A 144,179-nucleotide genomic window follows, 5' to 3' on the forward strand; every position below is an offset into this window, starting at 1 on the left:
ATCAGTGCCCACCAATGCAGCCTATCAGTGCCCACCAATGCAGCCCATCAGTGCCCACCAGTGCAGCCTATCAGTGCCGCCTAATCAGCGCACTTCAATGAAGGAGAAAAATGACCCGTTTGCAAAATTTTATAACAAACTATTAAACATGATTTTTTTTTTTTGCATCTTTTTGTGTTTGTTTAGCAAAAAATAAAACTCCGAGCTGTAACTAAATACCACCAAAAGAAAGCTCTATTTGTGGGAAAAAAAATGATAAAAATTTCATTTGGGTACAGTGTTGTATGCCCGCGCAATTGTCATTCAAAGTGCATCAGCACTGAAAGCTGAAAATTGGTCTGGGACTGAGGGGGGTTTAAGTGCCCAGTAAGCAAGTGGTTAAGGCACTGCACATACCCACAAAGAAACTGTCAGCTATTAACATAGAAATAAACAGCGCCTGTCCAAGTGTGATGACATCACCACTTGACTCTGTCCTCTCACGTTTCATTACACAGATAATCATCCGAGAATCACCCATGTGGACACAATTAGGACTATTCTGGCATATTTACGTGGACTTGATTTTATATATTTGATTTTGGGTACATGGTTTGTTCACATATATAACAGCACAACACATAGTTTGTGTATAGTAACTTGGGTATCACAGTATTCTGGTACCAGTTAATGCTGCTGTTTTCTCAGAATTTAGCACTGTATTTATTTTATATCTTTTGCATTAAGCACGGTTTTTTGCCTTTTTTTTGGTTTCACTTTTCTTTTAGATCTCCTCTGCATGATCCCACAACAAGAGATAGGAACTTGTCTCATTCACACCATTCTAGAAGGTCATGCTATAGATCATCTGAGCATCATTCCTGGAGTCATCACAGCTTGGATGTGCGGCATTTTTTTGCAATTTTAGAGACATATATATCCAAGAAGCTATGCTGGGCATGTGGCAATCAAATTAGTATGTAGAAAGTTAAGTCTGATAGTACAAAGGTGATGGACTAGATCAGACATACAATGCGTCTATTCTAGCATTAGCTTCACAAGTGCCATTTCATGAGTCTATCGTACATCCTATACCTTCCAATCTTAGAGTCAGAAAAAAAAATAGTATTTTTGTACTCACCATAAAATCCTATTCTCTGAAGTTCATTGACAGACACAGCTCCAGTAATCTTGACCGAAGGGTTATTACGCCACCTTCAGGAGAGGACTAGGCAGAACATGTAATACATATGAAAACAACAGAACTTTACAGGTACGCCCAGGGGGCGGTCCCTCTGGTAATAACGCCTCAGCCTGATTCCTGCAGCTCAGTACGTCAACAAGCAGTATAACGTAAACCAAGGAGGGGAGGGTGCTGTGTCCGTCAATGAACTTCAGAGAAAAGTATTTTACGGTGAGTACAAAAATCCTATTTTTTCTTTCGTTCATTGACGGACACGGCTCCAGTAATCTTGACCATAGGGACATCCGCAAGTAGTGTCATAACGAGGGGTGGGAACAGCAACATAACTTAACCCACAACCAGAGGTGCTCCCTAACAGGGGAGTCACCATCTGAACCAACTGCATCAGAACTTGCAGTCAATGTATGCATCAGCGTGCATTAACAGTCAAAAAGGTAACTTTTCTCTCAACAGAAGAAAAAGTGTAAAGTTGCAACATTACACGGCCGCATGCAAAACTTTGTGGCCAAAGCAGTCATCAGAAGATGCCCTTACATCCACTTTGTAAAAGTGTGAACGGACGAGCAAGTCGCCGCCTTACACACTTGAGCGACTGACGCTTGATGTCGGAAAGCCCAAGAGGTCCCAATTGCCCTGGTGGAATGGGCTGTGACAGGAAAGGGGGCCACCTGTCCCTTTAAGGCATAAGCCTGGACCGTGATCTGTCTGATGCACCTGGAAATGGTGGACGACGAGACCGACAATCTTTTTTTTCGGACCAGCTACCGAAATGAACAGAGAGTCTGACTTCCGGAAGGGAGCCATGGCAGACAGATATACCCTTAGTGCCCGCACCACGTCCAGGGAATGGACGGCCAACTCCTTAGGGTGTTTCGGACACAGAGATGGTAACACAATTTCTTCATTGAGGTGAAAAGCCAAAACCACCTTCGGTAGAAAAGAAGGATGTGGACGCAACACCACCTTATCCCTGTGGATAACAAGATAGGGCAACTTGGCCGATGTAATGGCCACTAGGAAGACCACTTTCTGAGAATGAGTCAACAAGGGAATTTCCCTGAGGTTCTCAAATGGAGGTTTCTGAAGCGCTGATAGCACCAGGTTCAGGAAGCACCAGAGGGACTACATGCCGGACCCCTTGTACAAAGGTGCTCACTAGAGAGTGAGACGCCAGGGGTCATTGGAAAAAGACAGCCAAGGCTGATATCTGTCCCTTGAAGGTGCTTAAGGCTAGTTTCTGGTCTACTCCTGGAAATGGAATAAGTGCGCGGACGACACCCTATCTCCTCACACATGGAGATATAAGCCTTCCACGTACGATGGTATATCTTCCGAGAAGAAGATTTTTGTGCCCTCAACATAGTTGAAATCACTGAGTCAGAAAGGCCTTGGTTCCTTAGCACCTGGCTTTCAACATCCATGCTGTTAAAACCAGCGACGGTAAAGCAGGATGGAGAATCAGACCTTGACACAGAAGGTCTTCTCGCATTGGTAACCGCCAGGGAGCGTCCGCCACCAGGCGTACCAAGGATGCGGAGGCCAATCTGGGGCAATCAGTATCACTGGAATCCCCTCGGCCTCCACTCTGCGGAGCAGACTTGGTAACAATTTTAGCGGAGGAAAGACGTAGATTAGTCTCTACTGTTCCCATGGAGCCACCGACGTGTCTGACACGTTCGCCCAAGGATCTCTTGTCCTGGATACGAACCTCTGCACCTTTCAATTGAGCTGAGAGGCCAGGAGATCCACATCTGGTGTGCCCCACCGCAGGCAAAGAAGCCTGAAAACCTCCATATGCAACGACCACTCTCCTGGGTCCAGCATCTGGCGACTTAGATAGTCCGTCTGCCAGTTTTCTACTCCCAGGATGTATATGGCCGACAGGGCCGGTACATGCCGCTCTACCCACCGAAGGATGTGAGCAACCTCTCGTGCTGCAGCTGAGCTTCTTTTTACTCCTTGATGGTTGACATATGCCACTGCCGTGGGAACAGTGGAGGGTATCACGCACAGCTGTGATAAGTGCTCCAACTAGTGCTTTGTCTTGCGTGGACCCGGACGCGGAATCATCCTCACTGTCCGATCAGTCCTGGTCAGTGTCCTCTGACACATCAGAGCAGGGGCCGCCAGTCACTGTGGGGACCGAGTCGAAGTCAGAGGTCTCCCCGGAGGATGGGGGGGCAGGGGCCGTTTTTTACCACCTTTGCGCCCACACACCACTTCCACCCTGGCAACGAATGTTTCAAGGACTGCCGACAAAGCGTCCAAAGGCACTGCACTGTTTGCAGACGAGCCAGTTGCAATTACAGGGAGATCTGGGGAAGAAACACCAGTTTCTGATGCCATGCTCACCCACTCTGTCTGCCACCCTTGGGGACTTGGGACAAGGAGCACAATCCCACCCTCCTAGCTGCTGCAGACCGGGGGGCCCTCACCATCACGACTGAGTTCTGCGCCATGCTGTTACAGGTGCCTGTGTCCAGTGTCAGCTCCCAGGTGTCCAGAGCAAAAAAAAAGCGCTGTTCTGAGGTACAGGAACCAACACTGGGGAGAAAAACCACGCTGAGGCTACGAAAAAATGGCCGGGCGCCCTGTATAAGGGACAATCACAGCAAAAATGGCCACCGACTATGCTTTCCACAGAGACTCAAAGAAAATGGCTGTCAAGTAACAGTACACACAGAATGAACAGAGATAATGGCGGCAGCAAATACAGAGCCCATAGACACCAGCAGAGAGATCACAGACAGCCCCGGGACACAGACAGCCAGCGCAGCCCCCAATCCAGGATGAGAACCCCTGGCTCAGGTACACACACCGCTCAGCAGCCCAGTCATGCAGCATCCCCCACGGGGGGGGGGGGGGGTAAAGTAGGGAAAGGGAGAGAAGAGAGGGAGGAGAGGGACCCCCTAATCAACCTCCCAGGGAATTCCCTGCTGCTCAATCTCGCCGAGGCAGGAAGAGCTGTACTTACCATCCGGATGATATGGGGACATTCCATCACAGACCCACACCCGAGCAGTACGGGGTGGCTGCTGGGCACGGCCCACTATGACAAAGACATCGGTAGTCCGGTCATATGTGTGCCCCGGAGCATTGTGCTCACCGGCCACCCCTTGGAGCCCGAGGGGCAGGTCGTGGCCCGACCCAGTACGTAGCTAGGGTCTGAAATCGCTCAATGGCCAGGCTGGGGAGACTACAAGGATCTATATCAGGGGTGCTCAACCTGTGGCTCTCCAGCTGTTGCGGAACTACAAGTCCCATGAGGCATAGCAAGACTCCGACAGCCACAAGCATGACACCCAGAGGCACGATGGGACTTGTAGTTTTGCAACAGCTGGAGAGCCACAGGTTGAGCACCCCTGATCTATATTATCCAGCCTGTCACCCAGCCGGCTGTTGATGGATCACAGGATCTTAAAATCTTGCGCAAAATGCAAAAATCCGGAAAAAAATCCCCAGGATCAATGGTCCTGGCAGGGAGCCTAGGTCCTTCTCCTTTACTAGGCAGAAAAAAACTGAGATGCAAGAAGCAGGCTGAGGGGTTATTACTAGAGGGACCGCCTCCTGGGCGGAACTGTAAAGTTCTGTTGTTTTCACATGTATTACATGTTCTGCCTAGTCCTCTCCTGAAGGTAGCGTAATAACCCTATGGTCAAGATTACTGGAGCTGTGTCCGTCAATGAACGAAAGAGAAAGTACATTATTCCCCATCAGGTTTAGAGGACGCTTTGGAGGCGCTCATGGAAATAGGCTTTCATTTCTTGTTAGAGTATCCTTTTGTAATGTTCCTGAAGTGGCAAAAGCCAAGCTATATTATACCTTTTAAAAAAAAAGAAAAAGCCCCCCCTGTAACCACTTAAGGACCGCCTCAACCAAGGTATCCCTCTTTACAGGAGGCGGTCCTGTGTACGATAACAATGGTCTCCGCGGCGGGTTCGCCGCAAGTTCGCCGTTATCGGTGGCGAGAGAGGTGCCACCCGCACCTTCAGCCGCTTACCGGAGCCGTCGGTAGCGGCGGAGGCGATCGGGTCCTGTCGATGGCCGGATATGGAGACGGGTGAGGCTAAGATGGCCCCCACTCGTCTCTATACCATAGGAGTACGGAAGCAACGTCAAAATGTCACTTCCGCCCATACATCCTAAAAGGTATATTTTTTTCAATGTCATTTTTTAAAATGACTTTTTTTTATTGCATTTAAGTCCAAATATGAGATCTGAGGACTTTTTGACCCCAGATCTCATATGTAAGAGGACCTGTCATGCTTTTTTTCTATTACAAGGGATGTTTACATTCCTTGTAATAGGAATAAAAGTGATCCATTATTTTTTTTTTTTTTTTAAAGTGTAAAAATAAATAAAATCAAGTAAAATAAATAAGAAAAAAAAAAATTTAAAACCTCCCCATCCCGACGAGTTCCAGAAGCAAACGCATACGTGAGTAGCGCCCGCATATGAAAACGGCGGGCAAACCACACATGAGGTATCGCCGCGATCGGTGGAACGAGAGCAATAATTCTAGGCCTAGACCTCCTCTGTAACGCAAAACATGCAACCTGTAGAATTTTTTAAATGTTGCTTATGAAGATTTTTGAGGGTAAAAGTTTGACGCCATTCCACGAGCGGACGCAATTTTGAAGCATGACATGTTTGGTATCAATTTACTCGGCGTAACTATCTTTCACAATATAAAAAAAAAAATTGGCCTAATTTTACTGTTGTCTTTTTTTTTTTATTCAAAAATGTGATTTTTTTTTTCCAAAAAAAAGTGTGCTTGTAAGATCGCTGCGTAAATACGGTGTGAAAAAAAGTATTGCAATGGCCGCCATTTTTTCTAGCAAAAAAAACTGTTTTAAACATGTAAACGCCAAATCTGAAAAAGAGGCCTGGTCCTTACGTGGTTAATATTGATGTAGGAAAGAAAACAGGTTTTGAGGAATAAAAAAGGAAAAGTTAAGAGACAATCAATCAGGAATCAATAAATAACACAATGTTTAAACTTCCAAAGGACGATACGGTAAGCTTCAAATACAGTTTAGATCATAAGACTGATCTAGTTTTTAAAAGATCTGTCAAAGCTCAGAAAGTGCATGTTAACCAGTGTTCGCGCATACCTCAATAGCAAAAGCTATTCGAGTGGTTGGACAAGATAAAGTATTGACGTCACAGGCAGAGGTACATCAGGCTATTAAAGCCCTGAAAGATTTAAAATTAGAAGCTGAAGGCTCCAAAGATTAATTGAGGCGTTTAGCTAGTCCACGATATTGTTTATTACAGATCACAAGGCTTTAATGCTGGAACAACTGCTCTAAGAATCTGTACGGTGTTAATCTTTTTATTAGCAAGTTCGATACTGCGATATTAAAAGTAACTGGTGGCACAGGTCCTTACTAATACCTCACGAACAAAACAGCCCATTCATCAACAAAAAAGATAAGGCAGTGACCATTTTAAATAAGTAGGATCTTATTGGCCAGAGAAAGATTTCTACAAAAACTGGAAAGGTACTCAAATCATCTTTTTTTTTTTTCTTTTTCTCAAAATCTAAATCGTCCTAGCAGCAAAACTGTTTTTGATTGTCTATTTGTCCAAGCTGGGTCCCTCTGTAGACAGAAAGGGATGATGAAACTGATGGGTACTAGGTATCACTTATGGTCCCTTGTTCCCCAAGGGACCAATTGTTCTGAGAGAGGGTAGGGGGGTCAGCTCCTTAGGGCCTAGAACCCCCAAGGGGGCAGGGGAAGGTTTATTTGTGCACTTGCACGGGGGGAGGGGTAGAGGATGAACAGTTGAAGAGCAAGCCAGAGGCAAGGGATTATTCCAAGTCTTCATTCAGCAGTAAGGCCTCATACTGGCAGTCCTGCCTTTAGCTTTTCTAAATGCATAAGAGGTTACAAAGAACAAACTTTTTTCTGCATCAAACGGGTTTAAGCCATGTTTACATGCAATTACACCTGTTTATAGAGTGCATAATCAGATCTTAGATGTAGAATCCATTTTCTATAGATGCAGCTAAACTGACTGCACTTAAAATGGAGGCAAACACATTGTGACTGGAACCACTGAAAAATCATTACATCTGTTTATATACCTTTAGAAATGTCCTCTAAATGCATATATCTGCAGGTTTAACAGTGCCAGTGTGAATAAGGCCCAAGATTCTGCATGGATTCAACCACAGGTGTGATATAGCCACATTATCAATGGATACATATCTGTGATGTCCTGTATTGCATTGGATATTTAGTGCTTTGCATGGTTAAAGTGGTTGCAAACCCTTACAGACCCCTTTTGACTACAGGTAAGCTTATACTAAGGCTTACCTGTAGCTACTGTGGATATCTCCTAAACCTACACAGTTTAGAAGATATCCCCTGTATCAGCATGTGCCGACTGCACATGTACACTGAAGTAAACGGACCGAGCGTGCCTATTGTTCAGCTGATGTGCCGTTAACGGCATGCACGGGAGTGACATCATTGCGGCTCCAACTAATCACAGCGCCAGAGCCTGCGATACCTGGAAATAACTTCGGCAGACATGTCGTCGGCTAGAGCAGTGTGCTGGGATGGCTGCGGGGGCTTCGCTCTAAGGTAAGTATTCCATAATGAGCTAGTGTGCTATGCATACTAGCTCATTATGCCTTTGTCTTGCAGGTTTTTTCTTTTTTTTTCGTGGGTTTACAACCACTTTAACCACTTGCCGCCCGCCCTATAGGCAATTGACGGCGGCAAAGTGGTTTCATAATCCTGACCGGACGTCATATGACGTGATCAGGATTATGAGCCACTGCGCGCCCCCGGGGGCACGCATCGCGGCGATCGTTGTTGCGGGGTGTCAGTCTGACACCCGGCAACTACGATCTCGGTAAAGAGTCTCCGACGGAGACTCTTTACCATGTGATCAGCCGTGTCCAATCACGGCTGATCACAGTGTAAATGGGAAGAGCCGGTGATCGGCTTTCCCTCACTCGCGTCTGTCAGACGTGAGTAGAGGAGAGCCGATCGGCTGCTCCTCTGACAGGGGGGGTCTGTGCTGATCGATTAACAGCACAGCCCCCCCGAGGATGCCCACACTGGACCACCAGGGACGCCACCAGACCACCAGGGAAAAGGTAATAAAGGTCATAATCCTCCCTAGACCACCAGGGATGCCAGTCAGCACAATGGCTGCCAATCAGTGCCCATAATGGATGCCAATCAGTGCCCACAATGGGCATCACTGATTGGCATGCATTATTGTTTGGCACTGATTGGCACCCATTACTATACACCGATGCCGCTTATGAGTGCCCACCTGTGCCGCCTATGAGTGCCCACCTGTGCCGCCTATGAGTGCCCACCTGTGCCGCCTATGAGTGCCCACCTGTGCCGCCTATGAGTGCCCACCTGTGCCGCCTATCCATGCCCACCTGTGCCGCCTATCCATGCCCATCCGTCCCAGCTATCAGTGCCAATTTGTGCCACCTATCAGTGTCCGTCCGTGTCGCCCATCAGTGCCGCCTATCAGTGCCACTTCATTGGTGCCACATTGGTGCCACATTGGTGCCCATCAGTGTAGCCCCATCAGTGAAGGAGAAAACGTACTTATTTACAAAGTTTTGAAACTGAAACAAAAAAAAACATTTTTTTTTCAAAATTTTCGGTATTTTTTAATTTGTAGCGCAAAAAATAAAAATCGTAGAGGTGATCAAATACCACCAAAAGAAAGCTCTATTTGTGGGAAATAAATGATAAAAATTTGGGTACAGTGTAGCATGACCGCGCAATTGTCATTCAAAGTGCGACAGCGCTGAAAGCTCAAAATTGGTCTGGGCAGGAAGGTGTTTAAGTGCCCTGTATTGAAGTGGTTAAGATGATCATATGCTACATTCCATTAAGAATGCAAGGTGCGACTTGTATTTATATGGTATATTTTTTGTCAATTTTAAAATATTGGACACAGTCTCGTTTCTGCATTTCCTAAGAGTTTTATTAAACCATCCTAGTGCTTACCAGTTATATGTTCCATGTATGTTTTTAGCCCAGAGAATAGATGGTCTGATAGATGTATTTTGTTGTCTATTTTGAAATATTGGTCAGAGCCCCATCTCAGTATTTTGATTTTATGCATTCCTAAGGGATTTATTAAACCGTCTTAGTACTTACATATGGTGTGTGCGTGTTTTTTTTTATCCCAGATACTAGATTGACAGAGTAGATAGTGTGATAGTAGTAGATAGTATGCGTGTATATACATATACTGTATATCTCACATATAAATAAGAGAGAGAGAGACAGACACACACAGCCATGATCAAGAACCCCAACAGTCCAAAATGAATCCGAATTGCATACACTGGTGAACACATTTTTCAATAAGTTATCAAAAGGATTGATATGTTGTAGCTGATATTATGGATGCAGGGCACCAAACCTTTTCACTGAGCAAGATTTTATATATTTATATGCTATTGGCAAGTCTTGTTTCACCTTAAGTTCCCACTGGATGCATCATACATTTTTTTACCTTTAAAAAACAAAATGTGTATATCACCTGCTAGCAGCAGCATATATTTTTTCAGAGAGTAACCTTGTTTGCCACAGGACATAATAGACAAGGGTTTTTCTTCTAATTTATTAAATATTGCTTTTTAGGACGCATTTTCAACACGCCCAAATCCTTTTTTTTGTATTCGGATTTTAAACAGTCATATTAAAATACATTTTCATTATAAAGTCTGTCACAGTTTTACAGTATTCAAAATGACCATTCATTCTTAAGAAAAACAAAATCTGTTACACCAAAGAAAACACATTTACAAAAAAAAAAAAAAAAAAAGTTTGGCATTACTCATTTCATTCAGTATAAAACAGAATATTAAACCTGTTTCTGGGAAGCCAAAACTTACATCGCCAGAGCTTCAAATGAGATGTAGTAAAACACACTATACAACAGCACTATACAAAAATTCCTCTTTTGATCAATTATATATAATTTCTGAATAAAGAAGTGCATCTTTGAAAAATATCTGCCTGCTTCTGTGTTCTTCAGACAAAAATATCAAATGGAGAACTGTCCCATTTCCTACTCATGCCTTTGTGTGAGGAAGAGTGATCCATGCAGTTAGCAAAGTAGTGTTCAGGGTCGACCGCCAGGTGACAGCGTAAGGTTAGCCATGAGATCGCGTACTGCAGCAAATATTGTGCATTCACCTACATCGATAGGTTGGAAAAAAAAAAAAAAAAAAAAAGAAAGAAGAGAATACCATTATTTAACTCGTACACATACACTAAAACATAAGTGACAACTGTATCCTGCTAATTCAGCCCTTAACATTTTATATGCAAATAATGTGTCACAATTTGTTCACCATTCTGCTCTTGGTAGCACTAGGTCAGTGGTTCTCAACTCCTGTCCTCACACTGAGGGTCGGTTCACACTAAGACGACTTGTCAGGCGACTTAGCCGCCTGACAAGTAGCGTCCCGTTCTGTACAATGGAACCGTTCTAAACAGAGTAACACAAGTCGCTACGACTTAGAAAAAGGTTCCTGTACGACTTTGGGGGCGACTTGCATTGACTTCTATACAGAAGTCGTTTTGCAAGTCGCCGCATCGGTTGCGTCCAGGTCGCCTGAGGCAGTCGCGCTATCAGTCATGCTGCCTCAGCGTGAACCGACCCCAACAGGCCTGGTTTGAAAGATAACTGAAATACATCACAGGTGATATCATTTGCTGCTCAGTGATTGCAGTATTCTAGTCTGCATCTCCCCAAGGGTATACTTAAAATCTGGCCATTAGTGGGTCCTGAGGACAGGGGTTGAGAACCACTGCACTAGGTGAATGGATTATTGAAAATGACAGTATTTCCTGTTTTTATGATGACAAAAATATCTCAGCATTATTTTTAACTGAATTACTCTCCCCCATCACACAAGAGTCACCTACTCCAAGCACACTTTAAAGGAACACCTCAGCATAGGAAAATACTGTAGAAGCTACCATTATGGAGTTGTCTTTTGAAGTGGAGGCATTGGGGCAGACTTCCATCCCTTTTCTACTTGGGAAGTCACTGGACTGGAACAAGCATGTGTATATCAGAATTCAAGACATCAAATATAGACCTGCTTGTTCTCTGTTATCTGAGGTAGGAGAGAAACTGTCTCTTATGGGCAATTGGCTTTGGTGAGTTACTTGGGATTGGGAGGGCAACTGAAAATATAAGTACTGTATGTGTCATTTCCAGCGCAAATCCAATAGTGGCAAGTGATTAAAGCCTTGGGATCTATTTAAACCAGAATGTGGTGCACTGCAACATGCGATGTCCTGCATTGCGGCATGCTGTTCTAGCCCATTCAAAATGAATAGGCCAAGACTCATCTGAATGCAGGGCACGTTGCAGTACCTGTGGTTTTTGAAAAAATAAATGGCACCACAGTGCACCAATGCACATAACATGCATTATCACATGTGGTGAGAATGGGCCATCAAGAGCAGATGAACCCTTACACTGGTTCTCCAGTGCAGGATCAGCTCACTTTCAGCAAACAAAACTGTGCTGAAAAAATTCTGATACATCTGTAAAGATAAAACGAGGAAAAAAGTTTTATGATTCACCCATGCATTTCAACCACATTTGTTTTCCCAACAGATTATATTTCTAGATATACATTTTATAAAGCCACATAAAAAATAAATAAAAAAAAATGTAGAAAATTGTGAATACAGCAGTGTATGTTCACATTCCGAGAGAGAGCCCTAATAATAAACTATGGAACTTTAAAAAATGTACCATACATCCAAATGTAATTAAAACAAAGTATATTTTATTTTTAGAGAATTCTTTAGAAATGAAGGTTTATGATCACATATTTACAAAGAACAATAATGTCATCAAAAAGGCACTGTTCGTCTTATTGTCACACTCTTGTCAAACTCTCTCACCTCTCCTCCATACATAGTTTTTACATGTGTTTGTACATTAACCTCGTTCAAAACGCTTCATCTACATGTATATTGGGACTTGGTTCTTTCAACGTGTTTCACAGGTCAAAGACAGCTTCTTCAGGAAACAATGAGGTATATGTCTGTAATATAGATTGAATATGTTTTTTATGTTTTTACAATGTCTAATAAACAAATGTTTACCAAATAGCCAAAGGCCAATCAGAAGTATACCTCATGAACAGTATGCGTATATATACATATGTGAACATACACAAAATTAAAGCAAGATGAAGTCTCCAATGTCAAACTACACCCATGGGATGGCACCAGAGAGCAGGGGGACAGCCAGCGGTAAATAAAAAAATAAAAAGAAGAAGACTAGAAGCCTTGGACTCCCTCCCTCCTCCCCCCCCCCCCCGTCCCCCGTAATTCCGCTGGTATGTAAAAAGGGGGAAATAAATTATAAGAATTTGAATTAGAAAACTCACATCTCGGTCTGGATCCAAGAGCTAAGCAAGGACACTGGACTATCCTTGAAAAATTAATATGCCCTTTTGTCTTTTCCCTTGTTTATTGCAGGTAATTTTAGAACTCCATGTCTGGCCTTTCTCTGTCTGAATACTTATATATAAGCTTTTTGATCATAGGTAATGCAATAGTAACTTGCATAAATGATCCTTTGTGTATTTGTGACATATTGGGGGATATTTACTGGATAACTCAAAATCTAGTGGAGCTGTGCATAGCTTCTAACTTCAGCTTGTTAAATTAAGCTTTGACACTAAAACTTGGAAGCGGATTGGTTTCTTTGCATAGCTGCACCAGATTTTGTATGCTCCAGTTTTAGTAAATCTCTCCTATTGAATCACACTATCATTAGATATTAAAGTTATCTGTCTGCGTAAAGTATCCTGAGTAAATCAGGATACTCTGCATATGCAGGATTATAGTTCAGTCTTAAATTTAAAAAATATTCAGTCTCTTTGTTAGCTCTTGGCTCCAGATGTGATTTTCTAATCAAAATAAATTCTTATAATTTACTTCCCCTTCTTTTACATACAGGCAGAATAACCTGTGGGCCCTTCAAGGCATCTATCCTCTTTTTCACACTGACTGAGGCCCCCCTCTGTGGCGCCTTTGCCTTGGATATGGTTTTACTGGCATTGGAGACATCATCTTTTGTGTATGTTCACATATGTATATATACTCTTGCTGTTCATGAGGTATGCTTTTAATTGATCTTTGGATATTTGATAAGCTATGCTGTTTAAGACATTGTATAAACATATTCAATCTATATTACAAACATATACTGTATCTCGCACCGTTTTCTGAAGAAGTGGTCTTTGACCCATGAAACACGTTGAATAAATCAAATCCCTATACACATTTAGATAAAGCGTTTGGAAGTTAATGTACAAATACATGTAAAAACTATGGCTGGAGGAATATGGAAGAGTTGTATGTTATAACAATAGGGTGAACAGCATTTTACGATTGTTGTATGTAATTGTGTGCTCATAAAGCTTATTTTTTTAAAAATTCTAAGAATAAAATATATTTGGTTTTATTTAAATAAATGCTACCTTTAACCCCTCCTGGCCCTTTAAGGTGTTTCAGATGTTGGGAGGTGGGGCAGGGTTTCTGATCATGTGACCACTGTGATTGGCTGTCACATCATCGAAAAGCTCCCGATCGCTAGTATGCATTGGGAGTTTTCCGGTACCCATCGGACACCATGCTGGGAGTGCGCAGGGAGCACGCTCTCAGTGCGGTAAGTTGTTTTAACAGGACAGCATATATGCGACCACTCGACATTAAGGCCTACCCACTGAGCGGCTGCATATGTGTGTGCCAAGTCTCAAAGGTTGTTCTTTGTTAAGGTTATCTCTAATTTCTAATAATGGCAATACTGGTACCAATTGTGTGAGATAAGGATTTGACAACTTTTGTTCTAGGATAGTTATGAAATGTTCACATTCCATCGTATTTCAACAGTTGAACTGCTGAATTTGTAAAAATGGTTAAAGTGGAGCTCCAGTCTGGACAAAAGAAAAAAAAATAAAAAATGTAAAAGCTAGCAGCTACAAATACTGTAGCTGCTGACTTTTAATATAAAGACACTAACCTGTCCAGGGATCCAGCGATGTTGGCACCCATTCAGGTGCAAGGGCTGGCATCTTCACTAAGGGAAACTGGCAGTGAAGCTTTCAGGCTTCACAGCCAGTTTCCTACTACACATATATGTCGCGCTGCACTTTCTGAATGGTCTGTCTTCTGGGACCTATGTGTTTCCCAGAAGACAGTGGGGAAAAGGAGGAGGGGCTGGACATACTCTGAGATCACCACGGCAATCTTACCTGGAAGTGGGAGTCGGTACCTGTCAAAACCAGTGGAGTTGAGGGTCCACTTTAAAAAGACTATTGGAGATCAAACTTATAAACGGATTCCATAACATATGTAGCAAATCACAGTTATATGCTGTATTTAAAGTGGAGCTCCAACCGAAAGGGGAAGCTCTGCTTGTTTGCTTCCTTCCCCCCTCCACTGCCACATTTGGCACCTTTTGGCAGGGAGGGGGAGCGGATACCTGTCAAAACCAGGTACCCACTCGCACTTCCGGGTAAGATCATCGCAATCGGCGTGCAGCGATCTACATAATTTCTGGCCCCTCCTCCTTAAACCCCCTCCCCCTCGCTGCCTTCTGAGAGACACACAGGTCCCATTTAGAAAGCGCAGTGCAACTTGCGCATGCGCAGTAGGAAACAGGCTGTGAAGCCGCAAGGCTTGACTAGCTGTTTCCCTTAGTGAAGATCTGCCAGATCGGCTTTGGGTTGCCAACATCGTTGGATCCCTGGACAGGTAAGTATTAAAAGTCAGCAGCTACAGTATTTGTAGCTGTTGACTTTTTTTTTTCTCCCAGGCTGAAACTCCTCTTTAATACCATGGAAGATACCCTATACTGTTTATTTCATGAAAACTGAGTGAAATGTGAAAACAGTAATTGACATTACAAATCTCTCACCTGAACGTGGTGGATTTAACTCTGCAAACCTCTTCAGGATGTTGCTGACCATTAAGGGTGCCGTCACTGAGGAGTTCTGCTGGCGGGGAATGTCTGCTTGCTGAGTGGTTCCTGACGCCATATCATAGATGATTGGGACAATAATACTAACTGGTTCTGGCGGCACTGAAGTTTTTTGGGTCAGTTGAAGCTATAAAAAAAATTGGAAAATTAGATGAAACATGCAGTCCTAGATGAAGGGCTGGAAATGCATGCTGCTAAAAAGTTGAATTTTCACACTTCTTACATGGTAAACAAAAAGTTGTCACAGAACTACTAAGAGGGACCTTATGTATTTGGCATGCTGGTTTCAAAAAAGCTCTCAGAATTTTGCTATCTCCCATAATTCTTGAGCAACTTAATTTTAAGACTATATTGATAGTATATAAATCCTCAGCTGGTGTTTTTGCATAAATGGGACACAAGGCAAGCAAAATTCATTACACCCAAATACAATGCACAAAAAGACATCTATGACTCCAGGAAGGAAGAATGTGATCAAAAACACCATTTGCGTACCTTGAATCGGTCTACCTCCACTGCACATTAAGCTAGGACTTTGCTATGGAAATAGATCAAAAACTTATATGACAAGTTCATAGGATTAGTGATCAAAGGAGGAATGTTTGTGGGACTTCAAGTTAAGGCATTAAAGTGGGTGTAAACAAAAATATAAAAACAAAAAAAATGTATTAGAAATGAATGCATTTTAATGTTAACACCCATATAGCTGTGACTGTACCTCAGAAAAATATTCCCTTAGCCTGTCTCAGCCCTGCAAAAACTGATTGTCTGTGGGAGTGGGACAGAGAATAGGAGGCCAAGACATGTCGTAACACAATCCCCCAGTTAAAGGATAAGTTCACCTTTTTATTAAAAAACAAACAAAAAAAACAAAACAAAAAGGAGGACACAGACACAGAGAAGACAGACACTTTGTTGATGCAAACAAATGACAGCATTCACAGTAAGGGCCGGTTCACACTGCGAGCCGCGGCGAGGCGTCTCCGACTTCCTCGCCGCGACTTGCAGGGGGGGTCAGCGGCGACTTGCAGAGGACTTCTGCATAGAAGTCAATGCAAGTCGCCCCCGAAGTCGCCCCGAAGTAGTACAGGAACCTTTTTTCTGAGTCGGAGCGACTCGAGTCGCTCCTCTCAGAACGGTTCCATAGCACTGTATGGGGGCGACTTGCGGGAGCGAGGCGAGGTGAGCCGTGTCGCCTCGCCTCGCGTCGCAGTGTGAACCGGCCCTAAGGGAAGGAGTATTTAGAAGACAAAAAAGGTAAGGGACACCTCCAAATCTTTCATACTGCTATATGCAAAAAAAAAAAAAAAAGTATATATATATATATATATATATTTTTTTTATTAGAGGTGCGCGAATAATCGTGAAACGATCGCGATCTCGATTCACCCTCCCTTGCGATCTAAGTTCTGGGTGACCCGCGATTTTCGATTTTCTTTTAGTGTCGCCGGTTCCACATAACCAGCATGGAACTCAAATGGCGGATATCGGAACTGACGTCAGTCATTGGAGCGTGCGATGTGGCGTTCCGCTGCCTCGTTGTGGGTGGGTACAGTGGCCGGGAAACAGCACGCTGTTTACACTGTGATCGCTCAGACGGAGCGATCACTTGTAAACAAACCGGCGTCATGTCATGACGCCGGTTCCTCTCTCCCCCTCTGTACTAAACTGTACAGTGGAGGGGAGAGATCCAGAGATGGAAGCAGCCATCCCTCCTTGCCCTGCCAATACCCTTCCTGCCAATACTCAGCGATACCCTGCCTGTAAATTTTTCAAATAAAACAGTTTTTTGAGAATTGTGAGAGAATCGTGATCTTCATTCTAAGCAAAAGAATCGTGATCTTCATTCTAAGCAAAAGAATCGTGCAGCTCTAATATATATATATATATATATATATATATATATATATATATATATATATACACACACACACACACACACACACACACACACACATATATATATATATATATATATATATATATATATATATACACACACACATACACACACACACACACATATATATATACACACACATATACATACACACACACACACAGATATTTATAGATATATATCTATATCACACAAACGAAAATTAGTTCCTTTTCCCACACAAAGAAAAGAAAAAAAAAAAAGAAGTTTTAAGCCATGGTAATATAAACAATACTTACAAAAAACAGCATTTTAGATTTTAGCACAACAGCAGGTGTACCAGGGGGTGCAATTGGTGGAGCACTTGGAGGGATGGTTAAACAAAACTGTACATTCCATTTTAATTGCGTAGCTTGATCTGGGAACTGCAATTAAAAAATTAAATAAAAAACAATGTTAAGAAAAAAAAAACTTTCATCTGAAACAAAGTGTCAGCTCACAAATACAATATTTTACACATGTTTATCACTTGCATCCCATGGTAAATGTTGTATCAAAAAGTGCAATGCACATAAATATTAATAATTAACATTTGTAAAAAAAAAAAAAACATTTTCCACATGCCATGAACTGAGTGGCAGCAATTAAAAACATGAAATTTTACTTTAAAGCTCAATTCCAGGAATGAATAGAAAAACTACCCTTGCAGTGGGGCCCCCACATTGCATGGGTTAAATGTATGTAAACTCTAGGGGCTGGGGAATAAGGTATATTACTTACCTTGGTCCTCGGTCTGGCACTCTCCTCTGATCCACCTTTTGGGGTGTCTCTCACTGTCCTTATGTACAATGCAAGGCTCTTAGTGCTGCATTGTACTTGACATCAATGTACAATGGCCACCCACAATGGCTTAAAGTGGCCGTAAACCTCAGTCATGAAATCTGTGCAAAGCACATACATCTGTAGTGTTTACTTTTCTCTCTCAAAGCTCCAAATGTTGTTTCTCTCTGGTAATTTGTTCCTCTGTTATCCACATGAGCCACTTCTGAGAAGTTTTCCAGACACATGAGATACATTTGTATCAAGGAGGAAGATAAGCATATAGCTTGTCTATTCACAACACAGCTCTGTCTGTTCCTTCCTGTGCAGTGCGTGGAGGGGGTGTCCCTTTTCTCCAATCAGCACTCACAGTATATAAAAGCTGTAACTTCAGCTCTCCACCCCCTCTCTGTTCCTAACAGATGCAGAAGGAATTTATTTATAACAATTGTGCACTTTTGAAGGGATGTAGGAAAGAGATGGCTGCAGATAAACAAGTAAACTTACATAGGAGGATTTGTTTAATCTCTGTTTATCACCTGAGGCTATTCACTTCACTGGGTATATGTGAGGGTTTACAATCACTTTAAAGAATAGACTTCCGAAAACTGGTCAAATAGATTGTGGAAGTCTCTTAGGAGGGAGTGGGGCCCAGCTGTGTGTGTGTGTGTCTATAGATGCACACAGCCTGGCTGTGATCGGGCCTGCACAAGTGCCCCCATAGCAAGCCGCTTGCTATGGGGGAACTCAGAGAAGGAGCAAAGAGCATTGGCAGGGGACCACAGAATAGGAGGCTTGGGGCTGGTCCATGCAAAAACCATTGCACAGAGCAGGTAAGCATAACATGTTTTTTTTTTTTTTTCTTTTATCACTTTTATGTATTCCCTGCATTAAGATAAGAAACACTATCTGGTGTTCCCAATCCCTAAACACTTACCTGGCTCATATCATCGAACCAGCACTGTCCCATCTACAGCACTGCTCCTCCACTTCCAGCTCTGTGTGTGTCCATGGGGCACCCGCAGGAAGGCAGAGAAGGGGGGAGCCCCAAAGAAGAGGTAAGGGACCTCCACAGAGCAGATCATATAACTTTTTATTTGAATTTAAAAAAAAAAAAAAATAGCCTTTAGAATCACTTTAACCACTTCCAGACTGCCCATCGCACACATATACTGCGACAGGGAGGCCCGGCTGCATGAAACAATGTACCTGTATGTCATTTCATGCATGAGATACTGTGGGCAGGCATGGGTCCCATGTCTGCCAGCAACCCGAGATGGCTCCACAGAGGCAGAATGGGGATATGCCTTTGTAAACAAGGTGGATCCCTGTTCTGACAGGAGCGCCAGATAAACACTGACTATACTGCTAACCCATTCTGATAGGGGATAACATGCAGATCTGCTGTTCCAAGTAATCAGCAACAACGATCTCTGTGTTGTCCCAGTGAGCCCATCCCCCACATCTGTGTTGTCCCAATGAGCCCATCCCCCACATCTGTGTTGTCCCAATGAGCCCATCCCCCACATCTGTGTTGTCCCAATGAGCCCATCCCCCACATCTGTGTTGTCCCAGTGAGTCCAGCCCGCACACAGTAGACGCTATAACTTTTGCACAAACCAATCAATATACGTTTATTGGGATTTTTTTCTCCAAAAATATGTAGAGGAATACTTTCCCAATATTGTCGCTATTTTGTTTATAGCGCAAAAAAAAACAAAAAAAAACCCAGAGGTGATAAATGTCGCATGACCGCGCAATTGTCAGTAAATGTGCCATATTGCCAAAAATGGCCTGGTCATTAAGGAGTTAAATCCTTCGGGCTGAAGTGGATAAAATTAGGTATGGGGGCTCTCTCTGGATATGAAAAATCTATTGCTGTGACTGACTTCTGAACTTTTAAACCACAAACCTGGAACAAACATGCTGTAAAAGAGTGTCACAAGAGTGGAAAAACTCAGCAACTCAGACAACATTCTATTTAGAGCATCAGAATGACAGGGAACTAGCATTCAAGACATCAGCAATGGGCAGCTTCCTTTACTCACCAATGACAGATTCCCTTTATGATTTAAACATAAACATAAGTCACCAATACATAGTTTTTTGTTTTAACATCAACTGCAAACAGAAATCGGGTGGAACACACAAATATAATGAAGCAGAACATGAATATTAAGTCTTACCAGCTCTAGTTTCATTATGTGCACACAATCTCGAAGAATGTGAGTTGGTGCTCCTAATAACTTTGTAAAAGCTATAAGAGTATTTGCTTTAAATGGTGGCCCAGCAACCTAAAAATATAAAAAGGAACAAGACATTTAATAAACAAGTGGCTTTTAAATCAGCAATGTTACTCTCAGCAGTTATTTTTTCATAGAGGAAATGCATAAGTCTGCGTTTCATAATGCTTTGGGTGATTCTGCCTCCAGAAGTCAGTTCTCCCCCAACACTTATCACTCTCTCTCTCTCTCGGCCAATTACATCCTTAATACTATAAGAAAAAGCAAAAGGGGATTCGGTATCTGGTGCTCGCACTCTCCCCACCTATTGTGCTCTCTAACCTCTCCACATTCCACCTTTCACAGCTTCCTGAACCCGAGCATCCCTACCTTCCCTCCCTCGACTCCCTGCTGGTCTGTCATCAGGGAAAAGGATAAAGGGAAAAGGATAAAGGTTCTCAAAATTTCAGTAAGCAAAGGAGATGACAAACTGCTTAACAACTTTGCTCTTGTGCAGTTGCCACCGCCTCCTCCTCAGACTGCACTCAGGAACCTAGTTTGTTTATATGTAGTATTAGAATTCATATCCTCTTCTGAGTTTGGACTGTGCATGTGTGGTAGACTGAATGCTCCCCTCATTGTTTATATGCTGTAATTGTGCCTGAGCTCCCAGGAACGTTCTACTCAGGAAAGGAAGAGCCAATACGCTGCTCCATGTGCATATAATGTCCAAATTAACTGGATGATCTGGGTGCTAGCCCTGGATCGCCTCAGTGATACTGAAAACAAATGAATTCGGCTGCACTCCACTGCCGGTCCAACAATGTTTATTGAAAACTGTACATGCGACACAAACAATAGTAGCAGACTGAAGTGTTTCACACAGACATTGTGCTTCCTCAAAACCAAAACGTTCTACTCGGACATAATTACAGTGTATGCGCCGTGAGGGGAGGCATGCAAACTCAAAAGAGGATATGAATAAATTTGAGGCGGTGAAGCTTCTGGGTACCAACAACACTTAAGTGATCAGCCATTTCAATTGCAGCTGACCCCGAGGATGGCCTGTTTTAGGAAGTAAAAGAAACTCGGGGCAACAGCAGGATCAGAGGTTATAAATACACCTGTACTCTAAGCATACAAAAATAGAACATATTGTTAATGATAATAAGGGAAACCTTGCAAAAGACTTTTTTAATTTTCAAAAAGTCGTAACACTTTATTACATGATTCTGTTTTTGGTAGGAGTTACCCTATTATACTGGATAATATGTTGGATGTATTTCCTGGCACAGTAGGGCATATCAGTTAGGTTGTACATCAAATATTTTACAGAAGGGGTGTGGCTGGAATGAAGGCGTGTGAGTGGGAGTGAGAGCGGGGTGAGGATGCTCGGGCTCTCTTCTCGTGCTGCCTCCCGCCTCACTTGATCGGGAAATGTCCACTGTCTGTGCGGCCAGCCTCCCCGCTGACTGATGCTGCTGCCTTAGCTTGTCGCCGAGCCTCATAGAGCCAGAGGGGATTGCCGTATACACTGCCTATGCTCTTGAAGGCAGCCGAGTGCTTCCGAAGAAGTTCCCGTTGCCGCCCCGTGCTATCGCGAGATCTTGCTCGGACATCCGAAGGTAGCCCGAGGACAGGTCGGAAGAGGGGAGGACGCCAGCCCGCGCTGACGAGGGACTATCCGACGACCGAGGCTGTGGCTGCTAGTGTTGAGCAGCGAAAAGGTCGGTGTATGCCCTTGTAACACGGCATGGTGTGAGTGGCGTAAAAATCTACGACAGCCCTAGTTGAGACCAGTGGAGCCCCTGAACATCAGCACAGCCTGAGGCATCAGCCCTGGCGAACGGTAACCCAGGGGGGAGAGGTGGAGGTGGGGGACTACGGACACGGTCAGTGATTAAGCACAAGTTAATGACTTTGTACCCCCTGCTTTGCTGAATGTCCTCTCTTTCTTCATCCCCCCCATGGGATTGGTCTATTGGAGCCCTAAGTCAAAGCTGTCTTACCTTATCATCTTGGTTGTCGCATTGATTATAGTGCAGTAGCTATTGCTGCTACATGCCCCGTTTTTCCTCTTTTTTTTTCCCCTATATATCATTTATTATTAGATTTTTCAACAGTGACCCGGTTGATATCTCACTGACTCCACTATGCTTGGCAAAAGAGCCACAGAGGATGTATCACATGGGGAGGGGAACCACAAAACAAGAGCAGCCAAAGAAAAATTAAACCAAGCTTCTGCGGCAGCTAAACTTGAGCGATTTGCCCATGCGACCTCCCCCGCCAGGAAAGGCCACCATCACTTAACAGGGCAAACAAAATCGCAGGGCTCGACTGGAGATAGGAGAAGCAATAGCCATTTGGTTTTAAATTCTGCTACTCCAGTCCCAGGTAGTAACATGAATAATTTACCTCCTGGTGAGAGTGAGACCTCCCATAGCGCTGTGGATCCACCGATACTCCCTGTGATAGGGACCAGTGAGCCCACGCTGCGAGAGATACTGCAGGCAGTGAACGAATGCAAGAACTCTATTTTAGGTCTTGACAGTCAACTAAGTAACATTAAAAACGAATTACACTCTTTGAGTCAATTGCTGAGCAGCACTGTTGGCAGAACGACTGCACTCGAAGAAAGATTAAGCACAGTGGAGGATGAGCTCTTTCCTCTCCAACAAAAAGTAATAGGTTTGGAGAAACAGATTACCATACAGGCATCAAAACTAGATGACATGGATAACAAAAACCGCAGGAATAATGTGCGTTTAATCGGCCTGCCGGAGGGAAGCGAGGGCTCCAATCCTATCACTTTCCTGGAGAACTGGTTTAAGGAACTATTGGAAGACACTCCTTTTTCATCAACTTTTTTCATTGAAAGGGCACATAGAGTCCCCCCTAATTCCCGGCCAGTAGAAAAACGTTGCAGGCCACTAATATTCAAATTTGTTAACTATAATGATCGAATGACTTTGATGCGAAGAATTCGTGAACTAGGAGATATTTTCTATAAAGGATCTAGAGTATCATTTTACCCGGACTTTTCACCAAACTTGCAGAAACAAAGGGCCGAGTTTATCTCTATTAAACAATCTCTGCAAAAATATAAGATAGCTTATGCCCTGTTGTATCCTGCTCGATTGCGAGTGTCTGCCCGGGGTTCAACCTTGTTCTTCAACTCTCCAACAGAGGCTGCAAACTGGTTGGAGGAGCAGAAAGGGTCATTGTAGAATAATTATTTGACAGTGTTTTGCCCCCTAGTGGGAGCTTTTTGAGGGGGGGCGGTTGTGGGGGTTTTTTTTTTTATTTTTATTTTTTTTTTTTGCCTTATTGGATTAGAAATATTGAGTATGAGAATGTTATACGGGGTGCGATCTGTTATTGATGGTTGCTTGGCACGGAGAGGGAGGGGGAGTGAGATGTGGACAGCATATTATTGTCTATGCCCCCTAGGGACGCAACGGACGGGTGTCCTGAGGGCCTCCCCATCCCTCCCCCCCCCCCCCTAATCTGTCTCTCTCCCTTTTTTTATTTTATTTTTTTCTCATCAAGTCTGAATTCACAAATAAGCTGTAAACGAGTGATAATGAATACTATGTTAGTTATGAGCACCTATCACAAGATAGGGAAAGGGGGAGACGGGGATTATAGTAAGGCACGATAAGGACATATATGAGCTTTCTTTACTTTTTTTTTTTTTTTTTTTTCTCTCTCCCTTTTTTTTTTTTTTTTTTGTGTGGATTTCTGAAAGAATGTACTACTAGATAGCTTGAATTCACAAACAGCTGCAAAGTTAATTAATAATGCATGCTACACTACTTATAAATGTTCACTACGAGATGAGGGGAGACGGGGATTATAGTATGGCACAATAATTGAATGCATATTTTACTTTTATCTGTTTCTGGGTGTAATATATGAGTGAGGAGGAGGTTAAATAGATGGTTTAGGTAGGTATTGTTTAATCAGCCAGATTAGGTAGGTGAAATAAGTGACTATATTACATGATCAAAAGACACGACTGTTTAGGATGGGACTGAAGGATCTTGAACGATAGGGTTTTTTTTATCTCTTGGCCCCCCCCCCCCCCCCCTTTTTTTTTTGTTTGTTTTTTCCTTTCCTGTGATTAAAGGGGGATTCATTTATGTCATTATAAGCCATGACACTTAGTTATTGTTCTCCGATCTTGGGAGGCTGGGGCAGCGGGGGGAGGGGGAGTAGAGGGCTTGAGCATCTTCTGGGTGATTTTTGGAGTATGTGGGCCACAATAGAGACCCCTAGGGGATGCTCAAATGGGCAGGGGGGGCGGGGTGGGCAGGGGGGATGGGGGGGGGAACTTCGAGCGCACACTGTGGGTATGGGAGGAGTGGTGGACGTGGGGGAGGGTGGGGGGCCCGTCGTGGGAGGGCGGGTCCCCCTTCCCCCCTCCCCCTGTCCTGGGTCGCTTTAGCAACTATCAAGGTTCATGAGTAGAGTGAGTATTATCTCATGGAATGTGAGAGGGCTGGAGGGCTCCAAGAAGAGAGCGGCAGTTATGCTGGAAACCGAGAGGGGAGGCCCTGGCTTACTTTTTTTTCAAGAGACGCATCTAACCCCTAGCACAGCCTCACAGTTAAATAACCGGAAATTCCAGGCATACTACCACTCCTTCCACACATCATACTCAAGGGGAGTGAGCGTTCTAGTTAGGAGGGGTACGGATTTTCTATGCAAGGAATCTTCCATTGATGAGGAAGGGAGATTTGTTTTCCTATACGGCCAGCTTAGTGGACAACACTGTATCTTAGCCAACATTTATATACCCCCTCCTTTTAAGTTGGAGGTTATGTATAAATTGCTGGCGTTTTGCTTGGATAAGCCAGGAGTTCCGTGGATAGTACTAGGCGATTTCAATGAAACACTAGATAGGAGCATAGATAGATTCCCTAAATCTGGTGGGGTTAGAACAGGGCGACTACAGGGATTTTTATCTGAAATAGGACTGAGCGATCTATGGCGAACGCGACATCCTTACGAGAGGCAGTACTCCTGCTTCTCTAGTACTCATTATACTTTATCAAGACTAGATATGGTCTTTGGGAATAAGGAGGCATCAGAGCTGGTACAGGATATAGAATATGGGGCAAGGGGGGTCTCAGACCATTCCCCCTTGTCCATTATTGTGAGCACGGGTGCTAGAACTGGCCCCGGGGAGTGGAGGATAAACCCCGGCTGGCTGGAGTTAATGGGTAGCCCAAGTCCTCTTCTGGACAAGATTAGGGAATTTCTCCAGATCAACAAGGGTACAGCTGCACCTGGAATGGTCTGGGACTCCCTAAAAGCTTACATTAGAGGCATTTTAATCCAGCAAATTGCATTAATCAAGAGGAAAACTCGAGAGCAGGAGATGACCACAAGAAATGATGTTATCCAGGCAGAGAGAGCATACATAGAAGCCCCATCACCCGATAGGCAGAAGGCATGGTTGGGTACTCAACAAGTTTATAAAATGACACTTTTAAAAAAGGTTGAGAACAGACGTATATTTCAACGGCAGCATTGTTTTGGCGAAGGGGAGAGGGTGGGTCGAGCCCTCTCCCTCTTGGTCCAAACTAATGGTTCTCCCACAGCAGTCCAGGTGATCAAGACGCCAAACGGTGACCTTGTCTCTAGTCCCCCTGCGATCATGAAGGTACTTCATGATTATTATAATAATTTATATAAATCAGCTATGCGGGGCCATGATAAATTAGCTACTGACTTCTTGCATCAACCAGCAATTCCAACATTAGCAGAACAGGACAAAATGAGCCTCGATCTACCACTTACATTGGAGGAGTTAAAAAATGCAGTGGCTGAAATGCCCAATTACAAATCCCCAGGTCCAGACGGGTTGCCAGTAGAAATCTACAAGCGCTACGGCGAAGTGCTACTGCCGGAACTCTTGGAGACATTGAACCATGCATTAGAGACGGGCGAGCTCCCCGTCTCAATGCTGGAGGCTAACATCATTTTGATACCTAAGGAGGGGAAGGATCACCAGGAAGTTTCATCATATAGGCCAATATCCTTGCTGTGCTCTGATATCAAAATATTAGCCAAGGCTCTAGCAACCCGTCTAAATAAATACATCCACAAACTAATACACCCAGACCAGTCGGGCTTTATCCCGGGCAGAGCAACCAGTACCAACATCAGAAGAGTTTTTCTTAATATTCAAACACCCAGAGATAATGATGGGCTGGGAGCTATCCTTGCCTTAGATGCTACTAAGGCCTTTGATAGCCTGGATTGGGGCTATCTATGGGGTGTGTTGGAGAGGTTTGGCTTTGGTCCCCTATTTATCCAATGGATAAAACTACTCTATAATAAGCCTAAGGCAAAAATTAAGATGGGAACTGAATTTTCTGAAGTAATTCAGCTGGAGAGGGGGACAAGACAGGGGTGCCCGTTGTCCCCTCTCTTGTTTGTGCTAGCCATGGAGCCCCTGGCTGTCCTGGCAAGATCAAGCCCGGACATCCAGGGATTCCGACGCGGAGTAGGGGAGGACAAAATTGCCCTATTTGCGGATGACGTCCTGTTTTTTATCAGGGACATCAATTCTACTTTGGAAAGGGTTATGCAGATGATGGGGGAGTTTGGGCAGCAATCCGGTTTGGTAATCAACTGGAGTAAGTCAGCTCTCCTGCCACTGTCTAGCCCTGGGGACCAATTGCCGCTTATAGCGACAGGTCTAGAGGTGGTGCCCAGGTTGAAGTACCTGGGTATCTGGATCTCTGGGGAAGTAAACCAGTATGTCAATGAGAATCTAGTACCACTATTGACGAAACTGAAACAGAAAGTCAATAGTTGGTGTGGCCTTCCTCTCTCCGTGGTGGGGCGCTGCAACCTAATTAAAATGATTTGGCAGCCACAAATACTATATATCCTGCATAATTCCCCAATCTGGATCAACCAGAAGTGGTTCAAAAAAATGGAATCGCTTTTTCGGGATTTGATTTGGAAAAAGGGGCATGCTCGGATTGGGTTGCAGACGTTGCAGCTCCCCGTCGCGAGGGGAGGATTGGCCATACCCCACTTGAGAGCATACTTTTTGGCTGCCCAACTCCAGCATTTAGCAGGGGCAGGGCTCCAAGAGGGTGGGTCCCCAAATCATAAACTGATGATGGTTGGGGCTCCCCATAAGTTACTGGCTGAGGTCCTGGAGGCGAATTCATTTGCCCATAGATGCCCTACTAACGTACTAACGAGGAAGGTATGGCAGATAGTTAAGCAACTCATGGGATACGCGGGGGTAACCGCTTACACCCCTTTATGGTATAACGGAAACCTAGGTGAATTAAACAGCATAGATAGATCTTTGGAATGGGAAAGGCAGGGGATTAATAGGTTGGTCCAACTATATGAGGGAAATGCAATGAAATCCTTCGGAGACCTTAGACAGGAATTTGATATTTCCAACAAATCATTTTACAAATACCTACAGTTGAGGCACGGAATTCAAGCCCAATATGGGTCACTTGATATTGTGAGGACTGAAATCCCCCTGCTCCAGGGACTTATGGATCGAAGGGAAGCGAGGGGCCAGATTTCCAGGATATATATAAAGATTAGGGAAAGGACCCTGAAGGGAGAGGGCCCCGACAAGAGCAGGAGGGGGTGGATAGGAGATGTGGGGCCGATAACCCAGGAACAATGGGAGGAGACCCTGGAACAGGGGAGATTGGTATCTATATCCCCATCACAGAGAGTGTCCCACTTGTTTCTTATACATAGGGTATACTATACTCCCTACAAAATGTGGAAAATGGGTAGAAAACCTAGAGACGATTGCCCCAGATGTGGAGCAACTGGGGATCTCTACCACATGATATGGAAATGTCCAAAACTATATAGGTATTGGATGGGAATAGTACTTAGAATAAACAGGATTTTCAAGACCTCCCTGAAACCAGAGGCCAGGATTTGTCTACTGGGGATCTTTGAGGAGGCTAGAATTCCCCCTTTAGCCAAATTGGCTGTTCTAAGGTGTTTTTATCAGGCTAGGAGGTTGATAGCAATAAACTGGCAAGCTAAAAATCCTCCTGTATTTGAACAATGGGTTAATGCAATTAACTCTACAATCTGGTGTGAAAGAACAATGTTTATAAAACAAAGCAACATCAAAAAATTTGGGGCACTATGGAACCCGTGGCTGAGTGATATGGGTTACCCCCTGGGTGAAGTTGCTGAGGGGGGCCCCGGTAGTTGCCTGGCAGACTAGTGGCGGGGGGCCTCCCCCCCCCCCCCCCCCCCCGGGCGGGCCTCTTCATGGGGTGCCCTCGGGGGGGGATGGGGGGGTCCCTTTGTTTGCACTTTGTTTTTCTTTTTTGTTTTTTTTCTTTCCCTTGTCTATTTCCCTATATTGCTGGGCGTTCATCACCACCCAACCAGCCAACCATGTTTTGCGTGGCTGGTATTAACAGTGTGCGCTCGAAGAGGGGGGGCGGGTTAGGGGAAAAAGTGTATGGCGAGCCTGTGCCAGCGTGAGGGTTGTGAACAGCTTCGCCATTGTTTTATACATGTATGTAATGAAGATATTTGTGATTTGTGGAAACTATTGTTAAATTGTTAATTTGTGTTTAAAATTTTTTTCAATAAAAAGGAATTGGTCAGAAATATTTTACAGAAAACACATACCCTGGTTTCAAAGAACTTCTCCAAGACCTGCAGCTCCTCTGGCTTCCACTGCCCGGCATTCTCCGGGGTTACTTTCAGCTGTAATGTCTGATTTGTAGTGGGGTTAAGAGCAACTCTGCATTTTAGAACATCAGTTTTGAACATGATTACCCCAGGTTCATTGGAGTTTATGAGTTGAAGCTGGAAGAATAAATTCACATTTAACCATATTTGAAAAACTAAATGCAAAAATAATGAATTCGACACAAACCAAAACACCTTTCAATTACAAACAGTAAAGCTGTCCACATCGTATACAATTTTCTTGTTTAATTTCCGTTAGATTTACCTTCAACTATGTAGTGCAAGGGCCTGCCTGACTGCATACAAATTGAAAGTGTTTAGATTTACCACAAACAGAGTATGAGGTCAAACCTAATGGAAAATTGAAGAAAATTGTATAATGTATAGCCAGCAGAATGCATCCCTGTTATACCCATTACTTAACTAATATTCAGATATAGTAGTATATAAAGTCAAAGATGCAAAACAAAGAGCTTGTTACCATCAAGAGTGAATAGTGTGTGTGTTTTTGTGTGTGAGTGCACCTGGACCATAAGATAACCACAAGATAACTGGATTATTTATATAAAGGATCAGTTCAAACCTGTGTGGTTCACTTTATAAAGCACACCCAAACTACTCTATGCAGGAATTAGGGTGTGCAGTGTCAGCGTGCAGTAGTAGCCATCTTCCAAGGACTAACCACGGTTAATCACACAGATTTGAATGAGCCCTAGGTATGTGACAAACTTTAGATTAGATTACACTAAATGCTGTACGTACAGTCTCCTGTTGGATTATCCTTTGAAGATGCCGCCTCATGTTAACTGATCCAAGGAACCTTTCAAGAGGAGAACACAGGTAGCTTCCTGCCAAAGCTGGTGCTAACCCAGGAGTAGGAGAAGGCAGGAGTAAGACGTGCAAGGCACTGTGAGTGAGGATGGTGGGGATAGATGCAGCCCATGATCGCTGAGGTAGCTTGCGAGGTGGAGGCATGTTTGTTGGCATTGACTGAGAGCCTTAAGAATAAAAATAAATATATATTTAGTAACTTGTGGAAGATGCATATAGGAACTAATCATTAAAATATAATATTTGGAATGATCTGCAAGGCTTTCCAGAAAAAAGCAAAAGTAAATCACCAGTAGCATGCAATATACACAAAATGCTGAGACAACAGTCCACGAGTTGATATTTAGAGCAACAAAACAGACAAGGGTATTTCTAGCTCTAGATAAACTCCCCATGCTGACAATGATCACAGAGGAATTATTTTTCGTTGGTTGTGTTTAGATGCCAATTTTACATGAAAGAAAGGGGGTATTTAAAAAGGGTATAGCCAACTAAAAGTGATTTTCAGTTGAGGCTTTTTCATATCCCTTGGTGATTCAAGTGCTATGAACTGCAACTAAAGGTCTATCAACATACCCAGTCTGTAGTGGCAAATGGCTTTGGAGGAAGCCTGAAACTTGAGTAGTGTGGGGTAACAAAGCTGGGAACACTGGCCTGGAGATAATGAATTGCCCCAAAATATTTTTTTTAAAAAGCCAGTAAATCATTAGGTCACCCAGGCCCACCCCAGTATACAACTGCTATATGAAGACAACTACAAATCCCACTGAATGGCAACCATTATTCTTGCTCATCTTTTTTACGATCTTAATCTGTGATCAACGTCTTATCTGAGCTGTAACTTACAATATAAATGGCGTAAGCTTGTAGAAGTTTTAAGATAAGCTAGCATTCAGACTGAAATTTTGTGAAAAGCATTATACATTTGTAGCTGATCTTGTGACGAGAAGCTCTAGAAGAGCAATGAGCTAGAATTACTAAATGAGAGCATGATTGGAACCACAACATACTTGTTCCAGCTCGAGGGGAGTGAGACACATCAGGGACAGGAGAGTGAAGAGATGGATTTGCTGGTGACATTCCAGGCATGCGAGCTGCTGGAGAAGGACCAGACACTTGAGGAGACCCTGGCCAATTGCCTGCACGTTGGCTGGGTGACATCATGGTGTACGGAGAACTAGGGTCTAATGTACCTGTGCAGGTTGTAAAATGAGATTTTATCATGACATCATTTCCACTGCTATGATTGGATTTATAGGGATATTATACTGATAAAAATAAACAGCATGGCTATAACCAAAATTATGTTATTCAGGGAGATGCAGATTAAGATTTAATAAACAATCACAACAAAAACTGATAAAATATTAGAATGTGTAAAATGAGCAAAAAAATAGAATAATAGTTGCGTTTCTGCTACTGGATGGTAACTACAGATCTATTTTGACAAACACTGCTTCCAAAAGTTCAAACTAAATTGTTCCAATTTTGTAGACAGACATACCAGTGGGCATGCAGGCACAATCCAAATGACCTGAGGCTTCTGCCAAGTAGTGAAATAAACATGTTATGTTAAGCGCTGCAGAGGATACATATTTATGTAAATAAAGGGAGGTAGAGATGAGGCACAGACAAATACCTCAAGGAGTTATTTTAGGGGAAAGAACAGCAATAAACCTGTTGTGTATTAAGTTCATAACCGAGAGGCTCTAGCTCTACAACTCACAACTGGTGAGAATACTAAGGGAAAAAAATTTTTTCGGACCAATTATCTTAGATGGAAAAGGGAACCTCTTCCTCATTATTTCCTTATAAAGCACATGTCATTTAAAATCTCTTTTTTTGCATGTACTGATATAACTTATGCAGTTTTCACTGTAATCCTTCCATTAGCACTTGATCTACATCATTCTGAATACATTCTATTTAGTTAAAACCAATCTGTATGTAGAAATGAAAATTAAATTTGTAGCTTTCGTTTAGTGGTGACAAAGTACCAATGTTTATTCTTTGCCGAGTAGTAATGTCCTGCAAGTCAGCCGACATACTTTTAATGAATGACAGAATTACCAAAAAACTTGTAACTTGAAAACATCTGCAATTCTTCACCTATCACCTATACTGGCAACATATGGGCAGATCAGGATGTTGAATTACAGTTAGATAAATACATACCTGTACATGCATACATAGCTGATTTCCTGACAAGGCTTCTAACAACCCTACGCTGGGACAAATGCTCAGTGGTACATTTTAATATTCTAATTCCACTAACTGATTACATTTTGCAAGCGCCCATAAAGGGCAGATTCTCATTGAACAATCTTGACCAAACAAACAATCTCATTGAAACAATCTTGAGCCTGTTTAACCACTTGCTTACTGGGCACTTAAACACCCTTCCTGCCCAGACCAATTTTCAGCTTTCGGTGCTCTCACACTTTGAATGACAATTACTCAGTCATGCAACACTGTACCCAAATGAATTTTTTGTCCTTTTTTTTCCCACAAATAGAGCTTTCTTTTGGTGGTATTTGATCACCTCTGGGGTTTTTATTTTTTGCGCTATAAATGAAAAAAGACCGAAAATTTTGAAAAAAAAACGCATATTTCTTTGTTTCTGTGACAGAATTATGCAAATTATTAATTTTTCTTCATAAATTTTGGCCACAATTTATACTGCTACATATCTTTGGTAAAAATAACCCAAATTAGTGGATATTATTTGGTCTTTGTGAAAGTTAGAGAGTCTACAAGCTGTGGTGCGAATCGCACAAAATTGATCACATCTGATGTACTGGTGGCCTATCTCGCTTCTTGTGACCCGAACAAGTCAGGAAAGTACAAACACCCCCCAAATGACCCCTTTTTGGAAAGTAGACATTCCAAGGTATTTAGTAAGAGGCATGGTGAGCTTTTTGATGTTGTCATTTTTTTCCCACAATTCTTTGCAAAATGAAGATTTTTCATTTTCTTTATTTTTCTCCACAAAATTGTCATTGTAATAGGTTAATTCTCTCACGTGGAATGTGTATACCACAAATGACACCCCCCAAAAAATTCTGCTACTCCTCCTGAGTATTACAATACCACATGTGTGGGACTTTTTCACAGCCTGGCCACATAGAGAGGCCCAACATGCAGGGAGCGCCATCACGTGTTCTAGAAGCATAAATTACACATCTAACTTGTTGACTATTTATTACACTTTTGAAGCACCAGGACAATGACACGTGACACTGATGACAGATGGCACTGATACGTGGCAATGATGACACTTATACGTGGCACTGATGACACGTGGCACTGATGACAGATGACACTAATATGTGGCACTGATGACACGTGGCACTGATGACACGTGGCACTAATACGTGGCACTAATATGTGGCACTGATGACACGTGGCACTAATACGTGGCACTGATGACATGTGGCACTAATACGTGGCACTAATACGTGCCACCGGTGACAGATGGCACTAATACGTGGCACCAATGACGCGTGACACTGATGACAGATGGCACTGATAAGTGGCATTGATGACACGTGACACTGACAACAGATGGCACGTGACACTGACAGGTGGCACTGATGACAAATGGCACTGATGACAGATGGCACTAATACGTGGCACTGATGACAGATGGCACTATGTGGCACTAATAACACGTGGCACTGATGACAGATGCCACTTATACGTGGCACTGATGACAGATGGCACTGGGGACAAATGGCACTGACAACAGGTGGCACTGGGGACAGATAGCACTGCGGGCAGGTGGCACTGGGGTGGGGTGGATTGCACTGGGGTGGATGGCACTGGGGCGGATGGCACTGGGGCAGGATGGCACTGGGGCAGGATGGCACTGGGGGGGGCATGGCACTGGGGGGGGTGGCACTGGGGGAGGATGGCTCTGGGGGAGGATGGCACTTTTTTTTAAACTTTTTTTTTTTTTTTTTTTCTTTTGTACACTGACGGCTGCTGCAGCCGTTCTTCTCTCCCCTCTCACACGCTGTCTGGGTGAGGAGGGAGAGCGGCGCTGAGAGATGATCTCATATGTTTACATATGAGATCATCTCCCATTGGACACGCCGATCACGCTGTAAACGGCCGCTGTGATTGGCCGTTTACAGCGATCTGTGTTTGCCTGTCCCCGGGGGACACGGCAAACACAGAACTTCCGCGATGCGCGCCCGCGGCGGCGCGCATTGCGGAAGTAAACACCAGGCCGTCCAGGGACGGCCAGGCGAGGGAAGCCGCCCGCCCTAAGGCCGTCATTCGGCTATAGGGCGGGCAGGAAGCGGTTAACAATAAAAAACAAATCATCCTACACATAATGTTTCAGGCAATACAGTAGAAATCTGTAGCAAAAAAAATAAACTACATTTAAAATCCAACTCATACCCTCACATGTGAAACTCTAAAAAAAAAAAAACACTGAAATAAGACTGTGTGAAATTTAAATGCCATTACCTACCTTCATACCCTTATCCTGCAAATTTCACCAATCACTTCTGCCACCAATTCCCTCTTCCTACTAAACAGGAAGGGGAAACTTGAGAATGACAGGAAGACACATGCTTACTTATAGCCAGAATGCAGAAAAATTGGACTTTTCCTTTAAGGATCTCATCTATAGCATTAACTTGGATAGGGATGAGCTTAAAAGTGTTTTGAGTGAGCACACTAGGAAGCAGTCAGTGTACTGAGCCAATCATAAGTGGCCAAGGCATTCCTCACCCAGCAGCCACATGTATACATGCCCATTGTATACATGTGGCCGTAGGGCCAGGAATGCCCCAGTCGCAAGGGGACTGGCTCAGTACAGGGCACAGCTTCCTGGCGAGTGGTTCACTCAGGTGGATCTGGACTAGGATCTAAACATTAAAGCTGGATTTTCCATCTTCAGCCCATTTTTATGAAAAACCCTTTAATGAAGCTACAAATATGACCCAGCAGGGGCATTGTAGTCAATTATGGGACCCCCCCAAAAAAATAGACTGTTGTGATGGGGCAATGTCTTATAGACTTTACGCTTTGTTTCTCAGTCATTAACCGTTTAAGGACCGGCCACCGTTTTGACGGCAGCACAGTGGCTCTCCTGCGCGACTTGCTGTAGGTGTACGGCGGCTCGCGCAGGCTCAGTTGCAGGGGAGTGGGGAGATGCCTAGGTAAACAAGGCATTTCCTTGTTTTGACAGGTGACATGACAGGGATCCACTGTTCCCAATGGTCTGATACCGTGATCTCTATTATGTCCTAGAAAGCCCACCCCCCTCCAACAGTTAGATACACTCATAGGGAACACAGTTAACCGCTTCCAGTGACATTTATACAGTAATCAGTGACTATTTTTTGCTTTGATCACTGTAAAATGTCAATGGTCCCAAAAAGTGTCAAAAGTGTTCGATCTGTCCGCGGCAATGTCGCAGTATCTGGAAAAAATCGATGATCACCGCCATTACTAGTATAAAAATAAATAAAAATTCCATAAATCTATTCCCTATTTCGTAGACGATATAAATTTTTTGTGCAAACCAATCAAATGCTTATTGCGATTTGTTTTACCAAAAATATTTAGAAGAATACATATTGGCCTAAACTGATGAAGAAATTTGTTTTTAAAAAAATAAACGTGGGATATTTACTATAGAAAAAAGTAAAAAAATTATTTTTTTCAAAATGGTCGTTCTTTTTGTCTTTATAGCGCAAAAATCTAAACTGCAGAGGTGATCAAATACCACCAAAAGAAATCTCTATTTGTGGGGAAAAAAAGGGACGTCAATTTTGTTTGGGTATAAAGTTGCACGATCGCGCAATTTTCAATTAAAGCGACGCAGTGCCGAATCGCAAAAACTGCTTTGGCCAGTAAGGGGGTAAAACCTTCCGGGCCTGAAGTGGTTAAGTCGGAACAGCTTTTTTTTAAGGTGATATAGAGGCAGAAGATGAATGGATTAACAGGAAAAAAAGTCAACCGATATATTGCTTTAGGAAATAGTGATTCACCCCCCCCCCCACCCCCCCCGTTTTTAAAAATCAAGCCCTTAGTATCTACTACTTACCACAGGTGTAACGAATTGCTGAAGACAATTGTAGTACGTAATTGTAGTACCCAAACTAAAACACTATCATTGTTTACATTTTTTTTTTTAAATGAATATCACGGCAACTTAGTGGCACCTGCACATTTCTTCAATGGCCAAGAGATGGCCCACCCCTTTGGTCTCCCACTTTTCTATCTTTCACCAAAATGAGTGACCATAATAGTAAAAGGTCATGGGGTGGGCCAGATTGCAAAATTGTAAGCATTTTACAAACTTTCAGAAGCGGCACAGTGTATGTACTTAAATTCTTGTTCAAGTCAAGCAAAGCCACCAAATTAAAAGTAAAGTATTCCAAATACTCTACATTACACATAAGAGTCCTGAATAGTACCTTTCTTTTTGAGGAACAAAAGGCACTATGTTTTCCGATATGAGATTAATCTAATATAAATATCTCAGTGGTATACAGCGTACGTGCAACTTTTGAGATTTTACAAACATTGCATTTCCACTCTTATTGTGAAAGGTGAGACTGTTCCACAGTATATTATTTAACCGTGTAGAAAAAAACATCTTAAGCAGGTACTCACCATGAGGACTAGCAAAATTAGATGATGGAACCATTGAAATCCCAATAGAAGAAGGAGACTGAGTGGGGCCAAAAGATGCAGGAGAAGGTGCTCTGAGGGCACCACTAGGAGAACTCTGCAAGTTTCCTGGAGAAGGAAAATCAGAGTAAGACTTACCAGTGGCAAGTGTTCCCAGGAGACTTTTAGGACAGTACATGAGTGTCGTTCTACCCACCAGAACAAGAAAATAAAACCAAACAGAAGCTTGGGAAGATCCCTGCAGAAGCCAGCAAGCAGTAGTAAATAACCACTGTGGTACACATACAGCAGCGAGAAAAAATACAGCAAAAAGGGTCAAACTCTGATTTCCCCCAGTTTTGAGAAACAAACCGTCCCCTTTGTCTGAGGGCAAAGAGACTATGGGGACAGTTTGTTTTGCGAAACATATATCCAATCATCCCTTGTGAAGGAAGATAAGCAGGTGGAGTTCCAAGTGGCGATTCTCTGAAGAGATTGTTTATACTACCGGTGGCTTTGGCGTTTCCTTCCCACTGGTGGTGGTTCATCCTCCCACAGTGGCTGAGCCCAAATACCTTAATCTTCCCACAGTATAGACTCCTTCCCACAGTAATAATTCCTACCACTCTCCTATAAATACAAAGAATTACCGCTCTAAGGTAATGACTTCTCCCAAAACAGCTGTCTCCAAAGTCCCACAGGGTGCTGGCTCTGTTTGCAACAGGAACTGAAGTAGAAAAGAGGTAACTGGATAGCCGCACTCATAGCTATGACTAAGCACCGTGTTCGGTGTGAAACATGCCAGCGGCTGTGCAGTTAGTCTGTTTACCAGCCTAGATGCTATGATTTTAATTACATTTTTGAAATAAAGTTAAAAAATTCAGAGTGCGGCTATCCAGTTACATCTTTTCTATCACTCTCCTATACTTGTGAGTGTATACATTTGGTTTTTAACCATTTGGACTAAAGGAAATGAATACAGCATGAAGCTGCTTGGCACCCCTTTTTCTTTTTAACATCTATGACTGTTCCACTAAGAGGTAGCTTTGAGAACCAGGTTACATTTGGCCACGAGGAAGCTATAGAATAACAGGCCCTTTCAGGTTACAAATTCCCAAACACCAAAAACAGAAGCTGGAAAGAGGGAAATGCACAGTATAGCAGGAAATTCTAGTGTCTGTGATAGATCTCTTACATTCAGAGAAAAAAAGGCTTCACCCTTTAATATACTTGTATATTCTTGTATTTGGTAGACTGGGTAAACGATATTAGGTTTAGGATCTGGTAGAATTTCTACGCCACATAAATAATGCAATAGAAAACAAAAATCCCTGTTTCTTTTTTAAGAATCAGAAGGATAATCTTCTAGATCAGCATCTCTCAACCGTTAAAATAACTTCCTGGTCTCAGGGAACCCCTGTCAACTACCTTATTTACAGCTTACTGTACATTAGTGCAAGGGTCACTGGAAAGAATGCTCCTTACTAGGGCTGCAACTAACCATTATTTTCATAATCGATTAGTTGGCCGACTATTGTTTCGATTAATCAGTTAATAACCTTTAGAGAAAAAAAAATAATAATTTTGCTGCGATTTGAATTTTTACATTTTTTTTGGCCATTTTTTTGTTGGGCAGATAAAAAAAAAAAAAAAAAAAAACACACAAATTGTGTTATTACATTCTTTTCTGCAGCTTCTCCATTGAGGTATTTGAACCAAAAAAAAAAAAATAGCACCATTTTGCGTTAAAAAAAATTCCTAGTCTTTTGCAAATACACAGCAGCTGAAAAAATCATGGATGTGAACATGTCCCATAGGAAACCATGTCAATGAACTATAGTGTGTTTCTGCACAAAGCACCAAAAAACAGAGGTGTGACCCAGGCCTGAGATGTTTAGTAACATAATGGGGTTAAAAAACTAAAATTAGTACAAAAAGAACAAATAATCGCTACTGTAAGGGGTTTATTTTTTTTACTATGGGACAGCGAAAGTAATATTTACAGTAGCGATTTGCTCTTTTTGTACTACAAAGGGCCATTTTTTTTTTAACCCCATTATGTTAGTGGCCGATTAATTGATTATGAAAATAGTAAGAGATTAATTTCATAATCGATTAGTTGTTGATTAATCAATTAGTTGTTTCGGTCCAATTCCTTACGTCTGGGGAAAGAAACCTTCCATTCCAGATAGCTAAAAAGATTGTTTTCAGTCGTTACCCACCTGAGAATCACATATTGCTCAAGGAACCCCTTGCATCCTCTAGAGCAGGGATATGCAATTAGTGGACCTCCAGCTGTTCCAGAACTACAAGTTCCATGAGGCATAGCAAGACTCTGACAGCCACAATCATGATACCCAGAGGCCAAAGCATGATGTGACTTGTAGTTTTGCAACAGCTGGAGGTCCGCCAATTGCATATCCCCGCTCTAGAGGAACCTTGGTTGAGAAAGGCTGTTCTAGATGTTCCATTTCACAAGGAGTGCAGTAAAACTGGTCATACATTTTACAATTTTCTTGTTCAATTTCCCTTAGATTTACCTTAAACTGTGTGCAAGGGCCTGCCAGACTGCATACAAATTGAAAGTGTTCAGGTTTGCCCTGGTATTATATCGTTTTGGTAAATCTAAAAGGAAAGTCGTATAAAAGTATGGCCAGCCTAAGAGAGCAAGCTTTGTTAGGGCTCTTGGAGGGTCTGTATCAAATAAATCAGAAAGGCAGAAGACCCAAAAATGTCAGAATGTATAACTGATGCATCAGTCCCAGCATACATTTACAAGGGGTGGTCTTTTGCCACTGCGGTAGAAAGGACTTTATTTTGGCCCTCTTGGTTGGAGAATCATTTTGTAAAGCTTTGTTTCTTTTAAGGGGGTTGTAAAGGTTTAATTGAAGAAAAAAAAAAAAAAAAAACGATCATACTTACCTCCACTGTGCAGTTCGTTTTGCACAGAGTGGCCCTGATCCTTGCCGTCTGGGGTCCCTCAGTGGCCGTCTCGGCTCCTCCCCGCAAGAGCTAACCCCCCTCTGGGAAGCACTCTCCAAGCGCCACCAAGTGTATCACTCGGCCCCACCCCTGGTGCGGCGCATCACTGATTTGATTGACAGCAGCTGGAGCCAATGGCTGCGCTGCTATCAATCATCCAATGAAGAGCCCACAGGAGCCAAGAGCTGAGGGAAAGCAGCGCGGGATCGCGCGCACAGAGATTCAGGCCTCAGCTAAGTAAAACAGGGGCTGGGGGGGCGGAGAGTGTAAGGTGTTTTTTCAACTTAATGCATAGGATGCATTAAAGTGAAAATACATGAAGCTTTACAACCCCTTTAAAGCTTCCAACCTGGGTCCAAACAGGTTTTCTGAAATATGCATACTACAGAACCTGACACTGAAAGAAAGGGTTCTCTGGCCATGGTTTTAGTTATAAGGTCTGCTGTGCCTAATTTACCAAAGCTAATGATCTAGCTTGCCTGTGGACAGGGTCTATAGATGCAGTCATAATAAAGCCTGCAGCAGCCTTGAAGTAGCAATAAAATAAAAGCAAAAATGTATTATATTGTAGCTAACCAAATATTAGATTTGATGGCTGTATTCATTTTCCATGAGCTTTCTTTTCACCTGGTAATTCAGCCAGTAAGTCTGTTATTTTTCAACAGAACAAGCTGTCCTGAAGATGTAGCAGTCAGGGGGTCGAGACAAACCATTTAATACCCACAGTGGTGCTTACAATTATCAGCATTTATTCATGTAAAACCCAAAAGGGGAAAAAAAATGTTTGCTGTAAATTAGTTGAAGTTTGGGTTCAACTTGTTAGTGTATCTAAATCTGCTAACGCATCTAACACTATCCTCCCCCCAGATTGACAGAAAAATGAATGCAGCCATAATATGGAGTTGGAAGTTCCACTCAAAAATTGAACTTCCGCTTTAAGGGAAGATGACCCCCTGACATGCCACATTTGGCATGTCATTTTTGGGGGGGGGGGGGGGGTAGGCGTAGCGCATACCCTCTTTTTAGGGGCATCCAGCTTCCACTTCCTCCCGGGGCGCCACAGAGCCAGAAGGAAGTTCACCTCTCCCTCCATGCAATCTTCTGGGACATGTTACAAGTCCCAGAAGATTGATTGGCCAATCACACCCTGCAGTGCGGCGAGGAGGTGGGGAGGAGCTTCGTACGCCCACATCGCTGGGCCGCGTGACAGGCTTGTGTCTAATTATTAAAAGTCAACAGCTGACTTTTATATGGGTGGAACTCCTCTTTAACCACTTAGTGCCGGGTGGACGTCCTGGGACGGCCTCGACTTTCCGGGGTTATATCTGAATGATGCCTGAGCCTACAGACATCATTCAGATATCGGCATTTTCAGCCGGCGATTCCCTGCACCATAAGAATGATCATTGCAGCTGTTCCGCTGCTTGATTGTTCTTATGGGCAGCAGGAGAGGATGTCCACCCCCCCCCCCCTGCCACCCTCCAGTGCTTCTACCGACTCGCCGCTTCCATCAGTGAGTCGGACAAAGGATCTGCCGGCCCATGGATAATGAACAGAGATTTCCGGCGAACCAGATGGTCGCCGGAGTCTCTATGAACGTTCGGAGGCCGGGCTCGATGTTACAACATCACACCCGGCCTCTGCATTCAAATAACAGTGCCGCCTCAGCTGGGAAGCTGTGATCGTTTTTTTTTGTTTGTTTTTAGGCTTCCCAGCCTAGAGGTGAGATGTGGGGTCTTATTGACCCCATATCTCACTGTAAATAGGTCCGATTATGCCATATTTCTATTACAAGGGATGTTTACATTCCTTGTAATAGGAATAAAAGTAATCAAATAGTTTTTTTTCTTTTTTTTTTTAAGTGTCAAACTAAAAAAATAAAAGTAAAATTAACAATAAAAAAAAAAAAAAAAAAAAATGTAAAGCGCCCCTGTCCCCGTGAGCTCGTACGCAGAAGCGAACGCATACATAAGTCCCGCCCACATATGAAAACGGTGTGCAAACCCCACATGTGAGGTATCGCCGCAAATGTTAGAACGAGAGCAATAATTCTAGCCCTAGACCTCCTCTGTAATGCAAAATATGTAACCAGTAAAATAAAAATAAAAGCATCGCCTATGGGGATTTTTAAATACCAAAGTTTGGCGCCATTCCACGAGTGCGTGCAATTTTGAAGTGTGACATGTTGGGCATTGTTTTTTAAAGCATCAAACTGTTTTTTTTTCTGTAAAAAACATGTTTGACAAATTGCTGCGCAAATACCGTGTGAGATAAAAAGTTGCAACAACCGCCATTGCGTTCTCTAGGGTCTTTGCTAAAAGAACATATATAATGTTTGGGGGTTCTATGTAATTTTCTAGCAAAAAAATTATGAATTTTACATGTAGGAGAGAAATGTCAGAATTGGCATGGGCGCAAAGTGGTTAAGGAAATTTAGTGAAAAGCCAGAGTCTGAGAACTTTATGCCACAGATGTCTTCTGGGGGGGGGGGGGGGCATTATTTTTTTTTTAGGTTTGTGAAATTAAGATTTATTCTTTGAGAACCCTGTTCCCCAGGAGAATCTAACCCGTATATATGCAAGCTTTTGCATAGCATCACTGTAATAGCTTTCAGGAGATCCATCTTATTTACCCCCTTCTTGCCTAAACCCATTTCTGACATTTGTTGCTTACAAGTTCAAATCTGTATTCTTTGCTAGAAAACTACTTAGAACCCCCAAACGTTGTATATGAATGAACGGTTACCAGGTTAGCGTTAGAGGAAGTATTTTGCTAGGATTATTGCTCTCACTCTGACGATTGCAGCGATACAATTTGACTACGTAATGCGTTTGTCACTTTAAAGTGGAGTTCTGGCCCAAATATGACTTTTAAGATAGACACCCCTAGAATACTCATGCCTCGTGCAATGTAACAAAGGTCTGCTGTAAATTATGCTCAGTTTTCTATCTGTGCAGCATTGTTTTCTTAATTTGTTAAGTTTCTTCACAGCGCGGCCATGTCCAATGTGGGCATCTGAAACTACAAAGCTTCCTTGATTCGGTGCATGCTGCCGATCTTGCGCATGTGCAATGTGGTGCAATTTTGGCCAGCTTGGCATGGCACAGCTGGCCAAGAATTTCTATAGATGCCATGTCAAGCTGACCAAGATCTCCCAGGAGTCAATACAAAACCAAAAATGACGGCTGCAGCCACGGCCCCCTAGAGGAGAAAGTGAACTTACATATAGGCAAGTGAAAAATGTGCGTGGGGGGGAATATGTAACTCCGCTTTAAAAAAAAAAAAAAAAGGAAAAAAAAAATTCTGATCATACCGTCACAAGGAATGTAATAAGTGGTGACAAGTACTCTTTATGGAGGGATTCGGGAGGGGGGTCCCTCTTTTGCACTTTAAAGTATTTAGATCTCCAAAAACGGCAATTCTGAATACTGTAATTTTTTTTTAAAGCAGCACCATTGGCAGCCAAGTAAACCCAAAGTGACGTTGCTTCCATGTGTTGACATAGGAGACTGGCACAAAGCTGTTTCCAGCTTTGTTTCAGTCTCACTCTAGGCGGCGCAATTGCCAGATCGGTGAAAGGCAGCCGGCGGGGACGTCAAACCCCCTCTCCCCCCGCTCCTTTAGGATAACAGCCGAGTGGCTTTTAGCCGCAACGGTTGTTATCCCTAAAGAGCCAACGCCCTTTCCTCTACCAGAATACCACAGCTAAACTCTTAAGGGGGATGCAGACACCAAACAGTACTGGCCTCCTCCAAGCACTTAAAATGGAATAAGTCTAGGTACAAGGAGGACATTCTAGGGGTCAAAGACACAGCGTTCCCTCAGAAACAGAAAGCAGAAATAGAGAACAGCACACATTTCACCTTATGGTTTCCACCAAAGCTTTCCTGTACTCCCGACCAACCTGCCCAAGAAACAAAATATATAGCTGGCTTCTCCAAGGGTCCCCTCTTTAAAACTTGTGACAGTTTTGTTTCCTGTGTGGATGGGTGCAACTACACATTCTCAAGTTCTGTCCAGAAAGACAGCTGCACAAATATCGGACAAACTGAATATTTTGTAATATTCACAATAGACAGTGACATACAACGTGTAAGAACTTTACTGTTACGGAACAGGTCTGCACTGTTTAGAAGGTATCAGAACAAAGGCTCTGCGGGGCCTGGAGGGTGGGAAATGGGGAAGAGGTGTGTGTTTAGAGTCAAATAGGGAGAAGTGAGCTTAATACTTTGTAATAAATGTAAGCTTGTGGCACATTTACATTTTTTTTCTTTAAGTTTTGGATAAAGTAAAGAGTGATTATGACACTTGAAGTATCTATATCCAGTTGGGGAGGTTTCCCTTCACTTCCTCTCCCAGAGACACAGCAGGATGTGAAAGGAAATGGTGAGGGGATATCTTCTCTTGTAGTGGCCACCAAAATACGTATCACCGCTGTAAGATGTCCTCTAATCTTTGATTCCTCAAACAACTCAAAGTTTGAATGTCTCAAACTTTTGTACCGAAGACAACAGTCAACAGGCCTATTAGTGCATCTCCCCAGCAGAGAGACAGCAACAAGAACACTTTTTTTTTTTTTTTTTTTACAAGTCTACCCCTTCCACATTCCATTTATGTTAAACAATGTTTGTACCTAAAGCAGAACCTTATCCATAACAGCTGGATAAATAAAAAAATGTTCCTAAGTAAGGAACATACATTCTACATTAATTATTATGCATCCAAAATTAGTGTGAACTGTAAATTGCCTCCAGCATTGCTCCCGTTTCTTCTCGCCGGACGCTGGCGTTTTTCTGAAACCCAGAGTCCCTGAGCAGCAGTACAATTTTTAGGCTGTCAACAGATCAGCCTCTATATTTTCAGCACAGTGCAGAAAAAAAAAAGAGCATCTGAGCATGTTCAGAGAGGGTGAGGCAGTATTACTGGATTTTAAACAGTATAGAGACACTTCTTTTTAATGTTTTACATAGCTATACCTGTAAAAGGGGCTAGCCTGAAGTGATCTAGCAGGAATTCATTTTCTGACTAAACACCTAAAGTTCATTGAGGGGTAAAGGAATCAGGAATTATACTGCTTCAAGATAGCTCATTTTGCTACATATTTCATTAGAATTAGTTTAATGGTCTACTCAACGGATGTTTGTGAGTGATATACCTGGCTTTTTTAATCTTTTACTGAGTTAAATAAACGTTAATGCACTAGGGCTGGTGTGCGCTCTATTTCTTGTGCTTTTTTAGGTTTGTCTGCCACCCAGTGGACTTTAATAGGAGCAGCAACACCCAGAGTGGATGTAACAAGCAATATATATTGTGTAGAGGTAGTCTGGAGGAACTGGATAGGATGTGACAGCGCCGTGCTTGATATATTTGTTTCCTGTTTAATGGTCTTGGACAACATAATTTTGAATTCAGAACTTTAACTTAATCAGGATTAAGTTATATACACACAAACATTAAATATAAATATATATACACACACACTAGAGTTGGGCCGAACACCTCCCCGGTTCGGTTTGCACCATAACTCTCGAACGTCGCAAAAGTTCGGACCTCAACGCCGAACCCCATTGAAGTTTACGGGACCCAAACTTCAAAAATCAAAAGTGCCCATTTTGAAGGTTTATATGCAAGGTATTAGCCATAAAAAGGGAATGGGGCCCGGGTACTGCCCTTGGGGACATGTATAAAATAAAAAAGGGCCTTATATGGATGGTGTTTTTTTTTTTTTTTTACATTTTTCTATTGCCAGCAATGTGGTTTTTTATTTTCATTCAGCTGTCAGTGGGGGAAGCCCATTGACAGCTGATGACTCATCCGTTGTTAAAGTGATTTTAAGGTCTCTTTTTTTTCCTATAAAAATAACAAAACATGTTATACTTACCTCCACTCATGCAGTGGATTTGCACAGCGCAGCCCAGATCCTCTTCTCAGGTTCATCTTCTGTGTTCCTGGCCCCTTCCTCCTGTTCAGTGTCCACACAGCAAGCAGCTTGCTATGAGGCACCCGAGCCGAGTCACAGCTCCCTGTGTCCATTCAGACACAGAACCCCCAACCTGGCCCTGCCCCCTCTCCCTATTGGCTAGCTGACATTGACGGCAGTGGCAGCCAATGGCGCTACTGCTGTGTTCCAGCCAATCAAGAAGGAGAATCTCGGATGACAGACACTCGTGGACATTGCTGGACAGAGAGGGGCCTCAGGTAATTAGGGGGGCTGCTACACACAGAAGGCCTTTTATCTTAATGCATAGAATGCATCAAGATAAAAAAAACTTCTACCTTTCCAACCCCTATAAGGATGCCACGGCTGGCTTCCCGGCCCACTCCTTAACAACCAGCTATTTACTGTGCCCTAACTGGGTAAAGCTTTTCCCAATCAAGGCAAAGAATGCATTGTGGGACGCTCGGCGGGAGAACATCCCGCTGAACGCCCTGCAATTTTGGGTGTTCAGCAAACAGGCCATGTTCGGCTCGAATATATTACACACACACACACACACACACACACACATAAGGGCATATAATGAAAATTGTATTATTTTGTGCTGACAAACATTCACATAAGAGAAAAATATATAGAACTACCATATACAATTGTTACACCAAACTAGCAGTTTGCAAATATGTCTTCAATTGAGAAATCATGGGTGTTTAGGTGGTGAGATATAAATCTTTTTTTTTTATGTTTGCATTAAAAACAGTATAAAAAGCTATGGGTTTCCTAGGCCATTCTGTGTTTCAAAAAAGAAAAGAAAAAACTGAAAGTGATGAAAACTGCAGAGCTGCTTGGCTGTGCTGTTAAGACCCCTTTCACACTGAGGTGTTTTTCGGGTGCTTTTGGACTAAAAATAATGCATGTAAAGTACCTGAAAAACGTCTCCCCTGCAGTCTCAGTGTGAAAGCCCGAGTGCTTTCACACTGAGGCGATGCGCTGGCAGGTCGTTAAAAAAACTCCTGCAAGCAGCATATTTGGAGCAGTGTATACACCGCTCCTAAAGCGCCCCTGCCCATTGAAATGAATGGTCAGCCCCACCGAACCGCCGGCAAAGTTCCGCTTTGCAGGTCGTTTTAACTTTTTCGGCCGCTAGCGGCTGAAATACTCCACAAAAACGACAGTAAAACTCTGCTAAAAATAGCGGCGCTTAACCGCCGACGCCTCGGAGTGAAAACAGCTTTAGAGTTGATCACCCATTATTAAACAGCAGGTTTGACTTTTTTTATTTTTTTTTAAAAAGCTTTGATTTTGTAAGCAGAAAACTAATTTTATTCAGTTACTTTACCAAGAAGCACTCCTGTCACTGGGAGGATGTAGTAACCCCAGTCACTGTCTAATGATACAATGGCTTCCATAGCAAAAGTAAGAGAAATTAATGACATATACATCACAAATAGACTCACCTGGTGACTGTGTGTGCATCATTACTGGCGACGGTGTAACAGTATTATGGTATGAAGAAGGTGGAGACGTAAGTGGATAGGCACCAGAAGTTCCTGACTGTTTTGAAAACTGGGAACATAAAATAAAACCATTACATATTTAGCCAATTAGTGACAGGACACATTAATATTCTAAATATGTAACATTTTAGCAGCCTTTAATAGCATACTAATAACATACCAAGCAGATGAAAATTTTGTAAGACAGTTAATAGTCTGGTTAACAATGTATATATCAATTATGTATGTAAGCTTTGGCATGTATGTCGATCACCTGCTGTGTCTGTGGCTGAAATTGGGATAGCAATGAGTCCATCATATCTCCTCCAACAGGAGATGGTGGATTGTCATCTTCATTAACCGATCGCCTCCGTGCATCCTGATTGCTATCCACAAACATATTCAGGAATGTCTAAAAATAGAAGAAAACACTCTAGAACAAAAGGCGACATAAGAAGAAGGGGGGAATGAAAAGTGGAGAAATTGAAAACATAAAAAGAAAGCAAAGAATAAAAAAAATCTACCTTTAGCCCTGGAGCTGGATAAAAGCCTTCAACTATTTTGCTGTTATCGAAGAGGCTGTAAGCTCCGTCACGTATTGCCACCACACCCCTACTTCTACAATAAATGTCTATACAATACATATTTCTGAAGGCCAGTCGTATATGGGTAGGAGATTGGGGAAGTATAGAAAAGCACTGATAGGCAGTGTTTATCCGCTGTGTCAGGCCCAGCATTGGTACTGTTGGAAGTTTGTTGATAGCGTTTAAAGGTGCTTGAGTATCAAATAAAACCTGTTGGAATAAAGGAGTGCAGACAATCAGTTTATGTATGCAAAGAAAAAAAAAACACAATGGAAACAAGAAAACCATATTTCAAAAATCCTCCAACAGTTAACAATTTTGAAAGTTTAAATATTAATGGCACATGTTCAAAATTATGACTGCTTTAATGTGTTTGTAGGGGGCGGAGAGCTGAACTTACATCAGTGAGGAAAGCTCTAAGAGCTGATTGGAAGGATAGGACACAGCACACAGAAACAAAACTAAGGTTATGAATCAGACTGTGTCCTCCCCGTCACCATTTTTCGCTTGGTGCCAGGAAAACTAGTCAGAAGTGATTTATGCAGATAGCAGAGGAATGAAGCAGTGGACAAATATTACACTTTGTGATCTGGATTAAGACAAGCACACACTATAGAGGGATATATTTTTATTGCAATTTGAGATCAGCAGACTTTCAAAAATATACTGCAATACCAACATACTGTATAGAAATCTTGCAGAGGTGATCCAACTTAAAAGTCTAACCCTCGGTGTCAATAAAACAACTCGTTTAAATAACCTACCTGTAACAATTGTACCACGTTTGGGACTTTGTTGAACATTTCTTGTAGCTGGTGAAGAATGATATTGTGACAATTACTACAACCAGAGTTAGGTCCGGTGGTCCCAAGGGATATGTGAAATTTCTGGTTAATAGAATTCCACTGAATACTTATCTGCAATGTAAAAAACAAACACTTGAACACTAACAAAAAAAAAAAAGGCAAGTGCACCATCAATTTACAAAATGTTATTAGATTCCCTACCAGGGATTAAGCATTTCAATTTAATGTTAAAAAAAAGGGGGAGGAGCATGGAAAAGGAAAAAAAACAAAACAAATACAACTATAGGAGTATGCGAACCACAGGACTGCTCCCGTGATCACATTATCATTTCAGGCAGAGAGATGGAAAAAAATGGTTTACTACTCCAAGTAACTCTGCGCAGACTGCCAAACTTAAACTGTCAAAGGAGAGAAATTTTTGCAGAGCATCTGAGAATCATCTAGCACTACATCCCTCATATAAGTAAAGCCTATCCGAGAAGAGTTTTGGGGATTTTAAAAGGTGCACAAACACAACAAGAACGTAAAAAAATATATACATTTATTTAGAAAACATTAAAACATAGTGAGAGAGAGTCAGTTTGCACCTGTGTATGCATTATATGATCATGTATTCATGTCTTCACACTGTTTTTGAGGTTTTCTAAATAAATTTATATTTTTTTACATTCTTATTGTATTTGTGCACCTTTAAAATCACCAAAACTTTTGTCGGATATGCTTAAAAGCCATTATTGTGGGAGGCAATATAGGCACCGAAAAAAACAAAACAAAAAAGGTGGGCACCTTGCACAATGGAGCTTGAAAACTCTCAGTACTGCATTTTTTGCAGATTTAAGACCCCATTCACACCTGAGCGTTTTGTAGCTTGAAGCCTGAAGCTACAAAACGCTAGAGGGGAAAAAATCTATTATTCTCAATGGAGATGGTTCACATCTCCACTCCATGTCGCCTGAAGCCGAACGCCTGAAGCTCAAACAAGTTCCGGACCCTTTTTGTCGCTCGAATAGAGCAGATTTGGGCGTTTCTTCTTTTAACATTGGTGACCTTTTGCCCTGCACAAAAACGCGGCAAATTTGCGGTAAAAACGCCACAAAATCATGTAATTTTCTGCTTGAAAACGCTACGCTTAGGTGTGAATGCAGCCTTAAATGCAGCTCATTGATTTCTATGTGCCTGTACACACAGGTGAGTAAACAAGTCCTGCCTATTTATCAGTACAAATACACTAATCTGCTTGCCGGTCAGTATTAGTGTGTGTATATGCAAATACACACAAGTACTCACGGATACTCACAAATGCACGAAAATGCCACGCTTCATGCTTGTGTGCGCACTCGCAAAAAACTCCCAAATACTCACAAATGCTTTGCAAATGAGGCCTTAATATGACATTTGAGAAGAAAATTATTTTTTCATGAAAGCTCAACTCTTGGTCATCACCATAAGGCCCATTGCACATGGGAGTAAAACAACGCCACATTTTTCACAGATTTCAAATGAGATGCATTGTTGTCTTACAAAGATCAGATCAGTAATACAGGCATGAATACCAAGCCCTATAACAAAAATTAAAAATTTTACATTTGAATGCAGTAATTTATTCCATATGCATGTTTACTTGTCTATAAGCATGTTTACGTTGGTATAAATGAGTATATTGCCACGCTAGAAATTAAGAATGTTACTTGTTTATACACTTATGCACCTTTACACGCCTATAGTCAACATTACTCAGGTCTTCACACACACAAGTTCCTGAGTAAACATCAGCAAATTATGATGCCTGTGTGCATGGGGCATAAAAGTCATTTCTACTAATATTTACTCTGTACACACCCCTCTTTTCGTTACATGGTTTAGCAGACAGTATTCCACATTTTGGCACACAATGGTCTTAAGAAAACCTTACCAGAAGGCATAAATGAGTACCGAATCCTGTGCATCTAGCAGCCTCCCCATAAACACACAAGCTGTGGGTGGACGGGAACCACGTGTGAGGCGCAGAAGTGGAATCGTTTTAAAATGAGACCACTTAAAATGAACAAAAAAATACTATAATCCCTTAAACTAAAAAAAAAAAAGCCCAATTCACCTACCGAGCTTCCCTTTGTTTGTCCATAGCACAGAATCAGCTTGCGATAATTATACAATCGGACCTCAGAAAACTGATTTAAGTGATGAGGTATGTCTTTGAAAGGACAAGAAAAAAAAAAAAGTTAGAATAATTCACAAGTAAATGCTCTACTTTCAGAATAAGCAAAGAAATGTTACCTTGTAAACACTTGGAAAATTCCAGCACACATTCATATAACTGAGCAATACTATTCCAGTCATTTAGGAACATTTCTACTACTTTCCTTCCTCCTACAGGTTCTGACAGGGGATTTTCATAAGTTAGGTACACATGTCGTGTTGGACCTAGAAAGAATAAACACAGATTTTTTAGATACTGTTACTAAATGTGGAGTAAGCAATGTGTCATGAAAGACTGCGCCATACCCTGTTCCCTGGAGGCTGTACTGTTAAGTGGGCAGTTTGCAAACACCAGCTCTGCAACCCATGTTCGGTTATTCCTGCCCTGCAGTCGAAAAGTGCAATCGAGTAGAGACTGTTCTAGTGCCTTCTGTGTTTCCTCACTTATCCCTTTACACGGAGGAACCCTTTAGACAAGAAAAGAAAAAGTTAGATGCTTTCCTAGCGTAATCGCACAGCAGATCGGTCTAATATTTGTAATGCGAAGACCTAGCTAAACTGTTACTCTTATTAGTAGCTGTAACATTTCACCATAAAACAGCCCAATATTAATGTCAACAATTTGCAAGCCAAGCCTGGACATGGGACAGGGAAAAAAAAGTTAAGTGATGCTTCCTATTTTGAACACCACTTGCTATAATTAGGGCACAAAAACAAAAGTCTCCAGGAGTAATAGAGTACAAATCACTGAAATAGCACCTCATCCATAAAGATATATAAAAGAACTTAAAAAAATAAAAAAATGAAGAAAAGGACCCCAAGGTGCCATACAACTCTAGAAAAATGAAACACTTGACTGGTTGAAATTGCAAACAATTTTTTTCATGATTCCTTAAAGCGGAGTTCCAACTACAATCAAATTATTATTTTTTTAAACCTTTCACAAGCATTTACAATGGCATTGTAACACTCTTCTGTATAATTTGTCCCCCGATGTCCGGTTTCATCTGTTAAAAGAACTTTTATAATGCAGTGGTGGCCGTTTTCATTTTGCTTGTGGGCATGCAAAGCCCACAAGCATCCTGTTCGGCGATACGGTGCTGCTGAGCGACCAGATCTCGCTATCAACTACTAGGTTGCCATCACAACCGGCGTCAGAAGTGCCTGCCCCATTGTGATGACAACAAAGCCCTCGGCGCTGCTCATCAACTCCTGGGAAATGACATCAAACATCTCCCAGGAGCAGTAGCGAGTGGAGGCGCCGAGGGAAATGATGCAAGGAGCCTAGGAGAGAAGGGAGGAAGATTTCAAGGGACCACATATCAACAGGCATTAAGGAGTAAAGAGAAAAAAAAAATGTCCAAATATTTTTTTTTTTTATATTATTTCATGCACAGTAATGCCTTTTTTTTGGGCGGAACTCCACTTTAAGAATTTGTACATCATAAAAAACAATAGTAACGCATACAATACAGTGTCAGATAAAGTATATGGAGCTCCTTGAAATAACGCCCAACCTGCTAGGCCACAACGTCTAAATACCCATACATGTATACGTTACACAATTCTAAATGTACAGCAAGTATGTTAGGCCAAACCGCAGCGAAATTATTGCAGGTCTCATTTATTGGCTTCCTCAGGAGACCAAAAGTATAACCAAAGTTCTAATTCTTATAGCACTATGTCCAGATAAAAAAAAAAATTACCCAGGTCGCCTCATATAGGAAAAAGACACACTAGGATTTGAGTAGCAAATGGGAGCCCCTAATAAGCGACACATATAAAATTTAATCCATTATAAATTATTATTATATATAGATATACAAACAAAAATCTCATCTTAACATTATTCATTTATGTCTCATATCAAAAAACCCCTTTACCACCCTTTCTCCCTTATTGATCTGTTAGCCTCTACATCATTCTACCGTAAAGCGGGATTGCAGCGACCAATCTTTTTTTTTTAAGTTAATTTATCAACGGACATCATCTAAATACAATACTCACAGTTTTGCTTTTCAATTGCCCTACGAGTCATATTTTGTCCGCCAGAATAAGTTCTATAATTGTGTCCCGGCGGTTATCATTTTGCTTGTGGGCAATTGAAGCCCACAAGCATTTCTTTCCGGGAGGTGGTGAATGCTGTGCTCCCAGCATTCACCACTCATTCCCGCGCATGCTCATTGCCAACAGTGAGCAGCGCCATCAAATTCTGGGTTGCTATCACAACGTGCGGCGTCGTCAGAAGTTCCCGCCCTGTTGTGATGGCAACCAAACATACAAAGAACGGAAAAAAAAAGCTCACTACGGGAGAGACCAGCATTGAGTGTCCATTGTTCCAAGATCTCTCGAGATTTGTGAACGACGGCGGTCCGCAATGATTCTTGGGAGGCCGCACAGTAAGCTCCCAGGAGACATTGCGAGGCTGGGGAAAGAAGTAAAACACGCCTACTCCCACGGGAGTCCTGACAGGAAGTGGCCCTAAAAATATAATTACGGTGATATTTTTAAGTGGCTTAATAGCATATATGAAGTTAACTGATTGGGGTAAGATAAAGAAAAAAAATTTGGGTGAAACACTGCTTTAACCTATTTCTATTATTGCCTGTGAATATTTTTCTGACATTCTAATAAGCGGCACATGACACTAGTTTAATAAATAGAAAATGTCTGCACATTCAAGAAAATACTCCTGACTGGTGGACCCCTCTCTTGTAAATTGCAAAGGCTGGACAAAAAAGGGTATGCTTAAAAGATCCAACAAAGTGTGTGCCGGTCCCCCAGTGACACCACAATCCCTTCTCAAGGATGCCAGGACAGATGCGCTCACACTGGGAGATTTTATGCATTGCTGTCACCATCAAGCAAGTGCCAGTGCACAGATAACTTGTCCTTGAAAGAATTATCTCCCCACTCTAACTTCTGTGATGCAATTAACAAATATCCATAAAGTAAAAATAATTTTGTTTACCTTAGTACTCGGATAGCATGACTAAAGCCATCCCCTTCTATTTGTACACCTTGATGAGGAATGTTCAGGTTGGAAAACTGCAGAGACAAAAAAAAGAAAAAAATGTTCCAACATCAAAGATCACCTGGCTAGCAACAGAGGAAATATAACTGGATAATTCATTCCTAAAAGCTCCTTCCTTTCGTGTTAATCTTCAAACTCTAACTCTCAAAACCGATGTTCATCTTTGTGCATCTGATGGAATAAAAGTGTTTGTGCATAATATATTTATTTTCACTCTGTTATATTGCAGCCATTTGCTAAAATCTTTTAAGTTCATTTTTTTCCCTCATTAATGTACACACAGCACCTCACATTGACAGAAAAACAAATTGTTGACATTTTTGCAGATTTATTGAAAAAGAAAAACTGAAATATCACATGCTCCTAAGCATTCAGACCCTTTTCTGTGACACTCATATTTAACTCAGGCACTGTCCATTTCTTCTGATCATCCTTGAGATGGTTCTACACCTTCAATTGAGTCCAGCTGTGTTTGATTATACTGATTGGACTTGAATTGGACTTGATTAGGAAAGCCACACACCTGTCTATATAAGACCTTACAGCTCAAAGTGCATGTCAGAGAAAACAAAATCATGAGGTCAAATTAATTGCCTGAAGAGCTCAGACAGAATTGTGGCAAGGTACAGATCTGGGCAAGGTTACAAAAAAAAATTCTGCTGCACTTAAGGTTCCTAAGAGCACAGTGGCCTCCATAATCCTTAAATGGGAGACGTTTGGGATGAACAGAACCCTTCCTAGAGCTGGCTGTCTGGCCAAACTGAGCCATCAGGGGAGAAGAGCCTTGGTGAGAGAGGTAAAGAAGAACCTAAAGATCACTGTGGCTGAGCTCCAGAAATGCAGTCAGGAAATGGGAGAAAGTTGTAGAAAGTCAACCATTACTGCAGCCCTCCACCAGTCGGGGCTTTATGGCAGAGTGTCCTGACAGAAGCCTCTCCTCAGTGCAAGACACATGAAAGCCCACATGGAGTTTGCTAAAAAAACAAAAAAACCTGAAGGACTCCAAAATGGTGAGAAATAAGATTCTCTGATCTGATGAGACCAAGATGGAACTTTTTGGCCCTAATTCTAAGCGGTATGTGTGGAGAAAACCAGGCATTGCTCATAACCTATCCAATACAGTCCCAACAGTGAAGCATGGTGCTGTGGGGGTGTTTTTCAGCTGCAGGGACAGGACGACTGGTTGCAATCGAGGGAAAAATTAATGCAGACAAGTAAAGGGATATCCTGGACGAAATCCTTCTCCAGAGTGCTCAGGACCTAAAACTGGGCCGAAGGTTTACCTTCCAACAAGACAATGACCCTAAGCACACAGCAAAAATAATGAAGGGTTGGCTTCAAAACAACTCTGTGACTGTTCTTGAATGGTGCAGCCAAAGCCCTGACTCAAACCCAATTGAGCATCTCTGGAGAGACCTAAAAATGGCTGTCCACCAACTTTTACCATCCAACCTGACAGATCTGCAAGGAGGAATGGCAGAGGATCCCCAAATCCAGGCGTAAAAAACTTTGTAAGAAATCTGCAAAAATGTCAACAATTCTATGTTTTTCTGTTAATACGGGGTGCTATGTGTACACTAATGAGGAAAAAAATGAACTTAAAAGATTTTAGCAAATGGCTGCAATATAACAAAGAGTGAAACATTTAAGGGGGTCTGAATACTTTCCGTCCCCGCTGTGTATATGTATGTATGTGTGTATATATATATATATATATATATATATATATATATATATATATATATATATATATATATATATATATATATATATATATATATATATATATATATATATATAGCTAGCACTAACGAGGTGTGCAAACAGGCTTTCAAGAGAAGGGTAAATAAAAATAGGAAAATTTTAAAAAGGGGCCTAAAGCTGGATATGCTGGCTGAAAATACAGAATATATTATATATATATATATAAATATTTTTAAAACTTGTGTTTCTGATCACAATAAAGTATTAAGACAGATAAAGTAATACAGACTCTGTATACATGTAGCTTGTATCTGGATGTTAACCTGATTAATTTCAAAACAACCAGATTGCACAAGAAAAAAAAAAAAAACCTGTACATTTTGATACACATTACATTTAGGTACGTTTAAGTTCTTTTAAAAACCAGCACACAGACACACCTCCATTCGAAGTCCGATAAACGGCATGTTGGCATCACACATGGCCACAAAGTGAGCGAGTACTTTATTAAAGGCACACATTTCCCCTGTCCGCTTTGGCTTCTTTGATTCTGGAGAACCCTGATCTCCAGAAAGCTGCAGAAGAAAAAAAAAAGTTCTGTAAATGATAAAATAAGTAATAATTGATCTCTTAAGGGTATTAAAAAAAAGTTCAGTTGTAGCCAACCAAAATATGTACAACTAAATCAACATATTTACAAAATGTGAATATTGTACTACTTACCACAAAATCCATTTCTTGACGTTCACAGAGGGACAAGGAAGTTGAGAGACTTTTCGAAAGTTCAAAAGCTTTCCAACTGTGGGGTGGGCTACAGCAAGAAAATACTAATAGGCCCACAAGAAACAACAGAACTGAGGACTACCTGCAGCTCAGTGAGCAACCTGAAAGCCATTACGCATAAAGTTGGCATCAGAAGAGGCCTGAACTTCCACCTGGTAAAACTTAGAGAACATATGAATAGAAGACCAGTTCAGACTTCAGATTGCTCACCGATGATCAATGTAGATCACTGCCTGAATATTTATCAGATGATCCTCCAGTCAGTGTATCTTTTGTTGCAAACAAAAGGAACCCTTCTTGGCCTCTGAAAAGGGATGAGCATTACAAAATGGAGCCTTAGGCTTATTCAGTTGAGATCGTTGATTAGCAGCTCCAAAGAGGCTCTGTCCCTCAAAGGGGATGCAAAGCAGTCATTTTTTACATGTTGGTTCTGCGGCCCAGCAATTGTGCCAAAGAGCTGACAGGAGACTTTGCATGGTAAATGACTTGTGAGACCTTGAACAATGCATCCACAAGGTAGCTCCCGGATGCAAGCATGAGCTCCAGATGCTCTATAATGTAAGGATCAGTTTGAATAGCAATGGGATCCCTTCTGATAACCAGGTTATCAGGTTTCAGAAAGGGCCTGCAATTGCTTGTCAGTGGGGTCCTGGGAAACAGATGTGTTCTCCCCAAGGATAGTTAAGGCTTTGTTAAGATGGGAAACTGCCAGAACCACAACAGGGGCAGGCCACTATTTAACAATGTCCTCCTCAAACAGGTACATGACCACTTTTTCAGGGTCCTTCCAGTCTCAGTAAGGGATTATAGCCAAAACAGCCTCTAAGTTTTGCCATAATGTCAAAAGTCTGACATCTCTGGTGTAGGTTAGTCTGTTAAAGACTAATGGACTCAGCATCAAACAGCTTCAGCAGCTGAAAGCTCAGAGGCTACAGGCAGATCGGAAAAGGCTCTAAAGACGTAAAAACACGCTTATGGCCTCTGCAGTCAGTGTCAATAATCAATTGTGCAATTAGACCCATAATATCCTGCATGACTGCAGTGAAATCTTCATGGAATACAGACAAAGAGGGCCACAGAGGTTATGGCAACAAGAAAAAAAAAAACCCCTGTGGCTAAATGGACAGGAGAGACTACATCGAAGACCAACTGTACAAAGATATTAATCTGTATAAGAAAACAGAGAGAGGCCAACAGTCTCTGAAACAAAAAGATCCTACCTATGATAGCGCTGGGAGTCAAACATCAGTTCACACACAGCTGAATGAAAGTATTAACCCCATGGAAAAACTCCTGGGACACTTACACCATGTGAATGTACCCCTTCCACATCCACTGGCAAACCCTGAAAATTTTTTTAGACTTCCTAGCACTTGGCATTGCAGAAATCATACTTAAGAGATGCCCCCGTCCCTCAAAACCTGGGCTTCAACTCTCATGCTGTTAAGAGTCAGCAACCATGAAGCAGGATAGCAAATAAGACCTTGGGACAGAAGATCCTGATGGTCCTGAAGTGACCACAGAGCTCCTACCAGGAGTCGTAAAGGATGGCAAACCACATCCGCTTAAGTCAGTCCAGAGTTGTGAGGGATCACGAAAATACACTCCATCTTGAACCTCCGAAGAAAGCAAAAAAGAGGCATCAGAGAAAGAAAGATTAGATTAGGATAGGTCTGGTGTGGAACTGGGCATATTAACCTACCGCAGAGACTAAAATCAAGCCTACTCTCATGCAAAAGTGACGAGTCACACAACTCCTGGACTGGAGAACTTGAATTCAAGACTGGAAATTCTGCAGTTTCTCTTATGGAAGGAAAACTTTGGCTTGAACTCTATCCAGGATTAGACCCAGACACACTATATGAGGAGTCTGTTCCAACCATTTCTGAAAGTTCAAGATCAACTCAGATCACATAAAAAAAAAATAAAAAAATCAAGGCTGCTAAAGGCGATTGTGATAATTGGCAGATTTTTCCTCATTGCAGACTACCTGCATCCATTTTAGAGCTCCCATGTAGAATGGCAGTGAAACAAATATAATTGGTACATACCAAACAAGGTTTGGCAGAAAGCTCATGGTCCTGTCTATAGGACAAAGCTTACGAACATTGAAGTGACTTGTTTTAATAAAATTTGCGAATTAAGGTATCTAAAACAGTAACCTACATTTCAGTGAAAAGCGAAGCACACCCTAAAGAACCACTTTACTTTTAATATAAGCTGTCCTAATTTCAGCCCACCTGGTCCACCAGTCACTATACTCACTGTGAGCAGTCTAGAGACACACAGCCTTTCAACTAAAAATGTTCCCACAGAATCCACTTTATCTTGGAGGCTTACTTTTAAGATTGCTGGAACTTGGACAGAGCAAAGTACTGGACCAGGTGGGAGCAAAAACAACTTGTACCAAAAAAGGTACAGTAATTCTTTAAAGCGGTTGTATACTCGCTGAAGTTTTTTTTTTTTTTTTTTTTTTCTTTCTTACCTGCAAAGGAAAAGGCATAATGAGCTAGTATACACCGCATACTAGCCTATTATGAAATACTTACCTTAGAACGAGGCCCCGACATCTGGCCCGATCCACGCTGAGGGAGCTGACATGTTCCCTCAGAGTTTCTTCCGAGTATTGCGGCTCCGGCGCTACGATATTGTCACTCCCGCGAGTGCACGCGGGAGATATCTTCCTGCCAGGGTCCGGTGTCTGCCGGACTTTCAGCCGAGAATCCCCTGTGCGCATGCGCCGCTGCAGTCAGCGGCACATTGCGAGGGGAATATCTCCGAAACCGTACAGGTTTAGGAGATTTTTTTTACCTGCAGGTAAGCCTTATTATAGGCTTTCCTGTAGGTAAAAGTCATTTTTATGATTATACAACCACTTTAAGTCAATAACAAAATTTGTGAAACTTACTTTTTTTTATTATTCAATCATTATGAGCAGAATAGAAAATAACTCACCTTGCGTTTACAGCCTGCTTTTGCTTGCTTCCGCCATGTCCCATCAAAAGACAGCTCTTCAATGTTCGTCTTGAATCGCTGTAGCAGTAGAGCTGTGGGTGGGTTATCCTCCCCATCATTGTGACTGACAGACAGGAAGTGGTAGTTGTACTGTAATTCTGTTGGGCTTCCAGCAACCTCAAACATCTCCACTACCTATAATTTAAAAGAAAAATTGTTTAGTGTTCCATTATCAAAGAAAAACAAACATTTTTTTTTTTTTAAAAGAGACAAATACTAAAAATATAACCAACTGTAATCCTCTCATGCATGTTGGAAACAAACTAGTCCATGCAGACAATGTCTGAACAATTTGATCCAACAATAAACACTCAGGTAAACACATGATAAAAAAAAAAGTGCATTAAAATAAAACATCCTGCTGAGGCAGTGGTGTTCAAAAATAGAATAATAATAAAAAACAAAAACATCCATTTACTATTGTTTTAAATTTCAAAAAAACAATCAGATTGTAAAATCTGCTCACAGAGCTTCAGTGCAGAAATGCACACCCACTCACACAATTTTATGTAAAGCTACTACTGTTAAAAGACAGTAAGGAGAGAAGTCCATAACAGCTGACCTATAAATTTAGAAGGCTTTAAGGATTGATCCCTGAAAACATGAAGGGACAAATGTTGGTCTTGGCCTATATGCAAAAAGGCTGGGATACGACCCACTGAGAAGTTCCTCAGATTAAAGTTTCTATCCTTGCATCAAGCAAAGAGTACCTTCCAGCTTCAGTGTTCGACCTTGTGAAAAGTAGACTTACTAGCTTTTAGCATAACGGGAATCACAAATTCAGAGATGCCTCTGTCACTCAGAACCTTGGCTTTAAACAACCATGCTGTTGAGGCCATCAATTGCTCAGCAGGATAGTATATTGGTCTTTGAGACAGAAGATCCAGATCTGGAATAACCAATGACAAGACAGGATACACTCTACCTCTCTTGCTACGGTAAGATTTATGACAGTTCCTGACAGTTGATGTAAACCACTTTCTATTTCAATAGTTTCTAGTGGTTAATATGCAAAAGGTCTGCCACACAGGGGCTAGCAATGACAGGAACAAGTATTATGTCATAAGAAAAGCAAAAATAAAGAGACACAAATAGAAAAGAATTCAACAGTAGTAAATTCAAGTGTAAAGGATATCATCAGGATCCAGAGGGATGTAAATGAATTTCATGGCACTGTCCAGCTTAATCTGGATCAAATGTCCCTCCAGCCAAATGGGGGGGTAGGATTTTGGGATGGAGTACAGTTTTGAAGAAACAAATTGACCAAAATTACAAAAATTGGAAGCTGAGAGTCCTCTGATTAGCGAAGGGGAGGATTTTCCAGAAGACTGGAAGAACTTTTCAAGACTCTAGCATGGAATTTCTGAGCCACCAATTCAGGGACAGCTTGACATTAGGTACAAGACTAGTCAGTTTGTCCAAAGGCTAGACTGACTTGTCCCATGATGACAGAATGTTGTGTCACAAGGGTCTGGAAAGGAACTGAGCAAATAGGTCGGACTCAAAAAGGAGGCTGCTATCAGATCCAGGCCTAGAGAATTTAAAGTTTCTCCTAGGGAAATCTTGAGCTGTGGGTAATGCGTCTCGTGTGATGGTTCATCTGTTGAGGTCTAAGGAGACCAAGAGCAATGATAGAAGCCACAGGCAATTCTTGTATATTTAAGGTAGTGCATACCACAAAGGTCTCTAAGTTTTGGAGTATTGCCAGAAGACTGACTCCTCTGGTGGAAGTTTGTTTTCCTAAGGACTTAAGAGACTCAGTAATAAACAGCATTGGCAACTGAAAGCTCATGGGCCGCAGGCAGATCAGACAAGGCTCTGCAAAGGAAAGCCATTTGCAGAGGAAAATGCCATTTGGGCCATAATATCCCACATGACTATCTCCCGAGATAGAACAGAAGGGGCAGCCATACCTGAACGAGTAAAAGAAGACTGAAGATTGTATTGACCATTGCAGATGCAACATTTCAGTCCCTCAGTATAAGGCACCTCAGGGATCACACAGAATGCATTACCAGAACCAGAGGGTGAGATACAGGCACAAACTATGGCGGGACTTATCCCTCACATGTCGAGCTTATTTTAGTTTTAAGGAGGTGCACAAGGCAGACGGCAACATAGCTCAGGATCTGACTGCTGGTTAGCAGGACCAGGTCACTGTAGGCAAGCAACAAGGACAGACTGAGGAGAGTTCTTCATCTCATGAAATCAGGATAAGCAGTGGGAAGGAGCTTTCTCAATGATGACTGTCAAGGAAGAGCAGAGTGCAAGCGTCACTCCACCCAGCACATGATGTCAACACCTAATCCTTCAGTGTTAACCTCATCCACGGTGAAACCACTGGCGGCTAACGGACATAACAGTAGTGCCTGATGCTTGGTTTGTATGCCTACTCATAACGAGTCTTCAGAGACAGGGTCACAGTTGAGGCAGTGCCCTGGCTCTGGACATCACGCAGTGGCCAACTTGGACAAATGCACACAGGTCTGGAAAGCACCACAATGCAGAGCCCAGTGCATGAAGGTCACATTTTAGCATAACTCGGCAATATAAAAATCCAGTCCAGTGGGGCCTTGGACGGCGTTCAAAAGTAAACCAGAGGAAAAGCAAACGTGGATAGCTGTATATAGAGGCCAGGTCAGCAGCGATGCAATAAGAATCTTAATGGAAAGAAAAACTATCTAGCAAAAATGTTGGCACTTTTCTCAGCAGAGCAGAGAGAAGTCAATCCTCTTAAAACATTAACTAAAAAGTGAGGAATATTGTTTTTTTTACCCAATCACCGTTTTGATTTTGATTTTTTTCACCGGTTAATGTGTTCCGGTCCTCACCTTAACTAAAAATGTTCTAAATAACACAGAAGTTGAAACATTCATGTAATTTCTTCAAAACACCAGATATCCATTCATTCAGCAGAGTGAGGTTCAGCTTCCAAACATGCTACGAATTTTCTAAATACTAAAAGCATACTAGATCTGTAATAAATCAACTATATTATCATAATAGGTGGGAAATGCTACTGCTTCAATCAGTGATTTTGTTGTCACTTATAGCTTTTTGTTATATATACCGTATATACTCGAGTATAAGCCGAGATTTTCAGCCTCTTTTTTGAGGCTGAAAGTGCCCCCCTCGGCTTATACTCGAGTCATCGCTGTCTGCCTGCTCGATCAGCGTATCGAGCAGACAGACAGCGGCCATTCTATTCAAAAGCCGCGCCTCCGGCTCCGCCTTCGCCTGTGATAGGCGGAACACTGAATTTCCCAGCAGCCTGTGTTCCGCCTATCACGGACATCGTATCATCCTCGTACTACGGACGAGGATGATACGACGTCTGTGATAGGCGGAACACAGGCTGCTGGGAAATTCAGTGTTCCGCCTATCACAGGCGAAGGCGGCGGCGCAGCTTTTGAATTTTACAATGGCCGCCGACGAAGAGGGCACGGGACGGAGGCAAGGCAAGGCACGGCACGGGACGGGACGGGGGCAAGGCAAGGCACGACACGGGACGGATGCAAGGCACGGCACGGGACGGAGGCAAGGAGGCAAGGCACGGGACGGAGGCTCGGGACAAAGGTAGGCTGGACACACACACACACACACACACACACACACACACACAGATGGATGGAGACACACACACACAGGGATGGATGGATGGATGGATGGATGGAGACACACACACACAGGGATGGATGGATGGATGGATGGAGACACACACACACAGGGATGGATGGATGGATGGATGGACACACACACACACACAGGGATGGATGGATGGATGGATGGACACACACACACACACAGGGATGGATGGATGGATGGACACACACACACACAGGGATGGATGGATGGACACACAGGGATGGATGGACGGACACACAGGGATGGACGGACACACAGGGATGGACGGACACACACAGGGATGGATGGATGGATGGACACACACACACACAGGGATGGATGGACGGACACACAGGGATGGACGGACACACAGGGATGGACGGACACACACAGGGATGGACAGGCATGTCTCACCCTCGGCTTATACACGAGTCAATAAGTTTGCCAGTTTTTTTGGGGGTAAATTGGGGGCCTCGGCTTATATTCGGGTCGGCCTATACTCGAGTATATACGGTATGTGTTTAAAAAAGGGCCACTACTGTTCTGTTAGCCTGACCAATGAATCTGTGAAATGCCTATACCATCTTACCATTGATTCTGGACTCAGCAGTGCAATACTTGCCTGCAGTCATGAGGCTCTGTGGTCCTTATTCTAGACTGTAGTTGAACTTCTACTTTTAGTAACCAATACACCACCACCCCCCATTTTCTGCAGTAAATATTGCCATAAGAAAATTTTAAGAACTAATTTACTTGGGTATTTTAGTCACAGAAAACAAGTCAGATGGCATTAAACGTAAACTGCATACATCTCAGATCAGTGGTTTTGCCACAGTCTCAAATTATGCCCTGTCATTATTTCGTCATCTGAAATCTAAAATCAGTAATAATAAAGTTATTAAAGAAAAAACTACTTACAATATAGTACTGCGGAAGACGTGTAAGCTTTATAAAAAGCTTGTGTCTGGAGAGACTGTTTATAGGATGTGTGGTATAATTTGTCAAATGCAAGGTTTCACTGCACACAGTGGGAAGGTGCTTTACCGAATGTCTGCAACGCTGCTGTCCAAGCCAAAACCTGAGAAAATAATTAATTATATTTGGTTATTTTATATTTCTATTATTCCCAAATAAAACATTTTACAATAAAGTCAGGTCAATAATAACATCAATATTTATTCTTGGTCAATATTTTCCTTTATAGTTTTGGATAGAGATCTATAAAAACCACTGCCGTCTTTTTACTACATGTGGGGCACCGTTAGAGATTTCAACTCAATTACTGAGGCGACAATGGTTTTACTAGCCAGTGAGCGAGGGAGAATCTGCCACAGGGACATCAATCGCAATTAAAAGCTGAATGTCATTCTAGTCTTCACTTACTAAATAAAAATAGGATTTTTATAACAGCTTACCTGTAAAATCCTTTTCTTTAAGTACATCACGGGACACAGAGCCATAGTAGTTACTATGTGGGTTATAGCCCATCTTCAGGTGATGGCCACTGGCGCGCCAAGAAAAAATGTGCACTCCTTCCCACTACTGGGAGTGCCTCAGTTTTGTGGCCAAGCAATACACGTGTAAACCAAAGTTGGGAGGGACCTCTGTGTCCCGTGATGTACTTCAAAGAAAAGGATTTTACAGGTAAGCTTTTATAAAAAATCCTATTTTCATATCGTACATCACGGGACACAGTGTCATAGTAGTTACTATGTGGGATATCCCATAGCAATGACAACTGAAGGGAGGGAGACACAAGAAAAGTAGGGCATCAAGAGACTAGAGGACTTATACTGCAGCCTGCAGTACACTGCGCCCAAAGGCGATATCCTCCTGACCTTTTACATCTACTTGATAGAGTCTGGTAAATGTATGGACTGAAGATCAAGTCTCGGCCTTGGAGATCTGAGCCATAGAGGCTTGGTGATGCACTGCCCAGGAAGCATTAACAGCCCTGGTGGAGTGCGCTTTAATTTGAAAAAGAGGAATTTTCCTCTTTAAACCATCAACTTGAACAATCGCTTGACAAATCCATTTAGAAATAGTAGAGGTCGATGCTGCCTGCCTCTCTTAGGACCTTCTGGCAGCATAAAAAAAAAAAAAAAAAAAAAATCTGTTTTACGAATCTGAGAGTTCACTTTCAAACAGACCTTGACCGCCCTCACTACATCAAGAGAATGTAGTGACTTTTCTTCCACAGAACGAGGTTCTGGAAAAAAAAAAAAAATGAAGGCAGAACAATATCCTGGTTTAAATGAAAACCTGATACCACCTTCGGTAGGAAATTAGGATGAGGCCGCAATACAACCTTAACCTTATGAATAATCAAATATGGCTCTTTACAAGAAAGAGCACCCAACTCTGATGCTCTTCTTGCAGAAGAGATGGCCAAGAAAAACATTTTCCTCGTCAAGAAGACCAAGGGAATATCTCAAATTAGCTCAAACGGCTGTTTTTGTAAAGCTAACAGGACTAAATTTGAGTCCGAAGGGTTCAGGAGTGATCTAACTGGGGGATTAATCTGCGTTACCCCCTGAATAAAGTTACGAACCAGAGAGTGTGAAGCAAATGGACGTTGAAAAAAATAACGATAAACACCTGGCCCTTGATAGTACTCAAGGCCAGCTTAATTTCTAATCCTATCTGTAGGAATTCAAGGATCCTACCTATGACATTTTCTGGGGTGCCAACCCCTGGTTTCACACCAGGAGACACATGCCTTGCAGACTCTATAGTATATGATTCTGGAGGCCGGCTTCCTAGCATTAACCACAGTAGAAACTACTGAAGCAGACAGCCCACGGTTCTTTAGAATGTGGGTATCAATAGCCAAACTGTTAAATTTAGCTTTTAATAGGTTGGATGGAATACCGGACCTTGCGAGAGAAGGTCTGGCCACAGCGGTATGGTCCAAGGGTCCTCTACCGCCATCTTTATAATCTCGGCAAACCAAGATCTCCTAGGCCACACTGGGGCCACAAGAATCCCATCCTTCCCTTCTTGTTTGATCCTGCGAAGAAGCCATGGAAGCAGAACAGGAGGGAATGCATAGATCAGTGAGAACTGATCCCATGGAAAGACCAAGGCATCTGTTCCGCATGCCATTGGATCCCTTGTCCTTGACACACAGTTGTCAATCTTGTGGTTGAACCTGGACGCCAACAGATCCACATCCGGCACTCCTCATTTTTGACATATTGACAAAAAGATGGCGGGATGAACGGACCATTCTCCTAGGAACAATTGTTGGTGGCTCAAGTAGTCCGCCTGCCAATTCTCTATCCCTGGAATGAAAATTGCCGATAGGGCAAGGGATGTTGCTTTCTGCCCAAGAAAGAAGACGATTAACCTCTCTCTGGGCCACACGACTTCTCATGCCCCCTTGGTGATTGATGTAGGCCACTGCTGTGGCATTGTCGGATTGAATCCTGACAGGATAATTCCGTAGTCTGAGTGTCCAGGCCTCCAGGGCCAGACATCTCTAGAATATTGATGGGCAAGGTCTTCTGATTTGGACCATTTCCCCTGGACAGATGCTTCTTCCAGGACTGCTCCCCAGTCTAGAAGGCTGGCATCTGTTACCACCTTCCAGGTGACTGGTAGAAAGGATTTCCCTTTTTGAAGATTCTTGGATATCAACCACCAATTGAGGCTCTGACGCACATTGGGAGATAAATGCATTGGTAAGTCCAGAGCTTGGACCTTCTTGTTTAAAGTAGACAGGCTACTGTTTTGTAGCAGTCTAGAATGAAACTGCACATAAGGAATGGCCTCGAAGGAAGCCATCATCTTTCCCAATAATTTCATGAAAAGTCGAATAGAAGGATTCTTCTTTGTTCTGACCAACTGAATTAGTTCCTTTATGGAACTGATCCTTTCCTGGGACAGAAACACCCCCTTCTGAGCTGTATCTATGATCAGCCCCAAGTACTGCAATCTCTTTGATGGTTTTAAGGACTATTTCTCCAGGTTGAGAACCCAACCTAGGTCTTCCAGGTAGCTGAATCTGGTGACCAAAGTTTGGTTTAAGTAGGCTACCGATTGTAAGTAGGCTATTATTGTTACACCTTTGGCCCTTAATCTGGCTAAAGGAGGAGCCAGGACCTTTGTAAACACTCGAGGTAAAGTAGCCAGACCAAAAGGTAGAGCTACAAACTGAAAATTAAGAATTTCTACCTTGAAGCGTAGAAATTTCTGATGAGTGGGGAAAAAATTATGTCGATTGACGCCAGAAGTTCTCTCACCTGTAGGATGGAGACTACTGATCGGATTGACTCCATGCGAAAGGAACGGATATTTAAAAACTGGTTTCGATGTTTGAGACCTAAAATGAGTCTGACATGCCCGTTTGGTTTTGGAACCGTGAACAGGTTTGAATAAAAGCTCAAACCTTGCTCTTCCAAGGGGACCTCCGATATCAATCCTTGAGATAAGAGATGATCCAGAGCTAGAAAGAGAAACTTATTTTTCACTGGATCTCTGGGAACGTTTGATCTGAGAAAGTGAGGAGACAGGAACTCTCGGAACTCTAGTTTGTAACCTCGAGAAATTGAGGAAGCCACCCATCTGTCTTGAAATTTTTCCTGCCAGACCCTTGAAAACTGTAGAAGCCTTCCCCCCACTCGAGCAAGTGGGGGCGTCTACTGTGAAACACAATCCCTCTGATACACCTGCCAAATCCTGGGCCTGCTGATCAGGAATAACTGAGTACATCTGTAAACTGGTCCTTTAAGGACTAAGATACTCCGATCGCTGCCATGCAGGTTGAACGACTGAATGCAAGCGAAATAGTTTTTAATAAGGAACTCCAACTTCTTATCTGTTGGATCCTTTATCATATAAGCATTGTCAGGTTTTTATTTACAGAGGATATAGCAGTGTCAATTGCTGGAATAAACAATTTCTTATAAAAAGTCTTCCTCCATAGCATAAAGTATTGAGAACGTTTTTGGAGGAAAAAAATGTTTATCTGGGTGCCCCCATTCAGAATACATACGTTTCCTTAGGCATGCATGGATAGTAAAAGAATGATCCGATTGGGGAGGCCTCAGCCCACGTACACACGGTCGGAGATTTTGCCAACCAAATACGTCGGATTTTGCCCGTCGGATTTAAGCCGACGGATTGTGTCCGAAACTGTTGCATACACACGGTCGGGCCAAGTTGGCGAAAAATCCCATCTTTCAGAACGTGATGACGTAATTTCGTTACGATGGGACTACATTCAGGCTAGTAGCCAATAGCTTTGATGTAGGAATTTGATCTGAGCATGCGTGGCACTTGGTCCGATGAAAATGCTCTACACATGATCAGATTAGGTCCGTCCGGCCAAGTTGGTCAGGAAATCTTTCCAACATGTTGGAAAATTGGGTCGGACGGAGATTCGGACGGAATCAGTCCGATGCATACCACACACAGTCGGATTATCTGACGACACGGTCCGATAAGGCTCATTCTGACAGATTCTCCGACCGTGTGTACAAGGGCTTAGTGAACCCAAACCAGAAGTGGGCTCATCGACTGACTGCGCTGGTGGCAGTAAAAATGTGGAACGGACCAACCCAGTGAGAGATTGTACCAATAACCTCTCCTGTGTACCGGATATCTCTGTATCAGGTTCTTCGGAAGTGGAGACCTTCAGCCTCTTCCTTTGAAAGAAATTAATCATCTCTTGCTCCTTGTTCCTCAGTATGAGAGACCTGAGCCATGGACGGGGACTAGCTATGCTTAGCCCCAGTCTGGAATTATTATTATTATTCAGGATTTATATAGCGCCAGCAATTTACGCAGCGCTTTACAATATAAAAGGGAGACAATACAGTTACAATACAATTAAATACAAGAGGATTAAGAGGACCCTGCTCAGAAGAGCTTACAATCTAAAAGGGTGGGGCAGGTGGTACAGAAGGTTATAACTGTTGGGAATGAGTTTATGGAAGTGGTAGGAGATTAGTTTGAGACGTGATAGGCTTCCCTGAATAGATGAGTTTTCAGGGATCGTCTGAAGGTAGCAAGAGTAGGGGATAGCCGGACCAGTGGAGGTAGCGAGTTCCAGAGGATTGGAGAGGCTCTGGAGAAATCCTGGAGACGAGTGTGGGAGGAGGAGACGAGAGAGCTTGAGAGTAGGAGGTCTTGAGAAGAACGGAGGGGACGGTTTGGGTGATATTTGGAGACAAGATTGGTGATGTAGCTCGGGGCAGAGTTGTGAATGGCTTTGTATGTGGTGGTTAGTATTTTGAATTTAATTCGCTGGGTGATTGGGAGCCAGTGTAGGGATTGGAGGAGAGGGTTGGCAGACACTGAGCGTTTGGTAAGGTGGATAAGTCTGGCAGCAGCATTCATGATAGACTGAAGAGGAGATAGCCTATGGAGAGGCAGGCCAATGAGAAGGGAGTTGCAATAGTCAAGGCGAGAGATAACAAGGGAGTGAATGAGGATCTTGGTAGTTTTAATTGTTAAAAAGGGGCGAATTTTAGAGATGTTACGGAGGTGAAATCTACAAACTTTTGACAACGATTGGACTTGGGGCTGAAATGACAAGTCAGAGTCTAGGGTTACACCTAGTACCCTGGCGTGAGGGGAGGGCCTGATGGTTGCATTGTTGATTTTGATGGAAAAGTCATGGAGGGGGGCATGTGCAGGGGGGATTATTAATAGCTCAATTTTAGAGAGGTTTAGTTTAAGGAAATGGTGTGACATCCATGCTGATATGTCAGTTAGCAGGTTAGTAATGCGAGAGGAGACTGAAGGAGTGAGGTGAGGAGTAGACAGATAGATTTGGGTGTCATCGGCGTATAAGTGGTATTGGAAGCCGTGGGCGGTTATCAGGTCACCAAGGGAGGAGGTATAAATAGAGAAGAGAAGGGGTCCAAGAACAGAGCCTTGGGGGACCCCCACAGAAAGGGGCAATGGAGAAGAGGATACAGAGTTGTAGGTGACACTGAAGGAGCGCTGTGATAGATAGGCAGAGAACCAGGAAAGCGCAGAATCTCGGAGGCCAAGGGAATGTAGTTTATTGAGGAGGAGCGGGTGGTCAACAGTATCAAAGGCAGCAGAGAGGTCAAGTAGTAGGAGTATGGAATGCAAATAAAGCATACATTTTTTGCTCCAAGCTTATAATGGTTGAAGAAAAAAACTCCTGGGTAATATACATAGGGGTTGCAGTGTTAAGAGCAGCTGCAACACTTGCCCCTGCTGATGGCTCACGCTGACCAGCCATATCACTCTCAGGGGAGGATGCCATCTTTTTGAGATGGTTCTAGGCTGCCGTGTGACTGTAGTAGTCTTACTAGAGACCTTTTTTGAGCTGTTTTTTTTTTTACCCCCCTTCCTCTCATAGCTCGATGCACAAAGCAGAGGTACTACCAGAAGGAATGCATCAACTGCTTGAGCAATAGTCCAGCTCTACTGCTGCTATTAATGCTCAGCCTGATGCTGTAAATGTGTCAAAAAGGAATGCCTGTGTCACCAAAACTCTTAATACCACCTTTGCTCTTGTGTCCCTCCAGCAGCATGAAACAGCACAAATGTTCCCTTAAAAACCTCCCTTCCCGTGCCGAACGTCGGAGGATGCAAATGCAGCGCTAAGCCCCACCCCCCATCGCCTATGGCCCTTCCCCTCTAACTTTTAAAACACCATTTTCCCACACTCCTGATGGGGGAGCTGGAAGCCGCCATCCGTGCCGGTATTTTTATTTTATAAAAATGGCACTCTCCCCCCCCCCCCCCCCCGAGGGGATGGGGGAGAGAAAACTGCACATGGGGCATCTTGTGGGGAGAGGGAACCCCCACCCCCTGGCTTACCGAAGGTCTTGTTGCTGGCCGGAGGAGGAAGAATTTCTGCTTCCTGGATCACATCGTGTCTCTCTGAGAATCATGAGACATAAGTGTGCAATATAGCCCCCAGTGGTGATCACATAGGCATGCCAACATTTACAAATTTAAAGGAGACATTCATAAAAAAATCCACTTACTTTTCCTGCCACAGGGTTTTCTGTGGTAAACCAACAGACCCAATGTTCACCCTTCACGGTGGGTTCCGTTAAACCTTCAGGAGCCGGGGACCCTCAGGGAACCCACAATCCTGGACCTGTAATAGCATCCCGCCAGTAAAATTTTATGGCCTTACAACCAAAAAAGTACTAGATCCCGGGGTCCAGCTCTCTAAAACGAGAAGCGTTACAGGCAAAACCTTGTTTCATTGGATACGAGGCCCGGGTACCATTCAAATTTGGCCAAAAAGACACTTTGAATGGATCTGGTCTGCCTGGCTACCCGCAGCAAGGATAGCTCCAGTGAAGCTCAGCACAGCACATCTTTACTCATGACCAACCCCTTACCACACTGGCGAAAAAAAACTGAGGTACTCCCAGTAGTGGGAGGGGTTATATAGGGAGTGAACTTTTTGTCTTAGGGCGTGCCAGTGTCCATCACCTGAAGGTGGCCTACAACTCACATAGTAACTACTATGTCTCTGTGTCCCGTGATGTACGATAAGAAAAGCAACTTTACCGCTGTCTTTGTTGCTTTTTGCAGATTTAACCTTACTTCCTGTCTAGTGAAACTGTTGTCGCCAGAACAGTAAATGAGGGTAAATCTCTAAAGAGTACCATTATAACATTACAATATTGTAATGTACATTTAACTTTAGATTTACCAAACTTTGTAGGACAAGGACCTGTCTAAAACAATCTAATATATTTGCATCCAATCAAGCAGGCTGTTGTGCTACAGTTTGCAAATCTAAAGGAGATTGTACAAGGATATTTTAAGTGTAATGAACTTAAAGTAGTTAAGCCACTACTATAAAATCCTCCCATCCTCTTTGTAACATAACAATGTGTCCCTGGGCCTGTGTTAAATAAAAATAAAAATGTCCATCTGTACCCAATATCAGAGCGGCTCCCTGCGCTTACTTGACCCCTTGGCTCTCTCTTCTACCTGGTTGAGAGCTACAGGGGGCGGGGCCAAGCACTCCCGATGAAGTCAGCCAGGGAGGAGGGGAAGAAAGAGCCGAGGAGTCACATAAGCACCGGGAGCCGCTCTGATATAGGTACAGATTTTTTTTTATAACACTGGCAGACATTGTCATGTTACAGAGGGGAAGGGAGGATTTTATAGTATTTATGAGAGCAGCGGGGGGGGAGGACATGCCCCACAAAGTGCTCAATATATACACCATAGCCCCTCAGAGGGAACCTTTGTCAGGAGACCAGTATGATCTGCCCACTTAAAATCCAGGGGGGCACAAGGCCCTCTTAGGAATGACTTCCACCTGCCACTTAGGCTCTGAGGTCATCTATCACTGGAACCAGACTACCCTCTCATGCAGCAGGAAGGACTCCCACTGCTGCAAAAAGTTAAGGTAAGGTAGTACATACACAGCATCCCACAGAGTTTGAAAAAGGAGACATGCCAAGGCAGTTTTCCATGGTGGAGGATATGAGAGTATTACATGAAGTGGACTTCCACAGTGAGGAACACAGCTGGTGTCTGTATGGACCCATGTGGAACACAAGTTACATTTTTTGTAATAAACCATCACAAACTAAGTGTAAGGCTCCAAACATCTGTTTTAAATGCCCAATTAAACAGGGTTGACCCCAGCGGTAGAAAGAACCTTTTAGAGGGATTTATTACAGTCTACCACCGTCTGACAGATCAGGGTCACAACCAACACAGGGCAGAGGGAGGAAGCTGGGAATTAAGTAGGGATTCCAACTGCCAGTCAGTACAATTCTTATATGTGAGCATGCCCAGTCAGAAATGGTCACAGCGAGCAGTGGCCAAACTTGTTCCAAGGCCTTGGAGGGTTACAGAGACTCTGCAAGAGATGATCCACTTGGTGCACTTGGATGGTGCACTTAGAAGGACTCACCCAATATAGAGGGAGACTCCAATATACTGTTTAACTATAGTGTCTCTGGAATCCAGATATTAAGTGTCAGTTTCCTGGGAAACTACTATAGATGACCCAAAAACTGTTAGAATGTGGACTGGAATCACCCCCCTAGCAGTGGGACAGTGTGCTCTGAGCTCTTGCACCCTCGTGGCTGCAAAGCAAATAGACACAAAGTGTGAAGCAGGAACTCCTTCGGCACTAACGTTTACCACAGTGTAACCAGTGGTGGTGGGATAGTTAAAAAGAAATCAGTAGTGCAATAAGATAAAATATTTTTAAAATCAGGCTTAGGAAAGGCTGTTTTGGGTGTAGAGACCAACTCAAGCAGTGATGTATAGACTGGAGTTGATGGAAGACTAATCCAGAAGACAAATGAATGCCAACGTGAAAAGTTAGCATAGATTAGACTCCAGCAGAGCTGGGGAAAAAAAATGCCCATCCTCATCCCCTAGCAAAAAAACAGAGGCATGCTTTTGTTTTCCAATCCTCCAGTAGGCAGTAGTTTAACCAAGAAGTTCTCCAGTTATCTAAAATCTTCTGCCCCCTTCTCCCCCCTCCCCTCAAAAGGACGAGACAAAAAAAAAAAAGTTTTTGCAGGACCTTACTTATTTCAACAAAATAAGTCTAGCTTGAATTAAAACAGAGAAGGTGAATCTCCCCAAGCAAGGACACAGACTCCAATAACAACCTGACAGGGGTTTCACACTGCCCCACACTGACAAAAAAAAAAAAAAAACAATTTCAAGGATTGAGGTTAAAATGTATCTATAGCCCAGTAAGGTGGGTAATTGCGCTACATAGATGCGAATAGAATTTAGAGATTAGACAATCAAACTGTAAGGCGTATGGTCAACTTGACTCAAATCACACTGTAGTTACTTACTTCAATTGTTGGAGCCAAGGGATGATTTTCTTCATGTCATCGTTAATGGATTTTTCAATATCATCTAATGTTGTTTGGTCTGAAAAATAAGGTTAAGTTGCCAGAGTCAAATAGTATATTCACTTTGGTTGTAGACTATCAGTAAATGTGGTGTTCATAACTTTCATCTTCATCAGGGTTGTCTAAAGAAACAAAAATTATCAGTTGTACAATATCCACTTCAAGACCGCAATACGTATATATACGTTGCGGCTTGAATTGGTTTCCCAGGTTTATGGCTGAAGCCATCAACTATAACCCTGGTGTTTTTTTTTTTTTTTCTTCAGACGGCAATTCTCTATCATAAAAAGCGATTCTAGCAGCAGATTAGCCACTGGATCCCCTTTAGAAGCAGCGGGAGGGTGCAGCAACAGTATTTGTAGCTGGCGACCATTATTTTTTTATTTTCTTAAATGACCGAACCACCACTTTAAATGGATTTACATTAAATTTAAAGGCATTTATGGTAAACACAACAGTAATTGTAGAAGATAGAAACAAACCTTGCATTATTATATGTTATACAAGCAACTAAATCTTACCAAAGCCATAAAGCATTAGCTGGAACATTCCAGAATGAAGATCTACAAACACATGGAGACACTCAGAGCGGCCACAAGGCTCCAGAATAGGAATGACCAACGTTGGCAAAGCCGTTTCCACAAACGCTGAAAAGCAATGATACACATTCAAATAAAAAGCAATAGTAATAGGTAGGATAACTTTCTGCTTCTGCAAAATAGCATTAAAAACAAACTACTAAAGAGTTTCCCCTGAAATCTAAATGACAAACAAATTAGGCCAGCCGTACACACTCTTTTTGCATTGTAAGGAGACCCCAGTAGAGGACTGCCAGACTTGACAAGCTCCATAAACCCAGTCACCAAGGAGAGAAAATGCTGTGCATTCATTCACTCTCTCTCTCATATATATATATATATATATATATATATATATATATATATATATATATATATATATATATATATATATATATATATATATATATACACACACACACACTCGTCCAAATTGGGCCCAAAGTGTCAATATTTTGTGTGGCCAACACTATTTGTCAGCACTGCCTTAACCCTTTTGGGCATGGAGTTCACCAGAGCTTCACAGTTTGCCACTGGAGTCCTCTTCCACTCCTCCATGATGACATTGCAGAGCTGGTGGATGTTAGAGACCTTCCTCCATCTTCTGTTTGAGGATGCCCCATAGAGGGTTTGGGTCTGAAGACATGCTTAGCCAGTCCATCACTTTTACCCTCAGCTTCTTTAGCAAGGCAGTGGTCATCTTGGAGGTGTGTTTGGGGTTGTTATGTTATTATACTGCCCTGCAGCCCAGTCTCCAAAGGGAGGGGATCATACTCTGCTTCAGTATGTCACAGTACATGTTGGCATTCATGGTTCCCTCAATGAACTGTAGCTCCCCAGTGCTGGCAGCACTCATTCTTGACTGTAGGCAAGGCATACTTATTTTTGTACGCCTCACCTGGCTGCCCCCACACACGCTTGACACCATATGAACCAGATAAGTTTATTGTGGTCTCATCAGACCACAGGACATGGTTCCAGTAATTCATGTCCTTAGTCTGCTTGTCATCAGCAAACTGTTTGGGGCTCTTGTGCATCCTCTTTAGAAGAGGCTTCCTTCTGGGATGACAGCCATGCAGACCAATCTGATGCAGTGTGCGGCGTATCATCTGAGCACTGACAAGCTGACCACCCACCCCTTAAACCTCTGCAGCAATGCTGGCAGCACTAATGCGTTTATTTCTCAAAGATAACCTCTGGATATGACGCCGAGCACATGCACTCAACTTCTTTGGACAACCATGGTGAGGTCTGTTCTGAGTGGAACCTGTCCTGTTAAACCACTGTTAGGTCTTGGCCACCATGCTGCAGCTCAGTTTCAGGGTCTTGGCAATCTCCTTATAGCCTAGGCCAGTGATGGTGAACCTTGGCACCCCAAGATTTTTTGGAACTACATTTCCCATGATGCTCAACTACACTGGAGAGTGCATGAGAATCATGGGAAAAGCAGTTCTAAAACATCTAGGGTGCCAAGGTTCACCATAATTGGCCTAGGCCATCTTTATGTAGTGCAACAATCTTTTTTTTTTCTTAAGAACCTCAGAAAGTTCTTTGCCATGAGGTGCCATGTTGAACTTCCAGTGACCAGTATGAGAGTGAGAGTGATAACACCAAATTTAACACTGATCTGATCAAATCTGCTCCCCATTCACACCTGAGACCTTGTAACACTAAAGAGTCACATGACACCGGGAAGGGAAAATGGCTAACTGGACCCAATGTGGACATTTTCACTTAAGGGTGTACTCACTTCTGTTGCCAGCAGTTTAGATATTAATGGCTGTGTGTTATTTTAAGGGGACAGAAAATTTACACTGTTCTAAAAGCTGTACACTCACTACTTTACATGGTAACAGTGTAATTTCTTCAGTGTTGTTGCATGAAAAGATATAATAAGATAATTACAAAAATGTGAGGGGTGTAGTTACTTTTGTGAGATACTGTATGTGTAATTATATAACGTTTCAATGTAAGTTATAAATATTTACAAACCTCACAGAAGACTCCTAACTCCTGTGGTTTGGAAAGAAACTCACATCTGCATTCTACTCAGTACATGTATGAGGTGAGGTGGCCTGCCTTCTATTGTTACATGATCAGTCTCAGTATCTCACCCAGAAAGCAAGCACCAACATAGAGAACCAGGGAGTGAAATGGCGAGTGACCAACAGCCTGGTAATGACAATCATATTAAAGTGACAGTCTCCGAATGGCTAAGTACTAGTAATTAATGTATCCCTGGGATATAATAGGGGCATGGCAGCCTGTAGGTGCATCCACAATGCATGGCAGAGGAAACAGGCATCGAACCACCCAGGAGTGTCAGATGCTGAAGATTCTGCTGGCAGGTGCATCTCTGCAAGTGAGTGAAGATCGGAGGCCCAGGTGACAGGATGAAGAAGTTAATTCTTCTTTTGCAAGTGTTTTTCTTTGTTTTATTAACCACTTTCAGACCGGACCAATTTGCTGGTCAAAGACCAGACCACTTTTTGCGATTCGGCACTGCGTCGCTTTAACTGACAATTGCGCGGTCGTGCGACGTGGCTCCCAAACAAAATTGACGTCCTTTTTTTCCCACAAATAGAGCTTTCTTTTGGTGGTATTTGATCACCCCTGCGGTTTTTATTTTTTGCGCTATAAACAAAAATAGAGCGACAATTTTGAAAAAATAGCATTATTTTTTACTTTTTGTTATAATAAATATCCCCCAAAAATATATAAAAAAAACATTTTTTTCCCTCAATTTAGGCCGATACGTATTCTTCTACATATTTTTGGTAAAAAAAAAATCGCAATAAGCGATTATTGATTGGTTTGCGCAAAAGTTATAGCGTTTACAAAATAGGGATAGTTTTATAGCATTTTTATTAATAATTTTTTATTATTTTTTTTTTTTACTAGTAATGGCGGCGATCTGCGATTTTTATTGTGACTGCGACATTGTCGGGGACCCATCGGACATTTTTGACACATTTTTGGGACCATTGTCATTTATACAGTAATCACTGCTATATAAATGCAGTGATTCCTGTGTAAATGACACTGGCAGTGAAAGGGTTAACCTGTGGGTGGCAGTGTAGGGGTTAAGTGTTCCTAGGGGTGTGTTACTAACTGTGGGGGGGTTGGGCTTTCATTTAGTGTACACTGATCTCTGCTCCAATCACATGGAGCAGAGATCAGCGTCACTAGTTGCTAGGCAGAATGGGAAAATGTTGTTTATACAGCATTTCCTCCATTCGGCCGCTCCGTGAGACGATCGCGGGGATGCCCGCGGCGATCGAGTCCACGGGTCCCGCGACCGGACTCACGGGGGTCCCGATGGCACGGCGGCAACGAATATTGGACGTACATGTACGCCAATATGCCTGCCCGTGCCATTCTGTCGAAGTACATCGTCGTGCGCTGGTCGGGAATTGGTTAAAGTCTTTTCACAACACAATGCTGAATAAGCCAAAATTAGTGACAAAACCCTTTCTTATTGCAAGCGCAAACAAAAAGAGTGCAAATTAGGCCTCATGCACATGGACGTTTTTACAGCCGCTTTTTTGAGCGTTTTTTGCAGCTTAAAAACACCTGTCCATGTTAATCTATGGCTTCATGCCCACCTAGGCGTTTTTGAGCTGCAAATGGCATAGGCGTTTTTAAGCTGTAAAAAAAATACAGTGCGTACCGTGGCGCGGAGCTAGAGCTGTAAAAACGCAAATCGCAGGAAAACGCGCACAAACGCACATAAACGCGCAACATATTTTCTTTGTTTTCTGAGTGCTATAGCCAAGAGATGTGTTTCTTTAAAAATGCTACTTAACGCTAAAAAACGCGCAAAAACGCCAATGCAAAACGCGGTAAAAAAATCGCGTTTTTAACGATGATTTTTGCAGGCGTCGGAGCTAGCTTCGCAGCCAGTTTTTTAAAACGTCCGTGTGCATGAGCACTTAGACACAAGCAGTCAAAAAGCAAAAAGGCAATGCTGTGCCTTTTGATCAGAAAGTCTATCAAGCGTTGCAAATTTACTCATGAAAGCACCAGTGTTCATTTTGTCAACGAAAACGCTTGATAAAGATATCAGCGGCATTTTTACAGTGACTAAAACGATGAAACGAAAAATACAGCACATTTTCGTCCACTGACGAGAATCAAATGCGTTTGCGTTAAGGAACGAAAACAGGACAAAAATGTGAGTCAGGGACGTTTACCCTCGTGAAATAACAGTTTTTTTTCAGAAAACTGACTGCTTCTGCAATCTGCTCCCAGCAAGCAAGCACACTATGACAAAATGACTGCCAGAGACCCGAGAGAGACCTGAGAGAGTGAGCAGTGCTGTGCATTACATGCCAGCCAGGCTGAGGCCTCCCGAATCCAGACCCGCCAGGCACCCAGAGCAGAGCAGACAGTGTGTACAGTTGTGTATTACAATTACAGCACAGCAGGCCTGAGGCCTCCCCTCAGACGACTGTACTGAGCACTGTGTGTGCAACTGTGCATTACAGGCCTCCTCTGACCAGTGGCATTCAGGCACTGTGGATTACAGGCCATACCCTCAGAGCACAATCCAGCACTGCGCAGCATTACAGACCTCCTCAGACCACCGTCTGAGTGGCTAAATATGAACATGTGAATTGGTTCAAACTTTAATACCATAAATAACATTCCATTTTTTTTACTCCAGGACTGTATAACGCATTTTGAAAATTCTAGAGAAATGCCTACATAATGCATTATTTATTTTAACACATTCGATTTTACTTTACTAAAATGTCCTGGAGATTTAGTCGACTAAATACGACAAACAAAAACAATTGCAGAAGACTAAAATGGGACTAAGGGCCAGCTCACACCACATACAGTCCAGTGCGATTTTGTTCTGCATCAAAAACGCATGGAGAGTAGTTTATATGGTTTCCAATGGCATAGGTCACACCAGTGTGGGCCGTTCCAGTGGTTTTTAGTTCCAGAAAAAAAAAAGTAGAACATGCTGCATTTTTCCTGTACTGGAATACAGTAAAAAGCATCAAAAACGCACTGGACCCTAGTATAGGGGGGGGGGGGGGGGGGGGGGGGAAGCACCTTGAAAGCAGTCGGAAACGCATCAAAAACACGCATGCAGAAACACATCCAAAACGGATCTGGAGTGCATTTTTGTGTTGTGAACCAGCCCTAAAACTAAAATGACATTTTAGTCCTAAGACAAAACTGAAATTGATTGCCTAAATGAACACTGGAAAGCACCTGTTTAAACTGTAATAATAAAACAGAAAGTGAGAACATAAGTTAGGATACATACAGCTGTCATTGGGGTTGAAACTCTGTAAGATAGCTTTTAGCTCTTGCAACTTCTGATGTGACCTTGCATGAACACTGTCAATTAACAGTTTCTCTATAGACAGATGGTCAATCTGTAAACAGAATAAAAAGAATTGTAAATTCATTTTCTAAAGTGCTACCAAAATTAGGAACAATTCTATTGAGAAGCTATTTCTTACCCGCATAGCTCTTTCTGATAGTTTGGAATCACAAACTGGAAGAGGGGGTTCATGAGAAATCTCAAGAGGTTTTGAGCCATCATTCTCATCAATTTTTATAGTGACCTTGTGAACAGATGCAGTACCTGTTTTTCTTCCCAGCACCTGCTGGCTGCATAAAAAAGAAGAGATAAATAAATGATGGTTTTATTACGTTATTATTCATTTATTATTGGAGCTTGTCCCAGTAAAATCTACAACCCCCATACCCAGTTAAATGCGGATAGTAAATGCGTTATGAATGAGAATTTATTTTATGTAAATGGCCATCTTGTAATGACCACACTTTGAAAAATGAATTTTTATAATAGCATTTGCAATACGCTTAGAATTTCAGTATTAAAGTGGTTGTAAACCCTTACAAACCACTTTGACCTACAGGTAAGCCTAGATTAAGGCTTACCTGTAGGTCCAAGAAATATCTCCTAAACCTATACGGTTTAGGAGATATTTGCCCGAAGACAGGCACCGCTGTCTACGGCGCATGCGCCGTAGACAGCGGCGCGCAGGCGCACTGAGTGCAGCATTTCCAACAACGGAGCTGCCGCGCGTGTCGGCTCCCGTGCGCATGCGCGGGAGTGACGTCATCGCGGCTCCCCCGAATGACAGCGGCGGAGCTGCGAGACCCCACCGAAAAGATGGATGGGCCGGACTACAGGGGACAGCGGTGACATCGCTGGCTCCTGTGTCAGGTAAGTGACACATAATGGGCTACTATGTGATGCATAGTAGTCCATTATGCTTTACCTTTGCAGGGAATGCAAGAGGAAGTAAACTCATCAGGGTTTACTTCCTCTTTAAGTGTCAGTCAATCCACCTTTTCTTTTCAAAGCAAACTTCCTCGACTACTTCAATGCTCAATATCAGGCTTGTCAAGAACTATCCCCTTCCCTCCAAATAGCCAATAAGGAGCTCTTACTGGATAGTGAAACAGCCTGTGTGAGGTGCCCATTTGCTTACGTCAGGGAAGTCTAACACCAAGTGACACAGAAATCACTGAAGAGAATTTTCCTATTCTAAAAGAGAACACTAGGCTCCTAGTGGTGTCTATTCTTAGGCAGGACTTGTCTAAAGCCGGGGAAGCCGATATTTGCTGTCGGGAGAAGACCGTGATTATTGCTAGTGGCTATAGCAGCCGCTAGAGATAATCTCAGGTAAAATAGAGCATACTGGTTGTACCCAAATTGATCAACTTGCCTGCCCATACACTGTTCGAAATTTGTCTGGTTCCTGCTGAACCGGTCAAGATTCAAACTGTGTATTGCCAGTCTTAAGCCCTATACACACTGAGCATCTGCTCAGTTCCCCTGAATTCTTTTTCTCCTGGCAGGAGAAAAGCTGCTTTTTACACACGTTTAGGGTTGTCAAGCATTTGAGCAATTATGGGTTCCACTCACCAAAAGATTAAAGTAGATGTAAACCCTCACATATACCCAGTGAAGTGAACAGCCTTAGATGATAGACAGTGATGAAACAAAGCTCCCTATAAGTTTTGGTTGCATATGTGCCGTCCTTAACCTTCTAGACTGTTTAGAAAATGCACATCATATAGTACAGTATAACCTGATAGTACATGAATGCCTGAACCCCTCATTTTACCAAAAAGCACCTCAAAACAAACTCACATTCCCATTTCCAGTTATAGGCACTGTGGAGAAGTTTGTCTTCAAACTTCAGAACAAAGGGAGGGATATCTTTATGTCTTTCTTTGGAGAGCAACTCTTGAAAGACCACAAAGGTTTCTAAGATTTTTGTTTAGAGCAATTACTTCACATTACAAAAGGCTAGAGAGATCAGTAATGGCTTGTTTATTTTTATAATTCAAATAAAAATAAAAAAACCTTAATGTAAAAGTCAAGAGTATGGGCACATATGAACTTTAAAAGCACAACTGGCAGTACTGGAAAAGAAAAACAGTAAAAAGCCTGTATTCATGCGTTAGCATGACTTCAAAAATTAGCTACCCAGAGAAACACATGAAATCAAAACATTAAGCATAAAGCAAAATCTCTGGAAAAAGACAGTTAGGAATTCAATTATCTAGAATTGCAAAAATGGGCAGTTACAAACAAAAAACATTTCATATGGTTTATGAACATAATACATTTTACTGCATAAACAAATATAAAAAGAATACATACTTCCAAACGCCGAGTATGAGACATTTTCCCGCAATGTAACGTTCAATTTGAACTAGATCTCCCCAGCGCTCTCTTATCAGAGCCATGGCCTGTGAGTGTAGGACTTCTAGCTGAAGTGATAAGCAGAAGGAGTCTGGGCAGCAGCAGAGTTGAGGAAAATTGCACTATGGCAACAATGAAAAGAAAAACTAGCAATATACAGGAAAACTGGTTCAAAATTTGACAGCACTTTTCCTGTAAATATAATTAACTCCAAACTGCATTGCAGTCAAAGCAACTAGTACAGAGCGTAATACAGTGCTTTATTTAACGCCTTCCCGTGTGCCCAGGAGAACTGTAGTTCTAGGATGACATCCCCCCAAGAATGTGCCCCCGCAGTGTTGTACAGGGATGTGATCTGTCACTGGCTGTGTCCTCCGGCCTGCTGCCATCATCATGCGATTACTGTGACCAATCACAGCAGATCACATTACAGTTGCAAACAGTGGATGGCTTGCTTTCATTGTATACAAATTAAGGTGTTCGTAAACCCGCATGTGCAGAGCACGCCAGGTAGTCGGCACTGCACAGCACTAATGACAGGCAGTGAGGCATTTTGCGATCTCTGCAGTTGCGGATCGGGAAAACGTCTCACTGCTTGCAATTAGTGCTGTGCAGTGCCTACTTACTGGCAGGCTCTGCACGTGCGGGTTGCGAACACACCTGAGATCATCCTTAATACAAATGTGTTGCTAGCCGTGATTGGTCAGAGTGAACACATGGTACAGACAGGCCAATCACAGCCCATCTGTACCGTGTGATTAGCTACCCAATCACAGCTAATAAGAACAAAAAACACTGAATAAACTAGTTTTATTCAGTAAAAATGGTTGCTTATACCAATGAAAGTCATTGGTATAAGCAATCAAAGCGTAAAAAAAAAAAAAAAGTTCCTGATTACTTCCCCAGAGTAGTACAGTGTTACTATGGTAACACTGTACTGCTCTGGTCACAGTGTTTTTGAAAAAGAAATTGTAAACAATAAAAATAAAAAAATAAAAGTTAAATATGTATTTATTTTTATACACTGACACTAGTCAGTGACCCTGATCACCACTAATCCAGCTATAGGATACCGCAGTAGTGCACGTTACCAGTGTGTAAAACTATTTAAAAAATAATAATGTATAAACAAGTTATTTTTAATTTTTTACATTTCTTCATTTATCAAATAATTGTGACAAAAAAATTACAACTTGCCATGCCTCCTACTAAACACCATGGACTATATAACTCAACCTTTTTCAGGTAAGGCACCCTTTAAAATTATGGACAGCCTCGAGGCACCCCATTCTAAAATGTAAAAAAAAAAATATCCTTATAGTTTTATTCAATGCAGCAACATCCACACAGAGGACACCCAACTTTAGAGGAGATTTATTCTTCCAAGGCAAATACACTTGCACACTGGTACTGACTGGTATTGCTGTTTCTCTTCTCCCTCAATTTCTTTCCATCTGGCTACTGTGACACCAGTGCTGAGGGAGAGGGGCAGAGGAGGGTCAAACAAGGATGCTGTGGAGGCAACATACATCCTTCTTATTAACTGATGATGTCACTAGTTGTTAGGATGCCGATGTCTAGAAAGTCGTAATGGTAATGGTGCATAATGAAAATATGGACTGCCTTAACTAAAAGGCAGGCTTGATCCACTAGCTGGCTTGTATACAATTTTTGATACATTTTTAAGCATTTTGCCAAGGCACCCCTGTGGAAACCTCAAGGCACCCTAGTTGAAAAAGACTCGTCTAATACTGGGGTATTTGTACTGTCCTGGCATTTTCGGGCATCAAGAAATGAGATAGGCCGTCAGTTTATCAGGATTGATACATTTTCAGATAGCTATATAATATCTACCTATACACCATACTTTATGGACTCTATAACTTTCCTACTGACTAACATATACTGAATTTTATAACAGAAACTAAGAAAAACACATTTTCCATTTCAACATTTTATGTAGTTTTTCTTTTAATTCGCAAAAATGAAATAAAAAAAAAAAACAAAAAAAACACAGTGGTGATTAAATAACACCAAAAGAAAGCTCTATTTGTGTGAAAAGAAAAAAATTATAAAAATATGCTATGAGTACAGTGTTGCATGATCGTGCAATTGTCATTCAAAGTGTGACAGCGCTGAAAGCTGAAAATTGGCCTGGGCAGGAAGGTGGTAAAAGTACCCAGTATTGAGTTGGTTTAGATGGGAAGTTTGGTCTTTTTATTGTTTTTCCTCCCCATTCACATTGGAGCAAAAGTGAGGACATAAGCGGTGGCTACAGCAATGCTATGTTTCCACAGGAATTGGAATGGAATAAGCATACTTGCATTAGTCCAAGGTGGACCAATGTATCTACGCAAATAAAAGTGTGTGTGTGTGTGTGTGTGTGTGTGTGTGTGTGTGTGTGTGTGTGTGTGTGTGTGTGTGTGTGTGTGTGTGTGTAAAATGTTCTCTTTCACTATTGGGCACTGATGAGGCATCACTTATGGGCACTGATAGGGGTTTCCTGTGATTAGGGCACTGATGATCAGTGCCCCAATTACCTGCCCATGTCTCCCCTGTGAGGAGAAGTCGCTAATCGGTACTCCTTGCTACACACTGTCAGTGTGAGGCGAGGAGAACCAATTCACAGCACTTCTGTATTTACATGTGACAGGCTGTGATTGGACACAGCCGGTCACATGGTTTAAGTGTGGCAGCTGTGGCCCTTTACAGAGATCGGGGTCGCGCAGTGTGCTAGCCACGAGCAGCAACACATACCACCCCCCCACCAACGCGTGTGACACCGTCCTCCCAGAACGAGAGCTGCACCGTCCCACCATCATTTGACGGTGCACAGACGGCAATCGATTAAAGTAAAATTTCAAGCTGTAAACATGTATACTTCCTAAAAGAAACACATTTAAACATTTTTAGAAGTATTCGGGTGAACACAGAAAGGATACGTAAACAGGTGTACATGTCTTGGAGTGGTTTCTCATCTGCAAAAAGTCTGGACTGAACCAGCTGGTGGATGAAGTGTATCTGCATGCTGTGAACTAGGGCACGGCCATCTTTGAAAAACAAAAATACAAAACAAATTAATCTAAATTTGTACAGTTGTGTAACTACTCAATGGTGCACATGCTAACGACAGGTCATACATTTCTTAATGCTTTGGTGTCACATTAACAATAAAACTATTTACCATCAACAAATGTATAGGAGATATCTTACTGTTCTTGACGATATGCTATTCTTATAATAACTGAATTTGTTACAATATATTGAACTTTACTGTCAGCTAAATTGCAAATAATCCAGAATCCAGGTAGTCAATGTGCATAAAAATACATCTGTCTCCCAATTATGTTCCTTTTTTCGAAGATGTTCCTACTGGTTGTAAATCTAAGTAGAATTCTTGGTTTTTGAAAGTAAACCTGACCTAGTCTAAAAAAAATTATCTTAAATTGATACTAAAGGTTGGTCCTTTAAAAAAGGCTCCTCCCCACATTGAGTCCCACCCACAGAGAGCAGCATGGGGCACTTGTGCGGGCACGCTCCCGAGTCCTGCTGTTGTGTCTCTTAAAAAAGACAGCAGGACTCACCCCCGGGTCACTGGATTTGATCGACAGCAGCGGGAGACAATGGCTCGTGCTGCTAGCAATGTATCCAATGAGGACCTGAGACAGTGGCTGGAGCTGCTGGGCTCGTTCTTATCGCTAGAAGGATCGTGTTCAGGTAAGTAAAAAGGGGGCTCTGGGGGGTTGCTGCAGCACGGAAGGTTTTTCACCTCAATGCATAGAATACATTAAGGTGAAAAACATGGAGACTTTACAACCTCTTTAAATCACATTAGTGTTACCTTCACTTTGAGTTATTTTTAATCTCCCAAGTGCCAGAAGGCAACAGAAGTTCTGGTTTTGGACATGTAAATCCCAGGGGACTTTTAGGGAAGTCAAAGGTCTGTGTACCACCTGGGCTTGGGATGAGTCGTGCCTCTCCTAATTTTATACTTTCACTCACTGTCCTAAAACAAGCATGCAGATTAGAAAGGTAGAGAAGTCACAATTACCAATCCGCATATTTGTTGCATCGGGTCAGTGCCTCTAAAGGAAGACACTAGATCAGCATTACAACTAGACTTTTATAGTAAGAGAAATCATTATCGGCAGCCTCACTAATGTCCCTGAACAAGTTTCCTTTAAGCCAAGTCAAATAAGAAAAAATAAAAATAAAAAAATCAGAGCTGCCATTGTTGACTAGTTTTCAAAAGTACATGCTCTGAGGTGGTCATCTTGATCATTCCATAATGGGTCACTGATCCAAATATATCATTAGCATAGTACATGTCCTAACACCTGCTATGCAACATGCTTGTTTTAGTATTGTGTCAAAGAGCGCACGTTCAAAGATTAGTATGAAAATGCAGCTCCGATATTTTCATCCTGTCAGGTAACTTCAAATAAGTTAGTCAAGGGAGACAGTCTGCTTGCCTGACTGTCAATTTACCTCTCTAGCATCAATATCTGACAACGCAACAAGTTGCTGACAAAGAACAGACACATGAAGAGTGCTAACCTTACATGCCTAAAATAGAGTAAATCTAAAGCCAAACTTATACTTATTTGAGTTTAAAGTGATACTAAAGATACATTAAAAAAAAAAAAAAAAAACATAACAAACCTGTTATACTTACCTCCTCTTCCCAGGTACCCTACCGGCGCTCTGGGCTCCTCCCTCTTCAGCAAGCACTGGTTGCTATGGGGGCAATCATGCGTACCCTCTCCTAAGCCCCACTCTGTGTTCATTGACAAAGAAAACAGAACACTGTCCCCCCACCCCCACCACTAGGAGGAAGCAGAGCCAAATAGGAAGCTGCATATCGCTGGATAAAGATCAGGCGAGTATAAGGAGAGGGTGGTGTAAGCTCTGAAGCCTGAGAACTGAGTGATTGCATGACTTCTAATCACTGTCAGTCACCGATCTGCCCCTCCAACGCTCATTGAAGCGTTGGGTTGAAGAAAGGGTGGGCGCAAATGGCTTTTAGCCGCATGCTAACAGCCAGACCCGGGTGGATCATGACAATATGGACTTTCAATAAGCATAACATGGTTTGGGGGGGGGGGGGGGGGGTTACCTTTTGGAAGGTGTGCAGCTCCAGAACTTTGCTAAAAGGTGTATGGGAGAAGCGAAGCCTGAAGGAGTGGACACCTGCAAGCTGGAGTTTAAGATTGCAGTAGTCAGGGGAGCAACTTCTTTTGTGATTAAGATAAAAAAAACTGCAACTACCAACTTTTTATTCTACAGGGCCTCAGCTTTCAGAAAATGTATAAATGTTTTAAAGCTCCAGGAGGCACACTGGTTGAAATCCAAGATGAATATTTTGTCTTTAAAAACAACTCTCTCTAGTTTTCCAATTTAAGGCAAGTGAAAAAAAAAATAAAAATAAAAACACACGTAAGAGTTGGCCGTTTTATTATATATAAAACTAAAACCTTTTAAAAAGAGACGGTGTAATTTTAAGAGCATAAATGTTACCTCCAGTTTCTTTATCCTCTACAAGAATCTCCAATTTAAGTAACCTCCAAGGAACTTCAGGATCATCTCCCATTACAGTAAGTGTTGCTTCAAATTCCCCCTCTACACGAAACTTTACCCTTCCATTTGCTGCATTTAAGAAAAAAAAAAAATCAGTTAAAATTCAAAGAATATTTTTTCCCCCCAATATCCGTTATTTAAAAGAACAAATATTAGAAATATGTTCAAAGCGATTAATAAAAGGGGGGCAGCGTGACAGGTGGGCATTGTTACAGTAAGACACACAGCATGCTCAGGTGCCGAGCTTACCTTACAGGAGAAGCCTAGATGCAAGAAGCAGCAGCCCTTGTACATACTGTTTCCCTGTGATGTCCGTGGGATGTCCCATCCGGCTAGCGGTTCGCCTCCCGAGTGTCAGTATATACAGTGGAGAGGGGAGGGTAGGCACCAGATACAGTGCACAAGTGAGTCGCCGCTCTGCTTATTACACTCTTGCTGATACCTGCCCAGATCAGAGGCCCCTCCTCTCTCCACTGTATATACGGACACTCGGGAGGTGAACTGCTAGCCGGTATTCTGAATGGGACATCCTGCGGACATCACAGAGCTTGCAATTGCCCCCTCCACTGTATAGTTAGCTGCCAGCCGGAGGTGAAGGGGGAGATGCTGGGTCTTGGGGCCCCCCACATTGATGGAATGCCAGGGTCCAGACACATGTGTGATTGCTGCAACTCTGGGAGTTCCGCCACTGAGGTAGGGGCTAGCATTGATTGTAAGCTCAGGGCTAAGGATAGCGCAGAGCTTCCAGTTTGGAGACCACTCCCAGTGTGGGAGACAGAAGGTCTCATCCGGGGTGAGGGGGCCCTAGCCAGAGCCAGAGGCCATGAGACAGGTCTCATTGAGGGGTAAAAGGACCCAGCCAGGAGACAGCAGGTTACGGTTCCAGGAGTCAGGTTGGCTCCTATCGGGGTGTCAGGAGAACCTCAATCCTTAGGCCAGAGGTGGGCCATGCAGTGGGGAGCTGTGACTAAAGGCTATAAAGCCAAGAGTTCAAGTAGAGGACAAGACAGTGAAATGGACTTCATTTTATGCATGTTATGTGGACGAAACCCCTGCGTGGGCAACTAATGTACATATCAATTGATCCATTTATTGAATAAAAGTGGGCTGACATGCTCTAAAATACAGTTATGGACTCATTGTAAATGTACCTATCTTTTGAGTTTAATCACCCCAATCACACACACAGCATAACATCATTAAACAATAATGAAAATGATGCATAAAACATCTCACCTAAAAAAAATAAAAATAAAAAAAAACATTTGCCCAGAAACTAATTTAAATAAAATGTGTTTATTATTAAAAGAAAATATGCAACAAATATTATTCTATATTCTATCACATTCATATCCAACTTCAGCCCTTATAGCCCTTCAAACAGACCATGTTTGCAGAATTTTCCTAAAGCTACAGAGCTATTAGGAAGAAAAAAAAAAATTTGATAAAAATGTAGCCAACACATTTTGCTTGCCAAGAGAATACTTATTGTAGGCGTTTACTTATTGTAAAAAAAAACTCAGTTCTCATAGTCAGGCATGGTACCGTGTGTTGACACCTGTTTTAAAGAAAGTATTCTTGAAAGCTTGCACATTAAAGCATCACCCATATTTTCACTTTTCCTCTACCATCAATGGCTAACACAGTACAACACTGCTAGAAAAAAAAAAAAAAAAAAAAAAAAAACACAGTCTTACCAACTGTAAGGTTTGCTAGCTGGGGTGGGAGATCTGTGGTAACCAGTCGATGCCTGAGGATCTGGTTCAGCTGATGTAGAGTTGATTGTTTCTCACTTTTAGTAATAGGATCTGGTGGAATTATTTTATCCTGTAAAGTAAATCAATGAGAAATGTGGAAAATACAAGAAAAAAATAAAATAAAAAACACATTAAAGAGGAAGTAAACTTCAATGTATTGTTTGTACCTATAGGTACAGTTGTGCTCTCAAGTTTACATAACCTGGCAGAATTTATGATTTCTTTTTTCATTTTTCAGAGAATATGAATGATAACAAAAAATATTTCACTCATGGTTAGTGCTTGGCTGAAGCCATTTATCAATCAACTGTGTTTACTCTTTTTAAATCAGAAAATCCCCAAGCAGTGTTCAAACTAATCAAGAAGTGGAAAATTAGGGGTTCTGTTGAAACCAAACCGCGGTCGGGTAGAACAACTAAAATTTCAGCCACAACTGCCAGGAAAATTGTTCAAGATGCAAATAAAAACACACAAATAATTACAGGTGAAATACAGCACTCTCTGCAAACATGTGGTGTGGCTGTTTCAAGATGGACAATAAGGAGGCACTTGAACAAAGATGGGCTACATGGTCGTGTCGCCAGAAATTACTACAGCACAGAGACAAGCCTCAAACCTTGTGGCACAAAGTCATTTGGAGTGATGAGACCAAAATTTTGCTTTTTGGTCACAACCATAAACGTTACATTTGGAGAGGAGTTAACAAGGCCTATGATGAAAGGTACACCATTCCTACTGTTAAACACAGAGGTGGATCGCTGATCTTTTGGGGATGTGTAAGCTACAAAGGCACAGGAATTTTGGTCAAAATTGATGGCAAGACATTCCAACATGACAATGATCCAAAACACATGGCCAAGTCGACCTGTCATTGGTTACAGCAGAATAAAGTGAAGGTTCTGGAGTGGCCATTTCAGTCTCCTGACCTCAATATCATTGAGTCACTCTGGGGAGATCTCAAATGTGCAGTTCATGCAAGACAGCCCAAGAATTTTACAGGAACTGGAGGCTTTTTGCCAAGAGGAATGGGCAGCTTTACCATCTGAAAGTCTCATCCACAAATACCACAAATGACTTCAATCTGTCATTGATGTTAAAGGGGGCAATACACAGTATTAAGAACTGGGGTATGTAAACTTTTGATCAGGGTCATTTGGGTAGTTTCTGTTGCCATTATGATTTAAAAAGAATAAGCACAGTTGATAATAAATGGCTTCAGCCAAACACTAACCATGAGTTAGAGAAAAGTTTTTGTGTTATTCATACTCTATGGAAAATGGCCAAAAAATCAAATTCTGCCGGGGTATGTAAACTTTTGAGCACAACTGTAAACCTATAAAGCTTACCTATAGGTACTGTAATTATCTCCTAAACGTGCACTGTTTAGAAGATATTTACTGTATATACAGCCGTTGACATCATCGGTGCATGCGCTCTGAAGGAACAGCCTCCCATGTCGTTCCTTCAGAGCCATGTGCCGTGACCGGCAGTGCACAGGAGTGACGTCACAAGGCCATGGACCTGGAAGGAAGACTGACGAAGATGGATGCGGCCTCCAGCAGTGACTAGCATATTATGCCTTTATTTTTGCAGGTCAAAAAAACAAAACAAAAATAAATAAAAGAGCGCTTTACTTCCTCTTTAAAAGCCTTGCCACTGTTTTAGTTGACTAGTAGTTTTTGTGTTTGCTGAGGGAAATATATTTTTGATTACAAGAACATAGAAACGATAAACATTTTAAAAAGCTGCAATTCATGTATATTATACTGCAAAAAAACAAAAAATGTATGGCATACCCTAATGCATGTTGGCAACCGCGGATATGATCCTGTTGTTAGCACATCAATGGCATAAGGAATTGCAAAACTTGGTAAACGAGCATGTACCAAGGCGTCCCTGGCTAAGGATGCCAATCTATCGGCTGTATCGACAAACAAGATGGTTTGCTGGTCTAAAAAACTTGATATCATCTGAAAGAAAAATACATTTACACAAAACATAAAGTGGATGTAAACCCAATTTTTTTATTTTTTTATTAAGGCTTGCAACTTGTACAGTATAGGATTTCATGTCATCTATACCCAGTCTTGCCAGGAAGAGTTAATCCAGCTCTGTGCAGTCCTCTTATCTTTTTGCAGTGAGATAAAAATGGACAGAGAGAAAATAGGAGTCTGTTTCTCTCCCTTGCTGTGAGTGACAGGAGATTTACATAACTCATGCATGAGCCTAAGAGAGACATTTTGTGTACTACAGATCCCCCTCCTCCTTTCTTCTCCAGCTCTACCTGGATTGGCTGCGCCACACCTCAGCATGATTGGACATGCTTAAGTCATTTTCTTAAGAGAAAAAACATGTTGACAATGAGTGTAGAGGTGGGCGGCGACTCTGACATGACTCCACCCACTGAGCTCCGGACAACAGACCCACCCACAGATTCTGCAGTTTTTTGGGTCTCATGACAGACAGAAGGGAGACATTTGACAGGTAAAGATACATGCAGGAGGCATGTATATCCTTATAGATAACCACTATGGCAGTAGTTTAGAATGGATGAGAATGGGTTTTCATCCACTTAAGGAATAGTTTCATTTTAACATAGCACATTACGGTTTCTGTATAGTAGATAAACAAAATCTGCACACAAATTTCCACATAAAACTATCCAGGACCCAGCAGTGTTGTCTAAGCGTGTGCCTATTTTTGTACAGGATATCTATGCAAGAGCCTATAACTAGCCTGCTCACCATGTATTCTGTGCGTGCAAGATGAAAACGGGGAGAATGGTACAATCTGCAACAAGCTGTATTAACATTTGATTCATAATATCAGTAACAAGTCTGTAAACTATGAAACAATGTTTTACAGCTTACACTGTCCAAAATGTACAATCTTTCTACAGTCATCATTTGACAATTTTTTTTGGACAACTACATTTTACACTAGAACTTGAGGGGAAAAGTGAAGAATGAGAGAAATATTAAGTGGTAACAATGCAGACAACTTACCGCGCACTTCTCCACTTTACCCGCATTGTTTGCCCATTTCACCAGTGCTAAGAGTCTAACGAAGAGTTGTCGGGTACGGCTGGCAAATTGCACTATTTCAATCTTTCTGTAATTTAAAGGAAACAGAACTGTATTTTTCCATGACTAAATAAATGCAAGCATGTGACAGATACAAGCGACTACTTAATCGGGTGATTTATTTAACAAGGATACCTAACCCAAACCCATGACTTATACCAGCGTTTAACCAGTGACAACTAGTCACTGGTGGGACTATCACTGAGTGCTTATGCACACTGCAGCTCAAAAAAAATAAAAAAAATCTGCTTTTACAGGCATTTGAGCTTTTATTTCAACTTGAAGCTTGTGCTTTTTTGTGCTCTTGTGCACCTTTTTATTGAGCTTCTTCAAGCTCCTTTGAGCTTTTTTGAGCATAAGAGTTTTTTTAACCCTCCTAAAGATTATTTTCTTAACCACTGTAGAAACAAGACAAGAAGCTAGAACAAAAGTTTGAGCTTTTCTTTACCTACTTTACAGCCACTTGTGCCCATCAAATGCTGCCACTGTGACCCCCCCAACCGCTGTCTACCCGGGACTTAGCCCATCTTGGTGGCGGGTCAGGTAGTAGGTGATGGTGGCGAGCTGTGGAACGGCTTCTGTGTCCTCCATGCTTCCCCCTCCTATGTTTTGTTTTGCCAATCGCCTTCAGCCAATCAGGTATTAGACCCGCGCTGATTGGCGGAGAGGCGGTTCAGTGTTAAAAAAAAGCAAATATTCGTTTTTCTCACACATCTGGGTGGACTACGAGTGCAATGCTCTGCGCCACCAGTCCACTTTTTTGAAACCTTCAAAAAAACAAACACACACTGACTGCTGGAAATTTAGACGCTCAGCACTCGAAAAGGGGCCAGACGTCTGAATTGGGAGTGGCAGCAGCAGCCACCGATATTCATGCTATGCATTTAGGGGGTGGCTGGAGAGAGGGGGAGATGCCAGTGCCGCTTTAATGGATGGGCCGTCCCTGCTGTTAACGCATCCAACGTTACCCTCTCCACAGAGTGAATGTGGCTACTAGCTAGCCAAAAAGTGTCCAATTGCTCCTCCACAGAGTGCAGCCACGCTAAGGCCAGCCATAGACAGATCCAAGTTCCACCAAGTTCCTGCTAAACCAGCCAAATTTTGATCTATGTCCAGGCTGTTTGTGCTGAAGACATTCTATCGATTGACTTCAGTACAACCAGCCTGTCTGGTTTTACTTGTGCGATCACTGCTGGCACTGGGAGGGATTCCCCCATTAACCCTGATTGTGTTGATGGGGGAATCAAGCAGCTTGCTTAAGACTCCATACACACTATTAGATTTTCTGCAGATTTTGGTTTTCAGATTTACCAAAACCATATAATACGAGGTCAAACCTAAAAGGAGTTGTAAAGGCAGAATGGTTTTATCTTTATGAAAAATCTGCAGAAAATCTAATAGTGTGTATGGGGTCTAAGACAAGGAGTGTGTTACTGGTTGTATCACTGTTGAAAATATAGGAAAACCTTAAAAACAAAAAAAACAAAAAAAAAAACCACAACAATGCAGTCACTCATTTAAGGATTAGTAAACTGTAATATATTACAATTGTTTCTGGTCTTAATATTTCTTTAAAGTGGTTGTAAACCCTTACAAACCACTTTGACCTACAGGTAAGCCTATACGGTTTAGGAGATATTTGCCCGAAGACAGGCACCGCTATCTACGGCGCATGCGCCGTAGACAGCGGCGCGCAGGCGCACTGAGCGGGGCATCGTCGATGACGGCAATGCCGCGAGTCTCGGCTCCCGTGCGCATGCGCGGGAGTGACGTCATCGCTGCTCCGGCCAATCACAGCGCCGGAGCAGCGAGACCCACCAAGAAGATGGACGCTCGGAACTACAGGGGACAGCGGTGACTTCGCTGGCTCCTGTGTCAGGTAAGTGACACATAATGGACTGCTATGCGATGCATAGTAGTCCATTATGCTTTGCCTTTACAGGGAATGAAAGAGAAAGTAAACTCATCAGGGTTTACTTCCTCTTTAATTGATGCTAGCAAAGAGTGTGTGGGACTTGATTATGGTGCACAAATAAGTAAAGTTTTGGAAATATATAGTAAAAACTTGCATGATGCTTCAGAGAAAAAAAGGTTACTTTTGTATCAAGTCTCACCTTTCCATGTCTGTCTTTCTTGGAAGCCTAAGGAAACAAAATAGAAACAGTTGTTCAAGAGAAAAATACATTCAACAAAATATCAATGTCACTGCATGTGAAGGTTCTATACATCGGTGTTTCTCAACTTTTCTTTAGTCAAAATTCCCTTTAAAACTATTCACAATTTCAAGTCATCCTCTTCTACAATTTAAAAAACAAATAGTGTTTAATAACAAAGCAACATCCAAAACATTTAGGACACCCTACTGTAATCTTCCTTCCTTTGCACACTGGTACTGACTAGTATTCCATTGTTTCTCTTCTCCCTCGCTCAGCTAATGTGACCCCAACATCCTCCTAATCAACCAACGATGTCATTAGCTGTTAGGATGCTGGTGTCTAGTAGGTTTTTCTTTTAGTTTGGATAGAGTGAAGAAGTATTAGAACATCAGTCCTGTCTTTACTGCCGTCTGTGCTCCAGATGGCATTTTACTAATATCACCAAAAGTGAAAAAGTCAAATTTTGATTTGTCTTAAGAACGGTAATAAAGGGGAACTCATCCAAAGGGGACACCAATTCTGGTGACAACCAGCAATTCCCCTCTCTTTGGAGGGCTTGCCCTTCACTTACTGTTCTGGGTATAGAACAAGACGTGAAGGTAAATCTCCCAAAGGGACAAAAAAATAAAACCCCATGACAGTGGTTATAACCCTCACTTTCTCTATTCAAAATGGAAAAAAAAAAATTGCCTTTTGTTGTTCTTTAAGATTGAAAAACATTTTTAACTGGTTTCCAATTCCAATGTGGCACAATACTAAGCACCAGAACATGCCTGTGAAAATTTACAGCTAATCAAGCACATCCAATGAAGAGTTAAAGACCAGTCCAAAACACAAGACATGTACTTGAAAAACTATGCAATGCCACAAACTCTTGATATCGCAATCTTTCGTGAAATATTCAAAGATTTTGATTTGGCCTGCTGTAACTTTTTGCTTTCCCCTGTACTTGATAAAAGGTCTTTGGATTGCCAAGCAGAATAACACAGTCATTGTACAGCTTCGTCCAGCTGGAGCAGTAAGCCAGAACCGTGTCAAAGTCAATGCCAAACAAATATAAGCAGATCTATGCAGAAACCAGAACACCAGTTTGGATATACATCATTTGAAGCAGCCTTTAATAGATGGAGATCTACCAGAACAACAGGGGAGAAGTCAAAGATCTCCGGGCACAGTGTCGCTTCCTCGCACCTCATTTAAACCTCTAATTGCAGTACTACCGTGCCGCAAACGTCTGCATTGCAATCATGGGTTTAAATCAGGTGGTGAGAAGGCAACATATCGCCTCCTCACCACCCAACAACACACACTTGGATCGCTTTACAGAGGAGCAGCACTTGAATGAGCCCTTAGTTGCATTCAGCAGCGGCACCTCAGGGCTCGTTCACGTGTAAAGTTGGGGGTGGTAAAACAGCAGGATATAAATAGAAATCTATGGCTAAGCACAGAACACCCGCAGGTACACTGCACTGCACCCACAGTGTGGGTAAATTGCAGCACATCAGTGTAAAAGCAGCCCTATACTATCAAGCCCAGTGTATTGCTTCACACTGACCTGAAGATTTTTTTCTTTCCTGCTGCTGGCACAAGAGATGGAATGCAGTTGGTATCACTCCACATGGGACAAGAACCAGCACTACAGAGGAGGCATTGGCTTATGTGGCTCTTGCTCCCTTTTACAGCTCAAACTTTACAAGTAGTCCCTGTACATTAAAATCTGTTTGATGCTTTGGAATGGTAGGTCCGCAAAACCCAGACCACGATCTAACAGTCAACTGTCTATGATCTAGAGGTTGCTGACCCCCGATTTAAAGCATCAATTTCAGAATATGCATAATGTCAAATATAAAAAAGGTGTGTGGCCAGTAAACAGCCTACGGAAGATAAATTCATGCTGTGTGTTGGCACGGCATCCTGTACTTCTGAAAGGCAGCTGACCACACAAGTATGATCTGTTTCCAAGGAAGAAGGTGGTCTGGCAGGATTAACTAGCTCCTTCCGCCATAGCAGTCAGCACTAAAATGCCTTGGTGTCAGGCGATGATAGATGCTAAAGATAATGGTGAAGTCACTCTCCTCATTACGTGACAGTACTTGGCCCTAGCGACTAGCTTCAAGAACAGAGCACTGTCATATGTGTGAAAGACATGTTCCCCTATACTGATAAGCACAGACTATTTTCACAAGCTGAGGCAGCAGAAAGATCAGTGGAAGAACACTGGAAAGGTGAGTATTAATGGATCAGACATGGGCGTTCCTCTGTCCACTGTTTGATCAACTTCTGTTGAAAGGACGTGTTAGAATTTTTTTTTAGTGATCACCGGCTGCGGACCTGTAGTTTCCAACAGCTGTGGGTGCTGCCATTAGAACACAATGTCCCAGCAGGGTCCAGGTGACAGTGTATGACAGCCTTACACAGCTGTGCCATAGTGCACAGCCAACCTGGTGACCTGATTTTTCTTTGCTGCAGTTAAACAAAGCTTGGTCACCTCCCTGTCCCCAGCCTGTGACTGGACAGCAAAGAAGCAATATTTCACATTCAGCTCACACTGCCCCCTTCTCCTGGCAGAACATCTGATTAGCTCCTTGTGATACCTCTATGTCTGCCAGCCTGAGTGCTGCTATGAAGGCGATTGGATTACTAGCTCCACGTAGTCTAATCATACATTTCATCTTTTTTAATAAATCAATAACTGAAACCGATTCTGGATCTGCTTCGATTTTAAACTTATTGCTGGTTCACACCAGTCTAACATACGCTCCGACTTCCAGAGCGCAATTCGCATGACATGTCAAAATGAATGGCTCCCTATGAGAGCCATCTTAACTGGTCCAACTTTGAAAATGTTTCCTGCGCTACTTTGGTCCATCTTGGGCACGATTTCAGCCCATTGATTTGAATGCAAGTTGCATCCAAGTCAAACTGTCATCTTAACTGATGGTCACAAGGGAAGCCCCGGATGGCTATATAAGAAAATTGCAGAAACCTGACCTGACATAACAGCAGGAGGCAGCGCCAGAGGAAGACTGGGTATGCAGAGGAAGAAGTCATGGTTGGAAGTAGAAGAACCGGGAGAAGATGACACAGAGCTACGACGGAGGACAGTCTTAATTTTTAATAAAGGACTTTTCAAAAATTGTCTGTTTTTTTTTTTTGGAACACTAGATTTTTTGGAGGTGAATGGGTAAGGGTAAAATATACCCCATAATTATTCACATGGGGGGGTCAGGATCTGGCGAGATCCCCTTGCCCACAGGCCTCCACAATCACCACCCACAGTTATTGGGAAGAGGCACTTGTACTCGTCAACATAGGGACGAGATGATTTGGGGTGGGAAGCCCAGAGCCCCTCTGCCCCAGCCCCCCACGTTGAGGGCATGTGGCCTGGTATGGTCGGGGGGGGGGGGGCGCTCGCTCACCCCCCCACCCCTTACTAACCTGCCAGGCTGCATGCTTGGATAAGGGTCTGGTATAGATCCTGCCAGTTTTTTTTAGCGTGGGGATTCCCCTTTAAATCCATTCCAGACACTTTGGCCTGGTGTGGTCTTGGGGGACCACACACCCATTTTTTTGGTGTGGGGTTCCCCCTCAAGAGCCATGCCAGCCTCAAAGCCGGACCCAGTTCATGGAAGTCGGACATGAAGTTGCAGGGCAAAGTCGGATCAGAAGTTCTGCAAGTTCCATGCTAGAATAGTGTGAACATAGCCCAACAACTCCCTTGCTAAATATACAGCAGTGCACATTGCCTACAATACCGACTCAGATGGGATGCTTGGGTGTGGGATTATTTTGAGGGCAAAATCATCTTTGAGGGAACTTTTCTACATTAATGGAAGACTTCTATTTAGCTTCAACCAGAGATTTACAAGGCTTCATTCACACTTGTGCAACTCCAAAGTCACGTGACTTTGTTGCAACTTTTACACTCTCTGGCACTCAAGCAGTTTCAAAGTCGCTTAAATGTAGTGCAGGAACCTTTTCAAAGTTGCATAGACTTTAACGGGTTCCATTGAAATCAATGGGATGCGACTTTAAAAAAAAAAATCCAATCTCTTTTATTGATATCAAAAGGACAAGAGAAGAAATAGTACAATGCACATAAGGTACAGGCCAAATAGTCTTGTACAGGTGAAAGTGCTAACACAAGCATATCAGCAAGTCAAAAACTTCAAACTAGTAGGAACAATCATCATGCGACTATGTGTCCAAGGTCACACTACAAGTCGCACAAGTGCATACAGAGCCTAAGGGATAAATGCAACTTAATAAACTCAACACCAGTATGTTTCTTCAGATCAATAAAAAGGTAGCAAAAAAATTAGATTAGACGGTGGAGTGTCCAAAAAGGGTAATTTTGGGGGTGTCTGTCATGTCCTAGGAATTTTATATTTGGTATGTTTTCTAATGACGAGTAAAATTTTTTTTTTTTCCCTAAACATATTTTCTTTTGTTTATATAGTGAAAAAGACAAAAAAAAAAACATTAAAAAAAAACAAAAAAAAAAAACAAACAGTGGCGATTACATGCCATCAAAAGAAAGCCACATCTGATACAAATGATATACAAATATCATTATCATTAAATTATCATTAAATTATCATTAAATGATATACAAATGATATACAAATGATATAAAATGTATTTAGATACAGCGCTGCACGACTGAATAATTGTCAAACTATCACTGAAAAATTAAAAATGGCCTGGAAAGGAAGGGGGTGCAACATGCTGGTATTGAGGTGGTTAAGAAAGTTTACAACTCATTGACAGGATTGGCAGTACAGACACAGAAGGGTGAAATTAATAATTTATTTCAAGCAGATACATGTCACACACAAAAACATAGGACACAACATCAATGAATGCAGTACAACAAAACCTGCATATGAAGCCAAACACACATTAACATTACATACAATAAACCTAAAAAGGCTACACTGGTCCATGACAACATCAATACAGACAGCCAGATGCCACATCTCAAAGAAGCACTGCAGCAAATCCACCAACTATACTGACTAGCTGAGGCTAAATTCTAACATTACCAGCAACAATAAACATTAAAGCTTTCAAAACAACTGCCAACATATTTTAAGTCTTTCAAAAAGGTATGGTTTGCACAAACTCTCCTGAGCAATAGCCATGTCTAAAACATCCACATTAATAATTCCTTTATAGTCTTTGAGACATGAAAATCTTCTCTAAACAAACCAAACGGGAACTAAAAATTTACCGAGTATAACTATTCTTCATACACACTATCTGGGTCTAGCTGTGGCAAAAGCATCAATCCTAGCATGGGAAACATTTCTGTGACTTGGAAAGCAGACCTGTCAAAAGAGAAATAGAAAAGACAAATATGGTGGCTGTCATTGCTGGTCTCCTGATAAACCAGGCAGCCAGAATTTCAGGAGAGGTAAGCAAGGCTTACATAATTCAAGACAGATCTCATTTAAAGTATTTGTATAGCCAAAACTTTTTCCGTGTTGGACAGAGTAGGGAAGGGATCTTTTTTTGCTGTCTGTAACACTGGGAACATTTCCCGTCACTTCCTGTCCCAGCAACACAACAAGAAGTTAGAGAAAATCTCCCAAACTCAGAGAAGCTGCCCTCTGAAAAAGCATTTCCCCAGACTTTCTTTCTCAGGCAAAATGATAATCAGTACAAAGAAGGTAGGTACACTTGTTCTGGTGCCCACTGCCTGAGAGATAATTTTCTTTTACTTTAAAAATTGACTTTCACCCTTTATAGAAACATAGAAATGGGACAGCAGAAAAAAGAAGACTGAGTGGTCAATCGAGTCTGCCCATGGTTTATAGAACACACACACTTTTGGAGATTTCTTGTTTTTTGGGGAGGGTTTTTTCTTTTTTTCCCCATATTTGTCCCAAGCATGTTTGGAACCACTTACTGTTGACTGACTCTCTACCTCGGCTAGGAATTTATTCCAAGCATCAACTACCCTTTTAGTAAAATAAGACTTTCTAAGATTAGTTCTGAGCTTTCCTCCAGTTAAAACCTTTCCACCCAACTCTCCTGCTGCCCGACACTTCCAGATTTCTTGCCTAGAGGCAAGAATGATGCCGCCCCCCTATTTGCACTCAGCTTCCTTGGATACTTACATAATGCATCCCAGGAGGCTCAGGGACAATCCATAGTATATGCTCATGCACTGCGTCATCGGGGGCCCAGCTTCCTGTTCCTGGTTCTTGCATCTATCCCCCCTGATGACACACCATGAAACATGCATGTCATCAGGGGACCGACTGCAAGAATCCAGAACACATAACCAGCTCTTGATTCATTCAGAAGAGATGGGCGTGCAAAACTGGGTGTTAAGCTGGATTACCACACAAAATCTGTGGACACCCTGGGCATGCTAAAAATGATGTTCCCCCATTAAGGCCTCATTCACACAGGTGTACTTAAAGTGATGTTCCCATTTCTATGTTTATTCAAAGTCAGCAGGTACAAAAATTGTAGCTGCTGACTTTTAGAAAACAGTCACTCACCTGTCTCATGATGCGGCCACCTGAAGCCTCACTTCTTTCACATCTCCATGGTGACGGCATTGCAAGTGCGGGCACCCGGCTGTGACAACTTGTGGCTTCACAGCGGGGTGTGCACTGCACGTTCTGAATGGCCGGGCAATCTTCTGGGACCTGGGATGTGTCCCAGATGATTGCGGGGGGGGGAGAGAACTTCTGCTTGGCGCCATGAGCGGAGGTGGAAGGTGGTAGTACCTGTGAAAATTAAGTACCCCTTTTCTAAAAAGTACCCACTTTGCAAAAAAATAAAAAATGACATGCCAAATGTGGCACGTCAGGGAGTCAGGAGTCCATAAAGCATAAGTTCCACTTTTAGGTGGAACTCCGCTTTAAAGAGAAGTTCCACTTGCTGCTGCCGCCCCGCCCCCCCCCCCAAAAAATAAACAAAATTCCAAGTCAACAGCTACAAATACTGTAGCTGCTGACGTTTACTATTAAGGCACTAGGGTGGGGGTGCATCTGTTTTGCCTTTTGGGTTGAGCTCCACATTACATGTACATCTGTGCAAAGGATGAAAAGGTGTTCTGTGCATCTGCATGCAGGCAGCCCCAGTCATGTCCAGTGGGACACAGCTGCTGTTCTTTCCCAATGTGACAACCATGCTGAGGGGGAGATTTACTAAAACTGGTGCACACAGAATCGGATTCAGTTGTAAATAGTAACCAATCAGCTTCTAGGTTTTATTGTCAAAGCTTAACTGTATAAATTGAATTTAGAAGCTGATTGGTAACCATGCAAAGCTACACCTGATTCTGTGTGCTCCAGTTTTATTAAATCTCCCCCAAAGTCTCAGCAGACATGAATGGGACTGGTCACATGAGGATGCATGGTACACTCGTGCGGGCATAGATGCATGGAACACCTGTGCACCCCCCGTGCGGGCATAGATGCATGGAACCCCTGTGCACCCCCCCCCTGCGGGCATAGATGCATGGAACACCTGTGCACCCCCCCCTGCGGGCATAGATGCATGGAACACCTGTGCACCCCCCCCTGCGGGCATAGATGCATGGAACACCTGTGCACCCCCCCCTGCGGGCATAGATGCATGGAAAACCTGTGCACCCCCCCCTGCGGGCATAGATGCATGGAACACCTGTGCACCCCCCCCTGCGGGCATATATGCATGGAACACCTGTGCACCCCCCCTGCGGGCATAGATGCATGGAACACCTGTGCACCCCCCCTGCGGGCATAGATGCATGGAACACCTGTGCACCCCCCCTGCGGGCATAGATGCATGGAATACCTGTGCACCCCCCCTGCGGGCATAGATGCATGGAACACCTGTGCACCCCCCGTGCGGGCATAGATGCATGGAACACCTGTGCACCCCGTGCGGGCATAGATGCATGGAACACCTGTGCACCCCGTGCGGGCAAAAACAGACCTTCACTTGAATATTCAAGTCCCACTGTCACTGACTGCGAGCAGACAGGCTCTTTATTGCAGAAAAGACATGCAATGTCTCTTCTGCAATAAAATACACCTACCTGCTTGTTCTCATCTGTCTACAGCTCCGCTTACAGTACTGGCCCAATCTCCATGTGCTGGGATGACTGCACATAGGGGTGAAATCAACCCATATCAGCCAATTTAGATGGCTGAAGACCAGCACACAGAAGATGATGCTGGCGAGGGATGGAGACTGTTGGAGGGAAGGTAAGTATTGATCCCTTTAGTTCCACTTTAAAAGAGGCGCTTCAGTCTCCCTCAAAAAATTCAAAGTCAGCAGCTACAAATACTGTAGCTGCCGATCTTATATACAAGGACACTTACTTGTCCAGGGGTCCGGCTCTGACCTGACCCGGTTCTACACTGGGCTTCAGGTCCCCAGCATCTTAATTAAGGAAAAACAGCTGTGAAGCTTTGTGGCTTCACTGCCGGCTTCTTGCTGCACATTGTGAATGGTCCCGCAGTCTTCTGGCACCTTGTGATATGTCCCAGAAGGATGAGTTCAGGCGTGTTCGCAAACAGCACGTGCAGAGCCTGCCAGGAAGTCGGCACTGCGCTAATCACAGGCAGCGTGACATTTCCCGATCTCTGCAGCCGCGCATCGGTGCCGACTTACTAGCCGGCTCTGCATGTGCTGTTTGCGAACATGCCTAAGCTTATCCTTACCCAAAAGGCTGCGGGCAAAGGAGGGGGTGTGAACTTTTGCTTGAATCACTTAGGCCAGTGATGGCATACCCTGGCACCCCAGATCTTTTGGAACTACATTTCCCATTATACTCATGCAATCTGCAGTGTAGTTGAGCATCAAGAGAGATGTAGTTCCCAACCATCTGGGGTGCCAAGGTACGCCATCACTGACCTAGGCAATCCGAGTGGAAGGGGGAACAGGTACCTGCAAAACCAGGTACCCACTTCCCCAAACAAAAAACTAAGTGCCAAATATTAAAGAGAAAAGGGGGGAGGGGGTGGTAATGGAAAACAAGCAAACTTGCCCTTTTGGGTGAAGTTTTACACGAAGTACGCTCGTGTGTATGAAGCCTTATAGATGTCCTCTTTCATCCTGCCATGTCTTCTAGACGGAAAGTGAAATCACACAGACAGCAACGAAAAACCTGACCCATTCCTTACCCAAACCAGTATCAGTGCTGGCCATACATACACTTTAACAAATAGCTGATGTCTGTTCTTGTCCTGGACCAGTGACTCAGAAGTACTGAGCCAATGCATTGTCATGACAGCCAGGCAGCAAGCATTTCCAGAAGATTAGTTTCCGTGCACCTGGAGATGCAGTGTGGGGAAGGACAGACTGGGTGTTAATGAAGCATCACCAATACACAGACAGCACTACAAGTCACTTACAGGTCAGCCAGCACGTTGATCTCCTGGTAGGTCCTCTGTAGTAGGTAGTCGATGAGTGTACTGAGGCGGTAGCCATGGCTGGCCGAGGCTGAGGCGACTACTGCCCCCGGGGGAGGAGGCTGAGGGGCAGTGGTGGGACCCCCAGTCACCACCAGCTGATTGCTCTCTAGCTGTACAGGAGGCATTCTGCCCGGAGACTCACACTCTAAGACTCATAGACAATACGGCTCCTCAGGAGAAGGCATGGGTTCCCCTTTTTTCCCCCTCACAACGTAAATTCTACCAGAAGAGAAAGCAAATGCGTGCGATCCCCGGGCCCCACAGGCGGCCTCCTCCTTCTCACACCGGAAGGGAATGCACCAGCAGCAGCGGGGGGAAGGGACTAAACCGGAAGAGGCGCCGAGTTAGCACTGTGCATGCGCGAAGCGGCTAGTTTAGCTTGCCATTGGCTGCTTCGGGCAGTAGGCTGGCATAGGAGAGCCGTCAGCAGCTGCTGGGAGTCACACAGTCTCAGCACAGTCTGGGCGCTCCTGTGTGTGAGCGTGTGACAGGGTAGCAGCACAGTCATTACAATCTGCATAGTGAGCGTTCCTTCATCTCCAGCTTTTTACATCAAGTTTATAGCACAGAGGCATAGGTGTGCACCCCAAAGCCCAAACATGTGTGTGTATGTACACTGATGGTGTCAGTTTTATTTTATACAATTGTATTATCATTTTTCTATTACAATTTTTGTTAGGCGCCCAATTAGGGGGCTTTGGTGAAATATCAGGGGACTCTGTGCCACACAGGGTGGTTAGGGGGTTCCTTGGCACACTATGTATGCACACTCCATGCCAGGGAACATAGAAAGCAATTGGTGCACCATAACACTGCCTTTAGGTTGGACTATTTTATTTTTGCATATGCATCACAGGACCACCAGATATGTGAATACAGCCCTTCATGCCAAGAGGCTGTATGCCACACTTCAGCTGCCCAGGTGGAGGAATTCCACCAGTAATTATGCTTAACACACTCAAGGGGTCCATTTATTTTATGTACTTATATAGCGCCATCAATTTACACAGCATTTACATTAGCCCCTACAGTCAAGGAGCTTACAATCTAAGGTCCCTAACACACATTGATACCTATATTAGAGCCAATTTAGAAAGGATCAGATTAAGCTACCTGCATGTCTTTGGGGGGTGGGAGGAAACCAGAGTAACCGGAGGAAACCCATGCAGGCACAGGGAGAACATGCAAACTCCAGGAAGATGTTGTCATGGTGGGGATTTGAACCAGCACCCCTATATGCTGTTAGATGAAAGTGCTAACCACTACACCGCTGCGCTTCCCCATGTGCAAGAGACCTTCCAACAAGCAGACATGCTGCATTTCTTCACACCTTGCTTGATATCAGCACATCTCAGCTCCACTACAATGCATAGAAATGGATGGGAACAGAAATTAAATCTTTCTGTAATTTTCCTCTCCTGTTGCCTATCCATGGTAGCATACGCATATGCATGTTTTTTCCGCCCTGGCCAACCCACAGGACCATTATAACTATCAAAGAAAGCGAGCCCCCCGCCCCATTCATAACTAGAGTCAAACCTGCCACAATGATCAGAACAAGGGAGGGGAATATGCTGCCCTGGATAGGCAACAGGAAAGGAAAATTACAGAAAGGTAAGTAATTTTTAATTTCCCTGGTGCCTTCATGGCAGCATGCCCATGGTAAATAACACAATGCCAGGCAGGAAATCCTGAAGAAAAGATAAATGTTAAAAGACTATCACAAAACAGAAAAACTGTAAGCCCTTGTACACACGGTCGGACATTCCGACAACAAAATCCGTCAGATTTTGTCCGAAACTTGTGTTGCATACACACGGTCGGACAAAGTTGTCGGAAAATCCAATCGTACGTAACGTGATGACGTTATTTCGTTACGACAGAACTACATTCAGGCTAGTATCCAATAGCTTTGGTCTAGGAATTTGATCTGAGCATGCGTGGCACTTTGTCCGATTGGAATTCTCCACACACAATTGGACAAAGTCCAATCGGATCATGTTGTCGGAAAGTTTTAAGCCCAGCTCTAAAACTTTGTCCGTCGAATATTCCGACGGAAACAGTCCGATGGAGTCCACACACAGTCAGATTATCCGACAACGCGGTCCGATCGGACATTTTCCGTCAGAATGTCAGACCGTGTGTACAAGGGCTAAGGTCTTCCTCCCAAAATATCCTGAGAGGTGAGACTAGCTGTAGTGAGCTATATTTGTGGAGAACAAGGACCAGATTACTGCCCTGCAGATTATCTCCCCTTGAGGACAGAATGGGGGGGGGGGGGGGGCAACCATGCGTATGCTGCCATAAAGGCACAAGGAAATTACATTTCCTGAATCCTGAGTGCTGGACTTGGATAAAAATACAAGCATAGGAATTCCTGATTATTATGAGCTCATTGGACAACACAGGCTAGAGGTATCTGGTCTTCAAGCCAAGGCTAGAGGTATTGATGATGATGGGGGGAACAATTTTAAAGGTCTAGAACAGCCTTCCTCAACCTTCTGAAAATGGAGGAACCCTTCAAATAGGAAACCCTGCTAAAAATGACTATATCTATAACTCATGATACAATAGTGGAAAGAACATTCCTTACACTTGTAGTCATTGGGAAGAATTACCCCCTTACAGATAGTTAAAAAGATCAATAATGTCAGTGAGAACTTATCTGTGAGGCAGAAATTGCTCATTGCTCAAGGAACCCCTAGTGATCTCTGGAGGAACCCTAGGGTCCCATAGAGGTTGCGGAGATTTCTTTGGTGGCATGGTTTAACCACTTGCCTACAGGGCACTTTCTCCCCCTTCCTGCCCAATTGCGCGGTCATGCATAGCTGTGCCCAAACAACATTTTTATAATTTTTTGAGACAGATAGAGCTTTCTTTTGGAGACATTTAATCAATGCTGAGTTTTTCATTTTTTTGCTAAACAAACTATATAAAACTGCCTGATGTGCGCTGATGAGGCTGCACTTACAGGCGCTGATAGGCTGCACTGATAAAGCTGCACTGATGAGGTGGCACTAATAAAGGAGTGACTAATATGCAGAACTGATGGGCACCGATATGCAGCGCTGATGGGAACTGATAGGCAGCACTTAGGGGCACTGATAGGCAGTATGGATAGATGGCATTGATGGGCTCTAATAGGTGGCACTGATAGACAGCACTGATGAGGAGGCAGTAATGGGCACTGACAGGCATCACTGATGGGCTCTGAAAAGCAGCAATGATGGGCACTGACAGGCATCACTGATTGGCAGCACTGGTGGGCACTAATTGGCAGAACTGGTGGGCACTGATGAGGAGGCAGTGATGGGCACTGACAGGCATCACTAATGGGCACTGAAAGGCAGCACTGATGGGCACTGATTGGCAGCATTGGTGGTCACTGACAGGCATCACTGGAGGGGAGCACTGATGGGGAATGTCCTTGCTGAGTAATGCCGCTTACCGGCTCACCTCTCCTCATACGCAGTTAGGATAAGGACAGGGATGCCATAACTGGAATTTCCTGTTTACACTGTGATCAGCTGTGATTGGACACAGCTGATCACATGGTAAAGAGCCTATGTCATACAGTGCTCTCATTGCCTGGCATTGCACTATACGGTGGGCAGGAAGCAGTTAACTACTCGGTTGGCTCGTTCCCGCAGATCGCCGTAGGTGTACATTGGCTCCTTTAAAAACCATAGCAGGCACAAGCTCTATTTGTGGGAAAAAAAGGATGTAAATTTTGTTTGGATTCAGCGTTGTACGACTGCGTAATTGTTAGGTAAAGCGACGGAGTGCCGTATCGCAAAAAATGGCCCGGTCTGTAAGTGGTTAAACAAGTAGGAATGCTGATTTTCATGGCTATTTTGCTTATACTTTTTTCTTACCTTGCAGTGAAAATTGATTAGGGCTCTTTCGCACAGGCGTTGAAAATAGGCGGTTGGGTCTCATTTTTAACGCTTTCCAAATGCCTATCACTGCCAATCAAAATTGTTAAAATAGGGAGCGGATGGGGGTGTTCACTCTGCAGCATTAGCATTGCCTCACATTGCGGGGAGCAAAAATAGTGCTGCCTGCAGAGTTTGGCAGGTGTTGAAGCTTTGCAACTGCCTCCATTAAATTTTTTTGTTTAACGACTTCAATATCAGACACTTATACACCTTCCTGCCCAAGCCAATTTTCAGATTTCAGCGCTGTTGCAATTTGAATGACAATTGTGCGGTCATGCTAAACTGTATCCAAACAAATTTTTTATCATTTTGTTCCCACAAATAGAGCTTTCTTTTGGTGGTATTTGATCACCTCTGCAATTTTTATTTTTTGCGCAACAAATAAAAAAAGACTGAATATTTTGAAAAAAATAAAGTTGTAAAAAACAAAAAAAAATTGTAAATAAGTACGTTTTCTCCTTCAATGATGGGCACTGATGGGCACTGATAAAGCCGCACCGATGAGGTGGCATCAATGAGGTGGCACTGATGATAAGCACTGATAGGTGGCACTGATGGGCACTGATAGGTGGCACTGATATGTGGCACTATTGGGCACTCATAGACGGCACTGATGGGCACTCATAGGTGGCACTGATGGGTACTTCTGGGTGGCATGGATAGGCACTGATGATCACTAATAGGTGGGCACTGATGGGCATGGATGGGCACTGAGAGGTGTCACTGATGGACACTGATTACACTGATGGGTGTCATTGCTGGGCATCACCTGTCTGATCTGCTGCATAATGTGGCCAGTCAGTGCCCATTTGTGGGCACTGATTGGCATATTTTTGTATATGTGGATGGCCATGGGGTACGTACCTGGCCATCCACATGTTAGGGGCTTTCCTGGTGGCTTCCCTGATGGTCCAGTGTGGGCATCCGAGGGGGGCCTGCGCTCATAAACAATCAGTGCAGACCCCCCCTGTCAGGAGAGCCGCCGACCGGCTCTCCTCTACTCGCATCTGTCAGATGCGAGTGAGGAAAAGCCGATCAACGGCTCTTCCTGTTTACATCGTGATCAGCTGTGATTAGACACAGCTGATCACATGGTAAAGAACCTCTGCCAGAGCCTCTTTATCGAGATCATTGAAGCGGTGTGTCAGACTGACACATTGCACCACCGATCGCCGCGATGCACGCCCCCACAGGCGTGTGGCGGCTGTTATTCTGCTGGATGTCATATGATGCCCAGTCAGGGTAACTGAACCACCGCCCGGCCGTCATTTTTCTATAGGCCAGGCGGGAAGTTTTTAAGGAACGACAAGTGCATCGTAAATGCACCTTTGGCATTTACAGTGCATTTAAGGTGTGGTTACGGAGCGTCATAAGTGATCATTTCCCATTTTAGGCCCTGTTCACACTGGTGTGACTTGTCATGTGATTTGACATTTCCAAATCGCATTACAAGTCGCACCCTATTGTCGGTAATGGAACTGTGCAAATCGGTGCAATGCCGACTTTGTAGTGCCACACCGATTTGAAAAAAAAGGTTCCTGCACTATTTTTTTGCGATTTCAGGTGCAACTTGCATAGACATCTGTATGGAGTCGCTCCTGAAATCACACTGACCTGTGGATTTTAAATTGCGCTACTTCAAGTGAAGTCGCATTCAGTTTGAACAGAGGCTTAGTCTTGTAAAAAAAAAATGCTATGCTTTAAAACTGCTTTCAAATCAATGCCTGTGTGAAAGAGTCCTTATTTATACAAAAGGTAACTTTAGCGTTAAGGGCTCTTTCACACGGCGTTAAAAATAGGAGGTTGGGTCTCATTTTTACACATATTCAAAATGCATATGCATCCCTACATAAGTTTTGCATGTATATCTGCTGTCTTCAGCTTTATATACTGCTTTGAAAGTGCACATCGTGTTAGAATTTTCTCTTCCTGATTCACTTGAGGGTGTGGATTCTTGCCATACACTGTGAGACAGTTGATTGTAAGAAAGGCACACACCCCCACTCCACATAGGCAGAGACTTGCAGAGCTGTGCTGCGAATTGACCAGCTCTCTGCTAATCTATTTATAGCAACCTCCCCTGACACAAAATTCAGGCTGCTTTTATCACAGTTGACAGAGAACTTGTCAGAAGTTATCAAGCTGATAACAGAAGAACAAAAAAGGAGAAAGCCCCAGGACTCAGGGCTTTGACAAGAGATAAGAAAACTTACACCCCTCATATTTTTGTAAATATATTATTATATCTTTCCATGTGACAACACTGAAGAAATGACACTTTACTACAATGTAAAGTAGTGAGTGTACAGCCTGTATAACAGTGTAAATTTGCTGTCCCCTCAAAACAACTCAACACACCATTAATGTCTAAACCGCTGGCAACAAAAGTGAGTACACCCCTAAGTGAAAATGTCCAAATTGGGCCCAAAGTGTCAATATTTTTTGTGGCCAGCATTATTTTCCAGCACTGCCTTGCTCTTGGGCATGGAGTTAACCAGAGCTTCACAGGTTGCCACTGGAGTCCTCTTCTACTCTTCTACTCCTCCATGATGGCATCATGGAGCTGGTGGATGTTAGAGACCTTGCAGTCCTCCACCTTCCGTTTGAGGATGCACAACACAGATGCTCAATAGGGTTTAGGTCTGGAGACATGCTTGGCCAGTCCATCACCTTTACCCTCAGTTCTTTAGCAAGGCAGTGGTCATCTTGGAGTTGTGTTTGGGGTCGTTATCATGTTGGAATACTGCCCTACGGCCCAGTCTCTGAAGGGAGGGAATCATGCTCTGCTTCAATATGTCACAGTATATATTGACATTCATGGTTCCCTCAAGGAACTGTAGCTCCCCAGTGCCGGCAGCACTCATTCAGCCCCAGACCATGACACCATGCTTGACTGTAGGCAAGACATACTTGTCTTTGTACTCCTCACCTGGTTGCAGCCACACACGCTTGGCACCATCTGAACCAAATAAGTGTATCTTGGTCTCATCAGACCACAGGACAGAAATCCATGTCCTTAGTCTGCTTGTCTTCAGCAAACTGTTTGTGGGCTTTCTTGTGCATCATCTTTAGAAGAGGCTTCCTTCTGGGACTACAGCCATGCAGACCAAATTAATGCAGTGTGTGGTGTACAGTCTGAGCACTGACAGGCTGACCCCCCACCTCTTCAACCTCTACAGCAGTGATGGACGAACTTCTGACCGGACGTTTCACGAACTGCAAAGTTTGCGGCGGATCCCATTGATTTTAATGGCAGGCGAACCTTAAAAACCTACAGGTCATATTTTCAGCCACAAAATACTTACTAGCTATGCACACATAGTCCCACAACATGGACACTGACATAACAAAAGTATTAAGTGAATCTGGGATCGACAACGACAAGCATTCTTTTTTTATCTGTGAAATTTTGACAATTCAGGAGCGCATGAAGGCCATGGAGGAGAGGCAAGGTCAGGGCAGGCTATGAAGGGGGTGCAGGAGATGATCAGTGCCACAGTCAGGGCAGTGCAGTCCTGTGCCAGTGTCCCAGTGTGCCAACCTGTGCTTGAGCCCCTCCCTCTGCCCGGCCCTTCCCCCCACCTATGCAGGGCTCCACTGCGGTGGTCCGGAGGTGCCAGACCAGTACTGATCCTCAGCCATGGTGCTGGTACTGCCTGCTGATTGGCTTCTCCGCTGCTATCTCCCTCACTGTCTGAAACCAGCTCCGCGATAGAGACTGAGCACTAACACCAGGACCGTGATAGAGAGCACTGACGCCAGCACCGAGATAGAGAGCACTGACACCAGCCCCAAGATAGAGAGAACTGACGCCAGCACCGAGATAGAGAGCACTGACACCAGCACCGTGATAGAGAGCACTGACACCAGCACCGTGATAGAGAGCACTGGCACCAGCACCGAGATAGAAAGCACTGACACCAGCACCGAGATAGAGAGCACTGACACCAGCACCGAGCTAGAGAACACTGACACCAGCACCGTGATAGAGAGCACTGACACCAGCACCGAGATAGAGAGCACTGACACCAGCACCGTGATAGAGAGCACTGACACCAGCACCGAGATAGAGAGCACTGACACCAGCACCGAGATAGAGAGCACTGACACCAGCACCGTGTTAGAGAGCACTGACACCAGCACCGAGATAGAGAGCACTGACACCAGCACCGAGATAGAGAGCACTGACACCAGCACTGAGATAGAGAGCACTGATACCACACCAGCACCGTGATAGAGAGCACTGACCCCAGCACTGTGATAGAGAGCACTAACACCAGCATCGTGGTAGAGAGCACTGACACAAGCACTGAGATAGAGAGCACTGACAGCACACCAGCACCGTGGTAGAGAGCACTGACACCAGCACCGTGATAGAGAGCACTGTTGATGGTAGTGTCTTTGGGGGTGCACACAGCACAGAGTGAAGAGGGTGCAGAAGAGTAAGGCTGAGTGAGCCACTCAACCAAGTCTGGTGCATCTTTTGACGTAATCGCACGCACCTTCTGAAATTTGCCACTTTGGCTCAAGCCTGTTGCTCCTGCCCTACCCCTACCACCCCTGCGGAAGGGCCAGCCTCTTCCTCTGCCTGTCATTTTTTAAATGACCCTGTGACAAAAGTCTCTAGAGAAGTGCAGTATGTATGTTGAAGAAGGTATATAACACCCCGCTTCAATCTGTCGTTTTGGGGGGCCACTGGTCTATCACACCAGTTATAATACCTTTTTTTAATTGCGTTTGTCACTCTTTGTAGTATCGCTGCAGAACCCCTCAGCAGTCACAATGATGCACAGTGGAAATGCACTATACTATGCTTTCTATATGTGCAAGTATTTTATACGTGTATTACACCCCTATAAACTGCACACCAAATAGTACACCTATACCAGTCCTTAAAAGGACCTTTGTGGACCTAGTAGCTAGTGATTTGCAGACTGTCCCTCAGTCCCTACACTGATAAAAGACAGCTGCAGAATCGGTCAGCACTCAGCTCAGCAGTCAATTATAATAGGCTTTCTATATTTGAAAGAAAGTACTGTATTTATTGGTGTATAACACTCACTTTTTCACCATGAAAATCGTGTGCAAATAGCGTGTGCGTGTTATACGCCAATACAAAAATTTTAGTTTTTTTCCTGAAACTTCCCTCTTAAAATGAATGTGCGTGTTATACATCTGTGCGTGTTATACGCCGATAAATACAGTATATTATACGTGTACAACCCTATATACTGTACACCTATACCAGTCCTTAAAAGGACCTTTGTGGACCTAATAGTGATTAAACTGACTGTCCCTGCTCTACACAGTGTCCTGTCCCTACACTGACAAAGACAGCTGCAGAATCGGTCAGCAGTGCACTCAACAATCAGCAGCACAGCAGTCAGCAGCAGTGCAACAGAACCCTATATACTGTACACCTATACCAGTCCTATACCAGGACCTTTGTGGACCTAATAGCTAGTGATTTGTGTCACTACAGTCTGTCCCTGCTCCACACAGCAACCTCTCCCTACACTGACAAAAGACAGAATGTAAAATGGCCGCCAGATCAGGTCTATTTATAAGGTAGGGGGAATGTCTAATTGTCCATGTGCTGAAATGTCTCAATTGGCTGTCCTGTACCCCATGATGGATGTGTCATCATGGGTCAAAGTTCTTTCACAATGTAAACGCATATGTCCGCCGCGCGAACAGCGCCAGAAGTCCGCCGGTTTGGTGAATCGCGAACCGACCGCCGGGCGAACCGCAAGGCCATCCCTACTCTACAGCAATGCTGGCAGCACTCATACGTCTATCTCCCAAAGACAATTTCTGGATATGACGCTGAGAACATGTACTCAGCTTCTTTGGACAACCTTGCGAGGCCTGTTCTGAGTGGAACCTGTCCTGTTAAACCGCTGTATGGTCTTGGCCACCGTGCTGCAGCTCATTTTCAGGTTCTTGGAAATCTTCTTGGAAATTTTTATATAGAGCAGCAATTCTTTTTTTTCAGATCCTTAGAGAGTTCTTTGCCATCAGGTGCAATGTTGAACTTCCAGTGACCAGTATGAGAGAGTGAGAGCGATAATACCAAATTTAACACACCTGCTCCCCATTCACACCTGAGACCTTGTAACACTAATGAGTCACATGACACCGGGGAGGTAAAATGGCTAATCTGACCCAATTTAGACATATTCACTTTTGTTGCCAGCGATTTAGACATTAATGTGTTGAGTTCTTTTGAAGGGACAGAACATTTACACTGTTATACAAGCTGTACACTCACTACTTTACATTGTAGCAAAGTGTCATATCTTCAGTGTTGTCACATGAAAAGATTTAATATAATATTTACAAAAATATGAGGGGTGTACTCACTTTTGTGAGATACTGTATGTGCCCAGCTCAAATTTCATGAATGGGGTTTACATCCACTTTAAAGCTTAACTCCAGGAATAGTTAACCACTTCCGGACTGCCCATATAGTGCGACAGGGTGGCCCAGCTGCGCAAAACCAAGTACCTGTAAGTGATTTTGTGCACGCGGTGTAGGGGTTGCGCGACTGTGCACGTGCCACCGGAGTCCCGCTCCTGCTGTGATTGTACACCGCAGGAGCTAATCAGCAGGTCCGACGGCCACGATGGCCGCCGCGACCCCCTGATCATTCACAGGAGACACGAAGTAGCAGTGGGCCTATTTAAACAAGGCACACCGCTGATCTGTCAGTGAGGAAAAAAGAGATCTTCTGTTTCAGCTAAGCTGAAACATGATCTCTGTTTTTCCCCCAGTGTAACTATCTCCCCCACAGTTAGAAAGCACATTTTTTTTTAGCACTGATCACTCTATTGGTGTCACTGGCCTCCAAAAAGTGTCACTTAAGTGCAGATTTGTCCACCACAATGTCGCAGTCCCGCTAAAAATCGCAGATTGCTGTCATTTTTAGTAAAAAAAAAAAATGCCATAAATCTATCCTATAGTTTTTAGATAACTTCTTTTGCAAAACATTCAATAAAGCTTATTGTGAGTTTTTGTACCAAAAATATGTAGCAGAATACATATTGACCTAAACTGATGAAGAAATTAGATTTAAAAAAAAAAATTATTGGCAATGTTTTATAGCAGAAAGTAAGGAATGATGTTTTTTATTCAAAATTGCTACTCTTTTTTTGTTTATAGCGCAAAAAATTAAAACTGTAGAGGTGATCAAATACCACCAAGAGAAAGCTCTATTTGTGGGAAAAAAGGACATCAATTTTATTTTGGTACAACGTCGCAGGTCCGCAAAATTGTCAAAAATCCTGACACAGCTGACCTGTAAAGGCAGCAAAACATAAGCACATATTGGAAAATATTAGTATAAGATATCACTTAGGCCTTTTTCACACGGACGATCCATTCAGGTCCGCCTGTCAGTTTTTTAGGCGGACCTGAACGGGCTCTCCAAAGACCTCTATGGAGTGACGGATGTCAGCGGTGACATGTCCGCTGACATCCGACCCGCTCCGATCTGAAAAAGTGTGACGGAGGAAAACCCTAATTTTCCATCCGTCATCGGATCGGATGAAAACGGACTCTACGGCGCTCTGACAAGTCCAACCCTGCACAGTGTGCAGAGACAGACCATCTGCCTGCTCAGCGGGGACCGACAGAGCGGTCCCCCACTGAGCAGAGCGGGCTCCGTACAGGTACACGCCCTAAGGCTGGGTTTACACATGTCCGGCTGTAGTGTGCAGTCCGGAGTCTGGTGCGGTTTTGTTCACCATTTCAGGTGCAAATTTTTACTTAAATTTGCACATAAACCAGGCACAAAATCACACAGGGCCCTTTTTAGAAATGGACCGCGGCTGCCCCGCACATGTTTGAACTGGCTCCTCCGAAAGCCGGTCCAGTTGACATGTTATGCAGATGCGGTTAAAAATGCATCCAATTCACATATATGTGAACCGAGCCTGCAGCCTTGAGGCTGCATATCACACAACAAAGAAACACATGAATACATTTTGGTTGTCACCATTTCTGGGATTTTATTACAGGGGAACTTCTTTGGAGGAATGGGTTTAAGAGAGAAACCCCCAAGGGGAAGAGTAATGGAAAAGTTTTGTGATGAGAATAGACTTCAGATATAAATTATGGAAAGATAAAAAAAATATGTGGGGGGGGTGCCTATTATGATGTCAAAGTAAGGGGAACCTACATGCTAAGAGATCCGGAGCCACCACTGGCCCTTCATGCCTGTTCCAACATACGCTCCAACTTCGAGAGCACAAGTGCCATGACAAGCTAAATCAATGGTTCCCTATGAGTGCCATCCAAACTGGTCCAACTTTTGTCAGTGCGACTTTAAAAATGCTTCCTACACTACTTTTGTCTGACAATTTTGGCCCATTGATTTGAATGAAATTCGCATCCAAGTTGGATCATCATCTTAACTGTCCTGACTTGTGGCAAGTGACTTGTGCTTTTTAAGGTCTTGAGGGTAAACCCCACGCCAAAATTAAAGAAAAAAAACATCGTGGGGTCCCCCCAAGGCCATACCAAACACTTCATGCCTGGGTCCGAGACGTCACAAGGGGGCGAGTCTAAGCCCTTGTAAACACGGTCGGAGATTCCGACAACCAAATCTATCGGATTTTGTCCGAAACTGTTACATACACACGGTCGGACAAAGTTGTCGGAAAATCCGACATGATTACGTTATTTCGTTACCACGGGACTACGTTCATGCTAGTAGCCAATAGCTTTGGTGTAGGAATTTGATCTGAGCATGCGTGGCACTTTGTCCGATCCAAATTCTCTACACATGATCGGAGTATGTCCGATCGGAGCATTTTGTCAACAAGTTGGAAAACTTGGTCCGTCGGATACTCAGACGGAAACAGTCCGATGTAGACCGCACACAGTCGGAATATCCGACAAAACGGTCCGATTGGACACATTCCGTCGGAATCTCCAACCGTGTGTACAAGGGCTTAGGGTGACATCACCTGATGGCTGCACCCCATATTTATATGAGAACTGACAGACACTGGAGCTGACACAACGGTGGGAGCCAGCATTGGAAGAGGAGTGTTTTTTTTTTTTCAGCGGGTCGTCAGTGGTGGAGGAAGAAGATATTGATGGTGGACCTGGAGAAAAAAGAGATCGGTGGAGGAAGCAGAGAAAGAAGGCATTGGGGTTTACTTACTAAAGCTGGAGAGTGCAAAATAAGTCTCACTCCTGCATAGAAACCAATCAGTTTCCAGGTTTTATTGCCAAACCCTAATTGAACCAGCTAAAGCTTAGAAGCTGGTTGGCAACCATGCACATCTGCACCAGATTCTGAGTGTTCCAGCTTTAGTAAATCTACCCAATTGTGATTGGGACATTCTTAAAATATCAAAAATGCTCTCTTATTTTTTGTAACATTACACCGCTATTTTTTGGGTGAATGGTTAGGGGTACCCAATACTCATTCACATGGGGGGGTCTGGGGTCCCCCTTGTTAAAGGGGGCTTCCAGATTCCGATAAGCCCCCTGCCTAGCCCCCCCCACAACCACTGGCCAGGATTGTGGGGAACATGGGTATAAGGTGCTTTGGGGTGCCCCAAAGCACCCCCCCAATGTTGAGGGCATGTGGCCTAGTATGGTAAAATATTTATCACAAAAGGAAAAAAAGGTTTGCTGTAACTGTTTATAAAATGTTAGTCAAGTCCATCTGAATTTGCTAATGCATCAAACAAACACTACCTTCTCAGACTGACAAGGCTGCTGTCTAAAAGTGTCTCTGTTGCTCCTTCATCCAGATTGGCGCCAATCTAAGACAAGGAGTTTGTTACTGGCCAGGTGACCAGATGACCATGTAACGCATTACTCCCTTGGGAGCTGCAATGATTTTCATTACCTTTTTGTCAGTTAGCCCCGTTTCTTCCTTCCCCATGCAATTTTACACACCAAACGACTTTAACCACTGGAGATCCGCGCTATAGCCGAATGACGGCTACAGCGCGGACCTGCTTTGCCGGTGTTCTGGCGTATAGAGTTCGGGCATCACATAGTGTCCACTCCGTACTGCGCATGCGCAGTACGGAGCAGACGAAGCTTCGGGAAATCTCAGAAGCTGAACGGCGCCTGCGCCGTGAGTGGAGGTGGTAGCCCCACCATCCAAGCGGACATAGGGTTGTGAATTTTAGAGGACCCCTCGCGGGCGAGCTTCGCTCGCCATGCTTCGGGCTCGGCCTCGCTGCGCTCGGGTCTTTTTTATTCTAACTCTATGTCCACTTGGATGGTGGGGATAGAACCTGGACTCACGGCGCAGGCGCCGTTCATCCTCGGCAATTTTCGGAATCGGTGTTCCTGTGTACTGCGCATGCGCAGTACGCAGGGGACACTATCTGATGGAGGACGCTATTTGACAAGACACCGGGACTATATCTATTGATGTCGTCCCGTGCACGAGCGGCCTGTGCGCCCCCTGAGGGGCGCACGCGGCGCGCTCTGTGATCAGCGAGTCTATGAGACTCGCCTGATCACGGATCGGAGCAAGGGGTCGATCCCGACCCCTTACCACGTGATCAGCTGTCACCCAATGACAGCTGATCATGTGACACAACAGAGCCAGTAATCGGCTATTTTTCCAACAGAGGGGGTTATCATCCTCCATTAGCTGGCAAACCAATAACAAAAACACATTTGGCATGAGTTCTTCCACCAGGATAGTCACCACCTTAAAAGAAGTCAAGTAAGACTTCTGCAGGATGCAACCTGAATAGTCATGCCAGCGGTTATTCACATATGCTTGTGAGCCAATATACTTTCTGTTTGGCTTCTCAACAGAAGTCTCTTTTTTTTTTTTCAAAGGGAATTGAACAGGGACAGTGCACTCTAGTGTCCATGACTCTTCCTTCCATCAGGCACCCTGAGTTGTCACCCTGTTTAGGCACTTAATGGGGGAAAACCCACCCTAACCCAGCTGCCCTCTTGCAGTCAATAGGTGTAGGAAACATATCTGTGGCTACCTCTCCTGTAGTCCTGCTCACAGACAGGGGCGTAACTATAGGGGGTGCAGCAGTTGCGACCGCAACCGGGCCCTGTGATGCAGGGGGCCCATGCAGCCCCCTCTACATATGGCCGGCAACAGCATAGGCAGCTAGGGGTACCAGTGCACCATGCACACGGGTGGCTGGAGGGGGAAGGTGACTAGCAGAGCTCCATGCTCCACTATCGCACTGGCTGCTCTTTAGTTGTGCATTCCCCGCATGACCTGTGTCCTCGGCCGGCTCCTCAGAGTACCCCTTTCCTGCTCCATGCATTGCCGCTTAGTCCGATGTCTGTTCTCCCCAGCCAGAGTCCACCCCCCCCCCCCCCCGAGTCCAGCCCACACTGCACTGCATACTTCTCCCGGGTAAACAAACTTTAAGCACACAGATGCAGTGCAGTCCTATGAGAGCCCCCTGGAGGACACTACAGGCTTGTCTGCCAGCCCCCCTCCTCCCCCGTCATGCACAGATGATGAAAGGTCTTTCTGGGAGATATGCTGATCACCCGTCCAGCACACTGGATGGAGCCCAGGCCAACATGGATGAGTGCACGGCCTGCAGCTTGGTCATATTGAGTGAGAGGACCCCATCCCCCACACACCATTACATACCCCCTCCATCTCCCTCTGGGGACAGGGACCCCTTCTTACGTGGGGACAGGGACCCCCACCTCCCCTGGGGACAGGGACCCCTTCTCACCTGGGGGAAGTAACTTCATCTGCCCTGGAGAAAAGGACCTCATCTCTTCTGGGGACGGGGACCCCATCCTACCTAGGGACAGTCCCCCAATGGGGCACCTAAAAAAATAAAATAAAATAAAAACTACTGATACCAGTGGTGGAACTACAGGGCTCACAAAGGTCATACCTGTGACCACGTCCTGGAGTTCCACCGCCAGACTCGGAGGGAAGGGCCCTGGCTGGGGTTCAGGGGGGCCCTTCATGGTTTCTTGCATCGGGCCCTGAAGGTTCTAGTTACGCCACTGCTCACAGATAATAGCATAATCTCTTGCAAGTGTCTCATTCCCCTACTACAGAGATGGAATAACTGCGAATGTGCAGCCCAGCTTTTAGAACCAATACTCTGTCCTTGTAAATAGCCCTTCCAAGCTTCCACTCTTTATGAATGTCCTTGAATCTAACCCAGACCTCGCTATCAGATGTCCGCTGGGGTTTAGGGACATGAAGATAATCCCAGACTAGGTAATTTTTCCACTGTTCCTGGGAGGTTTCAACCGTCTTCATAACCTGTTCCGGCACATATGGATAGTCCAGGCCCCATTCTTGTGCAAACTTTCTCTGCACATCCCTCTGGAACCGTGACAATCTTGCAAAGTCCCTGGGTCTTCCCTGTTCGGGTAAGACACATTAGTCAGGGGCTCTGATAGCCCGTTGCTGAAATAAAGATGCTCCAGTGCTGAGAGCATTGTTAGATGTTGAGGAACATTTTATGGGGGATACTAGGGGTGCTGGGAAGAATGACACACTCTCCGGAACTCCAGTAGCAGCTCCTGCAGAAGTAGAACTTTCTAAGAACCATTCTTCCTCTCCACTGGAATCAAATTCTTCTGGGGATGACGAATCGAACAGATTGTCTATGGCCCCGTACTTCTCCAGAACCTGTGGTGACCCCCAATCCACAGACTGGCCCTTGCTTACCCTGCCTGGCTCATCCGAGGGATCCCCCTCCTGCAACTGTGACTCCTTCCGGACAGGCTCAGTTAAGGGCTTACTTTCGGCCGGCTCCTCAGGGGTTTTCTCCAAGGGCTGCCCACTAACACTGACAATCCCCAGGTCCCTGGCCAGGCCACAGGCATCCCCAATGGATCCTACCTGATCCTCCGGTACCTCTGACTCCCCTGAATCAGATGGAAGCTCTTCTGCTGCTGAATTAGATGACCTTCGATCCTCTCCAGCCTTCCGGGTCACCTGTGTTTATGGCAGACAAAGTCTGGTGGTGAGACTGGCAAAGTAGTACTTGACTTCCTATTGAGCTGGTCCAAGACGGGTTAGTTGAGCACTGCAATGCCCACAGCGCACCCAAGCACTGACTCCAACCGCTGGTTGACGACACTCGGGGCACAACATGCAAAGTCTTTCCACTCCTTCGATGACTCCTAGCGCCAGTCCTCCGGTAAGCTCCAATTGTATAACGGTGTTAATTAGGACCCAGTCCTGCATATCAGGTAACCGCTGCATGGCGGGTGTGCTCTGAACACCCTCCGCCATCTTCCTCCGCCTTGGGTGTGGCGCGTGGCACGCTGAACATTGGGATCTTCTCCTCCTGGGCGTGGCTCCACCCCCTTGTTGGTGCAGCGCACGAGGAACTGTAAAACTACATTTTCTTGGTGCACCTGAGTGACACCTGGTGGCAGGCACTGTAGAATTGAAGGTTAAGGCAGCAGTCACTAGTTCACACTAAAAAAAATGTTTCCTTGGGATGTCCCAACTGTATGGGACCAACTTCTCCACAGTTGTGGGTCCCCTGGACTCCTACTCCTCCAGTTATCCAGGGTCTCTGAATCCCCCAGCCTTCAAAACTCCGCCCGGAGGCTCCGGGGTCTCTGAACCCCCGGCCCTCCGGCCCTCCTCTTCTCTCTTCTCTCTCTGAACTTCCAGCCCGCTTCAGCATGTGACCTCCCCTTTTTATATGAGAGACACCCACTGACCAAAGAAATTAACCATTGGTTAATTCTCTCACATGGGTTTATTGCCACTCAGGCCTCAGTCCTTCCTCTCTGTCCAGTCCTGCCCACTGTCTAGCAGAGGAAGTATCCCTGAGTCCAAGTGTAGGTGGTCACACCCCATTCTATACTAACACTCCCATCCCCAAATAAACAACCTCCCACTAAAAATCACCTCCCACTAAAAATCACAACTGTCTGCAGGAAAAACAACCTGGCCCAGCCAAATTTACCTACATCTAACCTATTCTTACAAAAAAACATCCTAATCACCCATCTAAGTGTGGGGTCTGCTACAACCGTAAAATAAAAAATGCCAAAACAAGAAAAAAAAGTAGCCATCAAATTTAAAGTGGTTGTAGACCTTAGACATGAAATCTGAACAAAGCACATCCTTTTATACTGTGTAATTGTCTCTATCCAAAGCTCTGAATGTTACTTCTCTCTGCTACCTAATTTCTCTGTTATCAGCATGAGTCACTTCTGACAACTTTTCCGTACACCAAGAGAAGAAAATTGAAGGGGGAAGATAACTCCACAGCTATGCTTGCTTTCTGTGTAGTGAGAGGAGGCGTGTTTGTGTCCCTTCCCCCCAATCATGGCTCAGACTTCTTCTCCGTAAGCTGTGCAGTGTGTGACTTCAGCTCCCCCGTCCTGCTTTGTGATGCTGAGAGATTCTGACAGATTCTTTGTAAATTCTGAGGTTTACAAGACTCTACAGGACAGATGACTGCACATAAACAAGTACAACTCTTATAAGAGGATTTGTTTTATCTCTGGCTTTCCTAAGGCTTGTCACTTCACTGGTTATATGTAAAGCTCCATACACACTATCAGATTTTCTGCTTATTTTTTCCTTCAGATTTACCAAAACCATATAATATGAGGTCAAACCTTAGGACTTTGAATTTGTATGCAATCAGGTAGGCCCTTGCACTACATGGTTTTGATAAAACTGAAGACAAAAATCAGCAGAAAATCTGATAGTGTGTATGAGGCTTAAGAGTTTACAACCACTTTAACCACTTAAGGACCTCCGCATGGCAATGTACGTCGGTGCAATGGCACCGACAGGCACAAGCACGTATATGTACGTGCTCGCCTTCCAGCGGGTGGAGGGGTCCGATCGGACCCCCTCCCGCTGGATGCGGCGGTCCGTTTCGCTGCAGGAGCGATCCGGGATGAGGGGATGGCCGTTGGTTTCTGGCCATGCCCTCTTGATCGCTCCTGGCGAATGAGAAGCTTTCCCCGCTGTGTATAGTAAACACAGGCAGGGAGGAAGTGATGTCATTCTCCTCGGGGCGGTCTTATTGACCGGACTATGAGGAGAACAGTGAAAGTAAATGTGCACCAACACTACACTGACATGTAGGCACACATAGGCACACAAACCCCCCCCCCCCCCCCCCCGATCCCCCCCCCTCCCAGTCACAGTGTCACTGATTGTAGTGATCATTTATTTATTGATCACTGCATTTAGTGTCAGTTGTGACAGTAAAAACTGTCAGGGCAGTTAATGTTAGGTCCAGGGTAGCCCCCTACCCCCCCCCCAATAAAGGTTTAACCCCCTGATTGCCCCTAGAGTTAACCCTTTCAACCCATTTTGCCAGTGTCACTAAGCAATCGTTTTTCTGATCGCTGCATTAGTGTCACTGGTGCCGCTAAGTAGCTAGTTATTCTTTTAGTTAACCCTAGTTAACCCTTTCACCAGCGATCACCGTATAAGTGACGCTGGTTAGCCAGTTAGTTATTTAGGTTCCCCGTCAGGTTTTTATATAGCACCAGGGACCCCCATATACTACCTTATAAAGATTTTAACCCTCTGATTGCCCCTAGTTATCCCTTTCACCAGTGATCACCGTATAAGTGTTACGGGTGACTCTGGTTAGTTAGTTTGCTTCTTATAGCATCAGGGCACCCACCATTTATTACCCAATAAAGGTTTAACCCCCTGATCACCCGGCGGGTGATATCAATTAGGTTTTAGGGGCAGGGTCTGCATCGCCCCAGGCAGCGCTAGGTTAGTGCCAGTACCGCTAACACCCACACACAAAGCATAAACCTCCCGTAGTGGTATAGAATCTGAACAGATCAATATCTGATCTGATCAGATCTATACTAGCGTTTAGGGTTCCAAAAAAATGCATTGTTAGCGGGATCAGCCCAGATACCTGCTAGCACCTGGGTTTTGCCCCTCCGCCCAGCCCACCAAAGTGCAGTATCGATCGATCACTGTCACTAACAAAACACTAAACACATAACTGCAGTGTTCGCAGAGTCAGGCGTGATCCCTGCGATCGCTAACAGTTTTTTTTGGTAGCGTTTTATATTTAAATCCGGAAGGCAGTGCTTGGTTTTCGGGGTCCCGTACGTGGCTAGGCTCCCAAAAAGTCCCCCACATGTGGTATCAACGTACTCGGGAGAAGCAGCAGAATTTATTTTGGGGTGTAATTTCACTTATGCCAATAGCATATGTGAGCAATATATCATTTAGTGACAGCAAAAAAAAAAAAAAATTTTTAATATTCCTGCAACTTGTGGCAAAATATAAAATATTTCATGGACTCAACATGCCCCTCAGTAAATAGCTTGGGGTGTCTACTTTCCAAAATGGGGTAATTTGGAGGGGGTTTGTGCTATTTTGGCATTTTATGGCCTTCGAAATTGTGATAGGTAGTGATGAGTGAAATCAAAAATTTGCACCCTTAGAAATCCTGAAGGTGGTGATTGGTTTTCGGGATGCCGTACGCGGCTAGACTCCCAAAAAGTCCCACATATGTGGTATCCCCATACTCAGGAGAAGCAGCAGAATATATTTTGGGGTGCAATTCCACATATAACTAAGGCATGTGTGAGCAATATATCATTTAGTGACAGCTTTTTGTAAACTTTTTTTTTTTGTGTCATTATTCAATCACTTGGGACAAAAAAAAGAAAAATATTCAATGGGCTCAACATGCCCCTCAGTAATTTCCTTGGGGTGTCTACTTTCCAAAATTGGGTCATTTGGGGGGGGGGGGGTTTGTACTGCCCTGCCATTTTAGCACCTCAAGAAATGAGATAGGCAGTCATAAATTAAAAGCTGTGTAAATTCCAGAAAATGTACTCTAGTTTGTAGACGCTATAACTTTTGCGCAAACCAATAAATATACGCTTATTGACATTTTTTTTTACTAAAGACATGTGGCTGAATAAATTTTGCCCTAAATGTATGACTAAGATTGAGTTTATTCGATTTTTCTTATAACAAAAAGTAGAAAATATATTTTTTTCTCGAAATTTTCGGTCTTTTTCCATTTATATCGCAAAAAAAAAAAAAATCGCAGAGGCAATCAAATACCATCAAAAGAAAGCTCTATTTGTGGGAAGAAAAGGATGCAAATTTCGTTTGGGTACAACATTGCATGACCGCGCAATTACCAGTTAAAGCAGTGCAGTGCGAAATTGTAAAAAGACCTCTGGTCCTTAGGCTGACAATTGGTCCGGGGCTGAGGTGGTTAAAGCAGAGTCCCACCCATTTAGAAGTCAGCAGCTTCAAAAAGTGTAGCTGCTGACTTTTAATAAACAGACACCCACCTGTCCCACAGTCCAGCGATACAGCCGCCCAAAGCCTCGCTTCTCTCCCCCTCCTCTCCGGGGTGCTGGCATTGTAAGTGTGGGTGCCCGGCTGTTACAGCTTAGGCATACCTCCCAACTTTTGAACTTCATAATGAGGGACAATTGAGGGAGTAAGTGAACTGCGACGTGGGTAACGGCAAAATGTGGGTGTGGCCAAAGTCTTAATGGTGGGAGGGGCCTAAGGGGTGTGATGAAACAAAACCCAACTATCTCACCAATGCTCCCCTGCTCTCTCACCAATGCCCCCCAGTTCTCTCATCAATGCCCCAACTCTCTCACCATTGCTTCCAGCTCTCACTAATGCCCCCCCAGCTCTTTCACCAATTCCCCCCTCCTCTCTTACTAATGTCCCCCCCAGCTCTCTCACCAATCTGCCCCTTCTTTCTTACTAATGCCCCCCCAGCTTTCTGACCAATCCCCCCTCCTCTCTTATTAATGCCCCCAGCTCTCTAACCAATTACCCCATCTTACTAATGTCCCCCCCAGCTCTCTGACCAATCCTCCCCTCTCTTACTAATGCCTCCCCAGCTCTCTGACCAATCCACCCTCCTCTCTTACTAATGCCCCCCCAGCTCTCTGACCAATTCCCCTCCTCTTGCTAACGTCCCCCCAGCTCTCTGACCAATCCCCCCAACCTCTCTTACTAATGCCCCCCCAGCTCTCTGACTAATCCCCCCTCCTCTCTTATTAATGCCCCCCCAGCTCTCTGACCAATCCCCCCCCTCCTCTCTTACTAATGCCTCCCCAGCTCTCTGACCAATTCCCCTCCTCTTACTAATTCCCCCCCAGCTCTCTGATCAATCCCCCTCTCTTTCTAATGCCTCCCCAGCTCTCTGAGAAATCACCCCTCCTCTCTAACTAATGCCCCCCCAGCTCTTTGACCAATCCCCCTCCTCTCTTACTAATGCCTCCTCAGATCTCTGACCAATTCCCCCCTCCTCTCTTACTAATGCCTCCCCAACTCTCTGACCAATCCCCCCTCCTCTCTTACTAATGCCTCCTCAGCTCTCTGACCAATTCCCCCCTCCTCTCTTACTAATGCCCCCCCAGCTCTCTGACCAATCCCCTCCTTTCTTACTAATGCCCCCCATCTCTCTGACCAATCCCCCCCCTCCTACTAACGCCCCCCGAGCTCTCTGACCAATCCCCCCTCCTCTCTTACTAATGCCCCCCCAGCTCTCTGAGCAATCCCCCTCCTCTCTTACTAATGCCCCCCAGCTCTGTGGCCAATTCCCCTCCTCTTACTAACGCCCCCCTAGCTCTGACCAATACCCCTCCTCTCTTACTACCCCCCCAGCTCTCTGACCAATCCCCCTCCTCTCTTATTAACGCCCCCCCAGCTCTCTGACCAATCCCCCCTCCTCTCTTACTAATGCCTCCTCAGATCTCTGACCAATTCCCCCCTCCTCTCTTACTAATGCCCCCCCCAGCTCTCTGACCCATCCCCTCCTTTCTTACTAATGCCCTCCCAGCTCTCTGACCAATCCCCCCCTCCTACTAACGCCCCCCCGAGCTCTCTGACCAATCCCCCTCCTCTCTTACTAATGCCCCCCCCAGCTCTCTGAGCAATCCCCCCTCCTCTCTTACTAATGCCCCCCAGCTCTGTGGCCAATTCCCCTCCTCTTACTAACGCCCCCCCAGCTCTGACCAATACCCCTCCTCTCTTACTACCCCCCCAGCTCTCTGACCAATCCCCCCCTCCTCTCTTATTAACGCCCCCCCAGCTCTCTGACCAATCCCCCCCTCCTCTGTTACTAATGCCTCCCCAGCTCTCTGACCAATTCCCCTCCTCTTACTAATGCCCCCCAGCTCTCTGACCAATCCCCTCTCCTCTCTTACTAATGCCTCCTCAGCTCTCTGACCAATTCCCCCTCCTCTCTTACTAATGCCTCCCCAACTCTCTGACCAATCCCCCTCCTCTCTTACTAATGCTTCCTCAGCTCTCTGACCAATTCCCCCTACCTCTCTTACTAATGCCCCCCCCAGCTCTCTGACCAATCCCCTCCTCTCTTACTAATGCCCCCCAGCTCTCTGACCAATTCCCCCCTCCTACTAATGCCCCCCCGAGCTCTCTGACCAATCCCCCCTCCTCTCTTACTAATGCCCCCCAGCTCTCTGAGCAATCCCCCTCCTCTCTTCCTAATGCCCCCCAGCTCTCTGGCCAATTCCCCTCCGCTTACTAACGCCCCCCCAGCTCTGACCAATCCCCCCCCCTCTCTTACTACCCCCCAGCTCTCTGACCAATCCCACCCTCCTCTCTTACTAACGCCCCCCCCAGCTCTCTGACCAATTCCCTCCTCCTCTCTTACTAATGCCCCCCAGCTCTCTGACCAATCCCCCTCCTCTCTTACTAATGACCCCCCCCCAGCTCTCTGACCAATCCCCCTCCTCTCTTATTAACGCCCCCCCAGCTCTCTGACCAATCCCCCCTCCTCTCTTACTAATGCCTCCTCAGATCTCTGACCAATTCCCCCCTCCTCTCTTACTAATGCCCCCCCCAGCTCTCTGACCCATCCCCTCCTTTCTTACTAATGCCCTCCCAGCTCTCTGACCAATCCCCCCCTCCTACTAACGCCCCCCCGAGCTCTCTGACCAATCCCCCTCCTCTCTTACTAATGCCCCCCCCAGCTCTCTGAGCAATCCCCCTCCTCTCTTACTAATGCCCCCCAGCTCTGTGGCCAATTCCCCTCCTCTTACTAACGCCCCCCCAGCTCTGACCAATACCCCTCCTCTCTTACTACCCCCCCAGCTCTCTGACCAATCCCCCCCTCCTCTCTTATTAACGCCCCCCCAGCTCTCTGACCAATCCCCCCCTCCTCTGTTACTAATGCCTCCCCAGCTCTCTGACCAATTCCCCTCCTCTTACTAATGCCCCCCAGCTCTCTGACCAATCCCCTCTCCTCTCTTACTAATGCCTCCTCAGCTCTCTGACCAATTCCCCCTCCTCTCTTACTAATGCCTCCCCAACTCTCTGACCAATCCCCCTCCTCTCTTACTAATGCTTCCTCAGCTCTCTGACCAATTCCCCCTACCTCTCTTACTAATGCCCCCCCCAGCTCTCTGACCAATCCCCTCCTCTCTTACTAATGCCCCCCAGCTCTCTGACCAATTCCCCCCTCCTACTAATGCCCCCCCGAGCTCTCTGACCAATCCCCCCTCCTCTCTTACTAATGCCCCCCAGCTCTCTGAGCAATCCCCCTCCTCTCTTCCTAATGCCCCCCAGCTCTCTGGCCAATTCCCCTCCGCTTACTAACGCCCCCCCAGCTCTGACCAATCCCCCCCCCTCTCTTACTACCCCCCAGCTCTCTGACCAATCCCACCCTCCTCTCTTACTAACGCCCCCCCCAGCTCTCTGACCAATCCCCCTCCTCTCTTACTAATGCCTCCTCAGCTCTCTGACCAATTCCCTCCTCCTCTCTTACTAATGCCCCCCAGCTCTCTGACCAATCCCCCTCCTCTCTTACTAATGACCCCCCCCCAGCTCTCTGACCAATCCTCCCTCCTCTCTTACTAATGCTTCCCCAGCTCTCTGACCAATCCCCCCTCTTCTCTTACTAATGCCCCCCCCCAGCTCTCTGACCAATTCCCCCCTTCTCTCTTACTAATGCCCCTCAGCTCTCTGACCAATCCCTCCTCTTACTAACGCCCCCCCCAGCTCTCTGACCATTCCCCCCTCCTATCTTAATAATGCCCCCCAGCTCTCTGACCAATCCCCCTCCTCCTCTCTTACTAATGCCCCCCAGCTCTCTAACCAATTCCCCCTCCTCTCTTACTAATGCCCCCCAGCTCTCTGACCAATCCCCCCTCCTCTCTTAATAATGCCCCCGCAGCTCTCTGACCAATCCCCCTCCTCCTCTCTTACTAATGCCCTCCCAGCTCTCTGACCAATCCCCCCTCTTACTAATGCCCCCCAGCTCTGTGACCAATCCCCCCTCTCTTACTAATGCCCCCCCAGCTCTCTGACCAATCCCCCCTCCTCTCTTACTAATCCACCCCAGCTCTATGACCAATCCCCCCCTCCTCTCTTACTAATGCCCCCCCCCCCCAGCTCTCAGAATGCAGATTAATGTGAATCCCTGTGCTTAGGACTGTAGCATGGAGCCGAGGAGGAGTTTCAAAGCACTTCACTCGGCTCCATGCTACAGTAATGACAGCCAGGGAAAGACAACTCCAGCATCCCTAATGTGAGGGCAGCAATGTGGCAGTTGTGGCACCGGGACCCAGGGCACCCACCAGCAAATGTGAGCCATGTCCCCCCTGAGTGCCTGGTGCTAACACACAGAAGCACGTGGAGTGCTTCCATGTGAGAAAGTTCAGTTTCTCTTACCTTTCAGGAGCACTGACAGTCAGAATCAGGGCATTTGAGATGCGGCCGGGATCTGGGCCACCGGCAGAAGGGATTGGGGCTTCTGAGAGACATGATGTGGACCGCAGAGAACCATAATAGGGACCAATGAGAAGGCGGGATCAGAAGCCGAAAGGGGAGAGGAGCTGAGAAGTGGCCTGCAATTGATGTAGTCGGTTGCTGGGACGCCGGCGGTCCTAACAACAAGGTGACTGCATTGAGGAGGGGGGGTGAGCAGAGATTGCTGGCCAGATATTCTCCCAAAAATCCTCACTTGGTGCTGTGTGTGTGAGAACCATTTTTGGGTGGAACTCTGCTTTAAGGATTGGTAAGCTGCAATATATTGTAATAAATTTGAAGATTTGGGTTTAATACCACTTTAAGAAAAATCAGGCATGATGTCTAACATATTGCTAAAATGTACGGTTTGCATTTATTTACGGTTCACATTTACGGTTCACATTTATTTCAAAATGGACCGACAAGTAACTTCGCTGCATGAGTACATTTCTGACATGTTGTAATATACAGCAATAGTATAGTTACAAGCACGTACAGTACATTATTACTAAAAAACAGTTCTTGGAAGTGGAATAATCAGCACAAGGAATATTACTTTTCCCTTGTGCTGCTGAAATTATCCTCCTGTGATCCCCACTACCCTTGCTGTCGTAATGTTCTGGTGCTGTGCAGGTTAAAGTGTTTGTAAAGATTTTTTATTTTTATTTTTATTTTATTACAAACATGTTCTCCTTATCTGCGGCCCCATACCTTGTGTTCTCAGGTCTCCTGTCGGTGCTCTGGGCTCCTCCTCTTCACGGTGTGCCACCAAATCAGACTGTTTGCATCTATTGACTCACACAGCGAAGCTCAGCCACACCCCTTGCTCTCCGCTCATAGGATTTGATTGACAGCAGCAAAAGCCAATGGCTCCCATTGTTGCCTCTGTAAATAGAGAGAGAGGAGAAAGCTGCTGCAAACGTGCACTTCTCTGGATTCAAATCAGGCTTAGGCAAGTATACAAGGGGGTGATAGGGCGATACAAGCAACGGGACATTTTTTAACTTATGCAGAAAATGCTTTAAGGTAAAAAATGTGCAGCCTTCAGAACCACTTTGAAGCAGAGTTTTACCCAAAAGTGGAATTACCGCTTATTTGCTTCCTCTCCCCCTCTGGTGCCACAGTTGGCACCTTTCAGAGGGTATGGGGGAACAGGGACCTGTTTTTGACAGGTCCCAACTTCTGGAGATGACCCCCTCCTCCTTCCTCCACCTGCCGGATTAATTAGAACGCACAGCGCAATTCGGGCATGTGCAGTTGGGAACAGTCTTCCGGTTTCCCTTAGTGGAGATGGCGACAGCACCACCCGACAGCCGATCCGAAAATCGGCTGGGGTGCCGACATTGCGGGCTTCCTGGACAGTTTAGTCCCTATATATTAAAAGTCAGCAGCTGCAGTATTTGTAGCTGCTGACTATTAACCCCCCCCCAGGCTGGAACACCTGTTTAAAGCAGTATTAAACCCAAAATCCAAATGTTTATAATATTGCAGCTTACCAATTCTTAGATAAGGTGGCTGCATTTGTTTTCTTTTTTTAAGGCTTTCTTTCTTTTATTTTCATCCAGTGCTCCAGCCAGTAACTCTGTTGTTTAATTCTCAAAAGAACAAGCTCTCTTCCAGATGTATCAGTTTACAGGGATGAGACAAACCATTTAACATTGGCAGGGATGCTTAGAAAGATCAGATTTTATTTATGCATTTATTGAAAAAGGAAATTGGTGGGACTTTAAATGAAGCCTGTATCGCTCAGTGCCTCTATCCCTATAACATTTTGGGAGAAAGGAAGAAGGTTGGGACTTTAAATGAGATGTGAACCAAACCGTAATATAATTATGTTGTGTAGGAACATACTGGTAAACAAAATATAAGTATATGGTAGAATCATGCTAGTACATATAGGTAGTTGTATTGGGTAGTTGTATTGGGAACTAAACTATTTTCAAAAGAACAAGCTCTCTTCCAGATGTATCAGTTTACAGGGATGAGACAAACCATTTAACATTGGCAGGGGTGCTTAGAAAGATCAGCTTTTATTTATTCATTTAAAACCTTTATCTCTAAGGCCCCTTTCACACTTTAATGTCAGTTTTCACTGACTCTGCTTGCTCAGCAGGGATCGCTCTGTGATCCCCGCTGAGCCGGCAGATGACAGATCCATCTCTGCTCACTGTGCTGAGACGGACCTGTCAGATCTCTGCTCTCCTCTGTGGGGGATTGGATGAAAATGGACCGCATGAACGTTTTAATCCGATCCGCCAGACAGATGGAAAATAGGGTCACCATGGATCTGGATTTAGCGAATTGGAGCGGATTGGATGTCAGCAGACATGTCAACGCTTACATCCGTCATCCATAGAACTGCATGGAGCGTCCGTTCAGGTCCACCTAAAATAACTGACAGGCAGACCTGAACAGTCCGCATGTGTGAAAGGTGCCTAAAGGTTTATGTACAGGGGATGTTGTTTAACCACTTGTCGACCGGCTCACGCCGATATACAGTGGCAGAATGGCACGACTGTGCAAAAGACCGTATGGGTAGGTTGTTCCCTTTAAGAGCCCTATCCACATACAGTCAGAAACACTAACTGGGGAACACATTTAACACCTTGATCGCCACCTAGTGTTAACCCCATCCCTACCAGTGACATTTACACAGTAATCAGTGCATTTTTATATCACTGATCGCTGTATAAATGCCAATAGTCCCAAAAATTTATCAAAAGTGTCTGATCTGTCCACCGCAATGTCGCAGTATGGCTAAAAATCACTGATCACCGCCATGACTAGTAATAAATAAATAAAAATGCCATAAACCTTGCCCATAGTTGGCAAATGCTGTAACTTTTGTGCAAACCAATCAATATACACTTATTGCGTTTTTTTTAACCAAAAATATGTAGAATATATATTGCCCTAAACTGATGAAGGGCTTTCACATTGGAGAGACAGCAGCGGCTCTTTCAGGGTGCTTTGCAGACGCTATTTTTAGTGTTATAGTGCCTGCAAAGCGCCCCAGTGTGAAATGGGTCTAAGTAACCTAGCAGCAGCAAGCTCCACCTTAGCAGGGAAGGAAGCAGAGCGAGTGCTGGAAGACCTTCGTTTTGGACACAGGAAGGAGGAATCAGGCGGCGACTTTTGTTTGTGCCATTCTATATTGAATGTGTGATAACAGTTTTATTCATTATGCTGCTGTATGGGGGTGCGGGCCCGGTCCGGCCCCTTGGGATGCTCGAGCCTCTTACACTTACAACTGTATTGCCTGTACCCCCCTGATGGCAGCCCTAGAAGAGCCAGCAGCACAAGGGACACATCCTACTGACTGTAACCAATGTCCTTTGTTCCATTTTTTTTCCTTACAAATCTTAAAGAGGAAGTAAACCCTGATGGGTTTACTTCCTCTTTCATTCCCTGCAAAGGCAAAGCATAAGGGACTACTATGCATCGCATAGTAGCCCATTATGTGTCACTTACCTGACACAGGAGCCAGCGAAGTCACCGCTGTCCCCTGTAGTTCCGAGCGTCCATCTTATTGGTGGGTCTCGCTGACGTCACTCCCGCGCATGCGCACGGGGGCCGAGATGCGCGGCATTGCGCGGCATCTTCGTCATCGACGATGCCACGCTCAGTGCACCTGCGCGCCGCTGTCTTCGGCCAAATATCTCCTAAACCGTATAGGTTTGGGAGATATTTCTTGGATCTACAGGTAAGCCTTAATCTAGGCTTACCTGTAGGTCAAAGTGGTTTGTAAGGGTTTAAAACCACTTTAAGCTTTAACAAGTGTCAATTCATATGGAGTCTAGCTAATTTAAAGTGGTAATAAACCCAAAACCAAAGATGTAATATATTGTAGCTTACCAACCACTAGATGTGGTGGCTGTATTTGTTTTATTTTCTTAGGCTTGTTTCCCTTTGTTTTCACCTGGTGATCTGGCCAGTAACACTCCTCCTGTATTACAGTACCTACACTGGATGAAAGAGCACAAGGGGCACATTTCGACAGCATTGTTATCAGTCTCGAATAGATGGAGGGTAGTGTTAGAGGGACTAGCATATTCATGCCGCGTACATACGACTGGGCGTTCCGGCAGAAAAAGTCAGACACTTCATCTGCCTTTTTTTTTTCAAAAATTCTGAAGGACCTAGAAATAGAACATGTTTTAAACCTTTCTGACGGAATCAATTCCTATCGAGAAAACCGTTCGTCTGTATGCTGTTCTGACGAACCATTAACTACGCAAGGGCAGCTATTGGCTATTGAACTTCATTGTTCTAGTCCCGTCGTACGTCATCGCGTTCTAAACAAATGGACTTTGGTGTGATTGTGTTTAGGCAAGTCCGTTTCAGCGTAACTCAGTCAAAAAGACCATCAGAGTTTATTCTGACATAAAAAAAAACGGTCGTGTGTACGCGGCATTAGATACACTAAAAAATTGAAGCTGAAACAGAGGAAAAACAACTCATGCAGCCAACATATCTAATGATTGGTAAACTGCAATATAATCAATTTTCGGTTTTGGGTTTAATACAATTTAACTCTTACTTAGAACAGAACATTTTTGCTTAGATGCATGCATGTGACATGATAAGATTTGTCTCAGCTTTGGAAAAAAATATATACCGTAATTAAAAAAACAAAAAAAAATCTTAGCCACTAGAGGTCACTGATTACTAGTTTATATTTTATGAATGTTATTATTAAATGGAAAATTGGTGAAGGACTAGAGAGAAGACCACTTCTACAGCATTAATGGAAATATATTCTTATTGCAGAATGCCTGCATACCCATGCTGAGGGTCTCGGAAAGTGGCACAGGATCAATTAAAAGAGCACACTTGCAGATATATGCTCAGAGTGGATGAAACAGAAAATGTAATTATAGCCCAACCACCGCCTTCTGAATGTCTGCTAATGTTAGGATTTGGGGGAGTGGAGGGTTTTACCTCCTTTTACCACTCTTTGAACGCAACTCTATTTTGGCCTACGTGTCCATGGTCATTTTAGTGTTTACATTTTAGAGCTGCATTAAGGAGCATTAAAAACTGCCACAAACCTGCATTTGGAGAAGTGCATACTGGCATAAATGATGCACATATACATATAAACGCATTCTAGTAACATGAATAAAGGAATATTCTAACCAATTGAATGGGTATACTTGCATACGCTTCTAAACGCCATACGCCTGTGAATGCGCATGATTACACACCAAAATTATAATTTTTTTTAAAGCTTCATCTTACTGCCAGCTCCTGGCAGAAGTATCCAGTCTCATTAAGGTGGACAGATTTTTAAAATGAAATCCGGGGACATATTTTTTTTTTATTAGTAATGGCAGCAATCAGTGACTCATAGTGGGACTTGCGATATTGCGGTGGACAAATCGCACACTAATGCACACGACCGGTTTTCCCGTCTGAATAAACTCCGAAGGAGTTCCGCTGAATATGTCTTGCCTACACACGATCACATCAAAGTCCGACTGTCTAGAACGCGGTGACGTACAACACGTATGACGGGACTAGAAAAAGGAAGTTCAATAGCCAGTAGCCAATAGCTGCCATCTCGTACTTTCTTCAGAGCATGCTTTTTTGGTCCGTTGGAACAGCATACAGACAAATAGTTTTCCCGATGGGAATTGGTTCCGTCGGAAATATTTAAAACATGTTCTATTTTTAGGTCCATCAGAATTTTCGAAAAAAAGTCAGATGAGGCCCACACACGATCGGAATATAGGATGAAACTACTTTTTTCTGTCGGAAATCCCGCTCGTGTGTACGTGGAATTAGCGATACTTTTGACACTTTGTGGGAACCAGTGACACTAATACAGTGATCAGTGCTAAAAATATGCACTGTCACTGTACTAATGAAACTGGCTGGGAAGGGGATAACATCTAGGGCAATCAATGAGTTAAATGTGTGCCTAACAAGTGTTTTTTCACTGTGGTGGAGGTGACATGGATCCCTGTACTTGCTTTACGAACTGCCTTGTTTACATAGGCAGACCACTAGACGAGTCCGCTGGATCCGTTGATTGGCTCCGATACCCAGAAATGCAGGATCACGTATATACGTGATCCTGCGCAGCGTGAGCGCCCTGTAGCAGTAAATCTGCTATCAGGCGATCGGAAACTGGTTAAGATCATCATCATTATGATAACTCACAGGCAGCAGGCAATCTATCATGACTCTGTCACAGTGTGTCACATAACATGGCTGCTAGGTGCTGATTTTGTGAACTTCTGACCAATAAGTGCCTGCTGTCTGTGAGTTCTGATATCATCCATTATGCCAGAGACAGACACAGTGCAATGTAGTCTATTCACAGACACCCCCAAAGCACACCCATGTTGAAGCCTTGAAGGCACTGGCAGCCCCACGATTGGATCTGCTTCCCCTTTATTCCTGCTGCTGGACATCATCAGCGGAGTTCAGCTGCCTCTCTCTGCCCGTCGCCTCCGCTGGCCTCACAGCCTCTCAGGTCTCACTCTCTGGGCCCCGGCTACTACTGGGTGGGGAGGGGAGGAAAATGACTCTGCCAGGGAAGGCAAGGAGATAATCAGGCAAGCAACTGGCCGGGATTTGAGCCAAGGCAGAAGAACATGTGAGCGGAGCTGAATGGGCATGTGTCGGAAAATGAAGGATTAGTCCATATGCTCTAACACATCATCATCAGAAAGGGACACAGATAATGGAAAAAATACACCCCCTAAGCTAGTAGGAGCGGGAGTGTGTAATTCAGAATTATTTTTTTTTATTCTGCACTGACTGTCTATGAAAATTTCCCCAGCCCCTGTTGAAGTCAAATCCGGGGACAAAACCAGGGACAGACTTGGTCCGGGGACAGTGTCCTCAACCCGGTGACTGTCCCCTGAAACCGGGGACATCTGGTCACCCTAGTCTACATAGGAGTTTTTTTAAAGTGGTTGTAAACCCTTACAAACCACTTTTACCTACAGGTAGGCCTAGATTAAGGCTTACCCTTACCTGTAGGTGCATAAATATCTCCTAAACCTACACAGTTTGGGAGATATTTGCAAAAGACAGACACCACTGTCTACGGCACATGAACCGCAGACAGCGCCGCGCAGGCTCACTGAGTGTGCCGTTGCTAACGGCGATCATGCCGTTAATGACGGCTCCCGCACACATGCGCGGGAGTGATGTCATCGCGGCTCCGGCCAATCACAGCACCGGAGCCGCGATACCCTGAAGGAAGAGGGGACAGCGGTGACATCGCTGGCTCCTGTGTCAGGTAATTGACACAAAATGGGCTACTATGCGATGCATAATAGCTTTACTTTTGCAGGGAAACAAAGAGGAAGTAAAACAAATCAGGGTTTACTTCCTCTTTAAAGTGCCTGTGTGCATGGATTCTTATTTTACTGCTTTAATATGCTTAAAGCGGTGTTGCCACTTAAAAAAAAAATAATTAAAGGTCAGCAGCTACAAATACTGCAGCTGCTGACTTTTAATGATCAGATACTTACCTGTCCCAGGGTCCAGCGATGCGGATCGAAGCCCCGTTCATCCCCCCTCCGCTCGTGGCGCCGGCATTTTAACTGTGGGCGCCTGGCTGTGGCTTCCTAGCCGGGCACCCACTGCACATGCCACACCACGCGCCATCACTGGCCGTGCAATCATCTGGGACAGGTCATGTGTCCCAAATGATTGACAAGAGGGAGGGGGGAGAGGCAATCACCCTTCCTGTGCTAAGGGAAGTGACGTCAGGAGCCCAGGTGCCAAAGGAGGCAGACTACGAAGGACCCCCAAGAAACAGGCATTTACAGGTGAGTAGAAAAAAATATTTTCTCTAAATGTTTTTTTTTCTTTTTTTTTTTAAAGCACGTTAATACATTTTGGGGGGGGGGGGGGGTGTAACGCCACTTTAAGGGCTTATTTACACAGACATATGCGTAATTTATGTATGGAACACAGGTTCTTACTGGCAGAGCTAGCAGAAGATTGTGCATGAAATACACACCTAAGAATCCATTCACACAGGGGCAACACGACTTCCAGCGAGACTTTTTGAGGCAACTTGGACACGACTTCAGTATGAATAACAGCGCGACTTGGAGTGACTTCAACATGACTTGGGGCAACTTACAACATGACTTTAAGTAGCCCCAGGCCAGGCGACTTTGGCCGTGGCCAATCAGAGAATAATCAGCTCTCGAGGGGGAACTCCACGCCAAAATGTCATTAAAAAAATGGCATAGGTTCCCCCTCGGGGAGCATACCAGGCCCTTAGGTCTGGTATGGATTTTAAGGGGAACCCCCCTACACCAAAAAAATGGCGTGGGGGTCCCCACAAAATCCATACCAGACCCTTATCTGAGCACGCAGCCTGGCCGGTCAGCAAGGGGGGTAGGGGCGAGTGAGCGCCCCCCCTCCTGAACCGTACCAGGCCGCGTGCCCTACACATGGGGGATGGGTGCTTTGAGAAAGGGGCTTATCAGAATCCGGGAGCCCCCTTTAATAAGGGGGCCCCATATCCTGGCTTTCCACCCTATGTGAATGAGTAAGGGGTACATCGTACCCCTACCCATTCACCGGGGGAAAAAGTGTCAATAAAAAAAAAACACAACGCAGGTTTTAAAAGTAATTATTAATCAGCTCCGGGGGTCTTCTTCCAACTTCGGGGGTCTTCTTCCGACTTCTCCGCTCTGTTCGGCCTCTTCTCCCGGCATCCGGCCTCTTTTCCCGCTTTCCGACGTCATCTCCTGCTCTCCTGCGTCTTCTCCTGGGCTCCTCCACTATCTTCTTGCAGCTCTTTTACTAGCGGAGGAGCCAGGTCTGCAATAATAAATATCCCCAAAAATGTTTTAAAAAAAACAAATGTCTTCATCAGTTTAGGCCCATATATATTCTTCTACATATTTTTGGTAAAAAAAAAATTGCAATAAGCGTATATTGACTGGTTGCCGCAAAAGTTAAAGCATCCACAAACCATGGGAAAGATATATGGTATTTTTATGGCATTTTTATTATTTTTTTCTTTTTTACTAGTAATGGCGGCAATCAGCGATTTTTAGCGGTACTGCGACACTGCGTTGTAAGACAGATCAGACACATTTAACACATTTTTGGGACCATTGACATTTATACAGCAATCAGTGTTATAAAAATGCACTGATTACTGTGTAAATGTCACTAGCAGGGAAGGGGTTAATACTATGGGATGCTCAAGGGGTTAACTGGGCTCCCTAGTTAGTGTTTCTTAAGCCTTGTAGACATGGTCAGATGATTAGATGAATTTTCATCAGTTTTTTGTTGGATGCTAGTCTCAAATCGAAAGTGAAGAGGGTATTAACTATCAGAAAATATTCGGATCACAGAACTCAACGTCAGAAGTGACGTAATGTGTTGAATTGTATGTGTTCTTTTATTTGTGAGCATGCCTAGTCTTGCTCTTGAGATTTTTTTTGGAAGAAAACCGTACTAATGAAAAGAAAATCGTACGTTGTGGTCACATCAGATAAAAATTTTGGAGCCTGCACATCCAGTTTTTATCTGTTGAAAATTTGTAATCGGCTGTCAAAAGCACCATACTAACGATCAGAAAATCGGCAAATCGTTTATCGGACAAAATTTTACTTACGATTTTCTGACCATGTGTACGGCCTTAACTGTATGGGGATAGGACTGACTGGGGGAGGAGACATATCGTTGTTTCTACTTAGTAGGAACAAGCAATATGTCTCCTCTCCCCTGACAGAACAGGGATTTGTGTGTCTACAAAAAAAAGACACACAAATCCCTGTGCTGGCGCTTGTGCCCACAGTCGTGGGTAGCCAGCGGCGATCGTGCATTGGGTCCCCCGCCGTGCAGTGGGCTCGAGTGCACCCCCTGGCTCTTGAAGTGTTCAACGTACCCATACGGGGTTTCACCCAGCAGAGCCATTCTGCCGACGTATATATGCGTGAGCTGGTCGGTAAGTGGTTGAAATTTGAACCGCAACCGCCCCCTATATATGTGAACCAGCCCCTATATATGTGATCCATTGAAAGCCGGTCTGGTTTACATGTTATGCGAATTGGATGTGGTTCAAAATGCATCCAATTCACATATATGTGAGCCGAGGCTAAAGTTTTCATCCAACAAAAGTATTCTTTTGCCCCATACACACGGTCAGACATTCCAACAACAAAATCCATCGGATTTTTTCAGACGGATGTCGGCTCAAACTTGTCTTGCATACACACAGTCGCACAAAGTTGTTGTATTTCCGATCGTCAAGAACGCAGTGACGTACAACGCGTATGACGGGACTATAAAAGGGAAGTTCAGTACCACGTGCGCCACCCTTTGGGCTCCTTCTGCTAATTTTGTGTTTATCGCGTTAGTAGAAGTTTGGTTAGAGACGATTCGCGCTTTTCAGACTTGTGCTTCAGAACGTTATTGCTCTTCAGTTTGTGCTTGTGGATTCGTATCTGCTTATCAGTGCGTGTAGTCAGTTCGCATTTGTTTGTCATTGTGTGCTATTTATAGTACTGGCTTTGATTTTCAGTGCGTTATTGTCCGCTCGTTGATGATTTTCAGTTCGTTCTTTCAGGCCTTGCTGTTTTTCAGTGCTTTCTGTTAGTCCGTTCTGACCAGCTGACCGTTTTGAAACCATGTTGTGTGTACATACTTCTCGTAGAGTTCGTGCTACGCAGGGGCTTCGTGTTGAGCTTTTAGCTTTGACCCAAGCCCAGTCCATGAACAGGAGGAGTTCATGGAGCAAGAATTGGTTGCTCCAGCGTGACCAATTCTTGCACATGCCTTTGCTTCGTGATATCCAGGAGAACAATCCTGAGAATTTCAAAACGGGGTCTGTCATCTGGATTTCAGGAATTATCTCCGGATGACGGACCCCGTTTTTGCAGAGCTGCAACGGAGCGGTAAGAATATGCCGAGTGCGCTCCTGCACTCAGCCGGCAAGTGTACCATTAGTCAGTTCCCTGTCGGGGATCTCCGCCCATCCTGACGTCCTTCGGATGGAAGAGGAGGAGTGCACCTGCTGTGACATGCGAGGAGCATCCACTACTGTGAGTGAGCAAGCAGAGGCTGAACATTGTTGCACTGTTTTTCACCATCTGTTGGCTTTGCTGACCCCTATATTACCCCTATATTAGCAGGCAGGATAGATGCATGAGGCAAACCATCACTCCGGAGAAGAGGCTAGTTGCCACCTTGAGGGGCTGGGCGACAGGGAGAAGCCTGCAGGACCTCAAGTTCTCAACAGGCATCTCCCCCAGGCTCTGGGGATCATTATTCCAGAGACCTGTTCTGCCATAATTCAGGTCCTGCAGAAGGACTATATTAAGGTAAGTTTTCACCTTTAACATCACATTCTATGTATTTAATGTTTACTAATGTATTGTATTTCTTTCATCATTCCCTAATTACCATGATTGTAATATGCTGTGCCCCTTTGTCCACATGCATGCTGGAAGCTTTTAAAGTTCTTTTTTGTCCTTCACTAACCTCTCCAGCATGCTCTTCTGGGCCCATATACACCTATAGCCTAGTTACTTAGCAATGTATTTTGTCAGCTCCATAGTAGTGCTTTCCCCTAAACACCCACTAAAATATGTACAAATGTTATGTGTGTTCTTAAATTCATGCAGAGTGCCATAGGCTTTTTTTTGGTGGGTCAAACTCATTAGGAACCCCCCTCCCCCAACCACTAAGTCAGCTGATACCAATCCTCTATCTGCTGACTTTGGCAACCCATACAAACTATACCTACCTCTTTTGTGGTCAGATTTATGGATAAATTCACCAAAGTATGTAGTACAAGGGCCGGCCTAAATACTTTCAAATGCTACTGTTTAAAGTTTTTTTCTCCTATTATTATCTTGACAGGTAATAGCAGAATGTAAAAGTGTGCTTCCATTTGTTCAGTGTATATTTTTATTTTTTGTATTATGACACTTATTACCTGTCCAGTGGTCTGCCAATAGTGTAAGTAAAGAGGGGCTGGCCAAAGTTAACACACATTATTTAGGCATTCAGCTCTCAATGAAGTGGAGAGGGTTACCTGTCCAAACCCCCCCTACCTACATTTTTGCAATGGGCCATCAGATGGGGTGAGGAATCTGATAAGGGGACCATATACTTTTGGTTTTAAGTACTCATTTAAAAAAATGTTATACTTATGTTGGACAAAAATGTTTTGGTCTAATCTGCTTGCAATGTTGATGTGCAAAATTTTTTTTTCTTGTTTGACTCCACAGTTTCCTTCAACGCCACAGGAATGGCAGACTGTGGCCTCCCACTTTGCCACCTGTTGGGACTTTTTTGTGGAGGTGCAATTGATGGGAAACAGGTCAGCGGTGTCTCACCCCCCAACTAAGGGTCCTACTATTATAATTACAAGGGGTATAATAGTATAGCAATGTTGGCAGTGGTGTCAACTACCTACAAGTTCCTGTATGTGGGCGTGGGGAAAAATGGCCGGATGTCAGATGGTGGAGTGATTGCACAGACGGAATTCTACTGGCATCTCCAGAGTGGCAGTTTGAGCTTGCCACCTCCAGAGGAGAATGTGGAAGGACCCCCCTTTGTCTTCATCGTGGATGAAGCGTTTGCGGGGGGGGGACAATCTTATGTGGCCATTCCCCATGAGGACCCTCACCCAGGACCAGAGGGTTTTAAATTACCAGCTGGCCAGAGCCAGAAGAGTGGTGGAGAAAGCTTTCGAGATAATGGCTAGCCGGTTCCGCCTATTTTTGACACCCATCCACATGACGGAATATAAACTGAACCATAAAGTGCTATCCTGCTTCATTTTGCACACATTTTCTAAAACATACTTACCAAACTATTTGGCTTCAGTTGGGCCTGGGGCAGACTTTCCTGAACTTGCCAACCTGATGGCAGTTGAAGCTAGCCGTCCTGGCTTGCCCCCCCAAAGTGCCCGTGAGGTCAGAATCCAATACATGGAGTACTTTGCGGGTAGGGTGGTCATTGATATGCCAGACAATGTCATAGAGGCATTTTTTTAATACATTTATCTTACAAACTGCAATAATATTTGTTTTCTTTTACTGTTTGTTTTATATGTCTCCTATGTTTTTTTTTGGGCCTTTTTCTTCAACAGTGCAAACCAAATTTCTGGGCAAGATGAGGTGACAGTCTCTTCTTCAGATAATATTATTATTATGTTGTGGGTCTGCTACACGCACACCTTGTTTTTGTTGTTAATGTATTTAGTGCATTACTGACAAAAATGTTCCTCATTTTCAGCACCATGACAGAAATGTGTGGAGTCATGAAAATGGAGTAATTGGGGCAAATTAAAAAGCACTGTGGGTGTAATTTACTAAAGGCAAATCCACAATGCACTACAAGTGCACTGCAAAAGTGCACCTGGAACTGCACTTGGAGTGCAAAGTGGAGTTGTCTTTAGTAAATAACACCCATTGCCACAAAAAACAACAACTTTACTACAAATACTGCTTTTGCACATTGAAAAAGGAAGCCACACATTGTTGATAATAAAACTTTTTACTCAAAGCACATTCACACATGTGCTTTTATAAAAGGGTTTTACAACAAACCAATATATTTGGTGTATATAACATTATTTTTGGTAACATTAATATAACTAGCCGTTTTTTAGAAAACAGGCATGTTTCAAAGCATAACATACAGAACTCAGGAACTTACAAAGTTCAACTTTGAAAAGTGAAGACAATATCAGACATGAGTATGTACAAACTGTGCTGATATTGCCTTCATCAGATGCGGGGTCACCCCTGGAAAAGGCAAATTTGGAAGATGCACACAAATTGTGATTCAAACTGGGCATGTTCCTCCTGATCCCATGCCTAATATCAATGTGCTATCTCCCATCATGGGGGATCAATTTACGTGTTTTGGGGGTGCAACCCCTTCATCTCAGCCACTTTAGTAGCGAAGAAGGGGTTGCACCCACAAAACGCATACATTGATCCCCCATTATGGGAGATAGCACATGTTGACGCACTGTGTGCCTCTTCCAAATTTGGCTTTTGTCAAAATATAAAACTGTTTTTTAAAAGATAAAATCACTGCTAGCTAGTTTTATGCATTTCAGATTCTCTCTAAAACATCAATGATGTTCTTCATTTTTTGTTGAACCTCACTAATGTTTTTTCTTGAGATTATCTAAATCGCGATTGCACCCCATTATCTCCCCTATGAGGATCTGGGCACTTTCACTGGTAAAATGCGATTCTTCTTCCACAACACCCACATCACCTAAAAATAAACCAATAAACAAACCATGTATTATAAAAATGCAGGCATACATCTATTACCTGAAGCTGTGGTCTCAGACACTCACCTGTTGTGGCAACAATTTTGCCAGATTCAACAACCTCTCCTTCCTCCTCTGCTTCTGGTTTTTGGATTTCCCCTTCTTTGGGAACACAGACATCCCAAGTCTTCTCTCTTCTATCAGAATGCAAAAAAGGAATAATTAGCACACAGATATTTGAGGGCAGAAATAGGAATATGAAACATTGCTTGGAAGTGTCATACAACTGTGTTTTTTGGCAGAGTTCAAAGCTGAAAACATTATTTTAGAGATTTTCTAAAGCTGGGATACTTACCTGTTTTGTGCAAGTTTCACAGATGGAGACACCCCTATAGTATCCATTGGAGCACGTGTGTGGGACACCCTAATAAAAAGGGTGTTCTGGTGTCCCACACTAGTGCTCCTGAGTCCAGATGTGTAAATAGCTACTGAGTGTCCTTTACTTTACAATGAATCAAGTTTGCATTTCATTCTAGTAACAAACCCCTCTAGACAACAAACTTCCTTTGACTAGAAATAGGCCTAAACAAATGTAGTTAACTGCAACTTTCCAAAACATTGTATTTGAAGTAGGTGAACGAACGATGTTTACTATGAACGATTGAACCCATGAACATAAAAGTGGCCATTTTAAACTGTACAACACTAAAGAAAATAACATGG

The 144,179-nt window shown here is 43.8% G+C and overlaps 1 protein-coding gene across 4 annotated transcripts; it reads right to left on the bottom strand.

Annotated features, from left to right (window-relative positions):
* Positions 1 to 9,785: 9,785 nt before the first annotated feature.
* Positions 9,786 to 103,885, bottom strand: MED14 (mediator complex subunit 14). Of its 4 annotated transcripts, XM_077480879.1 has the most exons (31): positions 103,523 to 103,885; positions 94,119 to 94,145; positions 91,927 to 92,032; positions 90,718 to 90,891; positions 88,862 to 88,991; positions 87,105 to 87,233; positions 84,530 to 84,637; positions 81,546 to 81,678; positions 79,366 to 79,516; positions 79,167 to 79,278; positions 73,829 to 73,954; positions 73,248 to 73,326; positions 63,382 to 63,541; positions 58,780 to 58,974; positions 55,482 to 55,616; positions 53,275 to 53,351; positions 50,610 to 50,770; positions 50,382 to 50,528; positions 50,207 to 50,298; positions 48,066 to 48,218; positions 47,242 to 47,511; positions 46,992 to 47,129; positions 46,679 to 46,787; positions 36,305 to 36,430; positions 30,679 to 30,861; positions 29,600 to 29,835; positions 28,775 to 28,954; positions 20,084 to 20,191; positions 17,378 to 17,503; positions 15,137 to 15,326; positions 9,786 to 10,377 (listed from the first exon to the last, which is right to left on the bottom strand). In XM_077480879.1, the coding sequence occupies exons 1-31, from the start codon at positions 103,705 to 103,707 to the stop codon at positions 10,304 to 10,306; spliced, it is 4,320 nt and encodes a 1,439-aa protein (XP_077337005.1). In that variant the 5' UTR covers positions 103,708 to 103,885; the 3' UTR covers positions 9,786 to 10,303. The 4 variants fall into 4 exon arrangements, with proteins under 4 accessions (XP_077337005.1, XP_077337007.1, XP_077337006.1 ...); XM_077480881.1 differs by lacking the exon at positions 30,679 to 30,861; XM_077480880.1 differs by lacking the exon at positions 36,305 to 36,430 and having other exon boundaries at positions 103,523 to 103,884.
* Positions 103,886 to 144,179: the final 40,294 nt, after the last annotated feature.

This window comes from Lithobates pipiens, unplaced genomic scaffold (assembly GCF_037356315.1).
Source record: "Lithobates pipiens isolate NorthernLeopardFrog02 unplaced genomic scaffold, aLitPip1_a1.2 Scaffold_16, whole genome shotgun sequence".
In the NCBI taxonomy this organism is placed as follows: Eukaryota; Metazoa; Chordata; class Amphibia; order Anura; family Ranidae; genus Lithobates; species Lithobates pipiens.

What these genes read in the sequence shown, in the direction of transcription:
- MED14 (XM_077480879.1), bottom strand. Translation starts at nt 103,707, where the DNA reads ATGCCTCCTGTACAGCTAGAGAGCAATCAGCTGGTGGTGACTGGGGGT. An exon ending in ATCAACGTGCTGGCTGACCT is followed by an intron (nt 94,146 to 103,522) that starts GTAAGTGACTTG and finishes TTGTTTCCTTAG; the next exon opens with GCTTCCAAGAAAGACAGACA. An exon ending in TACAGCCTCCAGGGAACAGG is followed by an intron (nt 50,529 to 50,609) that starts GTATGGCGCAGT and finishes TATTCTTTCTAG; the next exon opens with GTCCAACACGACATGTGTAC.